Raw genomic sequence first — 135,172 nt, forward strand, 5'->3', positions numbered from 1 at the left:
CAGAGAAGTACTGCTGTACGGTCCAACCTCTACGAGGAGGCTACCGCTTTATGGTATTACCTCTACGAATCCCACAGCCACAAAGATTAGCCCCGATACGAACCCCATGGTCCCTGTTCGTACTTTGCTCTCGGCAGAGTCCGATGTCTGTGGTTCTGGGAGACGAGAAGGAGCCTCGTGTGGGAAGATGGATTGAGGGGGGTGGAAGACTCGGTCTCTGTGCCCAAGGATTTCACAGGGAGAGTCTGGTCCACATGCGACATACTGGCAAGGGCTCCTCAGAGTAGACCCAGGTCCTTGGAACTCCCACCCACTCTGTGCGATTGTGTCTGCAGGGGAAAGGGGGAAGGCCGCCCAGCTCTTACCCCACTGCACAGTGAGGGGCTGATCCAGGCTGCTGTGCTCCACTTGCAGGCGTAGACATCTCCCCACTCGGGCACCGTCTCCAGCGTCACCTGGTTCTGGAAGGTCCAGTCTCCGTTCTGCAACTCCTTGGAGTATTCCACCCCCTCTGTCTGCTCCTGCCTGTTCTTCAGCCCTTGATCTTAATCTCTGAACCGGGTGGCAGAGCACATCAGGAGGCCGTGGTGGGACAGGGGCTCTGCCTGGGTGGGGGAGAACTTCACCAGGGGATGAACTGGAGCAAAGAAAAGGAGAGAGAGCATTTCAGAGACACAGCTGAAAAAGAAAAGCATAGACAGATGAAGAAGAAGCTGGTATCATGTACACAGCTGAGACATTTCGAATGCGACAATCTCGGCCTCTCCCACCCACCAGGGCAGCTGATGATCCACTATCTCCCCTGCTGGTCCATGCACAAGCCTGTACGGACAGACCCACAAGCACAGCTCTCTGTCCCACTGCCACAGTCCCATCTTGCTGCCCAAGCTCCAAGAGTTGTTTTGCATCATCAGACCCTCGTCCAGCCCCTCCTACATTCGCTCTCTGGCGACAACCAAGAACTTGTAACATGGCTCAGGCTGAGAGAAGAGGGCCTTGCTCAGCCCCCTTCCCAAAAGGCCCTCAGTCCCTGCAGGCCCCCCCCCCCAATACCTGCACTGTCTTCCCAAAGGACCTTTGACTTGTACAGAGATGAGGAAGGAAGGCCTTCTTTCCGCCCTCTCCAACTCCCACATCCCCAGCAATGTGGGGATAATTGTATGGTCATCATGTCATTAATGGTGAAGATAATCATGTTATTAAATAAAAGATCTGTACCCTGTGTTTCTCACCAAAGAACAGACAGAAAGTTACGCCAACTATAAAATAACAAAACAAAGAGGATTTTGAAATATTGAAATGTCTGTGTACTGCACTGAGTCACACTGTGTAATCCACCTTGAGTCTTAGTGCGGAAGGCGGACTATAAAGAATGAAAATACATTTTAAAAAAATCACTTCTCAGCAAGACGTCTCTGTTTGCAGAACGCCGAGTAACACACTCTGCTTCCGTCAAGCGAGCCGCTAGTCTGGGGCTCTTCACTTTTCCTGCCTCCTCCCCTTAAAATCCACGGGACGTCAGAAAACTGTGACAAAGATACATGATTTAAGGGACATCATAAAATGCAAACTAGATGACTAAATATTTATTGATGATGTTGCAAACCCTCGTCGTCTAACTCAGGCCTGGGCTGACCTTCCTCTACCCTGAGGTAAAATTTCTCCTCACCGAGTGTATGAAGGTGAATCCTGGGCTGGGAAGCCTTCAGTAGCGTGGTCGTGGTTTAGCTTCAGCTTTCTTTCTTCCCCTGTCCTTTAGAAGTGGGGCAGTTTCCCAGCCAAGTTCTTTCTGAGGAGGGCAGTCCATCACAAGTGAGGTGCTCCAAGTTCAAGACCCACACAGCACTACTTCGCCTCTTCTCCAGACCTCAGGGGACTCCACTCAATCAACGATCCTGGGCAGGAGTTCGAGTTATGCCCCAGCTGTAACCCTTTTCCTAATGCCGAAGGGGAGACTCCCTTCTGCCCACTCCCTTGGCCAACCATAATTCCCAGATCTCTCGGGTCTACGCAGAAGTTAGGCCTGTCTTTCCCACTTCAGTCCAAGGACTAGACGTGCTTCATAAATGCCATGTTCCCCCCCCCCCCATTCCCCTTCCTCCCTCACACAGAGGCCCCTCTGGCTGAGCCTCCCTGGGCAGAAGACAACCCCCCCCCCCGGGCACCAACTGTCACCTGGGCATTCCAGCACCAACTGTCCTTTCAGGCTAGCCATGGGGAGGGGGGCCCCCACATGTCAGTCTTCCTCCCCTCCTTGCTGCTGTTTCCATGCCCGGCAATCCCAGCCTTTGAAGCTGAGTCCGTCCCAATGACAAGACAGAATTCCTGGCCCAGTCAGATCTTTGTGTAGGCAGGAGACTCTGCATTTCACCAAGCAGAAGAATGCAATGAAGTAGTGAGCCTGGAATGAACTGAAATTGAGTCTGAGTTTGTTTTTCTTCTAGTTAAGTAGGGGGGAATCAGGGGGAATCAGTAAGAATGGACATACGCCCTTGGCCCGCCTGAGATGTACATGTGTGGCCCACCGGGACAGCATGCCAGGACGAGTCTCTTCCAGTCAAGACTCCTTGACTGTCCATTCATGTGTGTGCGTGTGTGTGTGGGGGGTAAGAATACAAAGGGGGAGAAACCCTATAAATGCCCGGAGTGTGGGAAAAGTTTTGGTCAGAGTGGAAACCTTTCTTCACAGGAAGCCACAGGAAAGTTGCTGCAAAATCCGAGTTAGGCTTATGCCCCTCTCTGAGAGGCTCTTGTAATGGGAGATCCTTATGGGGTGGTCAGCCCTCCCATCCCTGGTGTAAAATGGGGGGGGGAGAGAAGGGGGGAGAAGTGATCCCCAGTCCTCTGTCCCCTCCCCTCGGTCGTGGGCTACGTACTCTGGCCAAGGAGAGGGGTGGGGGATGCCGACTGGGGGGAATGGGGGGGGCTTTCCTTTGCTCTCTGCTTTCTGTCATTGTGGTGGGATTGTCATGAGATAGAGAAAACAGAGGGATGGAAAGGGCCTGGCTTTTAACCTCCTCGGTTGGAGGGGGGTGGGGTGGGGTTGGACTGCCACAAGGAGCGTCGCATTCAGGTCTTGCTAGGACGCCTTATGGTTTCAAGCCCTGCGCCTGTGGCCCACACGTCACTCTGGGCACGAGAGGCACAGCCATGTCCAGCAGGACTCGAACATGATGTATGGTTGGAGGTCGAAGCTGGCCTGTTTCTTCACACAAGGAAGTTGGCGGAGCTTAATATTACCAGCCTCACAAAGGGAGCCAAGGGCCACATTTACGGTTGCCGTTAAAGTGCGCTTGTGTGCTGAGGCTGGGTCAGAACACCTCACAATGACAGCAGCATAAACCCACCACGGCCTGGTTGTGCCATCTTTAATTTATTCTGATTGCGGCATTCGGTACCAGCTGTAGCTCCTGGACAGCACTGCTTCCAGGCCTAACTGAGGGTTCTTGGCATTCATCTTAATGTCTTAAACATTCACTGAGTGTTCAATAAAGTGTGGGTCCCTCTCCCCCACCACTGAACGATGTCGGTCACTGTGAGCCCCTGTGCCCCACTGCTCAGTGAGGTGGATCATTGGCTGAGAGCAGTGAATACTGCGCGCCCCTCTGCCCCTCCTCAGTGTGAGGTGCGTCATCAGCCGGCGTCCAACTCGGTTGCTGAGCTTGGGAGTTTGCAGGGGAGCAGGAGGGAGCCCCCCTCGTCCAAGTGCCCTGGCAAAGGCCACGCCCGCAGGAGGCTGGGGTTCAGCGGTATCCTTCCTGCTACAGAAATCCAGCCAGGTACAGATGACCGCCCACTTCCCCCCTTGAACACCTTTGAACAACCAGGTGGAAAGCCAGGAGGGGAGTTGGGGCTCTCCAGTGAAGTGCAGAGAGTTCCACAGGCCCGATTCTCTGCCTCTTGAGTGTGTGCTCAACACATTCAGTTGTTGTCTCCCTGAGGCTGGTGGGGTTGCTGACCTGGAGAAGCTGATGGAGAGAGAGGCCTGCAGAGGAGACCTTCAGGGCCCCCCCAAGAACAGCCCCCTCCTCTGCCGACGTCTCCTCTGCTGTCATGAAGAGTGAACAGAGATCTTCGCCAGCTCCTACCCCACTGCACAGTTCGGGGCTCCTCCTGGCTGCTGAGCTCCACCTGGCAGGCATAGACATCCCCCCGCTTGGGCACCATCTCCAGCATCACCTGGTTCTGGAAGGTCCAGTCTCCGTTCTGGAACTCGTTGGAGTATTCCACCCCCTCTGTCTGCTCCTGCCCGTTCTTCAGCCCTTGATCTTAATCTCTGAACCGAGTGGCAGAGTAGATCAGGAGGCCGTGGTGGGGGAGATAGAATCATAGAATCATAGAGTTGGAAGGGGCCATACAGACCATCTAGTCCAACCCCCTGCCCAGTGCAGGATCAGCCTAAAGCATCTCTGGCAAGTATTCATCCAGCCTCTTCTTGAAAACTGCCAGTGAGGGGGAGCTCACCACCTCCCTAGGCAGCTGATTCCACTTTTGAACAATGGGAGATCATTATGGGATGGTCAGCCCTCCCGTCCCTGGTGTAAAATGGGGAATAGAAGGGGGGATAAATGGCCCCCAGTCCTCTGTCCCCTCCCCTCAGTCGTGGGCTACGTACTCTGGCCAAGGAGAGGGGTGAGGGGATGTGGGCTGGGGGGAACTGGGGGCTTTCCTTTGCTGTCTGTTTTCTGTCCTTGAGCAGCATAAGGATACCAGCCTCAGAAAGGGAGCCAAGGGCCACATTCATGGGGTCAGTTAAAGTGCGCTTGTGTACTGTGGGCAGAACACCTTTTAACACCTTTTAATGACAGCGACTGCTGGGGCAGAACACCTTTTAATGACAGCGACATAAATCCACCACGACCTGGTTGTGCTGCCTTTTAAAAAATATATTCTGACTGCAGCGTTCAGTTCCAGCAGTAGCTCCTGGACAGCCCTGTTTCCAGACATAAGGGAGGGTTACTGGCATTCATGTCTTCAAGAGCCCATGAATATTCAATCCAGTGTGGGTCCCTCTGCCCCACCACTGACTAAGGCGGGTCATTGTGAGGCACTCTGCCCCCCTGCTGAGTCAGGTGGGTCATTGTGAGCCCCTGTGCCCCCCACTGAGTGAGGTGGGTCATTTGGAGGCCTTGTGCTGTAGCGGCTGGTGAGTGTATATTGCGAGCTCTGCTCTTTGTGATTATTGTCAGCGTTCTGAGTATTGCGACGGAGCCCCTCTGCCTCTCCTCTGTGTGAGGTGCGTCATGTGCCTGCTGTTGAGGCTCCCAGGTTTCCTGGGGTCTTGTATCCCAAGGCTTGCAACTTGGGGGTTTGCAGGGGAGCAGGAGAGGATCCCCCTCGTCCAAGTGCCCTGACAAAAGCCACGCCCGCAGGGGGCTGGGGTTCAAGAGGATCCTGTCTGCTGCAAAAATCCACACAGGTACAGGGGGCCCTCTAAATTCGCCCGTAAACGCCTTTGAACAGCCAGCGCTGGAGAAGGAAATAAGGGAGGCGGCCGAAGGCGGAAGGTTGTGATTATGGGTGCCTTCAGCGACATTCACGTTGGCTGGCGAAACTCCGACTCCAGCCATGCTGTAGAGATGAGATTCCTTGACATCAGATCTGGAAGGGTGGGTCACAGAGCCAGGCAGAAGGGAGGGCTTCGGACTTGGTGCTGAGCGGGGCTGAAGACCTGGGCCATTTGCACACAACTCACCGGACGATGAAGTGTTCTGCAAAACACCCAAAACATGCGATTTCTCACGTGAAATCGCGCCAGGAAGACGCTTTTATCTGGGAGTTTTGTGCAAAATAGCCTGTTTGAACTACACATCTTGACAGTTTAAGGAATGCCAACTGGCAAGGCAAAGGCGCCTACAAGACTTGTTCTCACAGTGAAAACAAAGCAGAATTGCCTAGAAATCAGTGGGCACGTGTGCCAAACGAAAACAGCCTGCACGCGAATTGAGGAACGCACATGCCGCCCTGCACTTGAGCGTCCTCAAATAATTTGCAATGTGTAGAGAGACTGTAGGGTACAGTGTACAGCCCTTCACTCCCAACAGGAAATGTTCAATGCACTTCAATGCACTTTTTCAATGCACTTCTGCTTCGAAGGCAGAGCCTCCAAGCCTCCTCTGGACGCTCTTCGCCAGCGTGGCTCAATGGAGCCCCCACGTTCAGAGGGAATGCCCTCTCGATGTCCGTGGCTGGGGCAACAACGGCGGACAACGGGCCTCTGTCCCTGTGCTTGTGGAGCTGACGGGGTAACGGATGGGTCGCTGCGGGATATGAATGGTTGACTTGATCAAAGAGGGGTCTCCTTGTCTTCAGCTTCTAGGTTTCACACATCTTTCATTATTTTTCATGTTTTATTGCCTCGTTATAAATTCCTTTATATTTTTCTTTGAAAATGTAGCTTAAACTGGGTGAAATAAATATAGCTAGTACTAAAATCCCTTATGCTCTTCCACAGACAAAATATGTACAACTGGAGAGTCGGGGGCTTTTCGTGCCCTAAATGTGGGGTAAGTACTGTAAAAAGACTTTGCCTGATGTTTTCTTTGTATAAATTGTAATTCACAATGGAATAGTTTTAAACTTCTTTGGTTGTGTTTTATTGATTTAACAGACTGCGATCTCTCAAATGCTTGAGGGCCAAATGTTGCCAGCCCAACTGGTCTGTCGCTGCTTTACCGTTTAGGAGAGGGGAATTTGATGTCAGCTGCTTTGGGTCCCCCTTGGGGAGAAAGGCAGATATAAATGAAGTAAAATGAATATTAAACGTAAGAATCAGTCCTGTACCTTTTGTAATTTTTTAAAACGGAGCCAATATTCAGCTGCCTTAAAACTACATGCACTGACCCGGCCGCGGCAGCCTTCCTTGTCGGGATCGCACCAGGCAACACATGAATAATGTGGTGTGCGACTTCCAGGATGCGCCTCATTTGCTGAAGGCAAAAATGCGCAAGAGTTTAGCCTTCAGTTTTAGAGCACAGAGTCGCTGAATAGGCTGAAAGGCGTTTCATGGGCACTCAGGTGTGTGCCGCAGGTGTTCCCCGCCCACAATCGGATCTGCTCGTTCCAGGGCAGCCTGAGCCAGCATTGGATCTGTTCCTCCATCAAAAATGGCCAGGGTGGGGCCCTTGTTTTTAAGGAATCCATAAAGATTGCTCCACAGTTCTCATGCAGAAAATGCCCTCTTGCTTGTCTTGCCTCTTGCTTGGCCCTGATCCCTTCCTCCTCCTCTCTTTAGCTTTGCGGGGCTTCCGTGGTTCGGCTGACAAATCGGCTGGCCCAGGCGGAAGAGCTGGTGGAGCAGCTCCAAAGGCAGCTCAAGCAGCAGGGGGAGGAGCTGCGCCGGAAAGAACAGCAGCTGAAGGTATCTGTGGGGCCTGATCCGGGCGCGGAGAATGGATCTCCTTGACGCCTGTGCAGGGAACATCTTCCTTCAGTGTCCCCTGTCCTTCCCTGTTCCTAGGGGGGCTCTCTCTCTCTGGTCCATTGCCTCCACCTGGGAAGCTAAAAAACAACTCTATTTACGATAGTAAAATGCAGACAAAGACTAGAAGTGGCAGGATAAAAAAGGAAAGAGAGAGTGAATACTGGCTCAGAGGAACTTAGAGGCGCAGGACACCAGCCCCTTGGGAAGTGATGGGCGGGAGCAGACCCTCCGGAGGCTGAGCTGGCCCCCTGCATTCAGGCCACGGTAACACCCAGGCTAGACGACCGTGATGCCCTCTGCATGGGTCTCCCCTCAAACTCAGAGACTCCAGTTGGTGCAGAACGCTGTGGCTTGGTTGTTACCAGGAGCTAGGCAGCGCAAGCACGTGGTTCCCACTCAGCAGTCCCTCCATTGGCTACCCCTCACTTCCCGGGCTCAATTTACGGTTTCGGCTATGGCTTCTAAAGCCCTTCCCGGCCGAACCTGCAGGGCGGCCTCTCTCCCTGTACTCTACTATGGCACCCTGGCTCATCTGCAGGGCTCCCTCTTCAGACGCAGCCCTGCAAATGCCAAGATCAGCTGCCGCACCTTCTCTGGGGTGGCCCCATCCTTGTGCAATGGCCTGCCTGAAGAGGTCAGGAGAGCTCCCGCTGTCTGGGCTTTTCACAAACTAGGCAACATTGAATTATTGAAGAAGGCTTTTTTTACTCAGGGAATGGGGCTGAGCTGTAAGAAATGGCTTCGAAAGATGCTTTGATGACGGGGGCAGGAACTGTAGCCTATGCTACTGGGTACTGTCTGTTGAGGTAGATAAGCTCCTAGGGGATAGTTCGAGCATCCTTTAATATGCCATGTCAAATTAATTACGTTTTGTGTCAGCAATGGTTCATCTCGGAATTTGGAATTAGGCTTCTTGTCTCAAATTCCTGGAATCTTTAGCCTATAATACGGTTTATTGAAGGTCCCAGCCCTTGATCGCATGGGCTTACACTGTGAAATCTCAATGAAAGGTGGACTATAAATAACATATCAACAAGCAAACAAAGAAATGAACTCTTGACTTTGCAATTGTTATGTCTCCAATTAGCAGTGAACTAGATTTTCAAGCACTGATCATAATTCGACGTTAACTTCCCTTAAACTGCCAGATTTGGTTGTCACTCAAATTCAAAAGCTCTCCAAGTGAGAACAGAGGTTCTTAGAAGGCAAGGGTTAAACGAGCCCTTTCTGAATCAGCGTCTGTAATACCACCTGCCTGGGATCGGAAGTCCGTGGAGTGCCAAAACTGGTCTTGTGTCGTTGGGGTTTCTTTCATGGTTTCGTATTCATGTTTAGATGCTGCAGATTGCATTTTCAGCTAAAAACAAGCTCTTAATAATCTTTAGGAAGAAGCAGCAGCATTCCAGAGGGAACTGGTCATGCTCAAGATGCTGCTGAAGCAAAAATCTTCCAACGTGGCTGGAAGTTCCCAGAGGGCACCACAAGGAGCTGTGCGAAAGAGAGTGAGTTTTAAGGTTCAGTTCGGACTGACAAATATTTTGGCCTGAATCGTACGTGTGCTCTTCGTATGAGATTATGGAATATACATCGATAGCCACCCACCCTGCAGTGGTTTGTTTGGCGACCCGACAGTAAAGGGAATAAAAACTCGAGGTGGGGGGGGGGGCTATATACTACAGTTACTGATCGTAAATGCAAACGAGGCTGTTTAATATGGAGACTTGGTAAGTAAAACCTTTCAGGCTGGCTCACGTTCATTAAATCTGCTTATGATGGGGGGGGGGGAGTGGGAAACCAATGGAGGAACCAGTGCTTAATTTCAGGTGTCCAAGTGGAGATGGGTACCTTTAATGGGGGGGGGGTGCAAGACTTGGTTGGCGAATCTCCTGAACGGCCCTTACTCTGGTTACGCTGCGAACAGTTCTGTGTTTGGAAAGGAGAAAAGAAGAGGGAGGGGTGGGGAGGGGAGGGAAAGGGCTGAGTGCGGGTCACGCTCTATGGGACTTCTTTTACGAGTTCTCCAAGGAACCAGCCTGTGCTCCACGCAAACACACGCCAACCCCGGGGACTGACTGGGGACTGCTTGATTTCTCCTTCACTGCTGACCTGGCTGCTTCTGTGCAAGCCTGAGCTCGTGCCTGGAGGCTGTAATGGAATGGATGCGGCTCCAATCAATTGAAATGCCATCCAGACGAGACTGAGTTCCTGTTGGTCCATGTGCCACCCAACTGGCACCCATGTGTATATCCCTCCACACCTGGAACACCACCCTTAGCAGGTTAAGCGATGGACAGGGGTAGCTGGGCTCATGGCAACACCGCCAGGAGTATTGGGGGTCCTGGATCTGGGTAGCGCTTCCCAGGGGAGGGGGGAGATTTCCAGAAATAAACAGGCGGAAGACAAAAATAGAACTGACTCTTTATTAGGCAAACGGAAAGATCAGGGGAATAGCCAAATACGTACACACACGAAATCACGCCTGTTCAGGAAAGCCTCATTCAGTGGGCCCGAACGCCTGAACCGACACAAGAGGAAAAGGGGCCGATGAAAACATGCCAGACTGTGGGAGGAAGGGGGGGAAGTCCCGGCCATGTTTCCTCTGCGATCAAAACCATTCCGCCCGATCTCATCAGACCTTGGAAGCTAAGCGGGGTCGGTCTCTGGATGGGGAACCACCGAGAAAGACCTTGCCACGCCCCCTCTGCTGGCCCGAAGGCTCCTTCGCAGCTGCCCCCTAATGGCACAGACACACCCACGTATTATTACTGAAATCCCAGCCACGAAACTCTTGGATCCTATAAATCATTCTTTCAGTGTTTCACCTCTAGACTTCCAAAAAGGGCCTTCCAGGATCGTTCAAGAAGAAATGCGCCCAATGCACTGGTGTGCTGCTCTTTGGCTCCGATGTGCACGGGTGTGTGTGTGTGTGGGGGGGGGGGGGGTGCACGCAAAGGCTGCATAGAGCCTTCCAAAAGGCCTGCTGACAGTTCAAAAGGAACATTCAGGTTTGGGTTTTATTAGCAACTAGCAACAAAGCCAGTTGAAAGGAAGGAGAGAAAGAGAGAAAGAGAGAAAGAAAAGTATGACCTTGGTCTTTTTAGCTATTGAGATGATGCTTTGTGAATATTTTTATGGGTTGAGCACTTACCATAATGGCGGGAGTAGAAACTGGAGAGAAGAGGGTTTCACAAACCATCGCTGCCGGCCTCCCTCATAAGCGAGGGTCAGAATCCCTCAGCTGGGTCGTAGTGGGTTCAATCCAAAGGACATAGCAGGGGCAGAAGTGTCACTTTGTCCTCTGATTCTGAGACAAACTACAAGTGATGATTTACACTGGAATGGCAAGTGAACAGACTCACATGTATCCCTCCCTGTTCACTTGCGCTCCACTCCGTCCCATAGAACCAGTTCACGCACAGACACGGGATCGAGAGCTATGTGATCGAGTGGAGCGCAAGTGAACAGGGGGAATGCGTGTGAGAGCCAAGCTACAAGTGACGCCTGACACAGGTGGGACACTTGTCAGCTTCCCTCAAGTTTTGATGGGAAATGTAGGCATTCGTCACTTCTGGCTTGGCTCTGTTTTTGATCTAGCTTACTGAAGGTGTGGGCAGTAGGTGATGGCTTTATTAGCAAGACTGGAACAAAAGAAACAACAACCAGGGGAAAACATAATTCAGCCATTTTTCGTTCACTGAAGTCGAGAAAAGCCTGAGAATGAAACGTGATGCTTTCTAGGGTGACAAAGAATGCAAGGCGCAAGTGCAACCATGATGCGCAGAGAGGTCTTTAGTGGGATAAAGAGCTGCTTAGGGAAGCGGCAGTCCACTCAAGAGATGGTAACAAAATGTTTCTGGAATGATTTTGTTTGCAGGTGGCTGAGCTCACCGAGCAGCCAAAGGAGGGAGGGAGGAAAGAAGCCAGCCCCCGCCTGCGCTTCCCTGAGGTCAGTACCAGAGCTGGGAGGGAACTGCTCAGGGAGGAGATGAACCCCAGGGTATGCTTAAGCTATGAGCAGGGCTGCCTTACTTGGCAGGAGAGGTGTGGCCCACTGCTGGTATGCCTCAAACCTTTCAGCGCTACCGCTCTGATCAAATCTCTGTGGGGGACTTTCCAGTAAGCTTGATCAGAATTCGACCGTATCTGCTGATTCTGACGCTCCCGTTTTTGTGGCCTTTTCTTGTACTTTCAAGAACAAACTTTGCTCCCAGGAAGCCTCATTGGGGTCGAAGGCAGATCCGATAAAAAGCCTTGAGAGAAGGTGGGACTTTGAAGAAAATGTGCCTCTCCATACACATTATATATATATATATATATCTTTACGGCAGGTACTTCAAGGGAGCGAGATGTCTTTTCCTAAGGTAGTTTTTCAGAGTCCACCAAGGGCCTCGGACTCTGGAAACTTCAATGGGTCCAAAATGCAGCAGCCCGGCTTCCGTCAGGGGAGAGAACGGGAGTATTCTTGTGCCCAAAGAGGCTGCCCATGTTTTTCCAGAGGCAATTCAAAGGGCTTTAAAGATTTGGGATGGTGCTCTTAAAGGGCCGCCTCCTCCCGCATCATATTGTCCAGCCTGCCACTTCCGATCTGGCCACCGGAGACGGGGATTTTCAGTCCTGGCAACCTGCCTACGGCATGCCCTCCCCTTGCAGCCCCACCTGGCACCTCCTTTACTCTCTCTTTGCTGCCAGGCCAAAATATTCCTGGTGACTCTGTTGGTTTTTAATGAAGAGGCTGATCTCACCATCTCCGGAGTGTGTCCGAGTCAGAAGACGGGCATTTGTTACAAGTTGCTCTCTGTTTTGATGCCAGCCCTGGACTTTAATGCTAAATTTTAATTAACTATTATTGTTGCATATCTTTATTATTTTTTATTTTGAAAGCCCCCTAAGATGATTCTCTGGAGAGGCAATGTAACTTCTTTCTCAATAAATAAATGACCATTGGTTTGGGCGACTTTGCAGTCTTACAGACAGGCAAGACAGGCACACGTGAGTTAAGGGCGCATTTGAATGCTTTCAGGTGGACAATATTAAAATAAATCATTGTGGGATTATTTGATACCCTGAGTTAAACACCAACTTGTTTCCAACTAAGATTAGTCCAAAGAAATTCTTTGGTACATCTCAAATTTTCAGTTTTTGAAGCTTGAAAATAACAGCACGTCTCATCGTTGGCACTGCACTTTTAACTTTGGATCGGTTTTACAGAGATTGGGTTTTTCTTTTCTTTTTAAGATCCAGGAGTCTCCCCAGCCTGTGATAAGGGGAAGAGATTTGATCGCCTTTGCGGATAAATGTAAGTAACAACTCTTTAAATCCATTGCCTAATCTGAAGGTAGTGTGGGGGTAGATCGGCTAAGGGAAACTGCGCTATAATTCAGCAGTCGAGTTTTCCTGACCACCCAGGCAAACACTTTTTGCTGCTACTGTCCCAGATTGATTTGTCCGTCGTATCAGTCAATGTGTCCCTGGCCACAGGTTGCACCACAAAAACTCAAGTTCCCACTCCTTTGGGACACTGCTCTGGGGCAAAATCATGGGTGCCATGGTACAGATCCTCTGGGATCCCCAAGGTTTTTAAAGGGGGTTGACCTAAACTCACTACCAAATCTTGTATGGAATTCAGAGCCACAGACGGCACCATGAAATGACACGTCTGCCACTTCAGGACACTGCCAGGGCACAACAACAGGTTCCCGAGGAGCAGGTTCTCAAAGGTTTTACGGTCACCACAAGGTCACCACAAGGTCACCACAAACTCAAGAACAAATCAGATCTCATATCCATGGCCACAGAACACAACTCACAAAACATAGATCCACAAAGCACCATGCCTCAAAGACAACGAGCGGGAAAGGAAGGGGGAAAGACCCAAGCCGAAATGAACTGGGTAACCCAAAAAGTTTGAAAGAAACAAAACGAACAAAATACAGAAAACAAGAGAAAGAAATGGGGAGGGGGGAACACAAAATAATTAATAGGATATAGAACAATAAAACATGTAATGAAAATGATATCTGTATGCATGTTTCCTCAGTTTAGCATTGTTTAGCTGAAACCATGTCCTCCCCCCTCCCCCCCGGACTTGAATTGACTCTCTCTCTCTCTCTCTCTCTCTCTCTCTCTCTCTCTCTCTCTCTCTCTCTCTCTCTCCCTTTCTCCCTCTCTCCACTTTCAGATGCCCCCCTTCCTCAAATATATGGGTGTGGAACCCAGAGGGAAAAAAAATCTAGTCCCTCAAAAAAGAAGGGCGACCGCCACGTCCATTTTGCGGACTGACCCCCCGTCATGCTAAGGGAACACCTCTATCAGGCCAAGGCGGCCTACAAGGCCAGAGCCGACCAAGCCCGGCAACCAGGAAAGGATATTGGAAGACCAGCAGGGAATGGAGCAGCAGGAACCATTGCCGGAGCAGGCTGAGGAATCCAGGGCAGACTCAGGGACAGAGGCTGTTCCCTTACCTGCACCAGCTCCTGAGGCAAGGGCAGAATCTCCACCCAGCTCCCCTGAACCTGATAGGCAGCGCAGAGGGAGACAGCGTCTTGCTGCACAGGAAAGGAGGCCAAGTGCAAGGCTTCAGGCACTCAAACAGCGACGTAACGACCTTGTGTTGTCACAGGGTGCAGCACTGCCCTGAAGGCGGGAGCTCTTAAGCCAGGATGCACTTTCCCTCGTTGCAGAAGCACCTGCGCACAGACCCGCCCGGTTCTACTGCGACTCAGTTCTGCTCTGACTGCTCTTTCGCTCTGACCCTTGCATTCGGCTCCTTGGACTACGCTTCCTGCCTGCTCCCCCGTCGGCTTGGTTGAACTCCGGACGTTCAGAGAGGCTCGTGGCAGACTCCCCGCCTGCGTTCCAGCACAGGCACCTTCTGAAATCCGGTCCGATAACCCATGAGACGGAAACCATGGAGAGAGTCACGGAGGGCCACCAGAACCGACTCCAGTTTGACCTGGTCCGCATGCCCCGCTTCCCTGTTGTGCTGGGTCTGACCTTTCTCAAACGCAACAACCCTGGTAGTCTGGTTTCCCTCCACAAAGCCTGACCCCCCCCCCCCTCGGAGCCTGCTCACAAACCCTCTCAGAGCCTCACTGCCGCCCCACCATGCAGAGTCCACAGATATGTTTGAGCAGAAAGGAGCCGACCAGCTGCCGCCCCACCGGCCTTAGGACTGCGCGATCAATCTGATGCCCGATAATCCCCTACCAACAGCCCGCCTCTACTCCCTGACCCAACCTGAGCGCCTGGCACTCCAGGAATTCCTGGCCAAGAACCTGCAGCACGGATTCATCCGGCCCTCCACCGTTCTCACATTGGCACCGGTCCTGACTGTGAAAAAGAAGGGAGGGGCGCTCAGGCTGTGCCACGACTACAGGGCCCTGAACCAGATCACAGTCTGGGGCCGCGACCCACTACCCCTGACTCCGGAGCTCCAGGACTGGCTTCGGGGAGCAACCTGCTTGATCAAGCTTGACCTGCAAGGGCCGTACAATCTGATCTGGATTTGCAAAGGCGACGAGTGGAAGACTTCCTTTGGGACCCGCTATGGCCAATTCAAATATCTAATCATGATGTGGGCCTGTGTAATGTGCCCTCAGTCTTCCAGAGGCACGTAAATGAAGTGTTTCGTGACCTGCTGGACCGCTACATCATCGAGTAACTTGATCATATCCTGGTGTTCTCCTGGGACTCCGCCAGACATACCGAGCACGTCCCGTCCATACTCCGCCAGCTGTGGCAACACGGTGTGTACACCAAGCTCAAGAAGTGTGAACTTGACCAGGAAGAGGTGGAATTTCTGGGGCACTGCATCTCTGCCCAGGGCCTCCAGATGGAGCCAGCCAAAGTTGATGCCGTCCTCTCCTGGCAGGTCCCCAGGAACCGGAAGGAGGTCCAGAGGTACCTGGGCTTTGCAAACCACTATTGGCAGTTCATCCCTGAGTTTGCTGAGCCCAGCTTGTCCGATCCCGAGTCCCCTTCACTTGGACCCCAGATGCCCAGCAGGCCTTCCAAGCCCTTGAGAACCGCTTCTTGACCAGCCCTGTCCTACGATACCTTTTATTGTAGAAGCTGATGCCTCCGACAGGGCATTAGGGGCCATCCTGGGACAACAGGTTTCCCCTGAAGGCCCACTACGCACCTGTGCTTACTACTCTTGCCAACTCATGCTTACCGAGTGGAACTACACCATTTGGGAGAGAGAGTGGATGGCCATCAAGGCCACATTCAAGACCTGGAGGCATCATCTGGAAGGAGCTCAGCACCCGATCTTTGTGCACTCAGACCGCCGCCAACTTGAGCATCTGCAGACCGCCCGGAACCTGAACCAGTGCCAGATCCAGTAGGCCTTGTTCTTTGCCTGGATCCAGTTCACCATCCGCTACACCCTTGGACCCCAGAACAAGCAGGCGGACGCCTTGTCTGGGAAGCCAGAGTTTGCCTGACAGGGTGGGGAGACCCCCACAGCCACCACCACCCTTCCACCTGAGGTCATTGCGGCAACGGAAAAGCCTGCCTCCCAGCAGGACGACCCTTGGGCCAGGTGCATTACTCAGCTCCTGCGTAATCCGGCCCAGCCAGACCCACCCGGGAACCGTCTCCAACAGGACTCATGGTATTTCCCGCAGACGGCTCCAGATTCCGTGGTCCCGGCTGCGAACAGCTTTGTACAGGAACTCCAGGCCTGGCATCAAGTGCTGTGGGAGCACCTGGACCAAGCCAAGCAGGCTTACAAGGCAGCCGCAGACCGACACTGACGGGACGGGAAGTTCTCACAGTGGGCGATGTGGTGTGGCCCTCCACCAAGTGCATCCGGCCCCAACGTCCTCCTCGAAAACCGGATCATCGGTTCATCGGGCCCTCTTGGATCGTGGAGCAGGTCAACCCAGTCGCCTTCTACCTAGAGCTATTTCCAACACTTCGGATCCACCCGGTCTTCCACCGATCCCTGCTCACTCCGACAGCACCCCCACACCTGCTCTGTGACCCGGTACCCCCACCCCCAGCGGTCCTGGCAGATGGCCAGGAGGAATTTGAGGTGGACCAGGTCCTGGATTCTCATCAGCACCGGGAGCAGCTACAGTATCTCATGAAGTGGAAGGGAGAGGGGCCAGACGAACAGGTCCAGGGAGCCGGCGGAAAACCTCCATGCCCCACATCTCCTCCGACGATTCCACCAGGCATACCCTGAGAAGCCAAGCGCCCCGATTGCTCAAAAAGGAGGGGCCTTGGGCGGGGGGGGGGATGGTGTTGTGGGCGAGCCTTGGCTGGGCTCCCCATCTGGTGGCGAGTCCTCCTCAGAGGAGGAGGGGTTGAAAGAGCTAGCGGAGGCGACAGAAGATTCCCCCGGGCCCTAGAAGTGCCATCCAGCGACCAACAACTGGGTCCCTCTGCGCAAATTTGTGAGGGCAAGAGGTCGTGTAAAGAAGGAGAGGAACCGGCGCCTCGGAGATCCAAGCCCCTGGAGCCGGCAGCAAGTGTGGGAATTAGCAAGTGTTTTCATCTGGAGAGCCGGGTTTGATCCCCCACTTGAAACCAGCTGGGTGACCTTGGGCGAGTCGCAGTTCTCTGGAGCTCTCTCAGCCCCACCCACCTCACAGGGTGATTGTTGTGGGGTAATAATAACACTTTGTAAACCACTCTGAGCGGGTGTTAAGTTGTCCTGAAGGGTGGTATATAAATCGAATGTTATTATTAATGTTATTATTATTTCAGTCATGAAAGAGTTAAACTGTTTGTGTTACCTACTTAATTAGTAAACATACTTTGAATGTAACCATTAGCGTTTCGAATAAGATTCCCGCCATAGAAAGGGGAGTCACCAAGCATAATGAAGTAGGATTAGGATTTTCTATTGGGCAGTTTGTTTATTGGGGGCCGTTAATTGATGCTATGTACTGAAGTTTTATTGCTCTTTGTTCACTTCCACTTTTTCACTTCTTCTTGTCTCTACTCTAAGTCACTTATCTAGCAAGATGTAGCCAGCTTAGCAATTTATTATTTTCTCCAAATGTAATCCTAATTTTTATCCTTTAGTAATTTTACAGAGCTACACTGGAGTGTGTTTGTGAATCTATTCTCATTATTTCCAATGCGCAATCTTTGCACAATCTCTGCTATATTTTCCTACAGCAAGGTGGAAGGCTCGAGCGAGAGAAGCCATTTGGGAAAGGAGAAGGAGTAGACGCCTGCAGGCTCAGCAACGGACGGAGCTGGATGCCGAGGGCAGGGCGGCACAATTAAGCAAAGGAGAAACCCCTGGCCCTCGTCCTCTTATGCTGGCTTGATCATATAAAGAGCAACGTTGCTCTCCGCTCCATGTGTCCAGCAGTTCGGCTCCTGGAAGCTTCGCCTCTTCCTCGTACCCTGCCCTTGCTCGGAGAGATCTCCTGCTTCCTGACCCCAGCTTCCTCTTCAACCACTCCTTGCTCCTCTCCCCGTTTGATTGACGACTCGAGTTTCAACCCCGGCTTGGCTTTCAGGCTTCCATTTGCTCTCTCCATTGAAGGACTGACTGTCTGGCTCTCGACCCCGGCATGTCTTGGACTCTCTCTCCTCCTCTCTCTCCCGTGGTCCAGCACCAAAGCAGGAGCCCCTGCCCTGCACATGGCAGTAATTATCCTGAACTTACTCCTTCAACAGCATCTTTAAGTCTTTGAATGAAACAGAAAATCTCTTGATAAATTGGTACAGGTGATCTCAAGCCTGTCTGAGCAAAGAGAACTAAACAGCAAGTAATGCCTAACTCAGCCCAAGCGAGGATCAGCCACAGGCCACGAGCTCTCCCTCTCAAGGTACCGACTGCTCCTAGTGACAGCCGAAGCAAACGAATGAGGGGGTGCTGACTGAGTGTCAGGAGTCTTCAGCGCCTAACTTGACAAGTGCACAAGGTGTGTCTTTTAAGATGTCCCTATCAAAGGTTCTTAACATCTTGGAGTTCCAGACGGTTGGCTAGCAGTAAAGGGGCTGGGGTCTGCAGGAACCCCCCCCCCCCCCGACAGCCAGCAATCATGGCACAGTGTCCTGATGACAGCCCCAGGATTGGGGGGGGGCGGGAATAGAGGTTGATCTCTCATATTTAAGACTTACCCGAAGCAACGTTCCCATGGGAGCATCTGTTATCTGCGCATCAACACAAAAGAGAGAAAGGAAGAGACGGTACAATATAATTCCTGGACTGATATGGCTGACAATCAGAAGATATGATCCTTGTATTTGTAGCTATGTATTTTGATAGAAATGGGATTGATCGTTTTTGGAATGTGGATTAATTTTTGTAAGTTTTTAATCAGTATCTTATTTAAGCACAAAGTCACTTTGCAGTTCATAACATTGATTAAAAATCTTATTTATAAATATTACTAGTATTACTGATATTTTGACTGTGGGTTACCGCCCTTTGTATTTGGTTTACTTAAGTGGGGAGCCTCTTTGATGTTTGGAGAAGCGACGTGAACAGTCACAGCATGAATTTCAAAATGGCTTAAGGATCCCCATATTGAATCATAAATCATTTAATTACTTGGGTGTTGAACAAATAAAGATGTTAAAAGATGGTTCCAGATATAGCTTACAATTCTGGGTCCAATCAGTGCGATAAAAAGGATGGCCTTGCCAAAATTGGGAAGAACTTCCTGGCAGTGAGAGCGGTCCCTCCGTGGGACAGGCTTCCTCGGGAGGTGGGGGCTTGGCCTTTATTTGGAGTTTTTTAAGCAGAGGCTAGATGGCCATCTGGCAGCAATGCTGCTTCTGTGACTCGGCAAGAATTTAGGCAGATTGGGAGTGGGAAGGCAGGCAGGGAGGAGCTGGTGCTGGGCTCTCGTGGCCCTTTCTCATATGCCCAGGCCCGGGTAATGCTAATGGCCACCTTGGGGTCAGGAAGGAATTTGCCTGCAGGCCAGACTGGCCAGGGGTCCTGGAGGTCTTGTGCTTTCCCCTGGGCATGGAGCAGGGGGGTCACTGCGGGAGGTGAGGGGGTGGCAATAAGCTGTGAATGTCCTATGTTGTGCAGGGGGTTGGACTAGATGGCCCTTGGGGTGTCTTCCACCTCTGTTTTTCTATTTCACCGAATGCAAGGATGAATATGGCCCCAACACGCAGGAAAGGGGGGGGGGGCGTCCCTTGAAGATGGTCTGCCCACAGAGGCTGATGGATCCCTCTGGGTTCCAAAATGCCCTGGGGGATCCTAGAATTGCAAAGACAAGCTCTGTTGAGGCTGCAAAGGGAACATGAGATTCCTCAACGCTCCTGCCAAAATTGCTCCTCATCAACCTCTCCCAACTGCGGGGTAGAAGCCAGCCCCCTGGTCTACTGGGGAGGTGGGTCACCTAAAGAGGAACGGGAGACATCTAGAAGGATGCCAGCAGAAATCTCACCTGGAATCTCATCGAGCATGCCGCAAAGCCCAGTGGAAGACCTCTGAAGAGGCAGTGACAGCGGCAAAGGAATGTTACTTCTTTGCAACCGTTGCATCCGCTGGGTCACAAACAGGCCAATCGTTTAAGAAATCTTCTGAGTTCTAAATCTGAATCTTTACTGGCTCAGGAACAATAAGTTGTGACACCTTTGCAGAGTGTTTCACCAATAAAATAGTACAAATACACATTGATTTGGATGCCAGCGGCAATAGAGGTAAGGGGGAAGACATACTTAATATACCATCTGGTCTGCTTTGCTTTTTGGTTGCTCCTTCTGGACTGATCTGCTGTGTTTGATACGACAGATCATGCCATATTGCCGAAGCATTGGGGGAAGAAGCGGGTGTCAGGGGACATGCCTTGGACAGGTTCAATTCATTCCTCGTTGGCCAGACTCGAAGAACTGGCCCTGGAGACGAGTTATCATCAGCGTGAGTCCCACCCCCATGGGGTTCCTCAGGGTGCACTCCTATCCCCCGTGAGGTCCCAAGTCACTGCCTGACAGCTGTGGTCAAATGGCTGGAAGGGAATAAATTGAAACTGAACCCAGATAAGACACACATGATGCCAGTGGGGAAGGTGGAGGGCTTTTAATGAAAAAGACTTTCAACAATAATCAGAACCAACATATAGAGCAAACAACATGCACACTTCACAGACTAAGAATGAATGAAGAGAATTATATAGTTATTCTCTTCATTCATTTCTAACAGCTTAAGGATCTTTTTTTAAAAATACAGCCATTTGTTGTCAATTTTTGTCATCAAAAATGTTCTTGGAATTTCGCTGTTGGTTTCATTATTCGTAACTATGCCCACATCTTTCACAACCGCTCTGATTTGCCAGGCCATGTTGCATGTTTCCACTAAAGTGCACAAACCGGAAACATCCTTCCTCTGAGAGGTCACTAGAGAAAATTTTTATTAATCTGCATTTAAGGAAGGAGGCTTCAATAAATGGGAAGTACGTTGATTTGGGAGAGACTGGGATTTGATTGAAGACATAAGAGAGTGCCATGTGAAGAAATTTGCTCGAGAAGTGAAACAGAAATCTCCCATCTCTCTGAGCTACAAGTTAAAAGCTTTTTAATACAGCAGATTCAGACTGGTAACATAGCATGTGAATTGACATCAGACATTGCCTAAGCTCTTCTGTAGCATAGTGGTGAAGTGGTTGGGCTGAGAATCAGCACTTTGCTGGTTGGAACCCCACTCCTGCCATGAGCTCTGCAGGTGGCCCTGGGTGTCAGCCACTCCTCTTCGCCCAGCTGTATTGTAGAGATAATAACAACACTGACTTTGTTTACCACTCTGAACGGGCACTAACCTGTCCAAAAGGGCAGCAGGCACACCGTTACTCTCGTTATTACTCTGTATTGCAGAGTTTGGAGTCTGATCGGAGCCCTTACTCTTGCGTGGAATAAGAACTTTGGTTATTTGTAGGATCCTAACAATGGAAATTTATTCATGCCAAGGGAACGGAGGTTCTTCCAGCACACAAATACAGGACTGCTTTAAAATGGTGCACCAGTGAATAGATTCTCTAAACTTCCTCTCTCAGTAAGGGCTGGTTTCCTTTCCAAGAGCAGATTGCATTCATACGTGGTGGTCATACTCCAGGGGTCTAGTGGAAAACAAGACCAAAGACCGTTTTTTAAATTCAGGGATTGGGCCTCCATTCAAAACCTGAACTTTTCCTCTTGTATTGTGTCCATGCCATAACTACTGATTCCAGAGAAGTGCTGCTATATGGTCTGGCCTCTCTTACCCTGGATCCGGCTCTGCTGCTAGAGAAGTCAATTCATGGAGCCACAGAAAACACTTTTCCCCAGCTTGGTTCAGCCCAGAAGATGGCCCCCTACCTTGACACAGCCGATCTGGCCACTTGGAGCCACAGCACAGGAACACTGAGACTAGACTACTGCAATGCACTCTACAGAGGCCTTTCCTCAAAGGCAACTCGGAGATTGCACTTGGCAAAGAAGACCACAGCACAAATATTATCAGGAGCTAGTTGCAGTACACATGTTACTCACAGGCTGGCCTACGTTAGCCGCTCAGTTCAAGGCTTTCAATTAGACTCTCTTGTGTACAACGAATATATCACATCTTATTCTGCGCAATATGTTTATTTCGACATTGCTTAGCATGTTGTGTTTAAACGCTTATACTTTGCTTGAAGTTTCTTTCAGATTTCTGTCATGCTGTTGATTGGCTGCCCCGTCATCTTGGCCTCATTGGATGAGCCCCTCAGCTGCTCTCACCTTCCCACTTCCTCCCAAAGAAAAGCTCAGAGTCACAGACAGAACTCTACAAAACAGTTCTGTGTGTTTTATTAGATGGTCCCTCCAATCAAAGTGAGCACAAGTTAAGGAGCATGAATGAATTCTGGAAATGACAAATTTTTAAAAATTGTGATCTGTTTCCAACAGCAATTCTTATCCTCTGGTCATGAATAGGGGTGTGCAATTCGGTAATCTGATTACCAAAAAAATACCGAAACAAACCTGTTTTGGTATTACCGAAACGTTTCTTGATTACTGAAACGTTTCGGTAATACCGAAACAGTGATTACCGAAATGGTTCGGTATGTTTTGGTAATCGTTTCGGTATTTGAGAATCGCCATTTTGTTTTTGCTAGGCGTTTGCTTTGCAAGTGTCTAGCAAAATCCTGCTGGAAGCTACAGTTTCCTGCAGGCTCTTAGAAGAGGGGAGGGGGGAGAAGGAGTGAGTGACTCACTCCTTCTTTCACCCCTCACCCCTCTTGCAAAGGAGGGAATCTTCTTGTTTTGCAATTTGCAAATGCAAGGTGTATTGCTAGCATTGCACTTTGCATTTGCAAAGCAATGGAAGCAAGCAGATTCCTGCCAAAATTACTAGGTAGGGGAGGGGGAGCAGGAAGGAGTGATACTGTAGGAGTGTGGGGAGGGGTAAGGCAAGGGAGGGGGGACTTAGGAGTCACCAATCCCACTGCTGCATCCTTCTTCCAGCCAATAGATTCAAATCTTTGGCAGAAGCTGCAGCAGGGGATTTAAATTTGTGGCAGGGACTGGGTCAGCCTCTGTTGCTGATGACTGAGAGAGGAGAGAGACTGCCTTCGTGGACTTCTTCTGGACTGCACCTGGTGGACATCTGCCTGGACTTCTGACTGTGGAGGATCAACTGTGCTGGACATTCATCAGGAGAGGAGGACTGGTAGGATTTTTTCTTTCTTTAGGGGAATGATGGGAGGAAGGGATGGTGCAGATTTTGTTTAAATTTATTGATGCTGGGCCAATTTGCTGGCCTCTGCTAAAAAATGTTTTAGTTTAGTCTTTATTTCTTATGGCTTGGCCTGGGGGACATTTTCAGGTTGAGCAAGAGGATAATTTCTGGGGGTGGGGGTGGGGGTGGGGTTTCAACACTGCTTGTGCTTGCTTGATTTAATCAGGGTTTTTTTCTGGGAAAAGAGGTGGTGGAACTCAGTGGGTTGCCCTCAGAGAAAATGGTCACATGGCTGGTGGCCCTGCCCCCTGATCTCCAGACAGAGGGGAGTTGAGATTGCCCTCCACACAGCTCAGTGGCGCGGAGGGCCATCTCAACTCCCCTCTGTCTGGAGATCAGGGGGCGGGGCCACCAGCCATGCAACCATTTTCAAGAGGTTCCGGAACTCCGTTCCCCCTGAAAAAAAGCCCTGGATTTAATGCTTCCTGTGTTTTAAATGTCTGGCCTGGCTCTTCCCTATGTTTCATTGGGCCTGCAGGCCTGCTCTGCAGGGTGGGCCTTTGTTTTTCCCATGGCTTGGCCTACCATTTATGCTTGAGAAACAGGATTGCCTTGATTTGATGCTTCCTGTGTTTTAAATGTGTGGCCTGGCTCTTCCCTGTACTTCATTGGGCCTGCAGACCTGCTCTGCAGGGTGGGCTTTTGTTTTTCACTGGACTGCAGGACTTGTGAGTGCGTCTGTGGGTTTACATTTGGGTGGGCATACGGGGTTGGTTTTTGCTAGTTCAGTGTGGGGAACAGTATGATGAAGGGGAAAAAAGTGACTTCCAGTCTTGATACTGGGTGGCCTTGATGATTGGGAATGTGTGATAGATTGCACCTGAGGAGTCCTAACCACACTGGCGCACACGCACACACACGCACACACACACACACACCACTTGTCATAATGATTGGAATTCAGAAGGCTAGGAAAGCCCCCCGAATCAATTTAATCCTATGAAAAGAAGTCAGAGCCAGCATTTAACGTGCCACTTGTTCTGGATGGGGCTGCACTCACCTTGAAGGAACAGGTGTGCTGTCTGGGGACGCTCTTGGACCCAGGCATGTCGCAGGATAAGTAGGTGGCAGACTTGGCCAGGAGTGCCTTTTACCAACTTTGACTGACTGGCCAGCTGCAGCCTTTCCTGAGCAGAGAAGAGGTGTGGTCACTCTGACGCATGCCCTGGTAACATCTAGGTTAGTTTACGGCTGGTTGTGGGGCTGCCCTTGAAACATACTGCAGCCAGTAGGTTGACTGGAATGGCTTGTAGAGACCGTAGCACTCTAGTCTTGGCTCATCTACACCGGGTCCCAATCCGTTTCCAGGCACAATTCAAAGTGCTGGACCTTTAAAGTCCTATGTGGCTTGGGACCAGCGTACGTGAAGGACCACCTCCTCCCTTATGGAGAATGTGGGACTCTAATCTGGAGCGCTGGGTTTGATTCCCCACTCCTCCACTTGAAGCCAGCTGGGTGACCTTGGGTCAGTCACAGCTCTCTCAGAGCTCTCTCAGCCCCACCCACCTCACAGCGTGTTCTGTTGTTGTGGGGATAATGATAACATACTTTGTAAACCACTCTGAGAGGGCGTTAAGTCATCCTGAAGGGCAGTATATAAATCAAACGTTATTATAGACGGCAATTGCGCACGGGCTTAGTCTTAGAAACTTGGAAACCTTTTATAGTAGCATATGTATAGATTTGCAACAATATTTTGTGTTTGTTGCTAGCATTGATGTGTTTTTTTTTTGTTTTTGCTTTGCACTGATAAATACAAATTTTAATTAAAAAAATAGCAGCGCACAATGGCTTCCCCCCCTCCCGATGCTGGTCAGTGGCAGCGGGCAACAAAGGCTACTTGCAGGAGGACTTAGTAGACGTGGAAGCCCTCTCCAAAGGCCTGCCTCTTCCGTGGCTGTCTCTCCCAGGCCCAGCTCCACCGACAGACAGAACAGGGGTCAGGGCAGCCTTGCCCAGAAACAGCTTCATCTTCCTTCCACAGTGAAAGCGTCTATCTCAGCACAGCTTGTTCCCAGCTTGCTTTACCCAGACAGGTCTGAGTCCAGCAGATTCTTTTTTGCCCCATCCCAGGATGCTTCGAACCCACTGAAAAGAAAGCAGGATGCAAAGCAGTGGGGTCAGCACAGCATCTCTTTGAGCACACTGATCGGCACAGTCAGATGTACCTGGAGAGTTAGCCCAGTTTCCCGATTTTGAACAGCTGCTGTTAACCATTTTTGAGAACTCCGAAGAACATGCTGCACAAGTATGCATCGCCATTTATTACAACAACTAAAAGCATCAGAATATTTCCCCCATCTTGGACCACTCAAAGTCCAAAATGACAAGCGTTGTTTGGCCTGCTTAGCCTTCCTACACTGCCAGGAGCAGCAGAGGTTCTAGTGGCTGCGTTTCCGAATGTCTTCTGCATCATCGACGCAGCAATTCCCCATTCCGTTGTTGCATCGGCCCACGTAGACTTCCACTGGATGGCAGAGGGTATGTCGGCAAAGGCCCTTCAGCCGCCTGCATCGTTCTGTGCCTTCAAAGAGAACAGGAGAAGTTTGTACCCCTTACTAGAAGGTTACTATTCACTCCTGTCTGGTAAGATGTCAAGTGGATCCCCAGAAAACAAAGATGCATGCATGCACTGATGGAGAAGTTTAATGCAGAGAGTTGTTACGTTCATAAGGGCTGTGTGGAACATTCTAACGAGAAGAGGAGGGTTTGGGACAGGTATGAACAGGCAAGTACCTTTGCTAATCTGATTCCACTAACCTCTTGGCATCATCATGCCAATCCTTGTCCAGGATATCTGTTGGCAGCATTTGTTGTCTTGTTGACATATTAAAGCATGACCCTAGGCCATGCAGTTCTCTAGGTGCACAGCAACTATGGTTCTTTTCATGGGGCCCAACAACATGCCTGCATACGCAGAGCCTTAGAAAATGTTGCACACACAGATAGCTGGTTCAGACATGAAGGTCCACAGCCTGTCCTGTTAGACTCCATCACCGGAAGGGGACGGCACCGGAAGAGGACTGCACTTCTCACCCACCCCTACAGCCATTTCCAACCCCAGGAAGAGTTATTCCCAAGGACATTGGACGTGCATGGGGTAATACTCTTGAGGACTGGGAGGCTGTGGTGGGGAGAGAGTGAAATTGGCCCCACGTGTCTCTTCTGTGAATGGCGATTCGTGGAGGAAAGAGGAAGAAGGGAGCCATTTTGCCTCTCCTCCCTCTCTGTTGCAGCCTCCAGGCCTACGAGCTTATCACTCCACACAAGTCTTGGGAATAAGCTTTCCTGGGATCAGAAATGGCTGAGGTGCTGAGGAGGGGGGAAGGCTGGGAGGGCTGATGATTCTGGTGTGGTCCGCACACGGATCCAGCCTGTGTTGACTGCTGCATCGAGAGAGAACCTACACGTGTAGAGGAGCCCTCACAGTTTTAATCACCACAGACCAGGGCTTTTTTCAGGGGGAACGTGGGAACAGAGTTCCAGAACCTCTTGAAAATGGTCACATGGCTGGTGGCCCCGCCCCCTGATCTCCAGACAGAGGGGAGTTGAGATTGCCCTCCGCGCCGCTCAGCAGCACGGAGGGCAATCTCAACTCCCCTCTGTCTGGAGATCAGGGGGCGGGGCCACCAGCCATGTGACCGTTTTCTCCGAGGGCAACCCACTGAGTTCCACCACCTCTTTTCCCAGAAAAAAAGCCCTGCCACAGACAGACCTTTCACATCAAGTGACGTCAACGCAAGCAAGACACTTTTCTATGGAGAAGTTCATCTAGTAATAAATAACTTCCTGTCTACCATGTAACAACTTTTAGCAAATCAAGATCCTCAAAAAGTGAAATCCTCAAACTGCTTTGGCTTGAGATGTACTTTCAATGAAACGTATTTTCAGCTAAGCATGTTTGTGTTGTGTTGTGAACCTATATAGAATTTGGTCTCAATGGGTACTTGATCCTTTGGATTCGGGGAAGTCTGAATTTCTAAAATTATCCTGGCCACATCTTCCCTTGTGTGTGCTACAAAGCACTAAAACTGATAGAAAAACAGACTTGCGTGGGCTGAACAACAAGGTTGTTGGGTTAAAGCTTTTCAGGCTAGCTTTAAATGTTGCTCAAGTTGTTCTTGGTCAATTTCTTCCTGCATTCATCAGCCCAATAAACTGCATTTTACTTAGAAGCAAGTCTTGTTGATTTCAGTGGAACTTAGGGTTAAACTAGTTGTGATGGGGACCACGGATCTCCCAACACTTTTAAAAGGTGGATTACAGTCACAAGGGGCCCCAATTCAGATTGGAGCCATGCAGGGAGAGAAAAGGTTATTCTCCCATGCAGTCATTAGCTCTTCAAAGAAAGAGCATGTACTCCCATCTTTTCCTCTATATAGTAGGCGGAAGGGTTGGTTCTGATGAATGAAACCAGGGGGAGGGGAACCAAAGCAGAATGGGCGGGAGGGGCAGATTGGGCTGCAGTGGGAGGGCGGAAACAAGGAAGTTGTATCCTGCAGTCAGGGATCTTTCTGCCCGTGGAAAGTCTCCAGTGGATCCGTGTTAGATGGCGCACTGCAGAAAAGGGACAGGGGCTCCCCCCCCCAAGGTAAATGTCGGGCAAACTTCTTGCCACGCGTAGCCTAAATGTGCACAACACTCTTACCTGACTTATCCAGACAGGCCGGCTGGAACAGCAGGAAGACAAGTAGAAAGAGGCAAAGGAGCCTCATGCTGACTGAAATACGTCTGGGGAAAGAGCAATGAAGATCAAATGAGGCATTCTTTTTTTTAATTATTAAATAATTTTTATTAGATGAGGTAATATAACATCGTTGGTTAATACATAAACTTTGTTCAAATTGACCCTCTAAGTAAATATATAACCTCCCCTCCCTCCCCTCCCCTTTTCTCTGTTGACTTCCAACAACACTCAAACCCCCCGTTTATCCATAGAAATTATTGTTACTTTATATTGCTATCACTTTTCCCGTGGTAAAGATCTTAATATATTTTCTTTTCAATAAAGTCTTTCTATATAAAATTTGAAATTTAAAATCCCTCCAAAGACCACAATTGTCCTTTAATATCGCATTTCTTTTCCAAATATTTCTTAAACTTCTTCCATTCCTCCAAAAACATTTCTGGATCTCAGTCATTCAGGTTTCTAGTTAGTTTGTCCATTTTAGCCATATACAACAGCTTCCTTATCCATTCTTCAATGGATTTCTTCTTTTTTCCAGTATTGAGCATATAGAGTTCTTGCCGCTACTAACATATAATATAGCAATGTCTTATCATTTCTATTAACCTCTTCTAAATGTAAAGATAATAACAACATTTCTGGATTTTTAGTTACATTGTATTGTAATATCAAAGACATTTCAGCACATATCTTAGACCAGAAGTCTCTAGCCTTTTGGCAAGTCCACCACATATGAAACAAAGAACCTTCATGCTCCTTACATTTCCAACATTTGTTCGATAACTGTTTGTTAGCTATGGCTAATTTTTTCGGTGTTAAATACCATCTATACATCATTTTATACCCATTCTCTCTAATACTAATACAAGTTGATATTTTTAAGGTATTTTTCCATAGTTGTTCCCATGCTTCCATGGTTATTTCCTTATTACAATTTATAGCCCACTTTACCATTTGAACCTTTACTGTTTCATCTTCTGTAAACCACTTTAGTAACAACTTATACACTTTAGATATTGCTTTAGTATTATCTCCCAATAATAACTCTTCCAACTCCGAATTTTTAATTCTAAAACCTGTCTTCCTTCTTTTGGAGTCAAATAAGTCTTTGATTTGCCTGTACTGTAACCAACCATATTTGAATGGCAAATCCTCATTCCTCTTAAGTTTCAACTCATCCTTTTCTAATGTAGTTAATTCTTTGAGGGTAAACCATTCCTTTCCCTGGTATTCTAAATTTGGGTTGATTACTTCAGCTGGTATAATCCAAAGTGGTTTCTTTTCTTCTATATATTTCTTATATTTAAGCCAAGTTAGCAATAAATTTCTTCTTATATAGTGGTGCTGAAACATTGCATCCATTTTATATTTTTCATACCACATGTAGGCATGCCATTCAAATAGTTTATTATATCCTTCCAATGTTAGTAGTTTGTGATTGGTCAAAGACACCCATTCTTTTATCCACACCAAGCATATCGCTTCATGATAAAGTTTTAGATCAGGTAACTGCATTCTTCCTTTTTCCTTAGCGTCGCACAAAACTTTCATTTTAACTCTTGGCTTCTTCCCTGCCCAAACAAACTCAGATATTTTCCTCTGCCTTTTTTCGAACTGTTTTTTATCCTTCACAATTGGTATTGTTTGCATTAAAAACATCATTCTGGGCAACACATTCATTTTGATTGTAGCAATACTACCTAACCATGACAAATTTAATTTATTCCATTTTATCATATCTCTTTCAATTTGTGTCCAGAGCTTTTCGTAATTATTCTTAAATAAATCTATATTCTTAGCTGTAAGCTCTATCCCCAAACATTTAGTTTTGTGTATCACTTCGCAATTTGTTAATTCACTTAGTTCTTGCTGCTTCTTCTTGGTCAAGTAAATGTAAATGCAAAAAAAATGTTGGTAATAGCCCTTTATGCGCCAAATGGGGCAAAAGACCAATTCTTTAAAGACTTATTAAGCAAATTAGATCAGGATGTATTTGACCAGATGATAATGGTTGGAGACTTCAATGGTGTAGTGGGACTTGCAACTAGACAAAAATTCCAAAACAACTGTCAAAAAATCAGGGAAGTTGCCAAAGACCTTTTTTGATTTAGTTCAGCAAGAACAATTAGAGGATGTATGAAGAAAAGAAAATCCAAAAAAGTCTAAATTTACATACTACTCCACAAGGCATTTATCATTTTCATGCATTGATATGATTTGAGCGACAAGGGATTTGACTTTACTGACTAAAAAAGTGGAAATTTTACCAAGGGTGAGTGCAAACCATAATCCAATGTTATGGAAATGGACAATGGGGCGGAGAAAATTTAAATGGAGATTAAACGAGGATTTACTACAAAACCAGGAGAATCTGAAGTATTTGAAAGAAAAAACTAAGCAATTTTTTTGACAAATAATAATAATGAAGTGTCGACACAGATAGTATGGGATGCATACAAAGCTGTAACAACAGGAAATTTAACACTACTTAATATTAAAGACAAGACAAGAAAACAGGAGAAATGGCAAGAAATACAAGAAAAAATTCACAAGAAAGAACAACAATTAAAGAAAAGACTAGGGAAAAAGACAATTATACAGGAAATTAAAATACTACAAGATCAAATAACAGCTATCAGTAATAAGGAGCTAGAATGGAAACTAAAGACATTAAAGCAGAAGACTTTTGAAGGAGCAAATAAACCAGGAAAGTATCTAGCCTGTCAATTGAAAAAAAAGAAGGAAAAGAAAATTATTAATAGAATAATAGAGGATGGTAAGGAATTGAAAGAGCATCATTCAATCAAGCGTGCATTTTTTAAATATTATGCAAAGCTATTTCAAAAGAAAACAGTGAATCAACAAGATATAGATGGGTACTTGATGAATGCCCATCTACCAAGGATATCAAAAAAGATGAAACAAGAACGGAACACTCCAATAACAGAAGAAGAAGTCAAACAAGCAACTGAAGTGGCTAAGATTGGGAAAGCACCAGGACCGGACGGGATCACAGCTAAATTTTATAAAGTAATGAAGGAGGACCTAGCAACGATTTTAAAAAAATATAATGAATGATATACTTCAAGGAAAAGGCTTCCCAGATACATGGAATGAAGCAAGTATCGCTCTGATCCCAAAAGAAAATCAAGACCTGACAGATGTGAAAAATTATAGATCTATATCGCTTATAAACGATTACCAAATAATGGCAAGAATACTGGCAGATAGACTTGAAATATGGCTAATGGAGTTTATAGAAGAAGATCAGGCTGGATTCCTACCACATAGACAATTAAAAGACAATTTGAGAACCGTCATAAATGCCACTGAATATTATGACAAATGACCAGATAAAGAAGTTGGCCTTTTCTTTGCGGATGCAGAGAAGGCCTTTGACAATTTGAACTGGAATTTTATGTTTGCGACTTTGGAGAAGATGGATTTAGGGAATGAATTTATAGAAGCAGTGAAAACAATTTACAAACTACAAAGAGCAACAATTTGTGTTAATAATGACCTGACAGAAAACTTCGAAATAAGAAAAGGAACTAGACAAGGATGTCCACTATCACCTCTTTTATTTGTGATGGTTTTAGAAGTATTATTGAGAAGGATTAGAGAAGATGACATTATAAAAGGAATAAAGATAAAAGGATCTACCTACAAACTGAGAGCTTTTGCAGATCATGTGATGTTTATAGTGGAAGATCCTGTACAAACCCTGCCAAAATTGTTGGATAAAATAAAAGAGTTTGGAGACTTGGCGGGTTTTTATATAAATAAAAAGAAATCAAAAATAATAACAAATGAGGCAGAAATTCTTAACTGCAGTTGCCATTCCATCACCTAGTCAAAAGTCAGTTCATTGGCACGGGGGCAGGTTTGGGATTCCCCCCCCCTTTCTTGCCACCATTTCTGTAACAGCCACGTGACATTTTAGTTAGTAGCTCTTGGGTCTCAGCGGCAGCAAACGCCATGTGTTGCATCCAACCAGTTCTTTTTCTGGCAAAAAAGGAAGGAGGGGGTCCCTTTTGTTGGATAAAAAGGCTGTGTTTGGGATTATGGGACATTCAGGGACAAAAGGCATGTAGATTATGGCTAGCAGGGGATTCAGTGAGACCGCATGAAAATGTTGCCTGGATCCAACCCCGATTCTTGTGCTGTACAAGTGGTGTGTCATCCAGACACCACCTGAAATTTTAAGCATCATGCCGTTAATTAGATAATTGGTTTATTTGTATATCACCTTTCAGGTAAGAATCCCCAAGGCAGTTTACAACATAGTAAAATACAATAAAAGCAACCAGGCCATTAATTAAAATAGGTTAAAAACAGTGACATCAATGCAACGCAATAGAAATCAACATCGTAGAATGTTCCAAATGGTGGCCCTTTCCCTGCAGCGCCATTTCTTATTGATTTAATTCAAAGGGAAAAGCAGGTTTTCAAACCCATCTGGATGGCTTTTAGGGAAGCAGCTGTTACCAAGTCCTGCAGAAGTGAGTTTCAAAGTCAGGGAGCAACGGCTGAAAAAGTCTTTCCCTCAGGGTGGAAATTGTTAATATAAGAGGGAGAGAGGGAAAGGAACTGAGGAAAGATTCAAAGCAATCCTTCAGAAAACCAGTTTTTTTCCTGTCACCTATCCCAGACATGATTCCAGAGGGTTGCTCCCTCCCCTGTATGTGGTGGTGGAGAGAGCCCTCAAGTCAGAGCTGATTTACGGCGATCCCTGGCAGGGTTTTCATGGCAGGAGACTAACAGAGGTGGCTTGCTATTGCCTGCCTCTGCTACCCTGGTCTTTGCTGAAGATCTCCCATCCAATTACTAACCAAGGCCAACTTTGCTTAGCTTTTGAGATCTGACAAGATCAGGCTCACCTGGCCTACCCTTCCCCATATGGGGTAATTAAAACAACAACAGATAATTCCTAAAGAGACAACACAACTAAATTAAATGCAAATTTTTACCTTGTTTTTTTTTTGCTTTTAAAAGCTAAGTGATGACTCTATACCGACAGATTTCCCCCCAACAATCTGAAAATGGAGATTTTGTGTACAGTGGCCACAACAGGCCGGTCTTCCTTTCACAGTAACCGTGCACTTTGTGGGCCTCCTTCTTGTGCCACAAGCCTGAGCTCGGACTTGGATACAGAATAGAACTTTTACCACAGCGCTTCTGTGACATCATTATTGGCCACATTCCAGCTGGGAGTTCCCTCATATAAGATTAGTATGATGGTATTCGTGTTTTTATTGTATGTTTTTATTGTATAGATTTATTGCATTGTCATCCGCTCTGACTCTGCATGCAAGGAGAGTGGATTATAAATAAAATCAAATATAAAAAATAAAAAGAGTTCCCCCTCTCCCCCAGCATCTGAAGAAGTGTGTTGTAGTCAGGGCTTTTTTTCTGGGAAAAGAGGTGGTGGAACTCAGTGGGTTGCCCTCGGAGAAAATGGTCACATGGCTGGTGGCCCCGCCCCCTGATCTCCAAACAGAGGGGAGCTGAGATTGCCCTCTGCGCCATGTGGCGCGGAGGGCCATCTCAACTCCCCTCTGTCTGGACATCAGGGGGCGGGGCCACCAGCCATGTGACCATTTTCAACAGGTTCCGGAAGTCCATTCCACCGCGTTCCAGCTGAAAAAAAAGCCCTGGTTCTAGTCTACAGAAGTTTCTGTTATTTGTCTTTAAAGTGCCACAAGATTCCTACTTGTTATTATTGTTATTTTTAAGTTATAGGTTGTTGCACTGTGCTCAGTTCTGCTGAACAGGCTACAACTCTGCTGTTTCTTTTCAGGTTTCTCACAAGAGCAAAATGAACCACACGTATAAGCCCTGAAGCCCAGGCAAGCCTGAGCTTGTCAGATCTCAGAAGCTAAGCAGGGTTGGTCTTGGTTAGTTACTAGATGGGAGATTTCCAAAGAAGACCAGGCTTGCTATGCAGGCAATGACAACCCACTTGTGTTAGTTTTTTGCCTTGAAAGTCTCAGCAAGGGTTGCCATAAGTCAGCTATGACTTGGTGACACTTTCCAACACCACAACTGGTTAGATTTCTGAATCAAACTGGTTTATTAAGAACAATCGTGCACTGTACTAACAAGCTTAAAAGAAGTAAAAAAATACCACAAGTCCTGTTACCTCATGCGTAGTAATTCAGGGCACCACCAGCTGAAGCTGAAGGGTGGCCAGCCAGTCACTTCAGAAGTCAGGAGCACATTTGGTCTTCTTGGGGATGGCAGAGAGGAAGCAAGACACTCATGGTCGTGCCTTGCTTTGCTCCCGCTGTGTAGAACCAAGCTTGGTTTCTTGAGCAGTTGTGTGGTTGACCAACAGCACTTTAGTCTTGTCTGGACAGAACTTCACTTATCCATCCCATTACCATCTCCAGAACCTTTTCAGGACTGTCACAGACCCACCTGGCTCGTCTGTTAAGGAGAAACAGACCTGGCTGTGGTTATGAGACTGCAATCCTTAGTTCTGGTCCAGAATAAGCCTGTCCAGCTCAAAATTCTGACCTACACCAGGATTAGGGGAACACTTGTGAGGGCAGCTTAGGGCTGGTAATCTGACAGGAAGGTTTTGCCAGTAGGGACTGGCACGTGGGCATGCAGCATCACTTAGGGAAATAAACTGGAAGTGATCTTATGACATTAGGGGCAATGTTCTAGAAGTTGCCAAAATCTCTATGGTTAAATCAGAGTTGGGTGAATTCTAAAGTGTCACCCCCCATGATGATGTCACTTCCAGTTTCTTCTCCAGAAGTGATGTCGTGTGCCGACTCACCACTGGTGCGCCTCCGTATTTCTCTCCCGCTATCCTATGAAGCACCTGGGAGGTCTCCTGCTATAGTGGGAGCCTTGGGATCCCGGGGGCAGCTAAATATGTATCCTCTTGTTCTTGGGTAACAGTGTTGAACAGGGATAGGTGACCCCCTTCCAGCTGAACAGCAGCTCAGTGCACAGCACTGGTTCTCTGACCAAGAGATCAAGATCAGTTTCTGAGGTGCTGGGAGTGTCACTGAGCCTCCAGGCAGTGGAAGGAGAAACGAGAAAAACTTCCTGGGCTGCATGAAGTCTAGCGTGTGTGTGTATGCGCTTGGGGAGTCTATATTGCCTTTAGTATCCAACCAGGGGAGAATCCACCAAGACTGAATTCTGGTGGGCCTGGCAGATCCATCCGATGCAAATCCCACACCTACAGAAGGACTGAAATGGCAGGTCCTGAGCCATGACTTTAGTACTCTGCATAAGCCATGGGGCTGTGTAACAGTATCACTTCCTCCTCCTTAATGAACAGTTCTAGCTGATAGAATCATAGCATGTGATCAGGAGACAGGGGCAGGATTCGGATTTATTGATTTCTTGAAAACATTTTCATCCCTTCTTCCTCACCAAACACGGCAACTCAAGCCGTAGATCTGGAGTTGGGAAGTAAACTACGCCTCCAGTCAAAGCCAGCAGACAAAATATTAAGATCAGAACAAACACTGTCCTCCCAGTGACATCAGCAACAAGCACTTATGTTCTATGCAAGCACTGCACTCCGTCTGGATTAGAGTATCCCCCAACCCAAGGCCTGTGTAAATCATTATACTAAGGGAGGGCCCATCTGCAATTAATCTGACAGGCAGGGCTGTGCTGACCACTCGGGGAAACCCAGGTAATTGTCTAGGGCACCAGACTGTAAGAGGCATAAAACGGGCAACAGGAGCCTTCTCTTTCCTGTGCGCCCTTCTCCTGGAGGCTGAAGGGAAGCCGTCTCCAATTTGCCATCCTTCTTTCCAAGGCTTTTTTTCAGCTGGAACGCAGTGGAACGGAGTTCTGGAACCTCTTGAAAATGGTCACATGGCTGGTAGCCCCGCCCCCTGATCTCCAGACAGAGGGGAGTTGAGATTGCCCTCCGTGCCGTGCTCAGTGGCACGGAGGGCAATCTCAACTCCCCTCTGTCTGGAGATCAGGGGGCGGGGCCACCAACCATGTGACCATTTTCTCCGAGGGCAACCCACTGAGTTCCACCGCCTCTTTTCCCAGAAGAAAAGCCCTGCTTCTTTCCCTTCTTCTAGCACTGCCCAAGCGCCAGCAGCCTTTACCACTCTGTCATCACCACCCAATAGACTGGCGCTGTGTGTGTGTGTGGGGTGTGTGTGTGTGGGGGGGTGTGTGGGGGTGTGTGTGTGTGTGGGGGTGTGGGTGCAGTTTGGGGAGGGAAAGAAGCTTAGCAGGGATCTGATGCCGCAGAATCCACCTTCCGAAGTCTTTTCTCCAGAGGAACTGATCTCTGTAACCTGGAGATGAATTGTAATTCTGCGAGACTGACAGGCTCACCTGCATTTTGGCAACCCTAATTGAATCGAGGGAGTCAAGGACATAGAAAAAACCCTGGGCTGGCCCAGCTGGCAGGCCGTTCTGCAGAGCTGGGAGCGAATCTGGGTGGTGGCAAATGAACAGCTCTAAGGGAGCTTGAATAGGGAGAGACCGGGAAAGGAGCTTGTGTAGGAAGGACCTATTTTTTCAGTGATGTAAGAAAGTTCTTTAGGAGGTTAGCAATTGACTGGAAGAGTCCTAACAATGTCAGCTGGGAACTGGAGAAAAAAAAGTGAGCCGAGATCAGTTTGAGGACTATGGAGTCCTGCAGATGGACCTGTTTAACCAGCAAACAGCCAAGGAGGTGCAAACTAATGGAGCACTGCAGAGCCAGAATTTCACACACCCCTCAAAGACTGATGTGAGGAAGCCAAGCTGCATGTCAGTACAGTATTGTTCTGAATACGTAAAAATGTTGACACCTGTTTCAATGGAGAGCAATACCAAGCACAATTAAAACTAGAAGGGAAGCAAAGACCATGTGGTGCCTTTGAGCCAAGCTAGATGTTATGCATTTGTGAGTTTGCCTTGGGGGATTGCTGCCATTTTAAAGCTCAGAGTTCCTCTTTTGATGGCACCAGAATGTCCAAATTTGGCTTAAGATCATGGCACCAAGGTGTTATGGAACCCCTCTTATTAAGAAATAACACCTCCGTTGCAGGTCTGGCTTGGGAGAAGAGTGCAGGGGGTGGTAGAAACCCCTCTTCCCACCACACCATAGTCCAAAGCAGAACCAGACCCCTGCAGTTCTGTTAAAATGAACTCTCAGCTCCAAAATGGCAGCAAGTCTCTGTGGACAGGGTCATATTTAATTTGGTCCTAAAAGTTTTGTTTCACTTCCACAAACTTCCTCAGTGGGGTCTCTGTTTGTCTAAGGGCAGCAGTAACTGCCTCTCTGCAGCCTGCCACAAATAGGCCTTTTGGGCAACAACAGAAACCAAGAAAGCAGTGCCAGGCAGTGGGAAACAATTCCCTTTGATTTTACCTGGGGGTCTGACTACTTACCCACCTTGGCTTAGGTTATATAAAACCATGAATACAGCTGTCCTGCAGCAATTATACAGTGTACTTGTCATATATATCTGGTCTTTTGCTGAAGCTAATAAGGGAAAGGCATTTAATTGACCCTAATAAGTATTCTAAGAGAGGCAGATGTTTTCCTGGACTTGGAATGTGAACTAAACCTGATGACAGTCCTTCGATGCAGAGTAGAGAGTTGCAAAATCAATAACCATTAATAATTATGAAACTGGAGCAGACACATATCATATGCCACCCTCCCAGTCTTGCCTGGCTTTATAAAGAGGCAAGAGAAATCTTTCACTTTGCCTCCCACTGTTTCTGGGAGCCTCTTCTCTTCTGTGAGTTCAAGATCCCGGCCAGCACTCCGATTAACATGAAGACCCTTTATCTTCTCTTCGCTCTTATGCTCCTGCTGCCTCCAGCTGTCCCAGGTAAGATACAACGTCAGTTCCAGGAATATTGAAAAGGCAGAGGTTTGCCCACTCTTTGAAGTGGGACCTGCTTCTAAACTTACTATACTTTTGGGGGACCCACTTGCACAGTAACTGCACACTACTCTTCCCTTCCTCAACATAATACAAAGGAATTTCACGCTAATTACAACGCTGAAAACATTTATGTTTTATTTATAATGTTTACTAGTGATGTATAATGCTTCTGAGCAACAATATCTCACTGCCATTTTTCACATTATGGGGTGAGGTTTGTTATGGGGTGGTGAATTTCTTTTTCCAAAATTCATTTCTAGCCGCTAATCCCTCTTATTCTCTTTCTTCTTTTTTTGAGAGCTGTAGTTCTCTTTTATTTCTCTTTGAAGAGAAATCAAGGTGCCCTTTTGTAACTTCAGCCCTTGCAACTGTTTTATGTTTTATACCTCAGTGTGGAGGTCTAGAAGGAAGGCTTGGGAAGATATTGGCTGCTTCCACACTGCTTACCTTACCTCGGAACGACCCGGAACATTGCACAAAAAGCGCGGAAGATCGCGTTTTCTCACATGAGATTTGCGCGACCTCGCGCGAGAAAACGCAATCTTCCACGTTTTTTGCGCGATGTTCTGGGTCGTTCCGAGGGAAGGTAAGCAGTGTGGAAGCAGCCACTACCTGCCTCTGAGTTTCTACCGGGTGAAATTCTGAAATTTTGCAGAATCTCTCTTTTTGAGCTCCTCTTCACAATTTTTTTGCTCAAAAAGGAATTAATTAGAAACTAACTCCAAATGGCTAAATAGAGGAAAAGGAAAGGATTGTTGGATTTCAGGGAGAAACTGAATAAAGATAAATTAAGAGAATTTCTCTTAACAACCCTAGCCTCCCAGTGCCTCCTTTCTCATCCCACTCAGTTCAATTTCCTGGTCTTGCAACCCACCACAGACAAAGTGGCAAAGAATAAACAATGATCATCAAAGAAGGAATGATATTAATGGAAGGCAAAATAGCATCTTATAGAGTGATTCTGCACACGTTGGATAATGCGCTTCCAATCCTCTTTATAGATCATTTGGAATGGATTTTTTTGTGCGTGGAACAAAAAATCCACCTCAAACGATTGATAAAGTGCATTGAAAGTGCATTATCCAACGTGTGTGGAATCAACTTTATTGTGGCATTGTGAGCCTAAAACAGCTGAGTGAGTGCCACTTCATAATTTGTTATTAATTAGTTGATTCAAGACTTTTTGTTTTTCTGGAACATATCATCACAGTCTTAGATTTCAGTTTTGAAAACAAACAAAACTACGACAAGTTTGTGGATTTTGCTTTAGGCCAACATAGACCGTATCTTTTGTTTAATCATTCTTCATTTTAATTTAAAATGATAGGACATGCAATTCTTTGGCAAATTTAACTTCCAGAATTGCTTTACACTGGGAAAGAGTGAGTGTGAAATACTTTAACCCTTCCCCCAGCTGTTTTCTTACTTGAACCCCCAGCTGTTTCTATCCCCACGGAGAAAAACTTACCTGTACCCATATTTTTTGCCTGGTGGGGTAATATCAGCTCGAGGGTGGCTTTTTTCCAGTGGGAAAAATGGCAGGGGAGGAAACAGGTCCCGCTCTCTTGATGTGCTTCTCCCTGATGACAAAACGATCACGGTAGTTAAACTTGCAAAAGAAAAAAAAAGGTCATTTAAAACAAGCAGAGAAGGAATCCTAATGTGTGTACAGCCCTAAGTCAGACAATATTCTTAATTTATACATTGAAACTTGAGGGATACAGTACATAAATAACCAGGCTCATTTTCACATGTTTTTAGTCTCGTGCAAAATTGCACAAAGCTCATGGAACGAGGGCGTCTTCATGGTGTGATTTCTGACATCACCTCATGATTCTGTTTCATGGTGCGATGATGTCAGAAATCGCGCCATGAAGACGTCCTGATTCCATGAGTCTTGTGTGATTTTGCTTGGGGGTCGAGATGTGTGAAAATGACCCAAGTCCAGGGCTTTTTTTCAGGGGGAACGTGGGGGAACGGAGTTCCGGAACCTCTTGAAAATGGTCACATGGCTGGTGGGACCCGCCCCCTGATCTCCAGACAGAGGGGAGTTGAGATTGCCCTCCGTGCCGTGCTCAGCGGCACGGAGGGCAGTCTCAACTCCCCTCTATCTGGAGATCAGGGGGAGGGGCCACCAGCCATGTGACCATTTTCTCGGAGGGCAACCCACTGAGTTCCACCACCTCTTTTCCCAGAAAAAAGCCCTGCCCAAGTCTATAATAAAGGAGTGCATAGGGAACTCTTTATGCTTGGGTGTATAAGGAATGCTGCTGGGCGGAGCCGGAGGGGTTATGCCTTCCTGAGAAGCAGGTTGCATGGTGGCTGTTTCGGTGGAGTCAAAGATATGAGAAGAGAGCAGTGAAGAGAACTGGAAAAACATCCTCAGTGTTAACTTGTCTGTGCACATGAAGTGCAATTGTGGATTTGTACAATTTCCTTCTTGCTAACATCCTTGTCACAGTTTTAGATTTTACTCCATTCTTCTCAGACCTCACAGTGGTATATGTTCAGTAAGACTCGCAGTTCGGAGTGAAGAAGGACTGTGTAACCAGTTTTTGTACCAGTCTTAGAGCATCTTATCTGCAATTCTTTACAGTGATAACATTGGAATTATGGGGAAAGTGAGGGAGATCTGTCACAATGAGAAGCACTGATTGATTGATTGATGTCATTTAGAGTCCGCCTTTCTCGCTGAGTCACAGTAATGCCATAGGGTATATAAAACCAAATTTGCAAAGAAATAACATTAGCAAAACAATACAGGTTAAAGAAATGCTGAAACAGAGCATAAGCAATTCTAGGATTGACAGTCGACAATACAGAACTACCCAGTAGGATCATACCTTTGATCTTCGTTTGGTTAGCTTGCACAACCTGTCCAAGCAGTTTTCTCATTAGGATAATAAGGCAGCATGAATTTTAATTTTGGGCCCCAGCCTTTTCTGAATGCCTGCTCAGTACCTGATTCTAGATGAGTAAGTAAGCATTCTCTCTGCAACTGAAAACCATTTTTAGCGCCTCCATGAAATCTAAGTTCTTCTGAAAAAGGCCCAAACACCAACCATTCCTTTAATGTTAAAGGCATGTTCTTAATCTGAAATGTCTGAGATACTCGCTGATAGCTTTTCTGGTTTGGGGCATGTTTTGAAAACTGTCTCACATATCATTTTTATCTGAATAAACCAAAAAGGCAAAGACTATTTAACAACTGGCAATACAAGAAGCAACCCTCTAAAAACAGTATAATGTAATGGTTAAAGTATCACACTCTGGGAGACCCAGGGTTCAAAGGGAGAGCCATGTATTGTGTCCTCAGCTTCTTTGAAGAAGGGTAGACTAAAAATGATCCAGAGAGTCATTCTAGTGGCCATGCTGTGGACCAGGGCTTTTTTTCTAGAAAAAGAGGTGGTGGAACTTAGTGGGTTGCCCTAGAAGAAAATGGTCACATGGCTGGTGGCCCCACCCCCTGATCTCCAGACAGAGGGGAGTTGAGATTGCCCTCTGCGCGGAGGGCAATCTCAACTCCCCTCTGTCTGGAGATCAGGGGGCGGGGCCACCAGCCATGTGACCATTTTCAAGAGGTTCCGGAACTCCGTTCCACCACGTTCCTGCTGAAAAAAAGCCCTGCTGTGGACACAAGACACCAGTGTCGAGAAAATCCTTTTTTCCTTCAGCAATCTGGGGTGCTTTGACCCTCTGCAGGCACCCACACTGACAGTAATCTTGCACACTTTGTATAACTGCCTCATCTCAATTGCAAATCACACCAGAGACACATAAAACAGAAACACAAAAGAGAAATTGAGTCCCTGACATATATATCAATGCAGTTTTATTGGGACTAGCAGTTTGGGTCTGAAGGAGCGCCAATATAATTTGTTACAGGTGGGGGCGCTCTAGTCCCAAAAATTAGCCATCACAAACCATATCCAGAGCCTTCCAACATAGCAGTTTATTTGGTTTATGGAGGGAAACAGGGCTTTTTAAGAGGCACATCTTGAACTGCCCAGTGCTATGTGATTAAAATTTGCCACTCTAACACACCTGTGCCTTTGCCTTGTGAGTGAGCGCATGCTGAACGTCGCATTTACGCTGTAATCCTATGCAGAGGCAAGCCACTGTAACTGACTTCAGTGGGTTTAGATTAGAATGGAGTAATTCTGCATAGGATTGCAGCGCAAGAGGCCTCCGGGGAGTGGGAGAAAACTCTCAGTATAAGGAATTTGACAGCATTAATGCAGCACGCTTGTATTTTTGAACAGCACAGATGTTCTTTCGGACCTGCACTTCCCCCTGACCCAGAACATCTCATTGCACATTTTAAAAAAACTTGAAGGGGAGGTTCCCTTCTCCACATAAAATGCACAGGGCAATAGAAACAGGGAACCTTTCCCCCTCCCTTCTAACCAAAATTGTTTCATGTTATACTTGACCTTACTTCTGACACTAGCTTCTCAATATGTATTATTCTATACAGGGCTTTTTTTCAGCTGGAACGCAGTGGAACGGAGTTCTAGAACCTCTTGAAAGTGGTCACATGACTGGTGGCCCCGCCCCTGATCTCCAGACAGAGGGGAGTTGAGATTGCCCTCCGCGCATTGGCTCTGAAAATCTATAATTCTCCATGTTGCCTGTATCTGATACTGTGCGATGCAAATAACCACTTTCTTGAATTCACAACCAAATCATGAACCTTAGTAAGGGTTTTTTTTCTCTCTCTCTCCTGTTCTCTTTTCTTTTTTCTTTCTGCAGGAAATACTGAATCAGATACTGTTGTCTGCTGGAGGAATAACAATCTATGTGCCACTCTGCTTTGCCCCATTTTCTACAGACAAAATGGAACCTGTTTCAGCAAGAAACAGAAATGCTGCTCACGCTGGCTATAGAGCAAACCCTGTTGTCCTTCAGGGAGAGTTTTTCAGAAACAAAAATATGACCTTGCAATACACTCAACCATCCTTGACTGTCTGTTATGTAATGTAAATAAATGCACAAATATAATTTCCCCTTCAATTAAAAAAACTTTAAAAAATACTGTTAATTATAATTATTTATGATGCTACCTTAACTAGTGCAGTGAATGATCTGAAGGCCGTATTAAGCCTTGACAGGTAAGAAGATTTGGCAGAAGCAATGACTGGTGGAAATCATATCCAAGCTGCTCTGAGGTCCTTCGAGGAAGCATGGCCTATGAATGTAAAAGCAGTAACAAAATAATACATTCATGTATACGTACGATCAAGTGATGGATGATGTGTTTGCATCCAAGTCAGAATCAATGAATTAAAATAGATTAATCAAGAGGATGTCCAAAATTAATTAAGGTCCTGTTACTCTTTTGCTGGTATCGCAGGCAGTGCAATCCACCCCCACCCCCAGCCTCTCTGTGACCCTTCTGACAGTCACTTCACTGTCTACTGGAGGGGAGAGAAGCAAAATATTACATCCCAGGCATCCAGGCTGTGCAGTTGTAGGGAGGCCTTGGATGCTCTTGTTCAAATATGGCATCAAGACATTGGAGTATCAGAACAGCCTCCTTCTGCAGCCTGTGAAATGGGGGCATGATATTTAGTCTCATCAAATCCAGTGAGTGGCTCATGAGTGTCTTTACTAGCAGTATTTAAGAGGAAGCAACAGAATTGCCAGGGCCACAGCTGTGCAGACTCACAGCCGGTAGAAACTGCCACCAGCATGGGGTTGCCAAACACCAGATGGTGCCTGGAGGTCTCCCGGAATTACAACCGATCTCTAGATAACAGAGATCAGTTCCTCAAGAAAATGTCAGCTTCAAAGGGTGGATTCTGTGGCATTCTGAGGTCCTTCTCCTCCCCAGATATAGCCCTTCCCAGGCTCTACTCCCCAAATCCATGGGAATTTCCCAGCCTAGAGTTGGCAACCCTATACCAGCAAGCAGGGCTTTTTTTCAGCAGGAACGCGGTGGAATGGAGTTCCGGAACCTCTTGAAAATGGTCACATGGCTGGTGACCCCGCCCCCTGATCACCAGACAGAGGGGAGTTTAGATTGCCCTCCGCACCGCTGGAGCGGCGCGGAGGGCAATCTACCCCCCCGTCTGGAGATCAGGGGGCGAGGCCACCAGCCATGTGACCATTTTCTCGGAGGGCAACCCACTGAGTTCCACCACCTCTTTCCCCAGAAAAAAGCCCTGCCAACAAATGATGCCAGCACACACACTGGGTACTGCTAGCCTCAGTAGCTTCCCACTCGCACACTTCTGCCTCTGGCCCAGCAGCTCTGTCCACATTTCCTAATGCCTACCAGTAAGGCTCATCTCTTTTTTCAGCAGCACTCGGGGGTTCGGGGCTAAGATATTCCCTGAGATCCACCCAAAAAGCCATTCCTGGCTTTGTGGTCATGATAGGGTGTGCACTGAAAGCTAGGGAACAAAAACAACCACTAGTTGATTAGCAGACCAAGAACAGACACTGCAAAGAACGAGAAACCATGTGTGTCCTATCAGGCCATTACAAATGGAAGTGCCACATTTTTCAGGATCATATTTTTATCTTCTCCTTCCTCCTGGGAGATCAAGAAAGTATGAATGAGGGTAAGCCCATTATAATCTCACACAAAACTTTTAAGATAGATCAAGATGGGTAGCCGTGTTAATCTGTAGTAGTAGAAAAGAGCAAGAGTCCAGTAACACCTATAAGATTAGCAACATTTGTTAACCTATATGACTAACAACTATAGTAATAGTGCCTCACCCAGAGTAATGAACAAGTTAGTGTTATTATTATCTCCACAATACAGCTGGGTGCTGGGGCTGAGAGGAGTGGCTGACCCAAGGCTACCTACTGAGCTCATGGCAGTAGTGGGATTCGAACCAGTAGAGTGTTGATTCACAGCCAAACCACTTAACCACTGTGCTACAGCAGTGCTCTATTTAATTACTTCATTAATACTCCACCATTCTTCCCAGCGGGGACCCGAAGCGGCTCACATCATTCCACTCTCCTCCATTTTACCCTCACAACAATGCGGTGAGGTAGGCTAGGCCAAGAGCGCGTGACTCCCCAAGGTCACCCAGCAAACTTCCACAGCAGAAAGCGGTTTTGAACCTGGTTGTCAGTTCCCAGTCTGACACTCTAACCATAAATAAGGCTTTCCAGTAGATTACATTTTTTTAAAGTTCATGTTCAAATCAAAGAGTGCATTCTTGGCATTACATGAAAAGGTCAGTCAAGAAACAGAATACTAGACATTTGATCCACTTGGTGGAAAAGCAGTCATCGTTGCCTTTCTCCTGTTAGGTATACTTTGCAGCCGTGCATAGCTAGATCAAGCAACAAGTCCGGAAATATGCAATTAATGCTGCCTTTTATATAAATGTTGCAATAGTGCAAACGTGCAAAGTGCAAATAAATAACATGCAATGAATACAATAAATATAGTTAATACAATTCAGTTGTCCAAGTCATAATATAAATGTCCGAAACAAACCCACAATGGGGATATACTAAAGAGCAAGTCACAAGGCAGTCTGATGGTGGTGGCTCAAGTCCAATGAGATGTAAAATCCACAGGTGCCGACGGGATTATGCAGGCATCTTATACAATCCCCGTTTCGTATGAAACATACTTCTTCTTGGGCCCAAGTACAACTGGAAGGTTGCCAATCCACTCCAACGTGACTCCAAATGAATGACGGACATAGGTGAATGGTCCATTCACCTATGTCCGTCATTCATTTGGAAATGTAATAGGTCTTGAGCAGTCACGTTGGAGTGGATTGGCAACCTTCCAGTTGTACTTGTGCCCAAGAAGAAGTACGTTTCATACGAAACGGGAATTGTATAAGATGCCTGCATAATCCCGTCGGCACCTGTGGATTGTACATCTCGTTGGACTTGAGCCGCCACCATCAGACTGCCTTGTGACTTCCTCTTTAGTACATCCCCATTGTGGGTCTGTTTCGGACATTTATATTATGACTTGGACAACTGAATTGTATTAACTATATTTATTGTATTCATTGCATGTTATTTATTTGCACTTTGCACGTTTGCACTATTGCAACATTTATATAAAAGCCAGCATTAATTGCATATTTCCGGACTTGTTGCTTGTACTCCTCACTATCCGGTTTTCTCCCCTTGTTTGGCTTAGTGCATAGCTAGATCAGCAGTCCCATGAGAAGATATGAGAGATAATATCATGGGAACCACTGCCCTGTGCAACAGGCCAAATGATCAGCAGTGATTTGGCTGTAGGCAAATAGGCTGTATAAACTATTTCCTCCCTCTGGTATGACCAGATTCCTTGGGAAGGCGGCACAACGCAAAAAGAGACGCCCACTGTAAGACATGATGTGGCACTCAGGGTCACAGATGACTCCAATGATTCCTCAGGTTCTTGTGTGGCCAAAGTATTTTTTGTCAATCACCTTTCCTCAGGAACAGGCCTCAAGATAATAAAAACTAATTTTTATGAACACTGGAAAACCTGAATTAACAGTAAAAAAACCACCTCCCACCAAGATAAAACAGCAGAATGCACTTAAGCAGAGCAAATGAGTAAAAAAACTCCATTATATAAGGTAGACCCAATACAAAAAAAAACACAGAAAAAGACAAAAATATAACTGGGGTCTCCTCAGAGACCAGCTTTAATAGTGACTAAATGCTACCAGGGAAGTGATTTTCTTGAAAAGTGAGTTCTACCACGTCCTTGGCATTATATGGAAAAGTCAGTTAAGAAATAGAATGTGAGGCATTTGATTCACCAGGAAGAAATGCAGTTACTTAGCTGCCTTGGTGACACTGTGAGAGCAGAAGGGTAAAAATTTTGCAAAGAAAGAAAGAAAGAAAGAAAGAAAGAAAGAAAGAAAGAAAGAAAGAAAGAAAGAAAGAAAGAAAGAAAGAAAGAAAGAAAGAAAGAAAGAAAGAAAGAAAGAAAGAAAGAAAGAAAGAAAGAAACGGCCCTCCCGGCCAGCAGCTTCCACTGATAAGGCTGGGGGCTGCTCTTTGCCTCGCACGAAGAAGGAGACAGAGCATTTCCACGGTATCTGGGTCTCAGGCGGGGGGGGGGGGGGGGGGCAGGCAGAGAAAGGAGGTGACTCTGCCCAGCCGGCTGGCAGTTGCTCTGCATGCTCGGCCTGAGCAGAGCCCATCTCAAGCTCTCTCAGCCAAGCTCCTCGGAGGCTGTTTTACCAAAGGCCCTCCTGGTTGTGCAGGGATATCTGCCTGGGAGAAGTGGTGACATTCCCCTGCTTGCTCCCTTCAGACTCCAGGAGGAGAGCCAGGGCCCAGCGCCAGGCTCAGTGGTTTGGCAGAGGCTTTTTCTTACTTACATTCGGGGCCTGTTGTCTATCAGTCAGGAGGGCTGAAGCAGGGTGATACCTAGGCACCTCTCCCCCGCCCCCATTTTACTTTATTGGGAGAGAGTACTTCTAGCCTCAGCAACAGGCTTTGCTGTAGGCCACAGGGGTGAGTTGCAACCATCTATTACTACTGGCCTAGCAGGGTGGATGCTGGTAGCCCCTCCCCCCGTCTAGGCTTTCCCCTCCCCTGCCGTTACACTTACTTGGGAGGAGGTATTTCCAGCGGCATTAGCTCGGCCTAAGGCCTTCAGGCAGCAGGGGCCATTTTGTGGGAGGGCTTGGCAGTTTATTCAGTTGGGTATGGCCATTTTGAGAGTGGCACCCGGTAGTTTGTTTAGCCTACTTAGTGGCCATGTTGTGAAGGCATCTACAATATGCACAGCACCAGGGGTGGCCCTTTTGAGTGTGGGCTGTGTGTGGCCAGATTTGCCTCCTGCTTACTGGCAGTAGCTGCCATTTTAGTGGGGCTTTTGCAGCTTATCATGTGGTAGAGTGTCCATTTTGGGAGTGGCACCTCTGCTTAGCTTCCTGGCAATGGTGGCCATGTTGTGAAGGCATCTACAATATGCAGCACTCTGGGAGGTGGCCATTTTGGTTGTGGCATTTGTGTGACCTGATTTACCTTCTGCTTACTGGCAGTAGCAGCCATTTTAGTGGGGCTTTTGCAGCTTATCCTGGGCTATGGTGGCCATTTTGAGAGTGGCACCCAGTGATCTGCTTAGCTTCCTAGCAATGCCGGCCATGTTGTGAAGGTATCTGCAATATGCACAGCACTGGGGGTGGCCATTTTGAGTGTGGGCTTTGTGTGGCCTGATTTGCCTCCTGCTTACTGGCAGTAGCAGTCATTTTTGTGGGATTTGGAGCTTATCCTGTGCTGAGAGTGACCATTTTGGGGGGTGTCTCATGGTGGCCTGCTTAGCTTCTTTGCACTGGTGGCCATTTTTATAGTGGCCTCTGCAACCAACACAGTGTTTGGGCTGCCATTTGGGGGCTGCGTTCCTATTGGGCTTTGAAGCTCTAAAATCAGTCATTTTATATTGTATTACATTACTGTACGTTTGCATTATGCTACCCCAAAATGGTAGTAGCCCTGCTAAGGGCAAGCAGCCAGAAAATAGGCCTCCTGCAAAGTGGCCCTGCAGACTCTTCCTTTGAGGATAATGAAGTGGCCAAGAGGAGGAGGAAAATACTGGGCTCTCAGTGTCTGTCAGTCAGGAGGGCTGAAGCAGGGTTAGTCCCAGCCCTTGCAGGCCTCCAGTCTATCTAGGCCTCCCTCACTTTTTCACATTATTTGGAGAGTGTACTTACAGCAGCAGCAGTGTAGGCCTGGCTGAGGCTCGGAGGGGTGGGTGGGTCTTGCAGTCATCTGAAGGGTGGTTTGCTGCACACATTATTTCTACTGGCTTAGCAAGGATCTACAGTCCCAGGGTGGTGGCTGGTAACCTCCCCCCACCCTTTTCCCTGCTCAATTTGCAGCCTTGGTGGGCCTAAACAGCTGTTTTTGTTTTTTTAGGTTTTGTCACTCAGGCCACCTAATGGCATGCTGTGTTATTGCATCTGCTGAAATCGGCAAAGCTGTCACGCAGGGTACCGAAGTCTTAAGATGTGATCTGATCTTTCTACCAGATTAGCACAATTAATAGCCAGTAGCGGATCTGGCCTAGGCTGCTGTAATCCAGTCATGTTAAAGTGACAGTGGACCTGACTGACAAGGTAGGTAAGTCCACTGGCCTCCAGGGCCTGGCTGTGGGGGCTCCAAGGGGTCAGGTGACAGTTTCTCGACTCCCATGTTTAGGCTCCTGGGTTGTATTGCTGTCAGTCTATGGAAGACAAGATGACTCCCAACCCTTGCAGCAAGAAATCCAAGCTCTCTTGAGTAAATGGGTCTTTACTGAGATATCATAAGCTTCGTCATACATATGTCCATAGGTTACACAGAAGCAATTAAAGGCGTCTGGCTGTACACAGGTCTCTTGTTAAGAATGACACATTGAACACAGGATACATTATATCAACCCGTTCACATGTTCCCCCACCCCTCTGGCTCTCCCAGCCAAACACAACCATTATCGGGATGGAAGGAGCTGTCCCAAGGCTGCTGCGGTGATCCGAGATAAGGGCTCGCCCGTCCTGGAATCTGGAAAGCAACAGGGAGCAGGTGCAGGAGGCTATTGCAACATATCATAAGCTGAGGGACAGTGGGCCACAGACCTGACAATCGCCTTGGGTCTTGCCTTTGGGTTTCGCAGTTTGGCCACTGGGTTGTTACTTGACTCAGTCCTAAAGGGACAGCCATAAAGGGAGCAGCATGTTGGGGGTTAACTTTCCTCTTCAGGAAGCGGAGGAGAAGGATGAGGTGGACCTGAGGAGGGAGACATGTAAATGAGACTTAAGAAGGTTCACTGCACCTGGGCCAGTCAGCTGCTAGCCGGCCTTTCTTTTATGGGAGCTCCAGCAGCTGGCGGGGCACCAAGCCTTATCTCCAGGTTGTTGGCACCTAGAAGTGGAGTTTCCTTGGAGTTTCTGCTGTCTTGGGCCCAATGGCTTCTGGGTTGGCTCCTAGAAGTGGAGTTTCCACTGCCTTGGGGCCCAAGGGCTTCTGGGGTTAGTTCAGGGGCACTGGTGGGCAGAGCAGTGGAGTTTCCTTGGGGTTTCCGCTGCCTTGGTGGCCCAGTGGCTTCTGGGTTTAATGCAGGGGCACTGGTGGGCTGAGCAGTGGCCCATTGACCAGTCAGTACAGGAGTCTTACTATAAACCTTATATGATTGGAATTTTCCAATCCTCATGGCAGTTGGATTGTGGGGGAGAGAACTAGATAACCCCTCACCCCACTTCATGTGGACAATTAGGCAGTGGTGCCCATACCTAACCCTCTTTCATCCAAGTGGCATAGGATTTTGAGGAGGGTTCTGGAGACTGGTCCTGGTGTTTAGGTTTTAAGGCAGTGCCTGGTCTTGCCTGCAGATGGAATGGAGCAGCTTGTCCCTCGGATTTCCTCTGAGCTATGCCTCCAGGGAGGGCTATTGATTCTTGGCAACTGGGTATGGCCAGCAGTCTCTAGGCTGGGGTACCAGTTGGTCTGTAGGAGTTATGGCTGAGCTGGTGGATCTCTCCCAGTTATGGGAAGTTTAGGCGCATTTAGGTACACCAGTAAACCTCCCAGTTTGATGTAAGCCTGGGCAGCAACATTAATGATGGGCACGAGAGTTAGATCCTGAGCATTAGTGGAGTGATGACCCAAGCCCTTAAGGAGGGGTTTGGTTGACTCCACATTAGCCATGGGGAAAGTGAGGGCTGAGCTGCTACTTCTGTTTGATTAGATGTGGGGTCCTTTGCCTCACTCCTGGTCATTCACCTGGGGGTAATGAGCTGGGCTTCCCAAGGGTATGGCCCTTCTGTTACAGGCCCCACAGATGTGCACACATAGGCAAGGTGGCCCAGTGTGCTCAAGGAGAGGAGCAGGCCTCCACCTCATGTACTGGTCATTCACTTGGGCAGTAATGACCTTGGCTGCAGGGCACGGCTGTTCCGGTATATAGGCTCACGCAGATTTGAACACATAAGCATAGTGCCTGTGAGATGGAAGGGAGGAGTGGCCTCCATTTCATGTTCAGGTCATTCAGTTGGGTGGTATGACCTTGTCTCGCAAGGTATGGCCCTTTCCTTACAGGCTCATATAGGCTTGCAGCGCTGAGGCAAGTAGTGGACTGATGGTTTGAGGGGAGGTGCGGACTTCCGCCTTACATCCTAGTCATTCGCCGCGTGGTGTTGACCTTGTCTCACAGGGCATGGTCCTTTCCTTACAGGCTCATATAGGCTTGCAGCACTGAGGCAAGTTGTGGCCTGATAGTTTGAGGGGAGGTGCGGACCTCTGCCTCATGTCCTGGTCATTCGCCATATGGTGTTGACCTTGTCTCACAGGGCATGGCCCTTTCCTTACAGGCTCATATAGGCTTGCAGCGCTGAGGCAAGTAGTGGACTGATGGTTTGAGGGGAGGTGCGGACTTCCGCCTTACGTCCTAGTCATTCGCCGCGTGGTGTTGACCTTGTCTCACAGGGCATGGCCCTTTCCTTACAGGCTCATATAGGCTTGCAGCGCTGAGGCAAGTAGTGGACTGATGGTTTGAGGGGAGGTGCAGTCCTCCGCCTCACGTCCCGGTCATTCGCCGCATGGTAATGACCTTGGCTCACTGGGCATGACCTTGGCTGCAGGGCATGGCCCTTTCGTTACAGGCTCACACAGACTTGCAGTGCATAGGCAAGTAGTGGCCTGGTGTGTTGATGCTTGGTCCTCAATGCTTCCATGTTGGTGCGGTGGGAAGCTTGGGACTCGTTAGCCCCTGAGAGGGCTAGATGAAAGGCTAACAGAGCCATAGAGAAAGCTTTGGGGGAGGGTTGGGGCATTTATTTGCCACACCCCTACATACTAGGCTGAATTTGCCAACCTCTACCGAGGTAATGGGGGTTCACCTGGCCACTGAAGGCAAGGACATCATCCTCAATGACCTACGGCAAGGGCCGAGGTTGGCACTAGGCCACCTGTGGGGTGCTAGGGCCTAAGCAGAGGCTTGGCCCTAGCGGTGGCAGGATACAGTTTGGGAATAGGGAGCGGTGAGTACCTTAGGTGCTTCTCCACTGATGGGGAAGAGGGGTCTGCCAGGAGCGGATGGTACTGCTTGTGATGGCTACAATGCTGCGTGGGCAGACTACCTTGGGGAACCCCATGTGCAAGTCCTTCCCTCACTGCTGTATGGCTGAGGCTTAGGAGCTTGAGCTGGGGGGATCCATTTTGCTGCCCGGCCAGGTCTTAGCCATCCATAGGATGGCTCGCACCTGGGGCTTCGGGGCTCGCCCAGACAGGTCAAGGCGGAGGTCCAGGGGTGACCCCATGGCTTGACCTGTACTGTGTTAATGGCTGATGTTATGTTTAATAAAGTGGCCCTTTAGTTCCAAGCCTTGTGTCTGTCTCATTATTCCGACTAGGGTGGCAAAACTTAATACCGTTTCAGCAACACTGTTGAGAAGGCCCTTTTCTACATGCCAACCAATGAACTTACTCATAGTTCAAGATCTTTCTCATAGGCCTTTCTTCACCTTAACTCTGAGTAAATTTGTATGGGAATAAATTATACTTTAGGGTAAGGATGTCTAGGGGTTACTACATCAACTCTCCAGGTCACTTGCCCATTCTGAAGTTGAACAGAGCTTCCATAGAACTCTCAGACAATCAAACAAGAAACTTCTGAGAGCCATCGGGAAAACATCAGAATCCATTATTTTCCAAGGATAGACATCCTAACTGGTCCCCCATCCATTGGAGAGTTACAGATTCTTTGAACCTAAACTGCTAATGGTCTCTGCATGACAAGGGAGTTATATAAAGCTCCCCCACTTCAAGAACCTGAGCCTTCTATCCTCAGAGGAACATCATGTCAAAAGTCTGATGAATGTGTAAGGCCAGATAGCACCTGCAACTAGCGTTGCCGACCTCCAGGTGAGACAGGGAGATTTCCCAAAATTATAACTGGAGTATAGTGAGCTGTTCCCCTTTAGAAAATGGGTGCTTTGGAGAGTGGGCTTTAAGTCATTATACCCCTCTGAGGTTCCTCCCTGCCGTGGGCCCCACTCCCAAATCTTCAGGAATTTTCCAACCCTGAGTAGGCAACTCAGTAGGCAACTCAACTGAGTAGGCAACCCCTTTGACAGACAAACATGGGGAAATCATGGAGCCTCCATGGACAAAAGACATGTGGGGACAGGGGCTAAAGGAGGGGAGCTGAGTAAGATTGCATGAGATCGCATGGCTTCACCCGACCCACTTCGGCATTTGTGAAATAAGAGTATTTCTCAAGAATACACGGATGCAGAAGTGCATTGGCTTTCCAATGTGGGTAATCACAGCAGCATAAGTATTTGTATTGCATTTACACAGCAACGTTATTTCCTGTCGAGGAACATGTCAACTCACAATCTAGGCTGTATGCTAGGAGCCTGATCACATGGGGCAACATCCCGAGAAATACTTAAAACCAGCTTTCAAGTTTTTCCCTGCCCACTGGCATGATGTGCCAACCTCCTCCAGATCCAGCTGCCAAGATTCTTGACACAGTTTCCAGCCCATATCCTCCCATCAACAAGGTCAGAACAGCCAGTCTCAGGCACACATTTCCTCCCAATCCTCCTGGAACAAGGCAGACCTTCTCTAGTTCTTATCAGTGAGCTTGATGTGTGTGCCAGAAATGCCCTTCTGCCATCTATACTTGCCAAACTGGACTGTGAAAGAGAAATAAAGGGATGTTCACTGGACACTGAAAATGGAAACATTCAGAAGCCATATGGAGAACTTTTCACCTCCTCTAGCCTTTCGTAACAGACATAGTAATGTAGACATCGTCTTATTTGACCAAAAAACTTGCAGAGGGAAACTGTTGAGTAGGAATTTGTAGATCTGACATTATTGGACTTGGGTTTTTTTTTCAGACCTCAGAACAAGCAAATAATTGTCTGTGAAGGGACAAACACACAGCTTGTCTCTCTGCATGAATCATGTTGCAGTTTGTTACAACATCCCAAAGCAGGGGCCTTGGCAATTTAATTTGCTTTCTTCAATTAACTCCACACTTAAAAAAACAAAACACCAAGATTGTAAAGTGGGATTAGATTTAGATTTGTCGTTTGTGCTTGCGAGGAGGAAAAAAAAACTCCTTAAATCCAGTTCTCAAAAACATCTGAATCTATATATATAAAGACAAGTGTCCTGACTGACTCATCATCGCCCAGCCCAAACCCCTGGACCTAGAAACATGACATTTGAGGAGAACATTCATGATGTAAACACCCACTAAGAAGGGATTTTAAGAAATTTGCCCCCAAAGGGGTAAAATGTGTTTCCCCAAAGGGATATAGCTTCCCTGTGTGGTTGGCAGGCTGCTGCCTGCTTGAGCCCCTGCCCACTGCCAGCTTGGCCACTCTTCCCTGATTGGACCACCCTTTCAAGGTCATTTGCATATACAGTCTGGGGCTCACAACATTCCACACCTTATTCCACCCTCCCAAGACAGTTGGAACACAAAGGTCATTTATGTATGCTGTCTGATTGGTCCTACCTCCCCCCCACATTCTAAACAGTATGTCGTTGCTACTGGGAGTCATTGAATGTGTCCTGAGGTCAAGTGCACCTCCCAGTCTTCTCCTAAAAGTTCACTAGGGTTGCCAACTAAAAAAACCCACCAAAAAAACACACACCCCAAAATGTTCCATACCCGTAAGTATTATAACTGGATTTAAAGTAGTTAAATACTGTAGTGAAGCACGGGTATCAAGCTAGTCTGGAGTCTGGACATAATAGCAAGCAGCAGTTCAGGCTTCCTGAACCCAGAACCCTCCAATTGGCCTATGCACACCACAGCTAGGGGATATTCAGGAGTCATTTTGTAGAAAAAGAGCTGGAGGAACTCATTAGCATAACACATTAGCATATGCCACACCCCTTGACATCACCAGAAACATGTCATTAGCATAACTGATTTGCATATGCCACACCCCCTGATATCATCTATCCTAGCTGTTTTGGACCCAATCCTGGCCATTCAGGACCGAAATTGGGCCCAAAATGGCAAAAAGGGGCTGAAAATGTCCAAAAAGGTGCCCAAAATGGTCAGGATCGGGCCACTGCTGAACAGGAGAGTGATCCACCACCCATCAGAGGCCCAATCTGGGCTGTTTCAGCCCCAATCCAGGATGAAACAGGCCCAAAATGGCCGAGAGGTGGGCAGGGCCACCTGACATGTGACCTCTTTGGGGAACTACCGGAACTGCGTTCCTGTGCGTTCCCCCTCGAAATGAGCCCTGGGGATATTTATACATCTGTGGCGACACAAGGATAATATTGTAGGGACTGAAAATGGGTTTTATATTTTTAGAAGTTTATATAACAAATGTTTAAAAGCAAAACAGAGAAAGGTTAAACGAACTGGAGTGGGGGGTGGGGAAGGACAGTAAAAGCTCGCTCTCTATTGGATAATGTTACCAATCTAAAAGGAGCTTTGTGCTGATTGGATGAAATTGAGCTTCTCAGCCAGGACTGAGTGAGAGTGAGGGAGGGAATTTTCAATTGGAAGCAAAGTGACAGCTGGAAGTGAGGAGGCTAGTTTCCCTCAAAACAGGAGAAACACTTATCAGAAGTAGAGCAAAATGTGTTTATCCTGTTTAATTTGAACAAAATGTTGGCCTCAATTGATTTTTTTTTTGTATCTAAAAGGCACTAAGCCTAATTTGGCTTCTTTTCTGCAGCTATGTATTAAACACCTGTTTATTTGAATTTTAAAATTGTGTGGCATGCCCATTTGTACAACCCTTCCACCTCTTTACAATAAAAAGTTCTCTGTTGGAGTTTTTAGTAATGAGGAATGAGCTGCTCTTCCTGAATAAGCCACAAAGGTATTGGTGACTGCAGTAAGAGTGGAAGTGACAAGTGGCACACACAAATAAACACTGGAAGTCATATTTTGCACTTCTAACAAAATGGGCCTGATAAATTCATTTATTTTTAAGTTGCCACCTAACTTTTTATTTTTCTGGATGCTACAGACTGACATGGCTATGGGAATCTTTCTGGAAGTTCATTAATCAGATGTGTAATAGCTGCCTGACAGCTTTAGCAATCTTGGCTTATTTGAATGAAGTCATTTTTACTCTGTGAGGGATAGTTCAGTGTTACTTTTAAAACTGAGTCCTTAAAAAAAAACCTGTGAAGAAGCCCGTGTTCAAAATCAACAAAAATAAAAATTAGTTGAGAGCTATTGAAAGTTCAGGCTACAACATTAGGGAGGATGGGATGGGGAAAGGAAGCCAGAATATTATCAGCACAACTTTGAACATGAACTGGGAGGGAGGGCAAGGAATGAACAGGTCCTATCCACATACCTCACAATGGCCTCTTTTCTTTCTTTCTTCCCTTTCTCCTCCCTCTGTCCTTCACTGCAAGGATCTCTTGGGTTATCCCCCACACAGTATAATTTGCAAGTCATTGTGTTAAACTCCAATTATAACATCAAACCGCAAGTTGATAGGTAGTTTTGATTATGTTTGGTGGAGCCGTGCTATTCTGTAGTAACAAACTGTTCTTAAATAAAAGGCCTTAGGCAAGTTGACAAACTTACCTCTACTCACTCAGTCATTATCAATCCTTTATTGCATCTATACCCTGTCCTTCTTCCAAGGAATTTGACATAAGGCCTCAACAATTCTGTCGTGAGTGGCTAGGTGGAGATTTGAACTCAAGTTTCCTTGCCCTCCAGTCTAACTGTACACCACATGGTCAGCTTCCTCTGTCCAAAAGACAAAGGAGAAGTTAAATTTTTGTGATTTGTATTTCCCCGCACACTGTGAGTTTTGCCTGTGCAAAGCAATTACTGGCCAGGAACTGGCTGCAACTTTTTGTAAGGACAACTGCTAATGTGGGTCAAAAGGAAGAAAGGCCCAGAACAGACAAATTGCATTCATTTTAGTTTTCCAAAACAAGAGGAGGCTACAGAGACAATTTCTCAACAAAACCCCCTCAGCAATGGAACACACCTAGGTAAGGCCTGCAATCCCTTTTTAAAATGTTGTACCACTAGTTAGGCATGCTGAACTATTTTTGGGAGGAAGGGGAATCCCCCCCCCTTTTAAAAAAAAAATTGAATTTGAATACCAGGCTGCAATGTGACTGATGTTGTACACAAATTTGCTTCACAGAGGCAATTTCCAGTCAATTAGGAGCACAGGGCAAATGGGATGATGTCAAAATATGATGATGCTAACCACCTCGGTTCTGATGCCATTGGGACAAATGGATCTAATTCTGGAAGCGGAACATTTTGCCCACTTAGAGGCACTCAAATAGCTCAATCACTCAAATCTGAGGACAAGTGCTTTTCATTAATACCGAAAATGTTTTCAGAAATGCCCCCTTTTTTGACTTGCACTCAGTCACCAGTTATGGACTCAGCTAGTTGAAATGAGGGTAGCAGCATGAGTTTTGAGGTGTGTACTTTTACAGGGAAATGTGTGCAGGGAAAACAGGTTGTTGATAAATCTGGATAATGGAGGTTAAGGTGTTGTGGAGGGAAAGGGATCCCATTCCCTTAGTGGGGGTGGGGGATCCCTCACTTTCACCCTCTGCTCCTTATCTCCACTTAGCTGGCTGGTGGGGGAGGAAGGCATGGGAACAGACCTGGGTGCGCTTCTGGGGCTGCGTGACAACATCACTGATGTCATTGCGCCACCTTGAGAGCACCCCCACGCTTTTGCCACTGGCTGATTTGGACCCCATATGGGGCAAACAGGGCCCGTTTGAAGCCCAAATCAGCCTGCTGTGAAGCGTGCATGAACTTCTGCACCTGTGTGGTGCTGTCACCGGAAGTGTCGTCACCGGAAATGATGTCATTGCACAGCTATGGGGCCGTACGCACTGTGCATGCACAAGTGAAACATAAAGAAGGGAAGAAGCAGGTAAGAGCCAGGTCTCCTCCTTCTTGCCAAGAGGGTAAGGGGAACTGATAACCCTAATGTAAATGATCCATCACAACTAAAAATATAGATTCTGTTATCTGAGTATGTTTAACATAGATTACAACAAACATGCGTATTTCCCAGTATGTTGTTGTTAACTAACCTATGTAAATAGATGATCCCTCTCCAGATGAGAAGTTCAGCAGATCCTCCAATAACAACTTCTCTATTCTTGCCATACACACAACATCCTTATTCCGCCCCCCCCCACACACAAATAAGCCTATAGGCAAAGCCCACTGTTGCCTGCCTGAAGGCCAGGGCTTTCATTCTTGCTTGGTTTACAGAGCAGTTTCTACTCAGGGAACCGTTCCTCAGCATGAAGATCTCCATAGCTGCTGAGACACCATTCCTGCCATGATATCCTGTCCTTCCATGGGTTAAGATGATGTTTCCTAACCGGCGTTCTGCAGTCTATCGCCATGAGTTCCACAAAAATCACAGAATCAAAATACTGCAAAAAGTTTAAAATATCCCTTGAAATATCGTGGTTATTAAGCTGACACCCACACATAAGAGCTCAACTCTTTACAAATAGATTTTCTTGACAATAATTTAGCTGTAACTGTATTGTGCTTCCTACTCTTAACTAGAGATGGGCACGAATCCAATTACAACCCAAAAAAACACACAAACCAGGCTGGTTTGTGGTTCGCGAACCACAGTTTGTGGAAGCTCCTTTCTACGAACTTCCACGAACTGGTTACTGGTTTGGGTTCGTTTGGGTCATATTGGGAAAGGGACAGTTTAAATGGCCATTTCCCCAAGGAAATGGCCATTTAAACTTTTCCTGCAGCTTGCAAGTGGCAGGTCCCTTTAAACTATCAGCTGGCAGGCGGCAGGTGGGATCCTCCCCGCCGCATGCCAGCTGATAGTTTAAAGGGACCTGCCACTTGCAAGGCAGGAAAGGGCCCTTTAAACTGTTAAATGCCCCTTTCCCTGCCACTGCTAAGTGGCCGGAAAGGGGTGTTTAAACCCCACGAACCACAAACCATGAACTGGTTCGTAACTGGCCCCAGTTCCGTGCCAGTTCATGGTTCCTCATGGTTCATGTTTTTTGGGGGTTCGTGCCCATATCTACTCTCAACTTCTTCTGACCTGTAAACAGATAGAGGTTCTTCAAGATTTTAAGAGTTCCTCCATGGAAAAAAGTTTGGGAAAAAATGGGTTAGTGTTTCTTCTCAGCTTTCTTTCCTAGCGTTCCTTCCTTTTTTTTAACCCTCAAAAACTGCCTTCTTCCTGCTCTCCATTCTCTCATCTCCATGGTAGCCAATAACTCATCCTGTCATTCAATTGCCCTTCCTTCCAGTTGGTTAGTTTCTTGTTCCTGGTTCACTATGAGGAACAGAAAAAGTAAAGCCCCCCAAATGGGGTAGAGGCTGGAAGCAATCTGGGAAAGCAGTCAGAAGCTGTGTGCAAGTTGATATCAATGACTGGGGGAAATATAGACATGCAGCCCTGGAAGAAAAAGATTACTGATTATGGATTGTTGTTTTGCCACTGAGAATTTCATTGTTGGAATTTGACCAGTCATTTAAATGGCTTTAAATGAATTGTACTTCTTGTCATTAGCTGCCTCAGGCAAAGTTTTCAGAGAGGCAGGATAGAAATATTCTAAATCAATAAATAATAAATGCATGTAAGGGGGAGATGTGTAAAAAATTAAATGTGCATTTAAAAAAAAAACTGACTTAGGAGAGAGCTTGAAGATACGTCCACTGGCCCCAAACTACTTATTTCTCCTCCCTTTCTGCCTCCTCCTGGAGTATACAAGCCAAGTGTTTCCTTGCTCCTATAATAAGGTGAGAAAGTAGCTGAAATGACTCTGGCAAAGAATGCACTAACTTACACAAAAGGAGAGCCTTTCTAATCTCATGAGCAAGCAATACAACTGGGATGGGGCTACTTGGAGTCGACAGTGGCTAAGTGCAAATTTAGCTAAGCGTTCTAGTTGGTGCCATGTCTGAACCTCATCCATGCCAATATTGGTTATGATGAACACAGAGCATATAGCTATGGCTTAATATCACTTTGTTAGTGTGCTAACTTTCTCAAGCTTTCACAGGTGTTTGTTTGCTGGACTGCAACGGCTTCCCATGTTTTCAGTGTTTATGACCTTGCACTTCTTCCCAGACTGTGCTGTGTCTCGCATCTTAGCAACTCATCCTTTTTTTTTTAATTTTTAATTTTTAGTTACTAATACTACAATGGGGAAAAAGTGGGAACAGGGAAAAGGGAAAGAAACAACACATAACAACATAAACACTACATCTACAAATAATGCATTCCCTTCATTCTGCCATTGTTTAAAATTAAAACTTTGTAAAATGCTTTTTTTTATATAATTTTTTTTTATTTTTAATTGCTTACAATAACTAACAATACAAAGGGAAGGAAGGGGGGCAGAGGGAAGGAAAGAAAAAAACAACACACCATATAACAACACTACACTACAAATAATGCTTTCCCTTCATACTGCCATTGTTTAGTATTAAAACTTTGTAAAATACTGATGGAATGGTTGACCTTGCAAAATACAGATTACAATCCAAATTAAATCTTCCCCCCCCCCCCGGGCCTCGGACGCAGTTCTCTCTGAACAGCTGCAACCGCCGTGCTCGTTCCCTCCTCCCCTCCCCCTTCAGATTTCGAGTCCTTTTCTTCTTGCTTGGCCTCTTGCTGAAATTCTTGGGTTTTGCCCTCAAAGTCCCTAGGCTGATCTTCTGATATTATCTTGTAAGCTTGATCTTTGTAACTAAACCAGATACCTTCCAGAAATAGCCATTTATACTTTATTCCACGTTCCCTCAGAAGAGCTGCAAACCTTTTATACTTAAATCTTCTTTTCTGAACTAAAAATGGAATGTCCTTCAGTATCTTGACCTTGTTCCCCAAAAAGTCCAGATCCGCATTGTATGAGTTATATAGGATAGTGTCCCGGATCCTCGTAGATGAAAAATCAATGATGATCTCGCGAGGCAGCTGACGCTTTGTTGCATATTTTGAAGAAGCCCGACGGACCTCCAAAATGGCGCTTTTTACCTCTTCCTTAGTTGCCCTCGCGGGTGTCGCCAATAATTCCGAGGCAAGATCCTTTAAATCCTCATTTTCCTCCTCTTCCACGTTCTGGAGGCGCAAAATTATCTGTGTTCGTTCCACTTGTAGCCCGATCAGCTGGTTCTCCACCAGCTTTAATTCTTTGTTCGTTGACCTCACGAGTGACGCATTTTCCCGAGCAGACTTCTCTGCCCCCGCCGCTACTTCCTTAATGGTTTTCACTTCGCTCTCAATTAAGCCCACCCTTTGATCCATTTCATTTAACTTGTCAACAAAGGGCTTTATGGCTTCGATAACCGACCTCTTCACTAAGTCCTCAAGAGACTCTCTTTTTCCCTGCAGGGCAGCCGAGATTGACTTGCCCAAAGCGGGACTCTGCTTTTTCATCGCCATTTTAGGGGGGGGGGGGGAGACCGCCGACCAAGTTCTGAAACTCAGTGAGGGGGAAGAAACCCGAGCCTTCTTAGCTTCAGATCCCACCAATCCTTCACGTACGCTTGTAATAACAGAAGGGATTCGCTTACTTACAGGCTTTCGCCTAGTTCTGCTCTTTGCCGTTTTCCATGGCCCGGCAACACTCGAGGTGCCGCGCACGTCTGCTGGCCTCCATAGGGGAAAACGGGCAATTTACCCCCTGCGTCGATTTCAGGGGGTTCTTCCCATGGCGCCCCGGACCCTGCCTCCCTCACTGGGAGTCCTGGGGGCTAACCTTCGCAGGTCAGCCGCCCGGTCAGGCTGCTCAGGCGCTTCCTCCCGGACCTGCGGAGAGGAGCATCCGACATGGCCGAGAAAACGAAACCAAATCACAACTCATCCTAATATCACAAATATGTAAAGTGTTCTCACACAAAATGAGCGCCAAAGTATTGTTTATAGTTAGAACGGGGGGGGGGGGGGACGGAGTAAACGAGATGGGTAAAAGGAAAGTATCTTTTGCATGATGTCATTCCAGTGAATTTCTACTCATGGTGCTTAGAGCTCTGTCTTGCTTCTAAGTAGACCTATGGAACTGTATATTGAAATGATCTGATTTCTGAATAAAATCCATTTGACTAAGTACTGGTGTCTTACTGCAAATGGTCCAGAGATCTGTCTGCAGTATCCTGTCATCCATAGCCTGACAGTTGGATTCTATCTCTGTCAAGCATATATTTGCCAAGTCACTTCCTTCTCTACCCATTGCCACCTCTGGAAAAGGAAAGTTAAAGTTGGTATGGGGAAAACAAAAACTGAGTGTAGCAGCAGCCATTGTGGCACCTTCAAAAATGACATCTGGATGTGACCTGTTACCAAAAACTGAAAGTCATTTCATTCACATTAGTTACACTTCTGAGGTTAACAAACCAGGCATGTTTGGATTAAGGTTTGATTGATTACATTCCATAGATCCCTTAACGTGGTGTATGGGGCCAGGGATATCCAAAAAGAAAAGGCTGATCATTATTTAGTTCTGAAGGATTACATTTGTAATCTACGATTGTAACCATTAACTGGAATAAATGATAACATTTATGTTGAAAAAAGCACTGTTATCTTTCAATTTAACCAGTCTAAATAAAGTACTGTTTTAACCCACATGGTCCACTGTACCTTACTATTATGTTCCTGGTTTATAGCTTTCTGTCAGGCTTGTACAACGCCTTAGGCACCGTTAATAATGTCAGGAACTGTTAGCAAGCATTATCAAGGAATCCTTTGTCTATGCGCATTCAGTAATGACAACAGTGGGAACTGAATGTCCAGTCTGGCATTCTGCTATTGTTAGTTATGACTTTAAAAATTGGGATTATCAAAGCTTTCATGGCCAACCGCAAACACCCCACACATTCAGCACATCTAGCAAAGCAAAGCTAAAGAGGTTTTCCACACAGAAATAAGGCATACTGAATCCAATTAATCCAAAATGAGTAATAACGTTAATCTGCAGCTAGAAATGAATGGTTATTTGGGGACCAGTAGTAGCCTGTTGGACTTTTTCAGCTCTGAAAGTTAACATGGACTTTCACAAAAAATGTGAGTGACATTCTCTCATAGCTTGTTTTTCATTGAAATGAAATCTCATACGGTTGCCTCGACATTTATTCACAATTCAAAACTGTTCTTTGAATAATTTTGAATCTGTGAAATAGCACAGCATGGCTGCTAGCCAGTGTTTGTTTGTTGTCCACCTTTCTCACTGTGATCCAAGGCGGATTACACAGTGCAAATGAAATACAATATAATCAACAGCCAGGACATTCATTGAGCAAGTACAGTAACTAATGAACAACGGTCAGGACATTCAGTGAACAGAAACAATAGGGTATGGTAGAAGAAAATTTGAAAACAAGCATGAAGTCCAGCATACAGATGAAATCTTTCTGAAAATGCATAACTAATTTATATGGCATGTTAAGCAACATGGAAAATCCCCAATGGTGCTTATCTGCATCAGCAGACAGTACCCAATAGCACAGCATATAGCTCAGAGCATTTCTCTGAGCTATTGCTTATGACATGACCTATAATCTGGGTAGAAAGCCCTCATGAATAATTCAGTTTTATGGAAAGCCAAGCAAGTGGGAGCTTTCCTGACCTCCTCAAGGGGTGCCAGGTTCTCTGGGGTTCAAACTGGGGATGGAGGCGGTCGCTGGGGGGGGGGCATGTTTCTGGTACAAAGTGGAAGCAACGGGTTATGCCAGGGGCAAATTTGGTAAAAATTGGCCCCCAATCCAGTGTTGAGGACTGATTTTTACCCAATTGGCCCCTGCCGCTACTCTGTGCTTCCACGTCATGCTGGCTATTCCCTGCTCTGACCAGAGAAATGGGATCTCTGCTTCTCAGGCAGGCCATTCCATAAGGTGGGGGCCTCTACAGAGAAAGTACGTGTGTGGGCAACTGGTGAATTTGCCTAACTGCAACGTGGTATCTGCGGAATGCCCTGTCCAGATGAGAGAACCTGCTGTGGTGGGGAGAGGCGGTAGCACAGATGTGACATTCACAAGGCATTAGCCTGCATGAATCATTCATGTCCAGAGTTGTCATCAAGAGCAGACCTTGCATCATTTAAAATCTGCTTTGTGGGGTATATGAGTTACTTCAGCGCCAGTAAAACTAGCACATTCGACAAGGTGGTATTCATCATATTGGTGCATGCTCAAGATTGACTAGATCACGCTACAGTTCTCACATGGCAGTGCAAGAATGTGTAAATCCAATTAATACAAGCGAACAAGAACATGCTCAGTTTGGGGAGGTAGTCCAGAAAGTAAAATTCTGTGCAGTGTTGGAACAGTAGAAAGATATATCAAGCAACTCCTACCCTCCCATGCACTCCCAACTGCATCAAGAGAATCAAGGAAACCACTTCTTTGAGAGAGGTTCCCCCCCCCCCCCCGGTTGGGTGCATTGGGCAAATAGATGAGGGAAGAAGAGAAGACAGCCATGGCAAAGTATTGGCTACACAGGCTTGATGAACATCAACGAAGCCAAGCAAAAAGGACAAGGTTAGATTAGAGAAACAAGCCATGTGGCTGCCTGTCTACTTCAAAACAGAATTGAAACACTTAAAAAATTATTTTTAATTCATTAAAAAAAACCATATTGCTAAGATAAGGGATGGGGTTAGAGAAAGCAGCTTGAGAATATGCACACACAGGTCAGAGGCTGCAGTGGTAAGAACACTTCCTGGGAGTAAGTCCTATTCACTAAAATGGGACTGTGACGGAACACAATTTATAGAAGAGTTTCCACCATGCAGCTCTCAGAAGTCTGGAGGGGAGGAACTGATAGTGGCCTAAATTAAGAACTGGATTGGCTGGCTTTCCCCTTCCCTTTGATTGGCTAGTCAGAACTCCCATTCCAGCCAAAGGAAAGGGTTATTTCTTCCTAGGAAAGGAAGAAAAAGGGGGTTGGCTCTGAGGAGGACCCTAGGACTGGTGTAAAAGGAAAATTGTGTTAAACTACTGTCCAACAACCAAAGTTCTCTGCAGAGAAACTTTGTTACTGTAACCAAAGGAGTAAAAAAGAACATTGAAACTAAGCTGCAAGAAAATTGTTTTGCCTTTTATTTTTAAAGAATTCTGTACTAGAGATGGGCACAATCCGCATTACGAACGTAAAAAACCCACAAAAATGGTGATCGCGCAATTGTGACCCGGCGGATCGTGATCGTCCACACCCAATGATCCAGTGGTCAGAAGAGGCCTGGATCGTGGCATTCGGGCATGATTCAGGAATCCAGACACTCAGGCGCCAGCAATCTATTCCCCTGGCAACAGAGCCAGGCGAATGCCTGAGCTCTGTTTGCCCTCCTTCTGTCACCCTGGAAACCCGAATGGAAGCCCAGCTTTCCTTGATCAGCAGGGCTTCCTTCCAACCACGGAGCAGCAAAGCAGTTACAAGTTGGGAGAAGACACCCAGGGGAGAGAGGGGGAAGGGGGTGTTTTGTAGCCATGGGCAGTCCAATCTCATCCCTGCAAACCCTGATAGGCAGCTCTGACGGGCCAAAAACAGACCTCCTGTGTTGCTGAATGGGACCCATGCTTATAAATAGCCATGGGCTCCCAGGCTAGGTTTCACTTTCTGCTAGCAGTGGAGTGGGACAGAGCTCTTGCTTGCCACTTGCTAGCCTTTGGGGGGGGGGGGGAGAGAGAGAGAGAGAGAGAGAGAGAGAGAGCACAATTGTGCTTGGCTTTGGTGGATAGGGATCTATCTCCTCTGGTTCCAGGGCTGCTGCCTGGCTCTGGGGCCAAGCTCAGTGGGCACCTCGGCTGAGGGCTCACATTAGTGCCTGATCTGTTCAGGTCTGTGGGAGTGGTGGGCTAGGGCTCTATTCCCTCCCTCCCTCTGGTTCCAGGGCTGCTGCCAGGCCTTGGGGCCAAGCTTGGTGGGTACCTCGGCTGAGGGCTCACATTAGTGCCTGATCTGGTCAGGTCTCTGGGAATGGTGGGCTAGGGCTCTAGTCCCTCCCTCCCTCCCTCCCTCTGGTGCCAGGGTTGCCGCCAGGCCCTGGGGCCTAGCTCAGTGGGCACCGTGGCAGAGGGCACACAGAGTCATCTCCTTTCCTGTCCTCCTTAATTCTAGTTTGGTGGCACAATGAGTCTTCCTCTTGTGTTGGCTGCCAAGGGTGGTTGTGGGGTGAAGTGCAATGGCAGTCCTCCGGGTTCACTTGTGGAAAGCAGTAGTGAGTGTGGCTCGGGGGCCGCAGGGAGTCCTACCACTCCCCCCAATTCACCTATGTGGGCTGTGGAGGCCCAAGAGGTCTTTGCGCAGGAGGGAGAGAATCTCTCAACATTTTGAGGAGGGGTGGGCGGGCGATGGATCCCTGGAGGAATAGTATGTGTGTTATGAAAGATCCCTCCCGTCCCCATCCCAAACTCTCGGTGGTGTCCCCTCCCACAGTCCACCCTTCACCCCATCGTCCGTGTCCAGCCCCACAGCACAGCCTGTAACCGTTCATTCTCCTTCCCCTGGGACAGTTAGCGGCCGGCGTTACAAGGCATCTGTATGGAGGCACTTTCGGGCCCTTCCTGATGACCCCCATGTGGTGCAGTGCCGTGCCTGTGATGTCCTGGTGCGCAGGGGCAAAAACCAGAAGCACCTGTCTTTGACAGCCCTGACTCGGCACCTGAAGAGGCACCACCCGAGCCTGTCTCCCTCCTCACCCAGTGAAACATCCATTGGGGGGAGAAAGGGGGTCACCCGCTCTTCTGAGCAGGGGTCAGTGGGAGGATCACTTTGCCCTGAGGGTGATGCTGGTGAGAGCAGAGTGCTCCGGCAGGCCACACTGGCAGAGGTTGTCCCCTCAGGGTCCGGGACAGCGCTGCTTAAAACCTCGAGGCTGATGGCTCAGGAGGCAGCTGCCACCACACTGTTCCTCAGCGGGACCCTCGTGTGAGGACCTGTGGTGGCTGGGGGATCAGGCCCCCAGTCCGAATGACATGTCCTCTCCCTCCCATGCCGGGAATACCAGCGCGCACCTCTTTGGTCTGGCAGTTGCGGGGGGGATCTTCCCACTTACCCCCCACATGGCAGGTCCTCTCCCTTCCATCCTTTCCGGCAAGACAGGAAGGTGGGTGATGCTGCTGATGGCAGCCTCCTTTGGGCACTTGCGCAGCAGCTCAGGAACTGTTGCACATGTAGTTCTGCTGCACAGTGCCCCCACCCATCGCAAACGCTGAACCCTCTGAGCAGGGGGGAATGGGTCGCTTGACTGATGTCCTTCCCGCAAAGGCAGGAAGGTGGCCGATGTCAGCTGCTGCTGCTGCTGTCCCGTTTCCGTCTCCCCCTCTCAGGAACCACTCTGACCCATCCAAACAATGTCTCCTGTCCTGCCCATCCCCTACTTTCTGCAAAGGCAGGACGGCAGATCACGTCAGCCCCTGCTTCACGAGGGACTATCCTGTTACTGCTCCCTCCTTGGTTACACAGCTCGGTTGCGCTAGCGCAGCTGATTGTATTGTGTATGGATACAGTCGGTTGACAATGTGGCAGAACCTCTGTCAACGGGACTGACAGGACCTCTTTCAGCTGCATGGGAATGTCTCCTGCAACTCCCGTCCTTTTCGTCAAGGCAGGAAGGTGGGTACTGTCGGCTGCCACCGTATTACTTCTTGGTGGGACCCTTGGGTGAGGACCCGCGGATGCTGGGGGATATTCCCCCTCCCCCTCCTCATGATAACAGGTTCTCTCCCACCCACTCTAGGAATACAAGCACGCTCTCTGCCGCCTCCCTGTGCCCGCCAGGCCCGGCCGCCGCCACCAGTACCCACCATTCATGTATCGCTGGGAATACCAGCATGCTCCTTTTCGGCAAGGTGGGCGGGCACATGGGGGGTGCTGCTGTCGAGTCGCCAGACCCCCTGTCCCCTGAGGGGAGGTGGCTCAACGCCGCCTCTGCATGCCCGCCAGGCCTGGTGGCCGCCGTCAACAACCATCTTCCTGCCATCGCAGGGAATATCAGCATGCTTCACTTGGGCCTGGTGGGCGGGCACATGGGGGGTGCTGCTGGCGAGCGGCCAGACCCCCGCCCCCTGAGGGGAGGTGGCTCGTTGCCGTCTCCCCGTGCCCGCCAGGCCCAGTGGCCGCTGCCAGCACCCACCATTCATGTATCGCTGGGAATACCAGCGCAATCCACTTTGGCCTGGCGGGCAGGCACATGGGGGGTGCCACCGGCGAGTGGCCAGACCCCCCCGCCCCCTGAGGGGAGGCAGCTCGTTGCCGCCTCCCCGTGCCCGCCAGGCCTGGAGGCCGCCACAATCACCCACCGTTCCTTTATTGCTGGGAATACCAGCGTGGTCCACTTTGGCTTGGCGGGCGGGCACATGGAGGGTGCTGCCGGTGAGCGACCGACCCCCTGCCCCCTGAAGAAGGCGGCTCGTCGCCACCTCCCCGTGCCCGCCAGGCCCGGCAGCCGCCGCCAGCACCCACCTTCTCACATAGCTCGTAATACCAGCGTGCCCTGCTTTGGCCTCCACGATCCATGATCCGGTTTGGTTCGGGAATGGGAGATGGTTGTTGCAGTTCGTTAATTCAGGATCGTCGCTGGGACCAAACCACGATCCGCTGATTCATTAAATTTTTTTGCTTCGTTTCCATGTCTATTCTGTACTATCAGCAAGTTTTACCTCAGCCCTTTCATTCTCTGACTGCCTATATTCCATCGCTGCTTGTTCAATAAAGTTTATTTCTTTTGAACACTCAGCTTCCATTGCCTTTTCATATACAGAAGGAAGAGGGCTCTTGCTTTCCCCTCTATCAATTCCTGGGCTGGGCTAAAAAGTCTAAAATGCAACCGCTTATCAGGGTGGGACAAAAAGAACTTTAAACTAAAAAAAAAGACATGCTACCTGAGGCTGCTCAGTCACAGCGAGCAAACTTTAATTTTGGTGAGGAAATCTGTTTCACAGTGGGGGAGAGAAGGAGGGGTCCTTCATAGGGACTTACATCCAAGTAGATCTCTAAAGTGCACCCCATTGTTTACTACAATTCTGAATATTTGACAAATAAACTTCTTTCAGCTGCCTTGCTCAATTTCTGAGCAAACTCTGAACTGAGCAGAAGGGTGATCAACCATCCACATATATTATTCTAGTCATCTCTCAGGATTTTTTCTAGCAGATCCATAGTAAATAATATCTATGGTCAAGAAAATTAGATGCCCACTCCAGAATTGTGTTAAATTTAAAGAAGAAAGCTTGAAATCTCACAAATACTAAATAGTTCATTGCAAGTCTTTCATTTGTTACAGTTTTCTGAAAATACTTAGTGGGTGCTGGCATCTTAAAAATCTTTCCCCCAGAAAATGAGATCCATTTGCTAGAGTTGTAAACATTTTATGGGTATTCTCTTTCTTTCATAAGACTAACTTAGAGCCAAGCTACAAGTGACGCCTGACACAGGTTGGACACTTGTCAGCTTCCCTCAAGTTTGGGTGGGAAATGTAGGCATCCTGGTCTTGCAGCTGTAATGGAGAGCCAAGCTGTAAAACCAGGACGCCTACATTTCCCATCAAAACTTGAGGGAAGCTGACCAGTGTCCAACCTGTGTAAGGCGTCACTTGTAGCTTGCCTCTTAGCAATTCAAGCAGAATAACTCCAGTCTAAGCCCATTGTAACTCTGGTTAGGATTTCACTGTAAATGTCAGTCTATGGAATTCAAGTTACTCTGATTTCATCTCCCACCCCTTGCTGCAAGAACTCCAAGGTCTCTTGAGTCAAAAGGGTCTTTATTGAAAAATTATATTCAAAGTACAGGTGTCCATAGTAAATCCAAAGGCAAGGAAGCTTCTGGCTGAACACAAAGCTTTGTTGAGAATGACGTGTTAGTTACATATTGCCATATATCAAACCCTCCTCCTAGTGCAATTTCCTGGCACGATCCTGTTTAATGGCATATTTTCTGACGTCATCGTGCCATTAAAGGGGATCGTACCAGGAAATCGTGCTAGGAAGACGCGTCATACTGTGAGTTTTGTGTGATTTTCCAGAGGGTTATGCGCACGTGTGAAAATGGCCCCCATCTTTCTTGCTTGCTGGATCAGACCAATTGTCCACCTCGTCCAGCTTCTTGTCCCACACAGCAGCCAACGAGTTACTTTGGAGGGCCAATAACAGGGCATAGAGAATGAGGCCTTCCCCTGATGCTGCCTCCTTGCTCTGGTATTCAGAAGATTGCTCTTTCTGTACATGGAGGCCTTTTATAACCATAGCCACTAGCTTCTGGTAGACCAATCTTCCATGAACCCCCTAATCCCCTTTTAAAGCCAGTGGCCATCACTACATCCTCTGGCAGTGAATTCCTCATTTTGCATTTCCTTATGTGCATCCCAAACCTGCTAAGAGAGACTGGCCCCAGGTCACCCAGCAAGCTGCAGGGCAGAGTAAACAGAATATGCTGTAGTGGAGAAGGTTGACTGTCAGCAGGGCTTTTTTTCTGGGAAAAGAGGTGGTGGAACTCAGTGGGTTGCCCTCGGAGGAAATGGTCACATGGCCAGTGGCCCCGCCCCCTGATCTCCAGACAGAGGGGAGTTTAGATGGCCCTCCGCGCCACCGAGCGGCACGGAGGGCCATCTAAACTCCCCTCTGTCTGGAGATCAGGGGGCGGGGCCACCGGTCATGTGACCATTTTCAAGAGGTGCTGGAACTCCATCCCACCGCATTCCCACTGAAAAAAAGCCCTGACTGTCAGGGACAAATGAATATTGAGTAGACAGAAGATCCAGGACCGAATGTCCACTTGTTGTTGTAGCCAACCGAGGGGACTATCAAATTGCTTGGCAGCAAATTTCTGATCATCCACAACTATGCAAAGCCCAGAGAACGCACCCAATTTCCTTTCAAGATCTGTGACAAGAACAGTGGTTTTTTAGACAGGATATTATATATCAAGTCTTGGAACCACCAAACCAGCTCCAGTGGTCCCACCACACAGAGATCCCTCTTTCTCCCTGATTGCTACTAATAAGCACTAGTTGATAAGTACAAGCAGGGCTCATTTCAAGGGGGAACGCACAGGAATGCAGTTCCGGTAGTTCTCCAAAAAGGTCACATGTCAGGTGGCCCTGCCCTCATGATTTTTGGCCATTTTGGGCCCATTTCGGCTTGGATCGGGGCCAAAATGGCCCAATTCGGGCCCAAAATGGCCAGGATCAGACCCAAAAGAGCCAGGATTGGTCCCAAAATGGCCAGGATGGGGCCTCTGATGGGTGGTGGATCACTCTCCTGCTCAGCAGTGGCCCAGTCCTGACCATTCAGGGCCCCTTTTTGTCCATTTTCAGCCCTGAATTGCCAGGATTGGGTCCAAAACAGCCAGGATAGGTGATGTCAGGGGGTGAGGCATATGCAAATAAGTTATGCTAATGACACTTCTGGTGCTGTCAAGGGGTGTGGCATATGCAAATGAGTTGTGCTAATGAGTTATGCTAATGAGTTCCTGCAGCTCTTTTTCTACGAAATGACCCCTGAGTACAAGACCTCTAAAGACCTAATGAGATCTTTCAGAACATCAAAAAATGTAGTCTGGTATTGATGTGGGTTTCAATTTTTTGCTGCTGGACTTTCCAAAGCAGGAAGTGTTCCTCCTATATATACACCTCTTCAATGCCCTTTAGGCTTAATTCCCAGCTGCAGCTTTTCAGAAGACACAAAAGGACCACACCTGAAAGGTAAATCAGGAAAGGCTTTATTGTAAGTGATAGAATCCTGTTGACTGAATTGAGATGCGCATTCCAGGCTGATGCCCACTGGCTCCCCCCCCATCAGTAAAATAAAATAAAAAAAACCCAGGACTGCTCTTTATATTGGGGAAGTGCCACTGAGGAAGGAGTGTTTGACTCCCCTCCTCCAGTTGCAATTAGCCCCAGTTGGGAAAAAAAACCCATGAATTTATTAGCAGGATATATGCAGTGCCATTCTAAGTAGAAATATACCCTTTAAGCCCACTTAATTCAACTAATTTTAGAAGAGTATTGCTGGTTAGGATTATGTTAAATTGCAAGCTTTGGGTCCAGTAGCATCTTAAAGACCAACTAGATTTCCAGAGTATGCTTTCGAGAGACAAATTGCCAAGCTACAAGTGACGAATGACACTTGAACGGCAAGTGAACAGACTCAGGCGTATTCCTCCCTGTTCACTTGTGCTCCACTTTGCCTCACATGTAACAAATCCTTAACTAGTCCTTCTGAAGACAGTGAGAATCTATTCAGGGCCAGCAGTGCACAGATTCATGGGAGTGATGGTCTCTTCTGAAAAGCCCAAAAGTGTGTTCCGATTGCCAACTCCCTTGGGTTTGGAAAGCTCCGTTCTGCTCAAAAATTGTTAGCACATAAAATAAGCATGGTGAACCTTTCGTGAGATCAAGAAAGATCACCACCATAAAGTGAATACAAAAAAAGGAAAAAAAAAACACTGGAAGGAAATAAAAAATATTGTATGTGAAGTATTGAAATTCCTTGAGGAAGTGAAGTTCATGATCTTATTTGCTTGTTGTTCCCTCCTCTAGAAATGCTTCTTCTGACTGTACTTTTGCTCTTGACTGTTGTTCCGGATCAATTTCTAGGAGAGGTACGAGTCGAATACAAAATATATCGGACGGACCTGTTACTGCAGTTTGGGTCAGAGCTGTCTTGATTAAGTTGCTTTCTTGGAACCTCACAATTTCTGGAAATACTTTTCCATCCTGACCTTCCTTCTTAACTGTGTCACGCAAGGGCCAAGACTTTATAGGGGAGAAGACAGAAAGCTAGCGGGGCTATCTGCAGGGCTGTGGGATTGATACAAGGCTGTATCTTCTGTTTTCACTTCAACACTTCAGGGCAAAACTAGATGCCATGAGAACACCACCGCCGTTTAAAAGTCATTTAAAAGTCCCACAAGGGCTTGATCGGACTCAGTTCCACAATGCAGCACTCTTGTTCTCCCCGTGCCTTTGCGAGCACTGAAACAGCCACGTGTGTGCATGCGCGCATGCATTTTGGAACCACGTTAGGTTCAACAAATGAATGGGATTCTATTCCAGTCATAAAACTGATTGGGTCAGATTGCTAAGATCAGAATTTAAACATCTAGTAGTATTAAATGTATATTTTTACTGTATGTTAGGCTTATCATAGGTAAAAGTATGCTGTTTTTCTAGTCAGATATCTATGGCATTTTTCTTTTTACAATCGTTAGGAGGAAACAGAAGACCCAGAGGAAGAAATCACAGGGAGTGGCGTTTCTCCAGAGCTCCAGGAGGAAATCATTAACAAACACAATGAAATTAGGAGAAATGTGAAGCCATCTGCCGCGAATATGCTGAAAATGGTAGGATGTAGTTTCGGAGATCGCAGATGGTCAGGAGACCGCAAACGCTCCTTTGCTTACTAGACAGGCCCGTTAATTGTGGTTGTTCAGAGCCTCTTTGTCTTCCTTCACTGTGCAGGGAAAACTAGGAAAGGGGGGATGTTTGTCCTATCCCATGCTGGCCTTCTGTGGAAGAGGCCCACAGTATAGTACCACGGCTGCCTCCTGCAGGAAGAGGGAGCAGCTCTTTCTCCTTCATTCTTTGGAGAATGGATGGGGAAAGGAGAGGTGGTTTCTTTCCTTTTCCATTTGGCTTTTGAAGCATTTGCAAGGGAGTGCGTTTATGGAACTCACTGTGATGTTGTGATGTTGCAGTGAAACTCCATCACTTACTTCAGTGATCAGAGAGAAAACAATAGGTTCATTTATTGCTGAATGGAAACCTTTTACAGACTGTTTATATGAAATAGACAGGGCTTTTTTTCAGCTGGAACACAGTGGAACGGAGTTCCGGAACCTCTTGAAAATGGTCACATGGCTGGTGGCCCCGCCCCCTGATCTCCAGACAGAGGGGAGTTGAGATTGCCCTCCGCGCCAGCGGCGCGGAGGGCAATCTCAACTCCCCTCTGTCTGGAGATCAGGGGGCGGGGCCGCCAGCCATGTGACCATTTTCACCAAGGGTGATTTAAACTTTTAAAAACTCCCCCCTTGTTCCAGCTGACCGAAAGTGATGTCATTGACCCTGGGAGCATGCACGCGCTTTGTGCACACACATGTGGTACCAGGGGCACCACCTCCTGCCAAGAGTTGCCCCCTGTGCTGGCAACCCACTGAGTTCCACCACCTCTTTTCCCAGAATAAAAGCCCTGGAAATAGACAATAATGTTTTGATGACTTGTGGATTTATAGACTGAATGTGGACATTAGAAAAAAGAGAGGTTTTATTTTTAACATGGAGTAAGAGAAAATTTGAAAACACTAACATTTGTTGCAGAGAAAATTGCAAGCTTCCTTTCAGTTTATATTGTTTTTCTTTATCTTTTCAGTTATTTTTGTGTTAGTTAGCTGTTGTGTAATTGTATCTTTATGTTTTTTTTTCTTTTTATTATATAAAACTCCTAATTAAAAAACAAATTAGAAATGAAGGATTAAACTCCCTCACTTCCAAGAAAGCCAGTGTGGATTACCAGGCGGAGAGTCTGGGAGATTTCATAATCACCATCCCAACATTTTAGTGCATAGCAAAACAGATTAATTGGCCTCCTGCCTAGGGCTGCTAAGCAGCAGTGGCTCTGTTCCCAACCAATTAAATTCCATCCCAGATTCCTACTTGTCAGGCTTCTTCTGGATCTGCCCTCTGAAGGGGCAGTTTCTTCCCCACTTTCACCTCCTAGCACTGCCCAGCAAGCCCAAGGACTTTGTTCAATCTCCTACATCCCTGGGAAAGTGCCTCATGGAGCACGCCCAGCACATCAAGTTTCACAAGAGTCTTCTCTTTCCCTGGGATGATGGAAGTGAACCAGCATCCTCTATCCTGTGACCTGAATCTGCAAGGATTTCTATTTATTTATATATTTAGTTAAAATATTCATATCCCACCTTATCTTCTTAGACTCAAGGCAGCTAGCAAAGCAACAAAGTTCACAAGTTTTCAAGGACACATATACACAAATAGCATTGCTGTCTATCAATACAATGAAAATATATTAAAAACACAGCCAAACCTGTCAAAAATTTACCCTCCACCCAATGCAGTAAAATGATTTCACACGTCTTCCCAAATGTTTTGAGTGAAGGGATCCTCCACACCCACACTGGTAAGCCCTTTCAAATTTAGACCCGGCTGGTTTGGTCCTCTTCTCCAATCTAGCACTTGGAACTGTCCGTGATGAGCCCGCTTTTAAAAAGCTACACCTGAGAAAATGAGTGGTGGTCTGCAGGGCTTTTTTTCTGGGGAAAGAGGTGGTGGAACTCAGTGGGTTGCCCTCGGAGAAAATGGTCACATGGCGGAGGGCAATCTCAACTCCCCTCTGCCTGGAGATCAGGGGGCGGGGCCACCCGCCATGTGACCATTTTTAAGAGGTTCCGGAACTCTGTTCCCCCACGTTCCCCCTGAAAAAAAGCCCTGGTGGTCTGGATTCACTCCCTCCTCCCACCAAAATAGGGAGATTTTAGATCCTTGGTCCAAAACCTGCACTTCTTTGCATCTTTGTCATTGCTATGGTCTAACTAAAGTGTGGTTCTCCCCACCCAGGTATGGAATGAGACAATTGGTGAAAGAGCTAGAATATGGGCTGAAAAATGTCACCTACAAATCAGTCCCAGAGAGGATAGACTAACAAATGGTAAGTGTTCTGGAGAGATAAAAGCTGTTCCACAAATTACACAAACCCAGCTCCCCCAAAACAGCCAGATATGCCTCTGTGTATAGTCAAAGGGAACCAATTCATTCATTCATTCATTCATTCATTCATTCATTCATTCATTCATTCATTCATTCATTCATTCATTCATTCATTCATTTGAGTATTTGTATATTCCAACTTTTCCCCCAGACAGTCAGGAGGACACAAGGTGAATAACAATAAATATAACACAAAAAGGATTATAACATTAAAATAGACAATTAAAATAGATCAGGCTCCTCTCTGTCTGTCCCACTGCCTCCTTTGCCTCCCTCCCCTCTTTCTTGCCGTCTCCCCATTACACTAAGCCTCTTGTCAATTCTCAGCTGGCTGCCAGCAGTGGCAATAGTCTTGGAGAAGAGAACACATGCTTCCCGCTCAAGTAAATGTTTCCTTGAGAGTGGCAATTGTACCACCCATGCTCAAGGAGGCAGTAATTAGACCTGTGTTGAAAAAACTCTCCCTGAGCCTTCCTATGTTGGAGAACTTCTGGCCAGTCTCCAATCTTCCATTCTTGGGCAAGATGTTAGAGGGAGTGATCGTTTCTCAGCTCCAGGAGTTCTCAGAAGAGACTGATTTTCTGGACCCATTTCAATTTGGCTTTAGACCAGGATTTGGAACAGAGACTGCATTGTTTGCCTTGATTGATGACCTTTACCGAGAACTAGACAGGGGGAGTGTGACCCCGCTCGTCCTGCTATGGTTTTCAGTGGCCTTCAGTACCATTAACCATGGTTCTGCGACTAAGGGGCACTGGGTTCTGGTGGTTCATGTCCTGTTTGGGAGATGGGTCTCAAAAGGTTGCGCTAGGGGATTCCTGCTCTGCCCCTTGGCCATTGGCCTGTGGGGTTCTGCAAGGTTCGACCGTATCTCCTATGCTGTTTAATATCAATATGAAGCCAGTGGGAGAAGTCCTCAGGCGGTCTGGCCCTCCATTTCAATGATACCCAGCTCTACCTTTCTTTTCCATCTAATTCCAAGAATGCTGTTGATGTTCTGAACCAGTTCTTGGAGTCAATAATGGGGTAGATGAAGGTGAATGAGCTGAAACTGAATCCTGACACAAGACAGAGGGCTTGGGGGTTTGTAGGAAGGCAGACCAGGAACTTGAGATCCCTCCTGTCTTAGATGAGGCTATACTTCCCTTGAAAAGTCAGGTTCACAGCTTGGGAGTGCTGCTCGACACAGCAGGCACCTTGGAAAACCGGGTGGTTGTAGTGGTTCGTAGTACTTTTGGCCAGCTTTGGCTGGTGCTTCACCTGGCTCAGTCAGATCTCTCCACAGTGATTCATCCATAGTTACATCTAGACTGGACTATTACAATGCACTGTACTTGGGGCAACCCTTGAAGAGTGTTTCGAAGCTGTAGCTAGACTGCTGGTTGAGGTCAGCTATTGGGAGCAAGTGACCCCAATATTACAGCAATTAAACTGGCAACCACAATTCAAGGTGTTGGTATTGGCCTTTAAAGCCCTACATGGCTTGGGACAACTGTGTCTGAAGGACCATCTTCTGCTATATTTTCCTGTCTGGGAATTAAGATCACAGGCAGAGACCTTCCTGATTGTCCCATCAGCTAAAGAAGCTCACTTGGTGGGTACACGAGAAAGCGCATTTTTTGTGGCAGCCCCACGATTATGGAACAGCATTCCCAGGGACACGTGCCTGGTCCTCTCGCTTCAGGAGTCTACTGAAGATGTTTCGGTTTAGGATTGCTTTTAATTAACTTTGTTTTATGTTACTTGCAGTCCTAAACTGAGTTGTTTTTAAACTTTGTTTTAATCTGTGATTGTTTTTATTTATATTGTTAAGCCGCCTGGAGTTTCTGCTTGGTAGAAAGGTGGCTAACAAATAGGATTTCCAGGTCCCTTTACCTTCCCGGTGGCACTCACCTTTCCTGATGTCTCTGCAAAGCGCAGGAGCACTCCCAGGGCAGCACGATGACATCACATAAGGCTGCTTCAAATGAAGAACAATATCAGAATATTAAACCAATGACAGATTGATGGTTGTTGGGGGTTTTCCGGGCTGTATTGCCGTGGTCTTGGCATTGTAGTTCCTGACGTTTCGCCAGCAGCTGTGGCTGGCATCTTCAGAGGTGTAGCACCAAAAGACAGAGATCTCTCAGTGTCACAGTGTGGAAAAGATGTAGGTCATTTGTATCTACTCAGGAGGGGTGGGGTTGAGCTGAGTCATTCTGTAAGAGTTTCCCAGGGTGTGGAATGCTAATGGCGGGAGGCTTCCCTGTATCCTGAGGAGGTTCTTTTGCATATGGATTGGTGCTTGATGTGCTAATCTTCTCTGCAGGGCTATTGTCGGGTGTGGAGTGTTTTGTTGGCCTTGTGTTTTTCAGAACTGGAGCCCATGCTCTGTTCATTCTTAAGGTTTCTTCTTTCCTGTTGAAGTTTTGCTTATGCTTGTGAATTTCAATGGCTTCCCTGTGCAGTCTGACAAAGTAGTTGGAAGTGTTGTCCAGTATTTTGGTGTCCTGAAATAAGATACTGTGCCCTGTTTGAGTTAGGCTATGTTCAGCCACTGCTGATTTTTCAGGCTGTCCAAGTCTGCAGTGTCTTTCATGTTCTTTTATTCTTGTCTGGATGCTACGCTTTGTGGTCCCGATGTAAACTTGTCCACAGCTGCAGGGTATACGGTATACTCCTGCAGAGGTGAGGGGGTCTCTGCTGTCTTTTGCTGATCGTAGCATCTGTTGTATTTTTCGGGTGGGTCTGAATACTGCTTGAAGGTTATGCTTTTCCATAAGCTTTCCCATATGCAAAAGAACCTCCTCAGGATACAGGGAAGCCTCCCGCCATTAGCATTCCACACCCTGGGAAACTCTTACAGAATGACTCAGCTCAACCCCACCCCTCCTGAGTAGATACAAATGACCTACATCTTTTCCACACTGTGACACTGAGAGATCTCTGTCTTTTGGTGCTACACCTCTGAAGATGCCAGCCACAGCTGCTGGCGAAACGTCAGGAACTACAATGCCAAGACCACGGCAATACAGCCCGGAAAACCCCCAACAACCATCGTTCTCCGGCCGTGAAAGCCTTCGACAATACAATGACAGATTATTAGATGCAGACAATATTTATTGTAAAGAAAAAAAAACTTTGAATGATACAAAATTATTTTGAGCAAAAAAAGTCAGAAGAGCCATGGGCTTAAACTTAAAACATGCAGCCCCTGCTCACATTGACCCAAAAGGAATATCCCAGGGAATTCCTCTTGGTGGGGACTGGAGATCTCCTGCAAAACTCATCTCCAGACGACAGAGTTCAGTTCTCCTGCAGAAAATGGCAGCTTTGGAGGGTGGACTCTATGACATTTATACCCCACTGAGGTCCCCCCATCCCCCCACCCTGCCATCCCTAAGCTCCACCTCCAGATCTCCAGGAATTTCCCGATCAAGAATTGGCAACCCTAATTTTACTAACTATCAGGGCTCTTTTTCAGCAGGAACGCAGTGGAACGGAGTTCCGGCACCGCTTAAAAATGGTCACATGGCCAGTGGCCCCACCCCCTGATCAATCTAAACTCCCCTCTGTCTGGAGATCAGGGGGTGGAGCGACCGGCCATGTGACCATTTTCGCTGAGGGCAATTTAAACTTTAAAAAACTCCCCCCTTGTTCCAGCTGACCCAAAGTGACATCATTGTGCAGTCTTGAGTCCCACCACTGAGTTCCACCACCTCTTTTCCCAGAAAAAAGCCCTGCTAACTATGTTTGCTACCGAATAGCAAACATGAACCCAGCCTTGTGTGAGTCTTATTGAGATAATTATATGATGAACAGAAAATATCTAACAATTATAATATGTACTTTGGGTTTTATTCCCCCTGTTATAAATCAATAAGACATACTTAAACACTCTCATACAATTCCCAGGGCTGAACACCTGAAAAATATTAATTACAACATTAAAATTGCCAAGGTTGCCGAATATTGTATTGACAATGACACCTATCCATTATTATTAATTTTATAAAACAATAAATCTTTAGTAATGGTGTAATTATAAAGCAATGGAAAAGTTTTCATCCTACATTTTTGGTATTGAGTTTAAGTAGCGAAACAGTAAAAATGTATATGAATTAGCAAAATGACACAATGACAAAAACATATATAAACGAATAAAATGGAATCCAGATATATATTATACAAACATTTGTATATCATGAGCAAAATAACAAAACTTATATAGAGATGGCAAGAATGGTAAGTTAGCAAAATGGCAGCAATTTGTCCAAATTGACATTGAAAAGTAACAGTGTGTGCATACTGACAGAATTACCCAAGAAGGTAATAATGCGGTAGTAAATTACTAAAATAGCACATGCAAACTGGCACACCAGCAACAACAGTGGTTTTCATTAAAAAAAATGTTCGAGGCCTTTTCACACAGCTTACTGGCCATGGAACATTGTGCCAAGCTCCCGGAACGACAACATCTTCCTGGCGTGATTTCGCCAAGAATCTGCAGTTCTCATGCGATGTCGCGCCAGAAAGACGCTGTTGTTACAGGGGCTTGGTGCGATGTTCTGTGGCCAGTAAGCAGTGTGAAAACGGCCCGAGTCTCATGCAATGTACATTTGCCATATAACGTCATGCTCTTTCTTCACTTATCAGTTTTGACAACTGACCCTAAAATCCTCTACATTTTTTTGTTTACAGATACATTTTGTGGTGAGGTAGTATTTCAGGCAAATTATATTAGTTCCTGGTCAGAAGTAATCGACTACTGGAATGAGAAAAAATCAAATTTCAAATACGGTGTTGGGGCCGTTGATCAAGAATTAAACATATATCCCTATACACAGGTATGGACACAATCAGCACCCCTTGAAATTTTTGTTTGTAATTATCAGTCCCTCCTCTATCTGCTTTCCCATTTTTGTTTTAGAAACAATATAATAAATCAAACAGTGAAAATAATATGCAAATATTTTCTGATGCTCGTCAAGCTCGTGGCGCAGAGTGGAAAGCTGCAGTACTGCAGCCCAAGCTCTGCTCACAACCTGAGTTCGATCCTGGCAGAAGCCGGGTTCAGGTAGCTGACTCAAGGTTGACTCAGAGCTAAGCTACAAGTGATGCCTGACACAGGTTGGACACTCATCAGCTTCCCTCAAGTTTTGATGGGAAATGTAGGCATCCTGGTCTTGCAGCTGTAATGGAGAGCCAAGCTGTAAAACCAGGACGCCTACATTTCCCATCAAAACTTGAGGTAGGCTGACAAGTGTCCGACCTGGTAAGGCGTCACTTGTAGCTTAGCTCTCAGCCTCCCATCCTTCCAAGGTCAGTAAAATGAGTGCCCAGTTTCCTGGGGGTAAAGTGTAGATGACTGGGGAAGGCAATGGCAAACCACCCTGTAACAGAAGCCTGCCAAGAAAACATCATGATTTGACATCCCTCCATGAGTCAGTAATGACTCGGTGCTTGCACAGGGGACTTTACCTTTACCGTTTAATCTGTCAAGCAACTTTTCAGACAACCTACACATTTCTTTAGCTTCATAGGCAGGGATCCAAAGAACAGCTTAGCTGTGCTATGCACAGTTACTACAGTCTGGAGTAATAACTCCGGATTGCAGACTGAAGTAACTCTGCATAAGGTTGCACAGTAAGAATTCCAAGAAGCAGGCAGTTTCAAAGGGACAGAGTTGCAGGGGGAGCTCCAGGGTTAAAAGAGAAAGAGAGAAAACAAAGAGCTAAAAAAGAAACCAAAACCTAGGGCTTTGCTATAAAGGGTGGGCTGTAGGCAAACTGTAGCTGATACTAGCATTTCAATCATTTCCCACTTGGGAGGAGGAAAATATGAAGCCCCTCCCTTCAAGAAACAGAATAGTTTCTCCCCTTTTTCACAAGGGGCCTATACAGTTTTAATGTCCATGTAGGGATCCTAGGTCCCTCAGTGGAGGCGGCCCCCTGCCACCACTCACCTGACTGGCAGGGAGGGGAAGTGGGGGAATAGGGTCCTAGCTACACTGTCTGGATGGTGCAACGATGTCACTCCTGGGAAGTGATGTCATCACACTACCCTAGGAGCACTCTCACGCTTTGCAGTGGCCCAATTTGGGCCCCAAATGTGCCCATTTGGGGTAAAAATCAGCCCACTACGAAGCACGGAAGAGCTCCCAGCCCCTATGTGATGATGTCACTTCCTGGGAAGTGACATCGTTGCGCCATCCCAGGAGCGCATGCATGCAAAGACATCCCAAAAAGTGAATGCCAGGTCCCCCTCCTCCCACCAGGAGGGTGAAGTGATTTGGTAACTCTCTGTCCATGTGCTTGAGTCTCTCCCCTGTACTGATCACATAAGCACTCTCTCTCTCACACACCCACAAACACACACTCAAAATAAGAGCAGCAATAAAAGCAACATAGAATTTAAAGCAAAAAGTTCAGTTTAAAAAATCAGTGAAAGTGGCATAAAAATAGTAGCAATAAAATCAGATTAAGCTTACATGCACATTAAGAATTCTATTAAGAGGAATGATCTAAAATGAGATAAAACACTGCTTTAGAAAATCCTATCATGTAGTCCAACACTCTAACCTCTATCTTCTGGTGTACTGGTGAGAGTGTTGGGGATTAGAATGTTGGGGATTAGAACCTGGGATTTGGGAGACCCAGGTTCTAATGCCCACTCTGCCATGGTTGCTCGCTGAGCGAACTTGGGCCTGTCACACACTCTCATCCTAAATTACCTCACAGGGATGTTGTGAAGATAAAATGGAGAACAACAATGTGAACTGCTTTGTGTCCCCATTGGAGAGAAAGGCGAGAAATAAATATACACAGTCAGGGCTTTTTTTCAGGGGGAACACGGGGGAATGGAGTTCCGGAACCTCTTGAAAATGGTCACATGGCTGGTGGCCCCGCCCCCTGATCTCCAGACAGAGGGGAGTTGAGATTGCCCTCTGTTTGGAGATCAGGGGGCGGGGCCACCAGCCATGTGACCATTTTCTCTGAGGGCAACCCACTGAGTTCCACCACCTCTTTTCCCAGAAAAAAAGAAAGGCGGGAAATAAATACACACAGTGAATAAATAAATAAGTATTGTGTACTTACAACACTATTCAGTCTAAGACTTGAACTGTGCATCAAAATTTACCATGCCCTGATTCAATGTAGATTCCCCCCCCCCTCTTAACATTCACAGCTTATTTGGTATAACTCATACCGGGTTGGATGTGCTGCTACGTATTGTGCAAACAGCACTAAGCCGTACTTCTATGTCTGCCAGTACTGCCCTGCGTAAGTATGAATCCTGATTTCACCCTTTTCTGGAGTCCAACATACAATTTGATGTCTCCTGCGTCTTCGATCTGCTCCATTCATTCCAATGTAAAATCAGATAACTGAGCAAAAAGGAAGAGACAGTTGCCCATCTCCTAGGAGAGGGAGGAGAGCTAATTTTGCACCCTTGCCTTAGCACTAGGGCTTAAGAGTAGAGTTGGGCATGAATTGAGGGAAAAAGGAACCGTGAGGTTCATGGTTCATCACGTTTCACAAACCACGAACCACGAACTTTTATGAACTTGCCCTGATTTGCGAACTGGTTCATTTGGTTCATGAAATCATTACTTCTGGGGCAGCAGAAGGTCATTTCTGGGGCTGCAGAATCCCACCCACCCCATTGCCTAGGAAACTGATTGATCAGCACCAGGCTGTCTGCAGTGACGAACCAAAAAATGAACCAAACGAACTGGTTTAAAAGTTCATGTCGGTTTGTCAGAAATGGGCTCTGATGAACTGCTGGTTCGTGAACCATGAACTGGCCTGGTTTCTGATGAATTTTGATTCATATTTTGGTTTGTGATTGTGCCCACCACTGCTTAAGAGTATTTTCCTCTCAACCCAGCTTTGTTACTGCAAATAAGCTAGAGTGGGGAAAAATGTGTAGGCCAATTCTCCTCAAGGATAATCCTGTTTTTAGAAATAGACTGCGCACCTCTACTTTTCAGAGAATCATAGAGTTGGAAGGGGCCATACAGACCATCTAGTCCAACCTCCTGCCCAGTGCAGGATCAGCCTAAAGCAGCTCTGACAAATATTCATCCATATTTTATTATATATGAATGGGAGATTGCCTGGGGAGGGGGAAATTTGTACTGGAAATGGCACAGGGGAAAAGGTTTGACCATCTCCAAATCTCTGGTCTCCCAAAGAAGAGAAGGGAAATCAGGACGAATCAGGAAATTTCTCTGGTTCTTCAAGCTTCTTTTCTGATGTTTTTGAGCCGGAGTCTATGGACCACCTAGTGGGTGTCATGACAGGCAGTGTAGGGTTAAAGTGTTGGATTCAGTTTGGGTAGAAACCTGATTAAAATCTACACACAGTCATGAATTTCACCGGGTCACCAGTCAGTCTCTCTCAGCCTAACCTCCCTTATAAGCAGGGCTTTTTTTCAGCTGGAACGCAGTGGAACGGAGTTCCGGAACCTCTTGAAAATGGTCACATGGCTGGTGGCCCCGCCCCCTGATCTCCAGACAGAGGGGAGTTGAGATTGGAGCGGTGCGCCGCCGAGCGGGGGAAGGAGGAAAGGGGGGGCAGATAACCATGGGTTGGCTGGTGTGTGGGAAGTAGAGAAGGAAGCTAGAAAAGGGGCGTGGCTGCGGGGATTTCAGCGGAAGGGAAGGAGGAAATAGTGAGGGGAAAATGAGATGCCTCCTCAAGCCCTCCTGGGTCCCTCATTTGTATAACAATAATTACTGTAGTTACTTACTTAACACAGAAGGAGTTGCTAGAATTTTATAGAGTCCTATTTTAGATAGCGGATGAGGGCTGGCTTTTTAAAACCTGCATGAGCACATAAAATTGTCAGTACAATGGCTGTGTACAAAGTTCCTCTCTGATGTGCTAGTTCCCCCCATTCAGGGAGTCTTCTATGTCAAAATCCAACTCCCCCACCTGCGATTTGGTGTGATTTATACATCATGTGTAGGCTATATGCAGGGCTCATTTCGAGGGGGAACACACAGGAATGCAGTTCCGGCAGTTCCTCAAAGGGGTCACATGTCAGGTGGCCCCGCCCACCTGACTCTCGCCATTTGGGCCCGTTTCGGCCTGGATTGGGGCCGAAATGGCCCGGATAAGGCCTCTGACAGGTGGTTGATCACTCTCCCGCTCAGCAGCAGCCTGATCCTGACCATTTTGGGCCCCTTTTTGGCCATTTTGGGCCCAATTTTGGCCCTGAATGGCCAGGATTGGGTCTAAAATAGCCAGGATATGTGATGTCAGGGGGTGTGGCATATGCAAATCAGTTATGTTAATGACACACTTCTGGTGCTGTCAAGGGGCATGGCATATGATGATGAGTTATGCCAATGAGTTCCTCCAGCTCTTTTTCTACGAAATGACCTCTGGCTATATGTAATGTAAAATGTAGACCTTACTATAATATTATCCATGAAAATCCTGCCTTGTAAGTAGTGTTCCCTAGTCCGAGGGCTTTTTTTCTGGGAAAAGAGGTGGTGGAACTCAGTGGGTTGCCCTCAGAGAAAATGGTCACATGGCCGGTGGCCCCGCCCCCTGATCTCCAGGCAGAGGGGAGTTGAGATTGCCCTTGGCAATCTCAACTCCCCTCTGCCTGGAGATCAGGGGGCGGGGCCACCGGCCATGTGACCATTTTCAAGAGGTTCCTGAACTCCGTTCCACCATGTTCCTGCTGAAAAAAAGCCCTGCCTAGTCCCTATGCCCTCCTGGTAGGGTGGGTTGTGGGGAACATCCAGTACTTATCAGGAAGCTCTTCTTCATGCATGGGTGCGCCCAGTCCTCACGTGATGATGTCATTTCCAGAAGTGATGTTGTCATGCCGGCTGCGAGAGTGCAAATGAAGCTCAGGAACACTCCCATGGCAGGCACCACAATGTCACACTGAAAACATGTACACCACATGTGTTCCCAGGGTGCTCGCCTGCGGTGAGTGATCGCCGGGTGTCCTGAAACATCCTGCTGGTTGCCAGTGACCAGCAGGCAAGCAGGCAAACCACTGGGAGATTGTCTGCCACTGGCGGGCACCTAGGATCCTTACTTGTGAGTGATGTGTTGCATTTTGAATTAAGGCTGAAGTGTAATCCAGTGCCATCAACACTACGGAGTTAAGCTATCAAAGTCATCCTTCCTGGCATCTTTTCTATCTTTTGTGAGCTATACTCAGATGATAAATTGGTCAGCATTGCTCTGTGATTTCAGAGGGAACATGCAAGAACAACTAGCGAAACCCTACAAAAAAGGCCGGATCTGTGGAGACTGCCCTAACAACTGTGAGAAAAAACTCTGCAGTAAGTTACAGATGATATAGATCAGCTCTTCTAGACGATAATAATCCTCTTCCCAATGATTCATGATAACAGTAATTAGTAAGTCACTTTAGAATCACTGGCAAAATTATTTCCTCACAAGGGCGTCATCCATACTGTGTAATATAGACCTAGGGTTACCAGGTCCCCCAAGCCCCAAAGCCTGAGGGAAGGCACGGGGAGCACGCATGGGGGAAACTTACACAAAGCATGCACACGCTCTGGAGCCTTTGCTGTCGCTCCGAGAATGGCATCATTCCTGGAACAACAAGGAAGAGAAGGCTCTTACTTAATATTGGCTGATTTTGCAGGGGACTTTCCATTCCTTGTCACTCCGGAGATGATGTCATTCATGGCACAACAACAAAGGCACTGGACCCCCTGTTCTCATTCCCCATACCCCCCCCCCCTTGTCAGCTAGATATGAGGCAGCGGGTGGTGGTGGTGGCTGAGAGTGGCTGACCAGCAGATTGGGAACCCTAGATAGGCCACGGTTTCTCTAACTTCCTGGAAACCTTCAGAGGTCACAAAGGTATTCCAGAGGAGCCTGCAAATTCTTTGTAAAGATACAGAGTAAATGAGCAAAGGAAGCTCTGGTAGTTTTCTAGGGACAGAAGGCAGAGGTTCTCCACCTGAGAAGAAGTGGACAAAAATGGCTTCCCTCTCTTTCAAAGATGGAAGATCATAGACCTATCACCAACCAAGTCTCCTAGCTTCCGAATTGTATCAAAGTAGTAGCCAAAGATATGATAGTTGGACTCTGGGAACCAATAGCTCAGCATTTGGACCTGTAATTGGAGTTGGAAGCCTAATGCAGTCACCATAATTCCTGTGCTTCTGATCGAGAAATTAAGTTGGTTTTCATTCTGTTTCCCACTGCACTGGATTTCACTGTAGGGACAGGGAGAGGCCATACAGCTTCCATATGCAATAATAGCTACGTTCATATGTTGTGTGTCGCACTCGCCTTTGTTTGTTCCCACCCCTGTTCAGATAGCTCTAGCTACAAGTTATTAATCAACAAGGAAGTTTCTTGCTTTCTCTTGAGCAAAGTCCCTTCCAGTCAAGGGGTGAGATAGATTAGAACCTGGGCCAGTCAGGTTTTGAATTATGGTCCCCACAGAATCAGCTACCCTTGTGAGACGTATACAGACAAGAAAACATTTTATTTTAACTGGTTTTTAAAGCGTAACTGATATGGTTCTCATTGTTATGGTTCTGAGGATGCAAGAGAATGGATGCTTCCATGGTGCAGGCATGGCTTGCCATAGGGTTGCCAGCCTGCTGGCGGGGGTGGGTGGGAGTGGGGGATGGAGATGTCCAGGAATTACAAATAGACATGGGCACGAACAGCATTACGAATGGAAAAAACCCACGAACTGCCCATTCGTCTGTTTGCCAACAAGCTGTTCATGAGGCTCCATTCTAAGCGAACAAGTGGTTGTTGCAAGCCTCATTAATTGCCTTCATCAGCCCTTTGTCAAGCCAGACAGTCTGGGGCCTTTCAATCAATTCCCCTGGCAATGGCAGGGACTGAACTCTGTCTGAACTCCTTCTGGCTTTCCTTCTGGCTTTAACCCTTCGAAGTACTTCCAGCAGAGAGTCCCATTTTTGCCCCTGTGAAGAGAAAATGACAGCCAATGGGGAGACCCATGGATCATGCCTTTCCTGTGGTGCAATCTCTCTGAAACTTTGGGGGGGGGGGTCTTTGGAGGACACTGAGGACTATGTCCCCTGCAAATTTGGTGGGTATTGGACATTGGGAAGGTCAGTTTGTAACCCCTCAAAGTAGCTTCCACCAGAGAGTCCCGTTCTTGCCACTGTGAAGAGAAAATGACAACAAAGGGGGTGCCCTGCAAATTTGGTGGGTATTCGACATTGGGAAGGACAGTTTGTGGGGTGTTTAAAGGGCCCTGCCCCTTGCACGTGGCAAGAAAGGGCCCTTTTTAACTATCAGCTGGCAGGCAGCAGGGGGGAATCCCCCCTGCCACCTGCCAGCTGATAGTTTAAAGGGATCCTTAAAGGGCCATGAACAATGAATATGTTTGTGAACAGCGTTATGTTCATTACTGTTCATTGTTCATTGTTCGTGGATGGCAATGAACAACGAACAGCTTGTTCCGGTTTTTTTTTCTGTTCGTGCCCATGTCTAATTGCACACTACAGAGATCAGTTCCCCTAGAGAAAATGGCTGCTTTGGAAGGTGGACTGTATGGCCTGCGGATGTTCCCCCCTCAAACCCCACCCTCTCCAGGTTCTACCCCCAAATCTCCAGGAATTTCCCTCCCAGAGTTCACAACTAGACATGGGCACGAACCAAAAAAAATTTAATGAACCAGTGGTTCGCGGTTCGGTGCCGACGATGATCTCGAGATTGCGAACCACAACAAACATTTTTCATTGCTGAACTGGTTCGCGGTTTGCAGTTCCTGGGGCGCAGAACGGCCCCTGTGGCACTTAGACCATATTCCCGAGGAGTGTTTTGAAAGCTCTCCTACAGCCATCACCCAAGTTTGGACAAGATTGCAAAAGGGATCTTGAAGTTATACCCTCTCCAATCCAAGGCCCCCAGGAAACTCCCACAAAAATCCAAGCTGAATTATACTCTCAATCTCTCTCCCCAAAGGCCAGCAAGTGGCAAGCAAGAGCTCTGTCCCACTCCACTGCTCGCTGAAAGTGAAACCCAGCCTGGGAGCCCACGGCTATTTATAAGCACAGGTCCCATTGAGCAACACAGGAGGTCTGGGTTTGGCCGTCAGAGCTGCCTATCAGGGTTTGCAGGGATGAAATTGGAGTGCCCATGGCTACAGAACACCCCCTTCCCCCTCCCTCCCCTGGGTGTCTTCTCCCAACTTGTAACTGCTTTGCTGCTCTGTGGTTGGAAGGAAGACCTGCCGATCAAGGTAAGCTGGGCTTCCATTTGGGTTTCCAGGGTGACAGAAGGAGCGCAGACAGAGTTCAGGCATTCACCTGGCTCCATTGCCAGGGGAATTGATTGCTGGCACCTGAGTATCTGGCTTCCCAAACCGCGGCCGAACGCACCAAACCAGGCCTCTCCCGAACGCTGGTTCACTGGCCGTGGGTAATCACGAATCACTGGTTTGCGATCGTGCAATTGCCAATTTCGTGGGTTTTTGAAGTTCGTAACACGGTTTGTGCCCATCTCTATTCACAACCCTAGTCTGCCATGTCTTCTTTGAAAAGGGGCTATGTTGCTTAAAAATGGGGGAAAGGGGGAAGACTTGTGGGTCTGGAACAAATTAAATGCAAATGGGAATCCTCAGTTTGCTGAAGTTTGAGATCTGGGCCGTTTTCTCATGTGCGCGTAACCCTCTAGAAAATCACACAAAACTCACGACATGAAGTGTCTTCCTAACATGATTTCCCAGCACGATCCCCTTTAATGGCGCGATGATGCCAGAAAATGTCCCATTAAAAGGGATCATGCCAGGAAGACGCTTCATGCCGTGAGTTTTGCATGACTTTCCAGAGGGTTAGGGCGTGTGAAAATGGCCCTGCTGTTATAAACCAACACCCACCTGAAGTTATATCTAGATGTGGCCCTTGGAATTATCTTGGGAGTGAATTCTGTTATTTGGTGTCACTACAAAGCAGGCCATGTTTTGAATGTCGACAGAATGAATCTTCTTTGGATTCACAGCCCTAAATGAGAACCCTAATAATCAGGAAGACCAGGGCTTTTTTTCAGGGGGAACGCGGTGGAACGGAGTTCTGGCACCTCTTCAAAATGGTCACATGGCCGGTGGCCCTGCCCCCTGATCTCCAGACAGAGGGGAGTTGAGATTGCCCTTGGCAATCTGTCTGGAGATCAGGGGGCGGGGCCACCGGCCATGTGACCATTTTCTCTGAGGGCAACCCACTGAGTTCCACCACCTCTTTTCCCAGAAAAAAAGTCCTGAGGAAGACCAATGTTGGAGAAGGCATCCCCCTCAACAGGGCTGGACCCAGGCCATGTAGACACCTTTATTTTGCACTATCAGTCAAGAACAAGCAGATAGTATAGCTGAAGTAATATGTGATCATATGGGCCTTATTGTTTCCCCCTGCTAATGTTTGGCCCACAGCCTTCAGTATAATTTCCAGGTTCTAAATATTTTTAAGGACAGCCACAGGGAAACGGTTTCATAGAAATAAATCCAAGATTTTGTTGAGGCAAAGTCTTCCAGCGCAGAATGTGACCAACATATATTTTGGATTGAAAATCAGCCTTGATTGTAGCATTACAGAAATAATGTATTGTGCCCACCAGAGTACAAAATCGTTTTCTGTATTTCATGTCTAACATTGGTTTGCTTCCTTTCAGCCAACCCATGCAAGTATGCAGATGTTGCCAGGGACTGCAAGAAAATGAAAAAGCTGTTCTCCTGTAAAAACTCAATGCTAAAGAAGAGCTGTCGGGCCACCTGCTTTTGCAAAAATGGAATTATATAATATGCACATGAGCCCTACAGGATGAGTCCTGAGATAACTGTTGCTAATGTAAGAGGTTAGAAATCAGCATGAGAAAGAGCCCCCCAATTCCACCCTCCTCCTAATATTTTTTAGTCTTTCATTTATTTGGGTCTTTGGCAAGAGTATTGGCAAAGTCATTTGCAAAGAGGGAAAGAGAAATTTGCAAACACATCGGGTCACTTTTTAAAAAGAAAATGTTAAGCGTTTAAATACTGCAGTGTTTCCCAGTCTCCTGCTCACCAGATTCTTTCTTTACTCTAGATTTCATTTCTGCTTAATGTAATAAAGTGTGTTGTGTGGTGTTAATCTGGGGTATTGTTTAGTAAACTTAACCTTGATTTTGTTGTTCCTTCAAGTTGTGCATGGATCTAAAGATAGTTATGAACTGGTATATTATTCTCTAGTGCCAAACAGTGTTTTCCTACTGATTTTTTAAAAGTTGGGATATAGCTGCAAGAAACTTAATACACTGTTAAACATCTGTTGCTGAATTTCAGTGAAAGTAATCTTGCAAAATAATTGCATGTGTGTAGCAATGTTAATCTGGATTAGAAGAGAAAGACTCAAGTCTAGCAGCACCTTAAAGACCGACAAGATTTCTAGGGCATAAACTCTCGAGACTCAAAGCTTCCTTGTCAAAATAAATCCATTCTCTAACTCAGTGTTTCTCAGCCTGTGGGTTGGGAAACAAAAGTGGGTCACGAAGCCTCTGAAAGTGGGTCGCAGGCCAGTCATCTTTAATGGCAGCTCCTATCCTTTGCACCCTTCTCTTTGTCTCCTCTTCTTTCTTTCTAGCTTCTCCCTCTCCCCTTTTGCGACAATGGGCGGAGTGGGGTGGGGGACTGTCTGGAAACTAGTAACTTTACGATAGTAGGTGAAAAAAGGGGAGGGAGGCTAGAGAGTAGATGGGAGCTGTTCAGCGCGTGGAAAAGTGAGAGCAAGAGAGAGAGGTGTGTGCAAGTGTAGGCCGTGTCTTGGCACTGCTCCTTCAACAGCTCAACTTCTTGTCAAGCCCTCTGGAGTGCATTCCTGACCTCTACCTGCTGTGGGAGATGTACTTGCACTGAGCCGCTTGCCACCTACCTGTTTGCTGAGATCTGCCATCTTCCCGCATCTCCTCAACCCTGCCCCCTCACACCTTCTCAGTCTCTTCTCTGGGATGAGTCACCATATGAAGTAAATTTGGACTTGCGGGCCACCATATCAAAAAAATTGAGAACCACTGTTCTAACTTTACTGATGCCCAGGGCTTTTTTTCAGCTGGAATGCAGTGGGACGGAGTTCCAGAACCTCTTGAAAATGGTCACATGGCTGGTGGCCCCGCCCCCTGATCTCCAGACAGAGGGGAGTTGAGATGGCCCTCCGCGCCGCTTGGCAGGGGGTTGGACTAGAAGGTCTGTATGGCCCCTTCCAGCTCTGTGATTCTGTGAACTTTATTGTAGCATAAGCTTTGGAAAGCCGCAGCTCTCTTCGTCAGACCATCTCTATATAGTGTTTCTCTATAGTCAATATTGTCATTATAGAACACAGACATTAAGATGACTACAGAAGGAAGATGACCACAGAGGGAAGATGAAACTATAAGGGTTTGAATCTGTCACCTAGTGGAAGCTATCCTGATGCTTGATAAGACCTGGTGAAGTGAAACAGCTGCTTAGAAATGTGCGACCCATCTGTAGGTTTGAACTTTGCCCATCATGGCTGATGATATCAAATTGGGTTTGGTTGGTCCAGTAAGCCCAGGAAGTAATAAAAGCCTTTCTTTTAGAAGAATGCTGTTCCCACTGCTTTGAAAGATGGGGTCATGATGAAACAGCTCCTTGAAGGGGGAGACCCTGGACATAAACGAACTAAATAACTATTGCCATGGCTTTTTTTCAGGGGGAACGTGGGGGAACGGAGTTCTGGAACCTCTTGAAAATGGTCACATGGCTGGTGGCCCCACCCCCTGATCTCCAGACAGAGGGGAATTGAGATTGCCCTCCGTGCCGCCGAGCGGCACGGAGGGCAATCTCAACTCCCCTCTGTCTGGAGATCAGAGGGCAGGGCCACCAGCCATGTGACCATTTTTTCCGAGGGCAACCCACTGAGTTCCACCACCTCTTTTCCCAGAAAAAAAGCCCTGACTATTGCCCAGCGGGCAGCATTCCACTCTAGGGCAAGGTACCCAACCAGGTGGTGGCTGAGCAGCTTCTTTGAGGAGGTGGATTATCTGGAGCCATTTCAGTCTGGATTCAGGCCTTGGTTTGGAAGTGGCCTTGTGCACCCTGACTGTTGAGCTTGGCTGGGTAAGTGAGAGCCAACACATGTCCTTTTTTGCTGATTCTCCTGGAGTTCTCGGCAAGTTTTAATCCCACTGATCATGATATCCTTCTGGAGACACTGGCAGGACTGGATATGGGACTCTTCCTTGATGACTGATTCCAGAAGGTAGTGGGGGAAACTGCTGTTCAACCTCATAACAGTTATGCTACAGGCAGGGCTTTTTTTCAGCAGGAACGCGGTGGAATTGAGTTCCGGAACCTCTTGAAAATGGTCACATGGCTGGTGGCCCCGCCCCCTGATCTCCAGACAGAGGGGAGTTTAGATTGCCCTCCGCGCCTCTGGAGCGGCGGAGGGCCATCTAAACTCCCCTCTGTCTGGAGATCAGGGGGCAGGGCCACCAGCCACGTGACCATTTTCTCCAAGAGCAGCCCGCTTAGTTCCACCACCTCTTTTCCCAGAAAAAAAGCCCTGGCTACAGGGTCCCGCCGAGATGTAACTTGTACTGCACTCTGTCCAGAGATTGTCCAGAGATTTGCAATGCCACCAATACATGGATGACTATCCAGCGGCTTATCTCTTTATCAGCTGAGTTACATGGGTCTGTAGAAGTGCTTGGAGAATGTAATGGGATGGAAGAAGGCTGAACTGAAGTTCAGTCCAGATGAGGTTTAGATATGTTGGTCAATAACAAATCCGGTCAAAACCGAAGAATTCGGCCTGTCCTAGAGGGGACTGCATCCCTGCAGAAGGAACGGGTTTGCAGCTTGGAGGTGCTGCTACTAGAGCCTAACCTACAGTTGGAGGCTTATGTTTTCTCTGTGGCAGGTAATAACTTTTATTGGCTTTAATTAATATGGCAGCTGCAGCTGTTCCTTAAAATATGCAATTTGACTATGGCAATCCATGCTGTGACATACCCAGGGTTGATTATTGTAATCTACTCTAAATGGGGCTGTTGAGAACTGTTAAGAAATTTCAGTTAGTTCAAAAAGCAGCAACCAGGTTCTTGTTGGGTGCTGCATACAGCAATTGTATCGGCTGAAAAATCTGCACTGGCTGCCCATCTGTTTCTGGGCGCTATTCAAAGCGCTGATTCATAAGGCCCTAAATGGCGTGGGGCCAGAGTATTTGAAGGACTAGCGATATTGTCTAGCTTCTCTGTCCTCCCTTCTGCAGAGGTAATGCGGGTAGTGACCAGAGACAAGGCATTTTGCGCAGTGAGAATGCTCTCCCCCCTTGAAGCTCCCTGGTGCCTGCCTTAGGGTCCGAGAACAAGATACGTTAAATGGGTTGGGGGAAATGTGTGACCCAATGCTTACCTTTAAACTGGGAGCCAGTTTGGTGTAGTGGTTAAGAGCACGGGACTCTAATCTGGAGAGCTGGGTTTGATTCCTCACTCCTCCACTTGAAGTCAGCTGGGTGACCTTGGGTCAGTCACAGCTCTCTCAGAGCTCTCTCAGACCCATACATCTCACAGGGTGTTTTGTTGTGGGGATAATAATATCACACTTTGTAAACCGCTCTGAGTGGGCATCAAGTTGTCCTGAGGGGCAGTATATAAATCGAATGTTGTTGTTGTTGTTGTTGTTGTTGTTAATTACTGGGGGTGGGGAGTATGAATGGACTCCTAAGCATGCACAGAGGGGGGAGGAGTGTCTTCATTCCCTCCTTTCCGCCTGGAGTGCTTTTAAATGCAGAAAAGGGCCACGGAGGGAGGACTATTCGTCTTACTGCCTGTTCCACATCTCCTGGGTAGACTCTATAGCCAAAGTACAGTAATGAATGAATAAACAGTATTATGAAAGACTGCAATATTACAGCCTCTTAGAGTTGCCAGGCAGGGCCTGGAAACAGGCGAGGGGACGTATCGGCGGCAGGGGCCCTCACTGGCAACATAATGATGTCACCAGCAATGCACCGACATCATTTCCCTGTCAGCATGTCACTGGGGGATGTCGGGAATGTTCTGGCATTTGAGAAAACTCTATGCTTTAACCCTGGAGTTTTGCCTAAACACCAGAGCATCCTTGGCATCCTCAGGTGATGCACTGATGTCACTTCTGGGTGCACAGGGAGTGGCATCAATATGTCAGAACACTGCCTGTCCTCCCCCCAGTTTCCTGCCCCCCTGCCAGGCACCCTGAGCTGTGGCCGGAAGTGCCCGCTGGCTGCAGGTGCTCCTCCAGCAGGGCGATGGCACCCCTACTGCCGCCTTAGTTCAGATAACCGTCTATACCAGTGATGCTCCCACTCAGTGGCTCGGGAGCCATAAGTGAATCTTTGACATCGGAGCCTCATTCCCCAGTGTTCTGCTTGCCCCATGTTTCCGGAAAGTAGGCAAGGCCCTTGCTTGGTAGGGCTTATGGTTGGCAAGAAGTTCCCACCTTGAAAGAGCTGCCACCAAAGGAACAGTAAAGCTGTGTGCCTCGCTGAGGTGCAAGTTGGGTCGATTGTAATTGCAGATATGGCTTTCCACCACCCGCAGAATGAATGCCATTGGTCTGTACCGTGATGTATTTTTTTTAAAATTAAGTTTTATAACATACAACAAATAGAAATCAACAATGGACATCAACTGTAACACAACAACTAATCAACAATAGTTTACAAGTTTTAAACAAAGCCTACATAATATTACCAAATATCACAAAACTGAGTCAACATCTGAGCAGTTCTTATTTTTGGATGTAAATCATGCATGTCTATAAATTCAAGAAAAGGGAACCGTTTCTCATAGAAATTAGACCTGGCAGGAAAGCGTTCAGCATTGAGGATATTGTCATTAATCTTATCCAGGATGAAATGGTCCCATATCTTAGAGAGTCACATCTCTTTAGTTGGCACTTTCTTTAGTTTCCAGACTGAAGCTATCGCTGATTTCGCTGCAAGTCTGTACCATGATGTATGAGGAACAGGGCATAATAATCAGAGTGGGAAGATCACCAGTTAATTCTGGATATGAGCTTCCAGGATTGTATTTGGACTGTACTGCTGGAGCATATGATGGAACTTAACAACAAAGAAAACATTCCCTGTTTGCTCAAGGAAGTTAGGTTTTAACTAACACGGTTCAATGTACCTTATCATGTTCTAGGGTGGTAGTCTTCTGTTATGCTTGCATAAAGCCATGGCATTATTAAAGAGCATATGGTAATGTCAGGAAATGTTATCAAGCATTTATTGCTTACCAAGTAATCCTTTGTCTACAGCATGTTCTCTATATTGCCCAAGAATGAGTACTGAATGTCCATTCATTTGTTACTAGTTCTTACAAAAAAAGAAATCACTGGCTGGCCTTAAGAATGGTGCTCAGTTTTCCATTTGCCAAACTGGAAATAATAATAATTCTGGCCTGCATTTAAAGGCTGCTGTAAGGATGATTACAATGACTACTCCAGAGATAGCTGTTTTAGTTTGTTGCAGCTAAAATAAACAGCTGTCTTATCATTAGTCTTAACGGCTAACAAGTTTCATTCTAACATAAACTTCTGGCAACTTTCCCCCCCACTATCAAGTCTCTAATTTATGGCGTACCCAGGGGGCTTTCCAGGAAAGAGACAAACATGGATGGTTTGCTGTTGCCTGCCTCTGTGTAAGAATTTGGGACTTCTTGGTGGTCTCCCATCCAAGTACTAACCACAGCTGACCATGTTTAGCTTCCAAGCTCTGGTAATAGTGGGCTACCCAGGTCAGGGTTTTTCAAAACTAGAGCCCAATATATAATATACATATAATTGGTTCTTACAAGATAGTTTATACACACACAATTTTATAGCTTAGGTCAGTAGGATCCAACGAACATGGAATTCAGAAAGCACTGGGTGAGACATAATTATGTACAGTTCCAATGGAATCATGAAATGTACAGAGACCGTTCACTACAACTCTAATAGGTTTTCTCCCCTGCTCCATAGTTTTCTTCAACTGGTTTTGTGATACCTGAGAAATCCCACGTTTTAGATAAGTTCTTGGGAAAGGATATCAAACTTCTTGATACATTCAACAGTTTCATGTTGGAATCTCCCTTCTGAAGTTGTTTTGCTAAGGAGAGTTACTTTCAGATCAGTAGTGGTGTGTTCTGGGAGGCTGGAATGTTCTCCCATGAAACACTGCAATTTTTAATGTTGAGTTTGTTTCCATTTATTCTTTTGCATTAGGGCAGACCTGTTTGTCCCAAGTAGAGAAGAAGGGCAGTGTTGTGTTGACACACATGATGGCATATATCACATTGGAGGATGAGCTAGCTCCGAATGGGTGTGACTGATGTCATTGGGTCCTGTAACAGTATTGCCTGAGTAGATATGGGTGGGGAAGGGAAGGTGGTATGGCGTAGCCCGATCTGTCAGATCTCAGAAGCTAAGCAGGCTCTATCAGTCTAGCCTTGTCAAGGAATTTCTTCACTTTGTTGTGTGATGGCTGATGAACGATCTATGGACAGCAACACAGAGTTGTTGGATACAATCCCTTAACTTCATTAACAACCCCTTAACTTCATTATTGTATTCATTAACTGGAGAGCCAGTTTGGTGTAGTGGTTAAGAGTGTGAGAATCTGATCTAGTTACTCAGTTTGATTCTCCACTCCTCCACTTGAAGCCAGCTGGGTGACTGTGAGTCAGTCACAGCTCCTTGGAGCTCTCTCAGCCTCATCCACCTCACAGGGTGTTCTGTTGTTGTGGGGATAATAATAACACACTTTGTAAACCACTCTGAGTGGGCATTGTCCTGAAGGGCGGTATATAAATCAAATGTTGTTGTTAGGACACTTAGGGGTCCTGCTTTGGGTGCACCTGTCATGTAAGGGGAGACGGGTGGCAAGTGCAATTCAAGAAATGGCCATCTCAACTGTGGCACCAAAATTACGGAACCTCCCCCACCCCCGGGATATCCATCTATATTTCCCTCGGCCAGTGGATGAAGACTTTTCTGTTTCATCTGACATACCCTTTTTGACACTCTTTCTTGCTTGTTTTTAATTGATAGTTTTATACATATGTACTTCTTTTAGAAAGTTGATTTTTAATGTCTTTTTAATCGTTCATCATCTTACGGCCCTAATCGGAGAGAAAGGCAGCACAGAAATGTTTAAAATAAATAATTAGTACTTGAACTACCTATCTCTTCTTCTTATGCACAATGATTCTGTGTGTATAAATTCCCAAATAAAACCTTTAACTCTTTGCTCCTGTAGGTCTGGGGCTTTCCTTCTCCCCATCTGCAGAACACGGCAGTGTCTGGGTTTGTGAATGCTGAACCCTGGTGTGTACTTTGGCAACATTATGGGACAGAATCATTGCTTTCATGTGCGAGTGGGTAAGGTGGAGTGATAGCTACTGAATGCCAGTACAGCCTAAGATGCTGTAATCATCCAGGAAGATGCTGAAAGTCTTTTTAAGAAAGTAACTTCATTTAGGAGAAATGAATAAAGAACAGAAGACTTAAGAGAATCCTTTGCAGCAGTTTCTCCAGCCCACTTATCCAAAAACATTATTACAAACTTGGGCTGGAACATCTCCAGATTCTAGTGCTCTGATGTCTACCCTGGAGCCCTGGATCTGCTGTGTACATTCCTAGAGAAATAAATAAGTGGAAGAAGGCATACTGGCTGCAATCCAGGGGTTCGAACCTCAAGGTGGAGTCTGGAAATCTCCTGGAATTACAGCCAGTTTCTGGACTACAGAGATCAGTTCCCCTGGAGAAAATGCTTGCTTTGGAGAGTGGACTGTATGACATTGTATCCTGCTGAGGTCCCTCCCCTCCCAACCCCCCCCCCCCAAATATCCAGAAATGTCCCAACCCCAAGTTGGCAACCAAGATCCCACTTGAAGCTCTCCATTGCCCACAATTTTGCAAAGCCTGTAACTCCAGCCCAGTCAGAAAATGCACCCATTTCCCTGTGAGATCTGTAGTGAGAACTCAAACAGGACATTATTCACCAGGTCCGTGAGATGCTAAACCATTTCCAGCGATCCCACAGCAGTGGAACTACGCTCCCCTCCCAACTCAAAGTACTGCTGTCAGGTACTTTGACCTCTAATTTGTAATCTGGCTATTTGTAGAAGTGTCTGGCGGGTGAATTCAGTTGATGCAGTTATACAACTGCTCATGATTTAAAAAAAAAAAACTGAAGGAAAAAAAGAAAAGAAAAACCCTGAAGATGGCCGTGTCTTTGTAGAGAAAGTTCAGGATTTTCTAAACAAGGCGAGCTGGTGCAGATGTAGATTTGGCTTTGCCTGGCACTTCTTTCCAAAGCAGGAAGTGTTCCTGTAGTATATAAACCACCCCTGCACAGTTTCGGTTTAATTCCTAGCTGCAGCTCATCAGAAGACGCAAAAAGACTGCACTGAAAAGGTAAATCAGTAAAGCCTTTACTGTAAGCGACAAGAATCCTGTTGATTGAATCAATGGGGCCTATTTCAAACTTTATTTTTTTTTTAAAAAAAACGATCATTTAAATCAAAAAATGTATTTCAGAACTGCTTGTTGGGTTGGGATTGGGAAGTGGTAAGGAGGACAGGATGTTTGATCTCCCATCCTCAATTACAGCTTTTTGAGGAGGGGGAGGGGAGGGAGGCAGACACAAATCTGTTAGTGAGACCTGTTAGTAAGGGGGAACGCAACATCGCGAGAGGGTTAAATATCTCACCCTACAGCATCAGTTCCATTAGCAGCTCTTTGCACTGGCTTTAAAGCGCGGAAAAAAGCATTCAGAGAAGTGATCATGGCATTCCAGCAGCCAGGGCTTTTTTTCAGGGGGAAAGCGGTGGAACGGAGTTTCGGAACCTCTTGAAAATGGTCACATGGCTGGTGGCCCCGCCCCCTGATCTCCAGACAGAGGGGAGTTGAGATTGCGGCGCGGAGGGCAATCTCAACTCCCCTCTGTCTGGAGATCAGGAGGCGGGGCCACCAGCCATGTGACCATTTTCTCCGAGGGCAACCCACTGAGTTCCACCACCCCTTTTCCCAGAAAAGGGGTTGCCAGGTCCAGGTTGGGAAATTCCTGGAGATTTGGGGGATGGATCCTGGAAAGGGCAGGATTTGGGGAGGGGATGGGCCTCAGTGGGGTATAATGCCATAGAGTTCACTAGAGGTGGGCATGGACCGGAAAATGGACGAAAATTTTGCATAGAATGAGCCAGTTCAGTGTTTTTGCTGGTCCATAGGTCCATGGTCCATTAAAGCCTCCTGGCACCACTGGCAAGAGGCTTTGGGAGTGCTTTAACATTTAAATCCCCCTTGCTCCAGCTGATTGGTGGGCTCTCCAGTCAGCTGGAGCAGAGGGGATTACAGCGCTCTTGGCGCTGCTGGCAAGAGGTGCCAGGAGAGCTTTAACATTTAAATCCCCCCTTGCTCCAGCTTTCCTGGTCTGTGCCCACCTCTAAAGTTTACCCTTCAGAGCAGCCATTTTTCCCCAAGGGGAACTGGTCTTCATTGCCTGGAGATCAGTTGGAATTCCGTGAGATCACCAGCTACCACATGGAGTCTGGCAACCCTAGCGGTATGTAAATCTTAGTGTTTAAATATACGTTGAGGAAGTGAAGACCCTAATATTATTTTCTGGTTGTTTCCCTCCCTAGAAATGCTTCTTCTGACCATAGTCCTACTCTTGACTGCTGTTCTGGACCAATCTCTAGGAGAGGTACAAATCAAGTACAATATATATCAGACAAATGATTGCAATATGCACCAGGGATGTCTTGATCAAGAACCTATGATTACTTGAAACCTCACAATTTCTGGAAATACTTTCCCCCTAGTACTTTGATCCTCATTCTTAACAGCGTTTCACATCAAATTTCAAAGGGCTAAAGGCTTTACAGGGGAAGGGATGGAAAACATGAAGCTCTATTCTGAGCCAGGAAGATTGTTTGGCTGTATGGATGCTCAAATAGAGCTTCGGCAGGAGCATCCTAGGTGGGGACATGGAGTGTGTGATTTCATGTGTGCTGCGACATCAGAAACCCAGAAGTGACCTTGGGTAGCTCTAGGAATCACCAGAAACTCTATCATAGATGTGTTTTTTCCCCTTCCTGCTGCAATACAGGCTGTTGGTGGGAGTCCTCTTGCCATAGCAGGAGGGCTAGCAGCCCTAAGTAGAGGCTTTCAATCTTCCCACCCTCAGGAAATGGTTTCCATATCACGGAACTACAGATTGTCAAGGATACTGGATGCTTTTAAAGTTGTGTGCTCTATTCACCTTAGGTTCTGGCCAGGCTCAGTGGGCCTTCTGTTGCTCTAGGCAAGCTGTCCTGACATGCTTTGCATCATCTCCTGTCCCCAACCCATATGAGCACATTCATTCACTGTGTCAGCATGGTAACTTGTTTCTGTAAACTTGGTTCAGTCAAAATGCTTCCTTGCTAACACATAATCTCCAGAGATTAGCAGTGGATCTCCTGGTGTGTCCCTTCACTGAAACCAAGGGCCTTCCTAGCAGCACCGCAGTCACTCTGGTTGCTCATACGTATTGCTGAGCAGGAGAAGGCAGCATGGGTTTAAGTACCCCGAGCATTTGGACTATGTTCTAATAGGACACCCATAATGAAAGACGGATACAGAAATACCATAAATGATGGCTGAGGTTCCTGCTTTGATTGAATCATGCCAACTGGAAAAAGGGGCAGGTAAAACTATGGGCTGCCAAAGAACCATTCGCTCAGTATCTGATCACAGGGGTTATTCCATAGCTGGAAGAAACATTAGTGACACCAGGGCTTTTTTTCAGCAGGAACGCGGGGGAACGGAGTTCCGGAACCTCTTGAAAATGGTCACATGGCTGGTGGCCCCGCCCCCTGATCTCCAGACAGAGGGGAGTTGAGATTGCCCGGAGGGCAATCTCAACTCCCCTCTGTCTGGAGATCAGGGGGCGGGGCCACCAGCCATGTGACCATTTTCTCCGAGGGCAACCCACTGAGTTCCACCACCTCTTTCCCCAGAAAAAAAGCCCTGAGTGACACCAAACATGGGTCTTCCCACATGGGTTATTTGCTCTGAGTTTGATGCTGTTAGGAAGTTTCCCAGCATCATGGTGCATTTGTGCTCCTCCCAAGATTTCTCCAGCTTTCCCCTGACCTTTCCCAAACTTGCTTTGCTCCAATGTTTTTGGAAAGATTGCAGCAAAACCTGGATAGCTGTTGTGTGGCTAGAAAAGTTTGAATTTTCCTAGTCCTGCTCTGACAGCAGGCATTTCCCCCTCAAAAGCAATTTCCTTTCCCTATCACCAGACTTTCCCCCTCTTTAAAAAAAACCAGTCATTGAATAGCATTCAGTGTACTAATATGCGCATCAGGTTCCCTGAATACTTGCCTTTCATTTTTTTTTAAAAAAGTCTCTAGCCTCTTTCATTCTGGAGGTGTAAGGGGAAAGGCATATCTCCACAAGGAAAGGGGCTAGAGATTTATATTTTTAAAAACTGAAAGCTGGAAATTCAGATATGTATATTGGCATAATGGTATATAGATATAACACTATACAAACTCTATCCAGCATTATTACTTTGCATTAGTCTCATAGTAAGCCGTGCAGTTTTTCCACTCAAAGAAATATATCGTTGCCAGGGACCCCCCTCCTCCTGTTATGGGGCCTGCCATGGACTGTGTCAGTTTCCTGCGTTGTTGTTTTAAGGCTACACCAAAGACTCTGTTTAAGGGCCGCATTGCCCATGCCTGTTTCCTGTTCTCTCTGCTGCAATGGACTGGGCCACCTATGTCTGTTTCCTGCCTCCTTGGGCACCTACCTCACCTGGGCCCAGAGCCATGCTGCCAGCAGCACCGTGCCAGCCGGAGGGAGCCTCCACGAGCCTGGCCAGGCACCCCCTGGTCAGTTCCTGCAGGGAGCCCCTTGCAGGACAGTCACTGGTCTGCCCTCACCACTGGGCAGCCTGCTAGCAAGCCCTAGCCATGCCAAGGAAGAAGCCATGTTCCCAGGCAGCAAAGAACCAGCTTGGACAGTGTACTCTGAGAAGCCATTTCGTGAACGCGTGCCTGTCACGTCTGCAGTGGCCAGCCTCGCCCTGCTATGCATATCTTGGAAGCTGCCCCGGAATGGAAGCTACGTGCCGGCTGTCCAGAACACCTAATGGACGCATCTCAATGCAGCCACTGCATTGGCATAATGGTATCTCAATGCAGCCACTGATGCCATCAAGACAATTCCAGCTTCCTGACAAGATTCAATCAACCTGTCCGGCACTCCCCTCCCCTCCTTTGTCCCCTCTTCCCGAGGTGTCACTATCACACAATTAGACACTAAAGTGATCCATCAGGGATAGTTGTAGACCCGTTAAGCCTTTGTTCCCCTTTTGAGAACCACGTGGAAGGCACTAGCCTCAGAGTATGTTTTGGGGGACTTAAGCAGGCTTCCCCTGCCATGAGGGGCGCGTGCCATTCCTATCCTGAACCTCTACTGTCACTCTGCATGTCTAGTGCAGGCATGAGATATCGCCACGCTTTGCTGCTATATCTTTCTTCCTTGCCGTGACCAGGTGTGTATCGCCCAGTTCCATCGGTCTCAAGTGGGTTCTGCTGATAATGCAAATGGCTCTATTTTTCCTACTCTTTATTTCCTAGTTTTTGTATGTACTTTGCTTGTGTGTGTTATTGTAGGCATACGCAACACTATTAGTAAAAACACATTTTATCTTTATTAGTCTTGCCTCTTTATTGCATGAGTAATCTGGAAGAGGGACTCTGGTATAGCTGGTTAAGATCAGCAATAATTAAACCCAGACTGCAGCTAATTTCCCCATAAAATAGCAGTTCTGGTAACACGATGGCATAATTTGTTTCTTTTTAGGAGGAGGCAGAGGAGCTGAAGGCGAAGAGGGAGGAGGATGAAGAGGAAGATGAGAATGAGGAGGGAGAGGAAGACGATAAAATAATTGGGAGTGGAGTCCCTCTAAAGGCACAAATGATAATTGTTCACAAACACAATGAAATCAGGCGTATGGTTAAACCTCCTGCCTCCAATATGCTGAAAATGGTAAGATATGATTTTGGATATTGTTGAAAGACTTTCTTTCGCTATGGTCAGGGGTCACAAAAGTTCCTGGGCGTAATAGGCCAGTCCATGAATTTTGTCTGCTGACAGCTTCTCCTTTCCCCGCTGCTTGAGGCATCTCCTTAGGAATCGAGGCAAAGGAAGAAGTTTAACCTTTCTGGTGCTGGCCTTTAGGGGAAGAGGCAAGAAGTCTGTGTGGCTGCTGGGTCACAGGAAGAGCCAACGAGGAGTTGAAAACACCGCCTGTTTTCTTCTTTGGAGCAAGGCAGGGACAGGTGGGTCCAACAGGACAGCAGTGGTTGGTTGGTCCTGCTGGGCTGTTGGCCTATGCAGATTTATTTATTTACTTCATTTGTACCCCCACCCAGGGCTTTTTTTCAGCTGGAACGCGGTGGAACGGAGTTCCGGAACCTCTTGAAAATGGTCACATGGCTGGTGGCCCCGCCCCCTGATCTCCAGACAGAGGGCAGTTTAGATTGCCCTCCGTGGAGTTCCGGAACCTCTTGAAAATGGTCACATGGCTGGTGGCCCCGCCCCCTGATCTCCAGACAGAGGGCAGTTGAGATTGCCCTCTGCGCCGCTCAGCGGCGCAGAGGGCACTCTAAACTCCCCTCTGTCTGGAGATCAGGGGGTGGGGCCACCAGCCATGTGACCATTTTCTCCAAGGGCAACCCACTGAGTTCCACCACCTCTTTCCCCAGAAAAAAAAGCCCTGGGTTCAAGTATGCTTAGACTGCTAACTCACTTCAGTTTGGCAAACTCAGTTCTGCCCATTTCGTCTCGGCTCATAAACCAAACATGAGAACCGTTCATCACAACATCATGATATCAACCGCTCAACAGGGTCGCAAGCTGGATTCCTGTTTCGGTGTAGCTTTCTCAAGAGCGTGGATAGACAGAATTCCAAAGACAGAAGTAACCTTGCTTCTCTAAACCCAAATTTAGACAAGCAAGATCATAGCTGTGCCTCTTCCCCCGCACGACCATTACCTCTGCTGTGGGCTCATCGCTTCGACAGCTTGCTTTCGGCTTTGTGCTCCTGAAAAGGAATATAGAGGAGAAGAGAGCTCGGTCTCCGTTACATTTGGACTTTTGTTTGCCTGGACTTGCTGCGAGGTTGTCCTTCTCTGCTGTTTGCATTTGCGGCATTTGCCATTTGGAAAACGATGCTCTCATCTGTCATTGATTCATTGTATTGATTATAGATTAGTATTGATATAGATGCTGCTTGTAAATTGAATGCATGAACCCTTAGCTGTTCTAGATAAATGTGATATATTTTGTTTAAATTTTTGGCACATGTATGTTATTTAACAGCTGTACGGTGTCTTGTTAATATTGTGGGTCATCTGGACCTGACCATGGTAGGTCTACTGTTTGCTTTCATTTATTTACTACGCGGTGCCCTTCTCTTGTGTTGTGCCCATCTGGAGGCTGGCAATCCTACTCATTATCTCTTGGGGTCTAACAATCCCACTTTACGCCTTTGCATCTCAATGTCTGCAATGCAGCTTCTCAGTAAAGAAGGAAGCTGGAAACTTGACTGTGCTGGTCAGGTTTGCTGGTACTGAGCCCTCTTGTGAAAGGCGGCAAAGTTGGTGTTGGGCTGAATCTTTGGCTGATGAGGGTTAAAGACTTCCTACCAGGAAGTGATAGGGGAAAAAACATGTCAAGGCACAATTATTTCACAGGGAAGGATCAAGCCTCAGAGTTCCCGTCACAGAAATGGAACATTGAGGCACGATCCTTCCCTGTGAAATAATTGAAATGAGTATGAAATTAAAGAGATCTCATTTGTCTGCATCCCAATGCAGCAACGGGGCAGTGTGTTGAACACTTTCCCTTTTCGTTTCTCTAACTGATACTACTGGTGTAGTTCACCTCTTTGATCTGAGCCTTTTCTTAAAGGCGAGATTCCTTCTGATGGGATTTCAAAGTCTCTGTGTGCATTACGTTGCCTCAGGGCCATTATCGCAGTCTAAATAAAACTTTTGTTTCTCTGCTTTACTAAGCAATGGAACGAGACAATTGGCGAGAACGCTCTCAGATGGGCTGAACGATGTATTCTATCAAACAGTCCAAAAGAAAGTCGAAAGCTGGGTGGTAAGTAAATTGAAGAGAAAAGATTGTTTCACAAATTATGTAATCGATTAATTAATTAACAAGATTTCATCCTGGCTTTCTGCCCTCACATGGAAACCAAGGTGGCTAAACAAATTAAAATATACACATTAAAATATTTTAAAAGCCATTAAAACCAACATATAAATACATCAAAATACATAGCAAACCAACCGACCACTTGACCACATGACCATCCAACTGACCGACCGACCGACCATCCAACCGACCGACCAACTGACCAACTGACTGACCAACCAACTAACCAAACACCCTGCTCTACATGAGCCCAGCAGGCAAATGTACCAGTATGCTACACATGTTTTCAGTCATCTCTTTCTCACAGAGCCAAACAATGTGTTATATAGAATAACTAAAGTAAGGTTTTGGGACATTTTCTTCTAGACCAAAAAGCAGGCACTGGAAAAGTATGCAAATTGGATCAGAAAAATTGTGATCAATGACGAGGCACTTCGCTTTTCCTTTCTGTGCCTTTTAGTGGTCTTTGACTGGTCCAAGGTTTGCTTTATGGATAGTTTTTACGCTATGTCCAATGGTTTGGGTTTTTTTCAATTTACAAATTTTATTTAAGTTATAAAGAGTAAACATAAAAGATAAAAAACACAACATTCTAAAAAAACACACTAACAATATATATAAACATAAAACAAACAAAACAAGCAGCTAATAATAATAAAAAGAAAATACAGTTAAGATAAGAAAAAGACAAAGACAAAAATTAAACTACAAACGGAGTTCCAATTTTCTCCGCAACAACTATATATCATTTTCAAACTCGCTCATTCTATGTTAAATGTAAGAGCCCTTTTTTCCTATTATTCATGATTCTTAATCCATAAATCCAGATATCATCAAATCATTGTTATCTATTTCATGTAAAAAGTCTATAAATGGTTTCCATTCAGCCAAAAACGTAGATAATGTCTTTTCTCTAATTAGTGAAGTAAATTTTGCCATTGATGCAAACTCCAAAACATTTATGCACCATTCCTCCATTTTAGGCAATGTTGGAGTTTTCCATTTTTGTGCATGCAATACTCTTGCTGCCATGATCATATATAAGAACAAAGTTTCAAAATTTCTTTCCAACTGGCTGCTCATCATTCCCAACAAAAAAGTCTCTGGTTTTAACTGAATTTTAATCTTCAAAATCTTCTGAACTGATGTTTGTATCTGCAACCAGAAGCTTTTTGCTTTCTTACATGTCCACCACATATGATAAAATGTCCCTTCTTGTTTAGCACATTTCCGACATACATTTGAAGCATCCTTGTACATTGTAGCCAATTTTTCAGGAGTCATATACTAACAATACATCAATGGATTGTTTTTAACAGCACATTTTAATGGCTAGTTTTTATATTATGTTGATTTAATTGTAAGCCCCCTTGAGTAGAACTCTATAGAGGTGGCACCAACCAACCAACCAACCAACCAACCAACCAACCAACCAACCAACCAACCAACCAAACTTAATAGAAATATGAGGGGGAAAGTGCAGGCCTCATTCTATCCAGTTAGTCAAAGTCAAACTAGCTTTTACATGACAGACAGATGTAACACTCTCTCAAAAGATTTTCTGAGAAGAATGAAAAGTATCCTCTGCAGGCTGTAGAGTAGATGATTGATGAGGAATGGTTCCGTAATCCTTTACCTACCAATTATTTTTTTTTGTATTCTAATTCCTGTCCCTTCCCCTGCTGTTCTCTCATCTGCCAGAGAAAAATTGGGATGCCTGTATTTTTTCCCCATTGGTTGGAAAGGTTTTTTTTTTTAAAGCCCAGGTGAGCCTGATCTTGTCAGATCTCAGAAGCTAAGCAGGGTCAACCTTGGTTAGTAATTAGATGGGAGACCTCCAAGGAAGACCAGGGTTGCAGAGACAGACAGTGGCAAACCACTTCTGTTAGTCTCTTGCCATGAAAAGCCCACTAGGGGTCACTATAAGTCAACTATGACTTGACAGCACTCTCCACCACTATGAATATGACCTAAAAACAGCCTCAGAGGAAAAAGTTAGCCCCCTGCCCTGCCTATATCACATGTTCAGACTGGCAGCTTCCAGATGCTGTTTTTTTGTTGAATTTTTTTCAGGACACTCATGCATTCGTCAAATAACATATTATTTAGCCCACCATAAGAAGAAAATCTGCTTCCAGATTCCAGTTTTCTGGTCAATAATTGCAAACTCATGAGGATATCTTACAAGCCTTTACACCCTCCCATTTTATTAAAATTCCATTTTATTTAAAAATCGTATTTAATCACACATATAACTGTCATTAAAATATAGGTGTGGGGCTAATGTCCACACTGCAACAAATGTTTGGTTCAATTTTGTGTCTAATCTTAATGAAGCTGCATTCATCATTCTTTGCCTATGGAGCCTTAGAAGCAGGGCTTTTTTCTGGGAAAAGAGGTGGTGGAACTTAGTGGGTTGCTATGGTTGTTGTGGATTTTCCGGGCTGTATAGCCGTCGTCTTGGCATTGTAGTTCCTGACGTTTCGCCAGCAGCTGTGGCTGGCATCTTCAGAGGTGTAGCACCAAAAGACAGAGATCTCTCAGTGTCACCGTGACACTGAGAGATCTCTGTCTTTTGGTGCTACACCTTTGAAGATGCCAGCCACAGCTGCTGGCGAAACGTCAGGAACTACAATGCCAAGACGACGGCTATACAGCCCAGAAAATCCACAACAACCATCATTCTCCAGCCGTGAAAGCCTTTGACAATATATTAGTGGGTTGCCCTCAGAGAAAATGGTCACATGGCTGGTGGCCCCGCCCCCTGATCTCCAGACAGAGGGGAATTGAGATTGCCCTCCGCGCTGCTCAGCAGCGTGGAGGGCCATCTCAACTCCCCTCTGCCTGGAGATCAGGGGGTGGGGCCACCAGCCATGTGACCATTTTCTAGAGATTCTGGAACTCCGTTCCCCTGTGTTCCCCCTGAAAAAAAGCCCTGCTTAGAAACCACTATAATTCTTTTGCAGACATGGAATGTGGTGAGACGATATATCAGGCAAATCATGTCACCCAGTGGACAGATGTTATCGACTTCTGGAAGGGTGGAAAGAAGGATTTCATGTATGGTGTTGGGGCTAAAGACCCAAGAAGAAACATATTTGGCTACACTCAGGTATGACCATAGCATCTGCCAATAGACTATGCTGATTCTCTTTTGTGGCTGGCCAGCAAATAGTCATCTGCTATCCATAGAGTTGCAAGCCTCCAGGAGGTGGCTGGAGATCGCCCAGAATTACAACTGATCTCCAGGTGACAAGAGACAAGTTCCCCTGGAGAAAACGGATACTTTGGAGGGGGGGGGCTCTATGGCATTACACCATTCTGAGGCCCCTCCACTCCCCAAACCCTGCCTTCTCCAGGCCCCTCCCTCAAAATCTCCAGGAATTTCCCAACTTGGACCTGGCAACCCTATCCACTGAGACCAAAAGAAAAGATGTTCAAGACCAGAAATAGCCATTGGCTATCCTAGATGTTGATGGTGAGTGTCCAGCTTCTGCCACCCTTTCAGGCTGTGGTTGTTCTGTCCCTCTCTTGCTCTCAGGTAGTATCTGACACAGAATTGATATGTGATGCCATAAGGTTTGCCTCCAGTCCAACAATGTCCATCCACAGGCTATTGCTTTCAGATGAGCAATAGCAGCTATGGAGTCAGCATCTGGTCTTCCTTCCATTTTCGTTAGCTCACTCCAGGGCTGCTTGTATATATGTGCTTCATTAAATTACCTGTGAAATTGACACCCTATGCCTTATTTTTCTGAAATGTGGTATATCTGATGCTTTGAGTGAGTAGGGTTGAAACCTAAATGAATGGCAAAGACAAAAATGACCTCATGATAAGCGAGAAACAAAATGAATGCAGATAAATCAAACAAAAACGGAATGAATGGGTCTTTAGAGTAAAAAGAAATGGCAGAAATGAATCAACTTTTTCCATGTACCCCTAAACTAACGCTGCTTTCCCCTTATATCCACAGCTTATTTGGTATAACTCGTACATAGTTGGATGTGCAGCTGCTTATTGCCCAGATATTACTTTCCCTTTCGTATACATATGCCAGTACTGCCCAGGGTAAGTTGAAATACTGCATAGAATGTTCTCAATTCGCCCTGTCCCAGAGCTCCACAGAGTCTCTGAGGCTCACAAAGATTGCATGTTGTAGAGCAGCTCCATTCATTCCAAGGGAAGAAGGTGTCTGTGTGCCCAAAGGAAAGCAGTTGCCAGTCTACTGCCCAGGAAGAGGAAAGGGGCTACTCTTGTGGGTGGGGGGCTGCTCTTCTATGTTGTAGCTCCATAACCCATAAAAATGCTGTTTATGAGAGGTGCAGAAATAGGGGGAGATATGGACTGGGAGGGATCAGCCAAAGAGCCCCTTTCTCCACTTCTCACCTCGTTGTCCACCCCATTTAATCCTTGAGCAGGTGGTGGTGGTGGTGGTAAATCACTCCTACCACCGCTGATAATCTGGGAGTTATTACTCTAGAGCAGGGCTTTTTTTCTGGGAAAAGAGGTGGTGGAACTCAGTGGGTTGCCCTCGGAGAAAATGGTCACATGGCTGGTGGCCCCGCCCCCTGATCTCCAGACAGAGGGGAGTTGAGATTGCCCTCTGCGCCGTGGCACAGAGGGCAATCTCAACTCCCCTCTGTCTGGAGATCAGGGGGCGGGGCCACCATCCATGTGACCTTTTTCAAGAGATTCCAGAACTCCGTTCCCCCGCGTTCCAGTTGAAAAAAAGCCCTGCTCTAGAGAATTGGGGAGTCATTGCCAGGCATGAAGAAAGGAAGTAGGGGTGGATACTGACTGTTTAAACAGCCACCCTTGCCTAGGGCTGCCAGACAGAAGGTGGCACCTGGCAGGAAACTAATGGGGGTGAAGACATGGGGCACAGTGTGGTGGGCCGGTGCCAGGGTTGCTGGCACCTGAAGCGAGATACCAACTTGCACCCCTCCTGCTAACCAATTTTAAAAAACAGAAGAAATCTAGGAAAAATGAAAAGCACAAAACTTGAAACTTTTTACATTTAATTTAATTTTTATTCCTTAATTTAAGTTTTAAATTTTATTTTTTTAAATAAGTGTGAGAATAATAATAATCTTTGTTTTTCTTATTGTGTGCCAAAAATCTATTTTGTGTGCAGAAACAGTGACTTGCATTGAAGTTTTGAGCACACCTCCTTTTGTGCATGTGTGTAAAAAAGTTTCCCTGTCTCTTTCTTCCCACCTCTCTCTGAACGCAGAGACTCTTGGCAGTAGAAGGAGGGCTTCTCTTACAGGGCCCACTTGGAGGAGAGAGATGTTTGGAAGGGGGAGACTGAGCTGAAGCCTTCTCTTTCTCTCCGACCCTCTCCAAGCGTTAAAATATTGCTCACCTTTGTCAGAGATCCCTTTCAGGAACTACCTTTTGCGCTCATCCTTCTCCCCCCCTCCCCCCCTTGGGTTTGAACGGCAGCTGACAGCTAAGCACGTGGTGTATAAATATTGAAATAAACTATTGGGGAGAGGGGGAAGGTGGGGTGATATGTGGAAATTAGTGAATGAGAGAAGAAAGGTGATAAAGAGGGGGGCGCAGTGCGGGGCACTGCTCTACTGGAATGAAGGGGGGAGCAGCACTGAGATCGGAGAATAGCAAGGGGGAGGGAGAACGAAAGGGAGAAGGAGGGAGGAAAGTAATAGAATTTAAAACTACAACTTTAAACCCAACAACAGTGATTTGCTCCTACCTGTTGCAAAGGGACTGAAAGGGAATTGTGTGTCTCTCACCTCGCTTCTTCCTTTCTCTACGGTGGTGCACACACAACCAGTCACTCTTTCCACCAAAAGCAGCCCCCCCCCAAAAGGCCCGAGGAAAGGTGAGAAGTAGAATTGATGCCAGCTGGGGAGGAGGAAAGGGATGTAGTAAAAGGAATGACAGGATTGCCCACCGGAAATAATGGAAGAGGCTTGAAGGCTCATTGGAGAAAATGGGAGCCAGAAATGCCAATTTACTTGCAGTGGGCTCCATTGAAGTGCATTACAACACAAAAAAAGTGCAAGAGTCCAATAGTGAAGCTGTGGCTCACGAAAGCTCGTACCCTACCACAAATTTTGTCAGTCTTATAGGTGCTACTGGACTCCTGCTTTTTTCTACTGCTACAGACAAACATGGCTACCCATCTTGATCTATCAACACAGGCCCCAGAGTGGAATGACAGTCTCTCAGAGAAGAATCAGTGTACTGGGACTGGAATGGCAGTGAGTGTGGAAAGACAGGGGGTGTCATTCCAGTCCCAGAGCCCTGACCCAGGTCCCAGGAGCCGTTGTTCCAATCTTCCATCTGTCATTCCAGTCCGTGAGCACAGGTTCCATTCCTAGGGGTTGTCATTCCACTCTGGGGCTGTCATTCCAGTCCAAGAACACTTCTGCTACTCTCAGGGGCTGTCATTCCATTTTGGTTCCTGTAATTCCACTCCAAGAATGCTTCTGTACTACCAGGGGCTATCATTCCTCTGTGCAACCTGTCATTCCTTCCCAGATCACAGATTCTGCTCTGAGGGGCTGTCATTGCACTCTGGGAGTTGTCATTCCATTCCCAGAACACTTCTGCTCCTCCCAGGGTCTGTCATTCCAGTCTGGTGCCTGTCATTCCAGTCCCAGAATGCTTCTTCTGTTCAGTGCCCGAGGTGGGGGCCGGCTCCACCTCAGTGGAAGTGCCAGCTCTGGCAGCGTGATGTCATTTCCAGGGTGAACTCAGAAGTAACGTCACACTGCTCTAAGATTCAGTGGAAACTCTAGTTTTATCATAGAGTTTCTGCTGGATCCTACAGCAGCATAACATCACCGCTGGGTTTTCCCCAGATGATATCTCACTGTGATGGTGATTTTTTTCTGCATCTGCCTGCTGGTCTACTGAACAGTGGTGGGAGTCAGAGGGCTGGTGGTGGTCACCTGAGTGGACAAGGGACAAATCTTAAGAACTGAATTTTTCCAAAATCTGTATTAACCACATGGTCTGATGGTTGCTCAAATGCCAGAGAGGGATGCTCCAGGTTTTTGAGACATTCAATCAGGGAAAGGTCATAAGAGCGCAGGAAATTCAGAAAAATTATAATTTATCTGTGGCTTTTATGCCCAAACCTCTGCATAATCCTTTTTGTGGGAAATCATGTGCCTCAATAAGCCACATCTACAAAGGGCTGTGGCCACCAGCCTTTCTTGCTACATTTCCAGGTGGGGATTCAAAGAAATGAATGAAAAACCAGTGATTTCTTTCTTAGCAACAAACATTTTTATAACCTTCTTGCCAAACCCAAGAACTTCTGCTAGAGATTTTGCAATTATTTTTCACTTGGCTGTACATTTTCAAATTCTTTCTGTTGGACTGATTGGACAAAGGGTCTTCCTTTTATAAACAGTTAATCTCATTTGCAAATCCGGCAAAGAGAGACAGTTTGGTGTAATGGTTAAGAGCTGCAGGACTCTAATCTGGAGAACTGGGTTTGATTCCCCACTCCTCAGCTTGAAGCCAGCTGGGTGACCTTGGGCCAATCACAGCTCTCTCAGAGCTCTCTCAGCCCCACCCACCTCACAGGGCGATCGTCATCAAGATAATAACACACTTTGTAAACTGCTCTGACTGGGCGTTAAGTTGTCCTGAAGGGTGGTATATAAATCAAGTATTATTATTATGATTATTTGGCAATACAAGAAAATGGGTGGGTACAAACACCATATATAATCTCTGTTTTGAGACAGAAAACAATTATTCTTGAATGTAAAGAAATGTTGATATTCTGTGAGTTACAATTTTTAGTTGAAGAAAAATCTTTGAAACCTTGAAGATGAAATTAATGTAGCGGGGGCAGAGAAATCCCTTAGGAAAAATGGATACATCATAGACTGGAAAATAGCAATCCCAGCACCTATTAAGACCTAGTGATTTACCTCCAGGTGGGAGATCTATAGAGTCTTGTATGTTTAGCTGGCAAGCAAGCTGTATTTTCCTTTCTCCCCCTTAATTCTGTACTTTTCATCACTTCAGATTTCTCTGTTAGCTTATTTGTGTTTCTTTAAGAGAGTTTGTGGGCTATTTCCTCCATAAATTGGCTGTTTTAACCTCACTATATCAGACAGACATAAGAAAGGGAAGGTGCGTATCTACGTACACAGGGGAGAATTATTGGTTGACCGAGAGCAACATATCCTATAAAAGATCCTGTAGGCAGAGGCATAGCACTCCACAGAGTTCTCTAGAGTTCACAGGCACAGCAGAGTCAGAGAAACAGAATTTTCTACATGCAAGAAGACAACACAACATGCAAGTCCCCCTTGCGATTTGAGATTGTTCACAATTCCACTGCATCAGTCTGTGCTGTGTATAGATTGGCTTGTGCTTTGCATGAAAATATGCATGAAAAATCCTTTCCTGCAAGTGGTACGTTGTATTTTTTTTTTTTTTTAAAAGTATAAAAAAAGAATTTGAACCGATTCAACACTATCAAATGATGTAGCTGTACAATCTGAAGAATTCTTTCCTGGGAATAAGCCCCACTTAATAGATCTGAGTAGAATTCTGAGTAGACCTACTTGGGATTGCTTTCCAAGCTATCAGAGACAATCTTCATGGTATTCTAATCCGTTTTGAATGGTATGTAGAAGATAACATGGCTGCATTGTTTTGTAATTTCAGGGGGAACCTAATGAGCCAAATTCCAACACCCTACAAAAAAGGCCCATCCTGTGCAGACTGCCCTAAAAACTGTGAGGATAAACTCTGCAGTAAGTTATTACCGATACAGTCAGCTGTGCTGAGTAATCTTACCAGGGCTTTTTTTCAGCTGGAACGCGGTGGAACGGAGTTCCGGAACCTCTTGAAAATGGTCACATGGCTGGTGGCCCCGCCCCCTGATCTCCAGACAGAGGGGAGCTGAGATTGCTGAGCGGTGTGGAGGGCAATCTGAACTCTCCTCTGTCTGGAGATCAGGGGGCGGGGCCACCAGCCATGTGACCATTTTCTCGGAGGGCAACCCACTGAGTTCCACCACCTCTTTTCCCAGAAAAAAAGCCCTGAATATTACCCTTTCCTCGATGTATCTGCAATACATTTAGCAAGTTACTTCAGAATCAGTGGCATATCTAGTTTCCTACAATGGGTCATCCATACTGCTTATTGTGTGCTAACTGCTGCTTGAAGTTATTATCATATTATGTGACCTTTGCTTTGCAGTTTTTTGGTGAAAGAAACCCACAATTTAGGGAATGCCACATATTATCCGTATGCAAAATGAGCCTCCCATCAGTTCACTATTCTAAGCAAAGTCTCTTAGGAGGAGCGTAATAGTTGGAGGGTGGGTGGGGGACAGACCATGGTTGGAGATGCCATTCCCTCAAGAGGGCTGGACACAAATCATTTAGGGCTCTACTGAACATTTTAAGGAAAATACCATCAGTTGAGCTCAGTAGTAGGTTTGCCAACTCTGCATTGGGAAATTCCTGGAGACTTGGGGGGTGGAGCCCAGGGAGGGCAGGGGTTGGGGAGGGAAGAGATGTCTGTGGAGTATAATGTCATAGATACTACCCTCCAAAGCAGCCATTTTCTCCAGGGGAACTCTGGCCTGGAGATCAGTTGCAATTTCAGGAGTTCTCCAGGCCTCATCTGAAGGTCAGCAAGCCTACCAAGAAGCAAACTGGAAGACGGTGCCATCAAATTGCAGTAATACCTGCCCTGTCCCCACAGCCTTGGGTACCAGATCCAGCTTCTCAAGCATTTCTAGGATAGTCCCAAACAGTGGCCATTTTCACACTGCTTAGTGGCCATGAGACATCGTGCCACGTTCCCAGAATGACAGCGTCTTCCTGGCACGATTTCATGTGAGATCTGCGAAATCGCACCAGGAAGACGCTGTCGTTCTGGGAGCTTGGCACAATGTTCTATGTCTGGTAAGCAGTGTGAAAATGGCCATTGTGCAGGATGTACCTAGACAGTTAGCCAGAGGCATAAATGACAGAGGCAAAGTCGTTGCTCTCTGGAGCACAAAGATGACTCTCCATATTGGATCAGTAGGATAATTTTTTTGCATTGTTATTAAAGTTATGCAATGTATGAAGCTTTTAATATTGGCTGATTATCTGCTTTTCCCATCTAACTTTGTGTTGGTTTTGTTTCTTTCAGCCAATCCCTGCAAGTACAAGGATACTATTCTGAACTGCAATGAGTTGAAAAGTATCTTCTCTTGTAAAAAAAGACTGTTGGTCAATGGCTGCCAAGCCACCTGTAGATGCAAAACCGAGATTGTATAATGTGCGTTGTGAACATCAAAAGACCAGTCCTGAGATAACAGCTGGTAATGAAAGAGGTTAGAGGTTTAGCACCAGAAAGAAATCCTAATGTATACCACCTAAAACAGGTCAAATGTTAGCTGGCATTTATTTATGTAAAGAAAAAAAAAACCCAAACAGTGCCTTTTCCACACTACTAACCTGCTTCTGTAACGCTGTGAAACGTCGCACAAAACCCGCGGAAGATAGTGTCTTCTCACGAAAGTTTTGCGCGATGTCGTGCAAAACTCTCGCGAGAAGACACTATCTTCTGCGTTTTTTGCATGATGTTTTGCAACGTTACGGAAGCAGGTTAGTAGAGTGAAAACGGCCCAGGTAAGTGAAATTTGTTAACATTCTGTTCATTTAGTTTTCCATTATTTATTGCTTTACAAAATATTTTGAATACTTCAAAGCTAAGCATTTCAATATTGCAAAGTACTCCTTGTTCCTCTGCCCACAAAATTTTATCTTCCTTTTTGATTTCAGTTTTGGTTAAGATAATTGTGTTGTATGCAGTATGTTGATTATGAGTATTGTTCAATAAATTAGACTTTTATTTCATTACCCCTTCAAGTTGCACATGGCTCTAACAGAAGTGGAACTTTTTCTCTAGTGCCAACCCGTTTTCCTACAGATTTTTTTAAAAATCAGGAAGGAATGTCAAGCAACTTTACTGTTAATTAGCATTTCCTGCGTTTCATTTGGAAACATTTGTGTTTATTTCATTTGCAGAAGTAAAAGCAATCTTGCAAAATAAATGCATTCTCTGACTTTATTGATCTTTGATCCTCATTCTCCACTATTTTGGAGATAATCAACCACACTTAAAATCTAGGAGCTAGCAAGGAGACCATTATGGCAAAGAACTCATTTGATTTCTTCACCACGCATCCAGGCCAGTAGGGTTCCCAGTCCCCCAGTGGGAGCGGGAGATCCCTTTCTCTCAGTCTTTGCCCCCTCCCCACCTCTTACCAGGCTGGCGGGGGGGGGGATGTGTGGGAAATGGGCCTGGGAGCTCTGGAGCATGCTCCTGTGCACTTCAGAGCATTTGTTACCGTGTCAGGAATGATGTCATTCCCAGCATGACAACAAAGGGTCCAGAGTGTGCACACACAGTGAGCATGTCCCCAAGCATGTCCCCCCCCCAGGCACTCCCTTTGCCCCATTTGAAGCCCGGAGGACTTGACAACATTACAGGCCACAAATAGAGTTGTCAGGTCCCCTTACCCTCCTGGCTAATGGGGGGAGCTCAGCACTTGCCTTGCCCATGATCCTATTCACATGCACGCAAAGCGCCTGCACGTTCCCAGTGTGTGCGTGATGACATCACTTCCTGAAGTGACATCATTATGCAAGCCACAGGCATGCTCCTGTGGTTTGTGTGGGGCTCATTCTGGCCATTTGTGGCCAAAATTGGCCCCAGTGAAGTTCTGGAGCATGCTCCTGGCTGGCATGACTATATGTCACTTCAGGAAGTGACTTTGTTGTTCCCTCCTGGGAGCGCACACATTGCGCATGTTTCCAGTGTGCCTGCCAGTTGCGGGCGACCTGGGGGGGGGCTTGCCATCTCCCGCTGATTGCTGGTGGATCAGTGAGCAATGGGGCAAGCCCTCTTTCCAAATCTCTTTCCTCTGGTCCAATTGCCAGAATGTTTTGTGTGGCTGTCAGGAATTTGGGCTAGTTGCTAGAATTGTCTGAATAAAGCCACACATGTTTTTTAATCAACACCACCGCCTTTTACACTTTAACTGTGTTTTCCGGGCATGCACATTAAGATGCCACCTCACTGAACTTGGCCCAGCAGCGTACACAAGAACGAAATGCAGCACAGGGATGTAGTTGCTCCTCAGCCCTCCCCAGCATAGCCTCAAGCCTTCTCACTTCGCAGTCAGCCGCTAAGGAAGAAAGCGTTGCCTTTTAGCCCCATCCAGATATGCTTTACTAGGTCTCTTACTCAGAATAGGGTTACCAGTCCCCCGCTGGAGGCGGGGGATCCCCTGCTCCCATCTCCCCCCCCCTCCACTTACCTGGCTGGCAGGAGGAAAATGTGGGGGAATGCACCTCCTGGGGCATGCTCCCGGGTGGTGCCGTATGCTCCCATGCTCTGCACCGGGGTGGTTTGGGTCCCAAACAGCCAAATCAGGCCTATATGGGCCTAAATTGGCCCACTGTGAAGGTCTCCAGGGTCCTTCCAGCAGCGTTCCTGTTCTCCACCCCACAGTAGGCCGAATTGGGCCCATTTGGGGATGAAATCAGGGCCCTGCACGATGATGTTGCACCACCCCAGCAATGCTCCTGTGCTTCACAGCGGGCCGATTTCAACCCCAGCCAGGCTGAAATTGGCCCACTGCAGAACGTGGGAGTGCTCCCAGGGGAGGCATGATGTCACTTCCTGCAAGTGACATCATTTTGCAGCCTCAGAGTGAGCATGTGCATTGTGCACGCATGAGTACAACATCAAAGGTGAGTGCCAGGTCTCCCACCTCCCACTGGGAGGGTAAGGGGACTTGGGAACCCTAACCCAGAAGCATGCTAGATACATCATCAGCAAACCAAGAAATGCAACAGAGACTCTCTCTTTCTTGTAGAATGCACAACTTCCCTCTAATGATGGAGGGGCACTTTATTCACGTTGGTATTGCATAATTTATTCCTCAGCTTATTCGAGGAAGGGCATGATAAAAATGTAATAGGGAAAGGTTTGGAGATGGCATTGTAGCCCTACCAAGAGTAGTTCCTCCATTCCTTATCCCACAGCACAATGTTTGGGATGGCTTTCAGAAGAACGGGAAGACATGAGAGCAAGCTCTGCCCTGTGAAAGGTGAATGCTGAGAGCCAAACTACAAGTGACGTCTTACATAGGTTGGACACTAGTCAGCTTCCCTCAAGTTTTGATGGGAAATGTAGGCATCCTGGTCTTGCAGCTGTAATGGAGAGCCAAGCTGTAAAACCAGGGCGCCTACATTTCCCATCAAAACTTGAGGGAAGCTGACAAGTGTCCAACCTGTGTAAGGCGACACTTGTAGTTTGGATCTAAGAGTCTCTATCTAGTTGATATTATCACTGTAGCACACAGATTTGCAGGGGAACTGCCTGCTACAAGAGGGCACATGGTGAACCTAGGGCCACTGGATCAAGGACCAGCCCAAGATATAGGGGTTGTTTTTGGTTTGTTTTAAAATGCACTTTTTCCTAGTGTCCAAATTATATTCTTTCTATTATTTTATTGTTTTTTTTCTATTGTTAAAAGTTGCTTAGAGTTCCTTCAGGGACAAAATTGAGAAATAAATTTTCCAAGTGTTGTTCCTGTTGCCAATCCCATTTGTGGCTGAAAGTCTCCCAGAATTACAACAAATTTTCAGGCGACAGAAATCAGTCCTCCTGGAGAAAACAGCTGCTTTGGTGAACTCTATTATACCCCACTGAGGTTCCTCCCTCCTCAAACTCCAGGCTTCAACCCCACCCCTCAAATTTCAAGGAATTTTCCAACCCAGAGTTGGCAGCACCCCTATATTGGCATGTTATACTTGGTAAGGGCCTTGACCTGGATACCCCAGGTGAACCCTATCTTGTCAGATCTCAGTAGCTAAGCAGGGTCAGCCTTGGTTAGTAATTGAATGGGAGACCTCCAGAGAAGATCAGGGTTGCAGAGGTGGGCAATGGCAAACCACCTTTATTAATCTCTGGCTAGGAAAACCTCACCAGGGGTCACCATAAGTCAACTATTATGGTAAGGAGAGGCTGGCTTGCATTAGAACTGCCCACTGATCGGTGTGCTTTATGCTGTTTTCTTTCTTTCACTCTGTTCAGTCACTCTCCCCTGCAAGTCGATGTCTGAAATGTAAGCCTTGTAATTCTTTTGGTGCTACACCTCTGAAGATGCCAGCCACAGCTGCTGGCGAAACGTCAGGAACTACAATGCCAAGACCATGGCTATACAGCCCAGAAAATCCACAACAACCATCGTAAGCCTTGCTGTTGAAGAAAGCAATAGTTTCTCCCCATACAGGGTTCGGGCCCTTATCTCAAGCCTCCTTTTGCAGTTTTCTTATCCCCAAGGCTGGCTCCATCCCCCAACCAAGTTTGAATCCAGATTGGGATGCATGCAGATAATTTGGCTCCTCCAAGACCACTACCTGGCCATTCAAGCACCAAGCCCAAGAATGGAAAGCAGGCCAACAAGAGGTCGTTATTTAGATCACTTTGGTCCTCAGCCAACCCGCCTTATCTAAATATTATCAGCAGGGCTTTTTTTCAGGGGGAACGCGGGGGAACGGAGTTCCGGAACCTCTTGAAAATGGTCACATGGCTGGTGGCCCCGCCCCCTGATCTCCAGACAGAGGGGAGTTGAGATTGCCCTCCGCACCGCTGAGCAGTGCGGAGGGCCATCTCAACTCCCCTCTGTCTGGAGATCAGGGGGCGGGGCCACCAGCCATGTGACCATTTTCTCCAAGGGCAACCCACTGAGTTTCACCACCTCTTTCCCCAGAAAAAAAGCCCTGCACCTTATGCAATAAAAGTGTGAGAATAAACAAGTTGTTTCTGTTCTCCCCACTCCAAGCTGTCCATGCATCAGGCGAGACTTGGCTTTTGATATTTGCCAACCCCATACCCAGAAACCTTCTCCCAGAGTCCCTCCATTCCTGAAGTGCAGCCAGAAATTCCCCCTTCATTTCTAACAGACACAAACAGTGAGATGAACTAGTAGGTGTTTGAGGAACCCCACGTTTTGCCTCATCTCCATGGTACTAAAAGGGGTTGCCCTAACTTTGTGCAGGGCTACCCTTTTAACAAATCTTATACTAGTCCTTTTCCAGTCAACAGAACCTTGTGTTACAATTTCAACCAACAGAATTTAGTACACCCTTCTAAATCTATCTATTAAAAACATTGTAAATGGCTCAAACCAATTTGGTGGTTTTGGTGCTTTGCCCAACCATCTTCTTGATAAGCTTTGATTAGATTTAATTCACAATGAAAATAAGTAGCTAGGTGTTGTCCAAGTAATAAAATAATGATTCTCTAAGACAGCATTGTTGTTCTGGACCAAAATCTGCCATTTGAATCTGATTAATTCCTTTGTCAGCTGTTTTGGTTGAATTTGTGTGAATGGTTGATGTATTGTTTCCAAAACTATTGTCCAGAAGCATTTCTTGAGACTGAATTGAACGTTTTCTTCACTTCTTGAATGATAAGAACTCTTTCTGAGATCTAAGAGAGGGCTCTTGATTTTACTGCTATTTAAACCCATATAAACATCTCAAACGGCACAGGTCTGTCTTCAAACTCTCCCGAGAGGTCACTAGTCCACATTATTTTGAGTACTTTCCCACTATAAACAGACGCATTGCTCTTTGGTCACATCCCTGTTATTTGGACTCCAAAAGACAGACAAGCTAAATAGAGTACATCGTACTGCGTTGATATCGAGAAGGTAAGTTTTTCAGTTTTGGAAATCAAAGCCTTCACTTCTGGAAATCTACATATCCTCCATAAATTAACTTGGCAATCCAAGACTCATTTGCTCAAAGGAATTAACCCCATAATTTGAAACCCAGGCACAAGGACAAGACTATATTTACAGTATAAAATGTATTAAAATGTCACATCAGCTTACTAAACATTGGCAGAATCAAGTTCACATTGGGTTGGACCGTGGCCTGACATCACTGCAGATGATGAAAGGAGGATATTATTTGCTGATTCCTCACTCCCATTGGATATCTTAGATTCCCCATCATGCTGTTCCCTTGCCCCCCCCCCCCAAAGCAGCATTTTATGGGGCATTTGGAGGTGTAATAGGAGAGGGGAGACAAGAAAGTCATGCTCCAATAATGACATTTCTTCCATCAGTGGTGATTTTCAGCAGGATCCAAGCCAATGGTACTTCCACTGAAAGCCGTCTTATCAGATTGACATGCACGGAACTCTTCTTGTTTGGACGCCATGTTCTCTGGTTCTAATGGAATGCTTCTACAAAGAGATTGTCTCTTCCCTGACGAACTGGCATACTTTTGCTTCCATTGATCCACAGATCAACCGCATGCAATGTTACTGCAGTTTAAGCCAATTGAATTCAATGGAATGCATCGTTAAGTTGAATAATTAAACTCCTAAACCCATTAGCTCTCGCAGCTGTGACTGGTTGTGCAGACCTGTTGGCCATGTAATCTTACCAGGCCATAAAGTTGATCACTTTGAATACTTATTTTCTTAAGAAACGTAGTTAAGCAGCTGCATTTGAATAGCCACAGCAGGCAGACTTCTTTCTGTATTTGTGGGGGGAAAGCATTTCCTTTTCTTTAGTGAGCCCCTCTCTTATCTAATTTTAATTGATTGCATATTGACAGGTTGTAATCGTAATATTGACATACTGTAATTTTCCTGTCATCCATATTCATGTCCAATAACTGATCTAAATTGTGTTGCAAATGCCTTGCTCATTCTCACACTCCCGTCCAGAAACAGTAGTTTGACTCAGCAAATTCTTAGCATGTGCTATCATAAGGAATAGTACTGAGTGCACTGGCAGAAAAGCAGCTCAATATGAAATGCTATTGTCATGTTTGACTACCCATTCATCCATGCCAAGCCTGGTGTAACTCCATTTCCTGTTACTAGTGTTCTAGTGGATTCTCACACGTTCCCAGGTGGCTGTCTGTTTACAACTTTGAACCTTTCCTCTGGACTATGATATGTCTTCTCTCTTCGTGGCGTGATAGCACAAATATGCACAATGTTTTCACACAGAAAAAACAACAATGAATTGTTTGGGCATTGGGAGGGGGAAGGAAAGTTGGGTAGAAAAGGGATGTGTTTTTCCCATGTTGCCATTCTTGTCCTACTAGAACTGCTTAGTTGCTTACCTTACTCCTAAGTAGATCTTTGGACCTGCCTATGGAAAAGATTTGATTTCTGAATAAAAGTCATTTAACCAAGGACCTGTGTCTTGCTATAATGAACCAGGGATCTGTCTGTTGTATTCTGTCATCCAGAGCCTGGCAGATATACTACCTCCACCTGATGAGTTTGGGGAGCAATTTTCTACTACTGTCAAAAATGATAGGCACATTGAAATTTTGCTTTGTAAATCATAATATTGATATAATCATCAGCATCTTAATAATAATATCATCTTGACTTAAGGAAAGATAGAGATGTATTTAATCAACCAATATTTCTGTTTCATCCTTTTTTGCTACTTTCAGAACATATTTGATATCTTCAGATACAAGATCATTAGAATAAATGAGCAGTTTCTAAAAAGAGAGAAAAAGCCACTGAGAAATCTTAATAATGAGTTTTGTTAGTATTCGGTATATGTGTATATAGTCTCTCTATAACCATGATTGTCAACTATCAATCAGGCCTGAACGAATGGTCATTATTTTGAGAGACAGCAATAGTATCACCTGCTTAATATGTAGTGGCAGGGATCTAAAATACGGCATACTGGAAAAAGATCTAAACAGAGGAGGAAGGTCTAGACTTCATTCTCTTCAATAGCATCCAGAACTTACTGCTATAAAATTTAGCTGGAACAGATAATGGAACTTATATAGTACGGTTATCTTTCTGCTTCAGGAGATTATGCATTTACCACCATGGTTCATTGTATCTCACTATCATATTCTAGGGTTATGGTCTTTAGTCATGCCTGTATAAAGCGTTGGCATCATTAAAGAGGATGCAATGATGTCAGAGTGTGTTAGTGTGCATTTTATTGTTTATCAAATTATCTATTGTGTACAGTATGTTCGATACATCCTCCAACAATGGGAACTGCATGTCCAACCTGACACGGTGGATTTGTTAGTTCTTTCTAGTCCACTCCCAGAATATTAGAACTCAAGGGTGCCAATGAAGTTGATGAGCAATAGGTTCCGAAAACACAAAAGGGAATACTTTACTTTACAAGTGACTAAATTGGCTCAGTGAGAGAGCATCTACTTTACACGCCAGATCCCGGGTTCAATCCCCAGCATTTCCCATGTAAAAGAAACAGGTAGTAGGTGTTGTGAAAGACCTTGACTGGAGACTTTGGAGAACTGCTCGAGAAAGTGGATAGAGGCAGCTTTCTCTCCCTGTCCCATGATACCCAAACTCAGGGGCACCCAAATGAAATTGTTTAGAAACAGGATCAGAAGAGGCAAAAAGCAACACTTCTTAACTCAACAGATAATTAAATTGCACAATTAACTGCCAATGGATATACTCATGGCCAAGGGCATAGATAGCTTTAAGAGATTTAAGATAGCTTTAGACAGATTTATCGACTATAAGTCCATTGATGGCTACCAGCCATGGTGAGTAAGCGAATCTTCTGTATACACAGGCAGCAGAGGTACAATGAACTCTGAATACCAAGGCTGGGAGGCAGTCTCATGGGAAGACCTTGCCTCTATGCCTAGTTTGTTTGGCCCTCTGTGTTATAATATACTAGCTTGATGCCCCTGATTCACTACGGTATTTAATAATGATAATGATAATGATAATGATAATAACTGCACCTTTATATCCCGCTCTTCTAGACAGATTAGTGCCTCACCCAGAGCGGTGAACGAGTTAGTGCTATTATTATCCCCACAATACAACTTGGGAGCTGGGGCTGAGAGGGAGTGGCTTACCCAAGCCCACCTGCTGAGCTCATGGCAGTAGCGGGATTTGAACCAGTAGAGTGCTGATTCACAGCCAAACCACTTAACCACTGTGCTACAGCAGCTCTTTAAATCCCGTTATAATACTTATGGGTATGTAACATTTTTTGGTTTGTGGGGCAAGCAAGGAGGGGGAACAGGAACAACTGCTGCCTCCCCCCCCCCGCCACCAACAGCAACCCACCCACTGTCATGTCTCCTCTGTGGGAGATAGAGGAGGACTCGGAGCCGCCTGGCCCCCCCTGCCTCCCATTCTGTTACTGAGGCAGCAGCAGTGTAGGAATGTGGGGCAGGAGGAGTGGGAGATGCAGCTGCTTAACTCCTTCGCTGAGCCCCAGGGAAGGTGGGCAGGTGGGCGGTCAGAGCTGTGGGCGGGCAGGCAGAGAGTAGGTGGCAACACTCACTCTCCCCTGTGAGTTCAGCATGGCCCTGCCGGGGGGACGGGGCCCTGAGCGTCAACGAGCAAGGCAGTGGAGTGGGTGGGGAAGACGGGATCTCCTTCTGGCAAGTGCCGCAGATTCCTGCTTGCACATGAATATAATGTCAAAGCGCTTCCTGTAATAGCGTGGCTTCTATCCTATCAAATTTACAAAACAAGGCAATGAACAGAATTGTACCCTGATCGTAGTGTTAGGAATAGGTTTTTGCTGGAAAGCTATTTCTAGTATCACCGAATTTGTAAAAATGAAAAGACATGCAGGCATTCATAACATAGAAATATGTTACAGGAATGTGAGTTACCCAGAGGCAGGATTCTCCTTGGTTTAATCCATCTCATACTGACTGTAGCTGCCACAAGCCATGCCTGACTGTCATTGTTTCAGAGGACAAAGAGAAGATCCCACCCAGCAGAGCAGAGAAGAGGAAGATGGCCTATGTGAGAGAAAGACCGCCCTTCCTTTCAGTTCTGAGATCAAGAGACCCCTCCTCCAGCCCTGAATGATCAATCCAGTAGCAGCCCACAATGCCCTACCCACACTCCAGATGCACATCTTGTGACTCACCCTACTATATAAAAGGCTAAGTGTATTCAAGAAAACTCACTTCCTACCCCGGTGCACCACCAGAGGGCGCTGCTGTGGATGGAAGCCCAAATGAGGCAGCCAGACCTCCAGAGAATGTGTCATGGTGGGAAGCCCAGGCTGGGAACAGGCACGGAGCAGGCGACAATGCCTGCCCCCGCTTTCACTCAGCTGGAATCAGGAGCGAAGCAGGTGACAATGCCTGTTGCCTGCCTTCACCAAGCTGGGATCAGGAGTGGAGCAGATGGCAATGCTCGTCTGCCTTTCACCCAGCTGGGATCAGGAGTGGAGCAGGTGGCAATGCCAACCTCCAGCCTTCACACAGCTGGGATCAGGAGCAGAGCAGGTGGCAATGCCCACCTGCCCTTCACTCAGCTGGGACAGGAGCGGAGCAGGGGGCAATGCCTGCTCCCCATCTTCACCCAGCTGGGATCAGGAGCGGAGCAGGTGGCAATGCCAACCCTCAGCCTTCACACAGGTGGGGTCAGGAGCAGAGAAGGTGGCAATGCTCACCTGCCCTTCACCCAGCTGGGATCAGGAGGGGAGCAGGTGGCAATGCTCACCCTCCACCTTCACCCAGCTGAGATGAGGAGCAAAGCAGGTGGTAATGCCTGCCCCCCCTTCACTGGGCTGGGATCAGGTACAGAGGAGGTAGCTATGCCTGCCACTCCTTCATCCAGCTGGGATCAGAGATGGAGGAGGAGAGAATGCCCACCTGCCCTCCCCCCTTTCTAGAGCCAGTTGTATTTTTTCGCACAACAGGCTTTGTTGCTAGTTATGTACATCATCTTGCCTTTGTCTGTCCTCAATCTACTGCAATTTCTCACGTATTGTTATAAAAGAGGTAGAAAAGCTACATTCATCATTCATACCTGTATGAGTACGATTAGCTATCACATCACTGTAAACCACATAAAGATTGTGCCAGTCCCTAGTGACCACTAAGAAGCTTTCATAAACTAACTAACTAACTAACTAACTAACTAACTAACTAACTAACTAACTAACTAACTAACTAACTAACTAACTAACTAACTAACTAACTAACTAACTAACTAACTAACTGTAATCCTAAGAGTTACTCCAGTCTAAGATGATAGATTTCAATGGGCTTAAACTGAAGTAACTGTTCTTAGGATTGCGCTGTAGCTTACTAGCTAACTAACTAAAATAGTCACTGTATTCAAACCAAATGGGTGTCTGGGAGAATATTATATCAGAGCATTGTTGGTACCTGAAAAAATACCAATCCTGAAAAAATAAAAACAGACCCCAAACTAAAGAAGGTCCTCCTCATCATTGACAAAGTTCTTAAGCCCAACGCAATCAGAGACTGATTTTTCACGAAACATTACTTATGAAATTCTCAAGTTCCCAAACTTGCTTCTATCTCAGCTTATAATGTTGCTATTATGCTGATATGTGTAACCTGTAGAAAACTCTGGCTGTGGCACGTAAATGGCACAGTTTGAAAATATTAAATATTAAAAATATTTAATATTTATTTTTAACATCTATGAAACAGTATACTGTGTATCTGAAAACAAAATGTACTTGTGGAAAAAATGTAGGGTTTTTTTTTTAAACGACTAGCTGTTGATGATACAGAATGGTGTGGAAGCTGCTTCCTTCCAAAGCAGGAAGTGTTCTTGCTATATATACACTGCTCCAGTGCCTTTTAGGTTCAATTCCAGCTGCAGCTCTTTAGAAGTCACAAAAGGACCACACTGGAAAGGTAGTATGGAAACGCTTTTATTATAAGTGACAGAAATCCTCTTGTCCGCATTAATTGTTCACTTAACAAGTGGATGCCTGCTGGTGGGGGTTTCAAACAGACGTGAGCATGAACCACTTGACTAAATCAGTAGTTTTCTTTAGGGGTGTGCTTTACAAAATTCCGAGCTGAAAAGATACATGATAATCACTGTTTGGGGTTATATTACTGTGATTTTCCAGAATGGTTACCCAAATCCTAGATTCTTAGGCATTATGAAACACACACACACACACCCCCATGAAAAATCCGTGTCGATTTTTGTGTTGAAGTGTTCACCATCTCCAGCAGTAGGGGTCTTATTTTACTTTGATTCTCCAAATTTCCCAGGCAGTGACCTGGGGAAGGCGGCTCCCAGCCACTGCAAATGAGGTGCAAGGCCTGGGGAGGGGTGCAGGGCTTACTCCTTCTCCTTCACTCCCTCCTTTTTGGCCTCTTTTTTCCTCAACAAGTAGGATGAATGGGGGAACCTTGTTCAGCAGCCTGTACAACTGGATCTCTTGGAACAATTCAGCTGAAACTTGGGGATTCTTTAATCGCAGCTCCCCTGCGATTTTGGTGTCATTTAGTGGAAATACACCCACTCCACTTCCAGAAAAAGTCCCCTATAGGGAATAATGGCAGAGCTGCAGGATGGAAAGGTTTTCTGCAAAGGAAGCCTTACTTTGTGAAACAACAGATCACAACAAAGAAGAATAACAAACAGTTTTCAGCAGAAAGGTAATTTTTTATTGTTAATAAGTCACTGTAAGACTGGGGAAATGAAGCAAATGCAGACTGCCTTTTTAAAATGCCAGTGGCCAGCAGGCACTCAGGAATTGATAAAGAGAAGAGCTTCTGTGCCGAGAGGCACCTATTTTGGGAATCTGTAAGATTTAACCCATTTGTTCAACCTGATTGAAAGTTAGGGGGTCTTTAGATTAGAAGGAGGACTCTATTCTGTGCAAATTTGGTGCCATAAAACAGTTGTCCCAGACCCTCAAATATGTACCCCATTGAAAATAATGGTCTTGAAACTCCACAGAGCCCAAAAAAACCCATATGGTTTGAATCCCGAACCGATAATGTCCTATGTCAGACTGTGGCTAGATAATGTCCTTCCTACAGGTTCTCCTTTACAAGCAAACAAGAGTCCATTGTTTGAATAAGGAAACTTTACTGCAGAAATGGTTCATTATAGTCCACTGTCCTGAATAGGAGATTCAGGATGGTACAAGAGCATTATTACCAATGAAGGGCAAAGCATGAGGTACAAAGTAACAGTTCCCAGCTGAACCAGCCTCCCCCCACAGTTCTCAAAACAACATATTTCAGACTTGGGAAGCTGGACTCTCTCAAGGCCAATCTTGGGTGGAACGTTGTTAGACAAAACAATCTCTTTTGGTGAGAAGTCTGCTTGGGAACTTGTGCACCTGTGGAGAAAGCACTTAAACACTAGAAGCATTAGAAAATGGAGTCAGTACAGCTCATATACACACTGAACCTGACATTCTGCCCCCCTTAAAATAAATCCCCCCCAGGTTTATATGGATAGCGAGTATGAAAAGCTTTGGTTAGTCTAGGAGCATGAACATGTACAGAATTCACCCACTCATCGAACCCAGAGTCAAAGTCCTTCCACCTGACGAGGTAAAACAACTGATTGCGCTTAATTTTAGAGTCCAAAATTTGTTGTACCTCGTAGTGTATTTGGTCATCTATCAAGGTGGGGATGGGTGGAGCTTTGACGTGCCATTTATCATCTGTTGGAGCCTTCTTCAACAGGCTGACATGGAAGGTGTCATGGACATGGTGTAGATTTTTGGGTAAATTTACAGCAACAGTCACTTTGTTGATTACTTTGCGCACCGTAAAAGGTCCGAGGAACTTTAATGCCAGTTTGCGGCTGACTTGTGCTAGTTTTAGATTTTTGGTGGATATATAAACATGGTCTCCAGGTTGCAAATCCCATTCGGCCGCACGATGGCGATCTGCGTATTTTTTGTAACCCTGTTTGGCTTTCTCTAGGTGTTTTTTAATGAGAGTCCATTGTTGGGCTGCTTCCCCCCACCATGAAGACACATCTGGCAAGGTCGGGGAAAGGGAAGGGGGAGCGTCTAGCGGAAAAGGGTTGAAGTGGGCCCCATACACCACCTTGAAAGGGGCTTCTCCTGTAGAGGCATGTACACTGTTGTTGTATGAGAACTCTGCTAGAGGGAGGAGGTCCACCCAGTTATCTTGTTGGAAGTTGATGTAGCAACGAAGGAATTGCTCTAAGATTTGATTAGTTTTTTCCGACTGCCCGTCGGTTTGTGGGTGGTGGCTTGAACTGATTCCTTGCTCAATATTTAACATCTGTAAAAGCTCCCGCCAGAAGTTGGCAACGAATTGTCCGCCGCGATCCGAAATTACCTTGGACGGAAAAGAATGTAATTTTACAATGTGTTTTAAGAATAGATCTGCTAGTTTTCGAGCGGTGGGTATAGTGGTACATGGAATGAAATGGGCTTGCTTGGAAAATAGATCCACTACCACTAGAATGCAGTTATGTCCCTTGGATACTGGTAAATCAGTGATAAAGTCCATGGATATCGTTTCCCAAGGTTTGCTGGGTGTTTCCAAGGGTTGCAACAGACCCGGAGGTTTTCCCTTGCGGGTTTTGGCGCTGAGGCAAATGGGACAGGAGGCTACATATTGGGAAATGTCTCTGCGCATGCCCGGCCACCAGAACTGCCGTTGTATTAAATGTAGCGTTTTCAAGTACCCATAGTGTCCTGCGGTGGGGGCATCATGACACCGCTGTAAAACCTCCTTCCGTAGACTGTTGGGTACATAAAACCTATTTCCCGATAACCAATCCCCCTGCGGAGATTGATTCAGTTTGGATTTGGGCACTTTATCCCCCTCCTTTTCCACCTCAGCCTTAGGTTTCGATTTCCATTCTTGGCCGTGCGGAAGGGGCTGGATTGCGCGGCTGCGTGTAGTTACCACGCCTCCTAATTGCGTAGGTGAGAAGACTGTATCTATAGTCTCCTCCTGTTTGCTCTTATGTTGGGGCATGCGCGATAGGGCATCTGCAAGAAAGTTAGTTTTGCCCGGGAGGTAGTTCAAAGTGAAATTGAATTTGGAGAAAAATTCTGCCCACCTTAATTGCTTGGCATTTAATCGGCGGGGACTTCGGAGGGCCTCCAAATTTTTATGATCTGTCCAAACTTCGAATGGGTGGCGTGCCCCCTCTAACCAATGCCGCCAGTTCGTAAGGGCTGCTTTTACTGCAAAGGCTTCCTTCTCCCATACATTCCAGTTTCTTTCCACCTCAGAAAATTTTCTCGATAGGAATGCACAAGGTCGAAGCTTCCCTTCCTCCCCCTTCTGCAATAACACTCCTCCAATCGCAGTATCGCTGGCGTCGACCTGCACTATGAAGGGGTAATTTTCATCGGGGTGGCGGAGAATGGGTTCTGTTACGAACTGCATTTTTAAGCGTTCAAAGGCTGTTTGGCAATGAGGTGTCCACAGTAATTTGGAGGAGGGCTTTTTTGCTTGGTCCCCTTTATCTTTGGTTTTTAACAGTTCCGTCAGGGGAAGCGTGATCTGTGCGAAATTTGCAATGAATTCCCGGTAAAAGTTGGCAAATCCCAAGAAAGATTGCAGTTCTTTACGGGTAGTGGGAGTTTGCCATTCTTGGATCGCCTGTATTTTGGCTGGATCCATTTTTAAGCCATCTTGGGATATACAATAACCAAGGTAAGTGAGTTCAGTTTTATGGAATTCGCATTTGGATAATTTAATAGGCAATTTGTTATTCATTAGGGTTGCCAGGACTTTTTTGACCAATTGAACATGGTCCTCCTCCGATTCTGAATAAATCAACACGTCATCAAGATACACCACCACTCCTTTGTACAGAAATTCATGCAGTACTTCATTTATCATGGACATGAATACAGATGGGGCTCCAGTTAATCCAAAAGGCATAACTAAGTATTCATATTGTCCTAGGGGTGTATTAAACACGGTTTTCCACTCTTCCCAGCTTTGATACGAACATGGAAGTAAGCATCTTTCAAATCTAATTTTGTAAAGATCTTACCTTGAGCCACGACGTTGAGAAGATCTCGGACGAGTGGGATGGGGTAAGCGTTGTTGGTTGATACAGCATTCAGTCCCCTAAAGTCCGTGCATAGCCGGAGCCCTCCGTCTTTTTTCTTTACAAAAAGTACTGGTGCCGCATGGGGACTATTGGCTGGACGGATGAACCCCCTCTGGAGATTGGTGTCAATGAATTTTCTGAGTTCTTCCCTTTCATGGAGATTCATAGGGTAGAGTCGGCCTTTTGGTAGTGAGGCTCCCGGTAAAATCTCCACTGCACAATCGGTCCGTCTGTGCGGGGGTAGGGTATCGGCTTCCTCTTCGGAGAAAGCCGGTAAGTAAGACCAATAATGTTCGGGTATTTGACTTATTTCTTCCTGTGTAAGGAGAGCTTTCTCGGTGTGGGTCAGATTGGTACCCCAATTTTGATTCCACCGATGGTTTTCGCAGTTGGCGTGGCTGAAGGTGACGCTCCCTTCTGTCCAATTTATGTAGGGGTTGTGATCGCATAGCCACTTACTGCCCAGAATTAACGGGTATTTGGCTGTGGTGCTAATAACAAAGGATCTTTTTTCCCAGTGTTGGCCCATGCCCGTCACCACCGGGATTGTTTCCGTGGTGACGGAGTTCATATTGGTGCCATCCATTTGCTCGAAAATGACTGGGTTTTGTAATTCCCGCACTGGCAATACTAATCCATTGACCAGGGCTGGGGCAATGATGTCCCTAGAGCAGCCTGAGTCGATTAGGGCTTGTACACGGATATGCATCTTCCTTTCAGGGTTTAACAAAGTCACTGGTATGAACAATATGGACCCTTGTGGCCGGTCCCTTGTTGGGGCGGACCGAGAGTGGATCTGCCGCTTGGGCTCCTTCACGACAGATCCATTTCGTTTCCCGACTGGGGGCTTTCCGGATTCTCCTCTCCATTTAAAGCAGTAGGGTCGTATTCCATGAGTTCTTCCGCCTCTAACCCTCTGTCTGGGGCATTTCGTTGGGAAGTGCCGCGACCCCTACCCAATCTGGGAGCTGGTGTTGGGCGTTGTAATGTGGGAAATGGAGCAGGGGTTGGACGCCGTAATTGGAGCGGGGGTCTTTGCACAGGCCAGTATGGACATTGTGCTGCAAAGTGACCAGCTTGTCCGCATTGCAGGCACAAACCTTGTTGCCATCTAACATCTCTCGCTCCTCGGGTAGCATATCCCGTGCCTCGTCCTCCCTTCTGCAAAGTTAGGGGCCGTCTTTGTCCCGATTGTTGTTGTTGTTCAACTAACCGGACTTCTAATATGCGATTTTCAACTTCACAGGTTAGTTGAATCCATCCTAACAGCGTAGGAGGATTGTCTTGCATGAGAGCCCTGTCCAGGAGTTTCGGGTTTAGCCCTTGTTTGAATAGTATTATTTTGGTGGACTCCTCACACCTAGGGCATTTAGCGGCCAGCTGTCGGAATTTTGTAACATAGTCTCTGGCCGACATGCTGCCTTGCTTAATAGCTTGCAATTCTGTTCTGGCCCTGGTCTCTTCTAAGGGGTCTTCATATTGTGCCCTTATAGCATCCACCAACCCTTGTAAGGTATTGAGTTCTGGGGCCCCAACATTGTATAGTCCTACATACCAGTCTGCCGCTCTGCCCTGAAGCCATGAACCGAGATGTTCGATCTGGCTGGCCTCACTTCCGAATAGATATCCCCATCGATTGAAGAACTGCACCACTTGTACCAGGAAAAATCCCAACTTGGAGGGGTCTCCGTCAAAAGTGGCTTCCAGTTTTACCCAGCCCATTGGAAGATCTTGCCTTGGGGCTGGTGTGGGGTAATAGTCCGTCGGAATGGTTAGTTGGGTTTGTGGCGTGATAGGAGGCTGCTGGGGGGGTGGGGGTAGTTGGGGCCAGGGTTGTGGCTGTGGTAACGGTTGCCCGGGACCCCCCGGCTGTGGCGGCAGATGCGGGGCCGGTTGTATTGGTGGTGGTCTTATCGGTTGGGTTGGTGGCGGTATCACCGGTTGAGCTGGTGGCGGCCGTACCGGTTGGGTTGGGGGTGGCCGAACAGGTTGGGCCGGAATTGGTCACTGGGGTGCGGGTCGGAACGGTCGAAGTGGGGGAGGCCTTACCGGTTGATCAGGAGGTGGCAACACCGGTTGAGCTGGAGGCAACCTTACCGGCTGTTGTGGTGGTATTTGTTGAGGTCGGAGCAGAAGGGGCCGCTGCGGCGAGGGCCTGATAGGTGCTGGGCCGCGCGGGCTTGCCCCTCCCGGCGTCGCCAATCTCGGACTCGGAAGTAGTCCCCGGGGTACGATCTGCAATGGTTGACCCCCCCTGGGGGTTGTTGTACGGGGGTAGTTGCAGGCTTTTGGTGTGGTGTCTCCCCCCTTGGAGGAGCTGGAGGCTCTTCGAGCTGATCCGGTTGGATGACTATCGGAGAAATTGGAGGGGGTATTACCGGAGACTCCGTTGGGCGACTCGGCTCATCTCCGTTCCCTCCTGGGACCTCTACTGGAGCATCCCCGGGATCTGGATTTTCGTCCGTTTTAGGGATCTCCGTTGGCATCTCTCCAGGGCAGGGATCCCCCTCTTCCTCCGATTCTGATGTATCGTCAGGGCACAGGCTATTGGAGCAGGAATCCCCTTCACCTCCTGTCCCTGGGTTGTTCGTGGGCGGCGGCTGCAACGGGGCGGGCTCCCTCGGGTTAGAAATAACGCTTTGTAGGGTAGCTATTTGTACAGCCATTTCTTCGGGTGATGGTCTCTCTCCCGCCACCATTAATGAGAGTAGATGTATGGCATGAGCTAGGCTTTCTTCCATATCAACTAACCTAGCTTCTAGCAATTGAATTCTACTTGGACCCAGTTGGTCCGTCGTAGAGTCCCCAGCGGCGGCGGCCACCGGGGTATTCGGCCTCCAAGGTGGAGGGTCTCCCTGATCGCCTTGCGATCTCGCTGCTAGAATTCCTTTGGCCAGTCCAGTAACTGCCGAAATGCCGGAATCCACAGCCAGGGTACGATTTTGCATCTGTACCCAACTTTGCTCGGAAATCTCTGGTTGCCCCGTCCACGGAGTGAGTTCCGAATAGTCCCAACTTAGGACGCTGTGGTGGGACGTTTCCCATTCTATCTGTTCGGTCGTCCTGTTCCAAAATAGCCATGGTTGGCTGCTGTCCAGTTCAGGGACTGTTTCTAGGCTTCGGCGCCCGTCCATGGGTAACGGATGGGGCACCCCACTGGCCCTGCGCTCTCTCGTTTCTCGGGGTCTGGCTCCCCACTCCGAGGGTGTGGGTACCGAGAACAATGGGATGGTGATGGCTGTCGGCTTTTCACCTCCACTGTCGAGATCGACGAGAGGAGGGGTGGTAGTTGAAGCTCCGTTCCCTGCCAGTGCAGGGTCTTGAGGTCGTAACTGTTGATCGCCGGGAGAAGCATACGGATCAAACAAAGGATCCCTGTCCGGGACTGCTTTGGATTCCGATGGGCCCGGCTTAGACATGATTGGTAACAAAATGTCAGACTGTGGCTAGATAATGTCCTTCCTACAGGTTCTCCTTTACAAGCAAACAAGAGTCCATTGTTTGAATAAGGAAACTTTACTGCAGAAATGGTTCATTATAGTCCACTGTCCTGAATAGGAGATTCAGGATGGTACAAGAGCATTGTTACCAATGAAGGGCAAAGCATGAGGTACAAAGTAACAGTTCCCAGCTGAACCAGCCTCCCCCCACAGTTCTCAAAACAACATCTTTCAGACTTGGGAAGCTGGACTCTCTCAAGGCCAATCTTGGGTGGAACGTTGTTAGACAAAACAATCTCTTTTGGTGAGAAGTCTGCTTGGGAACTTGTGCACCTGTGGAGAAAGCACTTAAACACTAGAAG

The 135,172-nt window shown here is 46.7% G+C and overlaps 3 protein-coding genes across 3 annotated transcripts; all 3 read left to right on the plus strand.

Annotated features, from left to right (window-relative positions):
- Positions 1-37,451: 37,451 nt before the first annotated feature.
- LOC129343567 (beta-defensin 12-like) lies at positions 37,452-42,693 on the plus strand. Its single transcript, XM_054999852.1, has 2 exons — positions 37,452-37,610; positions 42,420-42,693. The coding sequence occupies exons 1-2, from the start codon at positions 37,553-37,555 to the stop codon at positions 42,551-42,553; spliced, it is 192 nt and encodes a 63-aa protein (XP_054855827.1). The 5' UTR covers positions 37,452-37,552; the 3' UTR covers positions 42,554-42,693.
- Positions 42,694-57,376: 14,683 nt separating this feature from the next.
- Positions 57,377-90,048, plus strand: LOC129323858 (cysteine-rich venom protein triflin-like). The gene is made up of 6 exons (XM_054970630.1): positions 57,377-57,502; positions 72,773-72,911; positions 79,968-80,113; positions 82,455-82,549; positions 85,490-85,578; positions 89,921-90,048. Exons 1-6 carry the CDS (start codon positions 57,377-57,379, stop codon positions 90,046-90,048), a joined length of 723 nt encoding a protein of 240 aa, XP_054826605.1.
- A 9,864-nt stretch (positions 90,049-99,912) lies between these two features.
- Positions 99,913-115,763, plus strand: LOC129323868 (serotriflin-like). The gene is made up of 7 exons (XM_054970643.1): positions 99,913-99,972; positions 103,128-103,313; positions 105,344-105,434; positions 108,458-108,603; positions 109,466-109,560; positions 114,154-114,242; positions 115,636-115,763. The coding sequence occupies exons 1-7, from the start codon at positions 99,913-99,915 to the stop codon at positions 115,761-115,763; spliced, it is 795 nt and encodes a 264-aa protein (XP_054826618.1).
- Positions 115,764-135,172: the final 19,409 nt, after the last annotated feature.

This window comes from Eublepharis macularius, chromosome 1, assembly GCF_028583425.1.
Source record: "Eublepharis macularius isolate TG4126 chromosome 1, MPM_Emac_v1.0, whole genome shotgun sequence".
Taxonomy (NCBI): domain Eukaryota; kingdom Metazoa; phylum Chordata; class Lepidosauria; order Squamata; family Eublepharidae; genus Eublepharis; species Eublepharis macularius.

Bases quoted from the DNA above. Each gene is read 5' to 3' on its own strand.
- LOC129343567 (XM_054999852.1), top strand. From the start codon at position 37,553: ATGAAGACCCTTTATCTTCTCTTCGCTCTTATGCTCCTGCTGCCTCCA. The intron at 37,611-42,419 runs GTAAGATACAAC...TTCTTTCTGCAG, and splicing joins GCTGCCTCCAGCTGTCCCAG to GAAATACTGAATCAGATACT.
- LOC129323858 (XM_054970630.1), top strand. From the start codon at position 57,377: ATGAACTTCTGCACCTGTGTGGTGCTGTCACCGGAAGTGTCGTCACCG. The intron at 57,503-72,772 runs GTAAGAGCCAGG...TACAATCGTTAG, and splicing joins ATAAAGAAGGGAAGAAGCAG to GAGGAAACAGAAGACCCAGA. The intron at 72,912-79,967 runs GTAGTTTCGGAG...TTTTGTTTACAG, and splicing joins TATGCTGAAAATGGTAGGAT to ATACATTTTGTGGTGAGGTA.
- LOC129323868 (XM_054970643.1), top strand. From the start codon at position 99,913: ATGCTTCTTCTGACCATAGTCCTACTCTTGACTGCTGTTCTGGACCAA. The intron at 109,561-114,153 runs GTAAGTTGAAAT...TTGTAATTTCAG, and splicing joins ATATGCCAGTACTGCCCAGG to GGGGAACCTAATGAGCCAAA. The intron at 114,243-115,635 runs GTAAGTTATTAC...TGTTTCTTTCAG, and splicing joins CTGTGAGGATAAACTCTGCA to CCAATCCCTGCAAGTACAAG.